The 121896-nt window shown below is 40.5% G+C and overlaps 5 protein-coding genes across 7 annotated transcripts; 2 read left to right on the forward strand and 3 right to left on the reverse strand.

Annotated features, from left to right (window-relative positions):
* The first annotated feature begins 58148 nt into the window (after window positions 1-58148).
* Window positions 58149-61557, forward strand: foxf1 (forkhead box F1). Its single transcript, XM_079165483.1, has 2 exons — window positions 58149-59295; window positions 60388-61557. Exons 1-2 carry the CDS (start codon window positions 58317-58319, stop codon window positions 60549-60551), a joined length of 1143 nt encoding a protein of 380 aa, XP_079021609.1. The 5' UTR covers window positions 58149-58316; the 3' UTR covers window positions 60552-61557.
* Window positions 61558-63604: 2047 nt separating this feature from the next.
* mthfsd (methenyltetrahydrofolate synthetase domain containing) lies at window positions 63605-70667 on the reverse strand. The gene is made up of 8 exons (XM_079174495.1): window positions 70522-70667; window positions 70087-70190; window positions 69108-69221; window positions 68604-68717; window positions 68399-68489; window positions 67856-67968; window positions 67154-67279; window positions 63605-65624 (listed from the first exon to the last, which is right to left on the reverse strand). The coding sequence occupies exons 1-8, from the start codon at window positions 70553-70555 to the stop codon at window positions 64869-64871; spliced, it is 1452 nt and encodes a 483-aa protein (XP_079030621.1). The 5' UTR covers window positions 70556-70667; the 3' UTR covers window positions 63605-64868.
* An 8114-nt stretch (window positions 70668-78781) lies between these two features.
* Window positions 78782-94825, forward strand: dbndd1 (dysbindin domain containing 1). The gene is made up of 4 exons (XM_079177527.1): window positions 78782-78889; window positions 82308-82454; window positions 87578-87715; window positions 93365-94825. The coding sequence occupies exons 1-4, from the start codon at window positions 78859-78861 to the stop codon at window positions 93517-93519; spliced, it is 471 nt and encodes a 156-aa protein (XP_079033653.1). The 5' UTR covers window positions 78782-78858; the 3' UTR covers window positions 93520-94825.
* Window positions 94826-97298: 2473 nt separating this feature from the next.
* LOC306697011 (mitochondrial inner membrane m-AAA protease component AFG3L2-like) lies at window positions 97299-106114 on the reverse strand (the record flags this gene model as incomplete). Its single annotated transcript, XM_079160749.1, has 17 exons — window positions 97299-97526; window positions 97794-97988; window positions 98528-98728; window positions 98865-98980; window positions 99215-99325; window positions 99483-99608; window positions 101218-101325; window positions 101418-101571; window positions 101848-101985; window positions 102074-102347; window positions 102461-102582; window positions 102952-103026; window positions 103124-103273; window positions 103755-103876; window positions 103972-104031; window positions 104139-104229; window positions 105995-106114. The coding sequence occupies 17 exons, from the start codon at window positions 106112-106114 to the stop codon at window positions 97299-97301; spliced, it is 2391 nt and encodes a 796-aa protein (XP_079016875.1).
* Window positions 106115-107523: 1409 nt separating this feature from the next.
* Window positions 107524-117749, reverse strand: def8 (differentially expressed in FDCP 8 homolog). 3 transcript variants are annotated; one of them, XM_079163809.1, is made up of 12 exons: window positions 117627-117749; window positions 116361-116483; window positions 113521-113612; window positions 113238-113387; window positions 112387-112528; window positions 111898-112062; window positions 111456-111583; window positions 111169-111282; window positions 110749-110829; window positions 109739-109879; window positions 109498-109607; window positions 107524-109149 (listed from the first exon to the last, which is right to left on the reverse strand). In XM_079163809.1, the coding sequence occupies exons 2-12, from the start codon at window positions 116467-116469 to the stop codon at window positions 109056-109058; spliced, it is 1326 nt and encodes a 441-aa protein (XP_079019935.1). In that variant the 5' UTR covers window positions 116470-116483; window positions 117627-117749; the 3' UTR covers window positions 107524-109055. The 3 variants fall into 3 exon arrangements, with proteins under 3 accessions (XP_079019935.1, XP_079019933.1, XP_079019934.1); XM_079163807.1 differs by having other exon boundaries at window positions 113521-113615; XM_079163808.1 differs by lacking the exon at window positions 117627-117749 and adding an exon at window positions 117357-117451 and having other exon boundaries at window positions 113521-113615.
* Window positions 117750-121896: the final 4147 nt, after the last annotated feature.

Here is a 121896-nt window from a genome sequence, read left to right on the forward strand (position 1 = left end):
CTAGCTGCTGTAGCTATACAAACGGTAGCTATCGTTACCTGCTGCCAGGACGGAGTCATCAGAGTAGTGTTAAAAAAAAGTATTTCAATCGGCTCAGGCACCGAAAAGAAGCACCGAAATCTGCGTTGCGTTTCGGTCCGGTAGGTATCGGTCGTATAGGTACCGGTTCCATATTGGCACCGGGTTTCGGTACCCAACCCTAATTATATGTCATCTGTTCTGTTCCATGTGTTAGTTTGTGATTAGTATCTCTTTTTCATTCATTCAGGATGAGTCTGATGAGCCAGAGCTTGATGGTGTTTCAGTGGGCCTCCTTTCTGTCATCAGTGACCATGACACAAGTCCAGTTCACTACCACCCTGTGAGAATCTCTGTCGTCATTGAAAGTGATGCCATGGTCAGCCTCCCCAGACTTGGCGATGCCTTCCTGGTAATATTTGGGCTGATTTATGCACTTTATACACCTCAGCTACCCCAAAGCACTGACCAACACTTTTGAATTCACTCAAAAGATTTTACTTGGTCTAGAAAGTGGTAAACTGTCACCCAGGTTGCAGACTGTCAAGAATGACTTGATGATGTAGAAACTCATCTGAAAGAAGGCTGCAGGGTAAAGCATTATAAAAGGCTAGTTCAAAGTTTTAAGTGAAAATGTTCTTAAACAGTCTATAGATTTTTTTGTAATTTCATCAAAATTTGGAGAGACAGCGAGTGCGCTTTCATGGCACTGGCAAGTTCCTGACGGTCAGTCGGTCGTCAGACAGTACCTGTCTGTGACATGTTAGTCTAAATGTATTTTGCCGTCACTGATTGACACTTTATGAAATTACATGTGCAATTGTTGATTAAAGAATAAACATTTCCTGGCAACACCCATTGTTGTTACGACAGGTCAGCTGCCGTAAATCATACACTCACACACACACACACACACACACACACACACACACACACACACACACACACACACACTCCTCCGCGAACCGCCACCTTAACGCGGTGGACGAGTTTGAGTGGCTCAGTGATCCTGGGAGCTATGTTGTCCGGGGACCCTGGTAGGGTCTCCCGAGGCAAACGGGTCTCAGGGGAGCGCCCAGACTAAGAGCGGTTCAAAAATGATTGCATAATAATAATAGCAGCCCACAGACTTCAGCCACCTCGCCCGGACCAGGGAAACCGGGGCACCCTCCTGGAGCCAGACCCAGGAGGGGAGCTCGTCAGCGAGTGTCTGGTGGCCGGACCTTCGCCCATGGGGCCCGGTCGGGCTCAGCCCGAAGAAACATCATGGAGCAGTCACCCTGTGGACCCACCAGCCGCAGGGACAAGCATCGGGGTCGGGTGCAATGTACTTTTTCTTTTAATAGCCTAATCTATTACAAATGTAGCCTACATTTTTTGGTCTATTATGTGTAAGAGAGCACATCAGCTGAACGCGTGAACGCCGCTCTGGGCATGCGCGCTCCCGAGAGGTGGAGGTTTGGCATCTAACGAGGCGCGGCTGTCACAGCGGCACACAGACAGAGGGGAAAGGTAAACTCCCGACTCAAGCAAAGGTAATAAAACGACCAACAGGGACTTTTCACCAGTGGTGGGCCGTCAGGGCCTGCAAGGCCTTCTCTGCTGGCCTTAACAGAATCACAAAGTTATATTTATTTTATAATTTCATAATTTTTCTTAAATACACTACATGTATTATAATTTATACAAATATTTTTCCCATTATCTTATTTTCTCATTGCACAGCTACTGTGTTCCTCAGTTGCTCTGCTTCCAGTGCAGCTTGTTTTAAGTGGAGCTTTTATCCAATCAGATTTCACCTCTGTGTCTCTAGTAAGAAGAGAGGCCCGAGGCCTGCAGACTCACCAGTGCCTCCATGTGCAGTTTAAGTGAATGGAGACGATATTGTTGATTGTCATAGTCTTCAACCAATCAGATCTTTAGTTTGGCATGTTGGGTGTATTCTTTGACGTGCCAGAGCCTGCTAGCTGGCCTAGCCATTCGTGATTGGTGTCGTAGAATATTTCTATGTTAATCGGGAGGAGAGAGTGTTATTCGCAAATCAAAATAATACAAGTCTTCAAATCATTCAAAGTTGTCTCGTTCCATTTAATTTCTCTTGCAAGAGGGAGAATACCCAACACAGCTCTTCACAGAGTCTGCTGGAAGCATTCTTCAACATCAGTTCAAATCTTCACATACTATATACTAAAGCAGAAACAGTCTCCGCCTTTAGATAGGTCAAGGATGTCTTACGCTGGCTTATCAGTCTTCCATTTTCCCTTGATCTCATTGCCAGATACATTTACGTGACCCTAAACATCCCCAGAATAGGAAGAACCCCCTGTGTGAACCCTTGCTGACCTTCCTGTGTCTGTCTTCATGGCCCTCTAAAGTGAAACAGTAACACTCAGTATATGGTCTGTTTCTAAACCATGTTTACACAGAACTATCTGTTCTTAACCCATGTTTGGACAGAGCTAAATGTCTAACTCTGTTCTTCTAAGCCGTAAAATGTTTCTAAGCCATTTCATGATACTGATATATATTTTTTACCATTACATTGGTCAGTGGGCTAGCGTGACATGATGGGCGGTGACAATCCCAAAATCGAGAAGCTCTGTGGAGCAGACATTTTGAGCCCTCAAACGCATTAAAACATATAATATATATATATATATATGTGTGTATCCTCTTCTGTGTTATGTTCATTGCATTGTCTTATTTTTATTGTATTGTTAAGCACCTTGTAATTCGATTTTGCTCGAGGCTAAGCTAAGTTTACCAGCTTCTGGCGGTAGCTTCACGTACAGACGTGAGAGGATCGAACATCTCATCTAACTCGAGTCAGAAAGAAAATAACCTTTTTTCTAAAATATCAAATGTTCCCTTTCACGCACTTGGGAATCAGCATTGGTGTTACACGTATTACTGTTGGTTTTCCAAATGATTTTTCCTGAATTGTATGCGCGTATTACAGCATTGAAATAAGTCATTTAATTCACATGGCTTTTCATCTTATTTCGCATGCTTTCCACATTACCCCCCCCTCCCCATCATCAGTTTTAATTTACTGTCTCTCCGGCCGGAGAGGCCTCATCTCCATCAATTCACGACAAAATGGAATAAATTCTTCTTCGACAAGCCTGCCGGGCCATTGCTGGCGGTTCAGCTCAGCCAATCAAACGAGATGTCTTGGGGCTGTGTGAAACCAGTCTCATTATCGTTCTCACACTTGTGTTCAGGTGTGCTCTCCAACATCCATTTTTATCTCTTGCTGTTACCTAATTCATTTCCTGCAGAAAATGATTTCCTCTCCGTGAACAACGGGATTACAGAAAATTAGAAATGCTGAAATCAATTACTGAATAAAGCTTGTAATTCGAAATGCAGGACCGCCTGTGCCTGTCATCTTCACGCCTATTGTCTGCAATGCTGAAATCATCACTGTGGGAGAGAAGCGAGATTGAAGTGATACCGTGTTGTATTGATTGCTGCTCTTTGGTATTTCATGGCCGTGGGCAATCACATTAATGTTTAAAAACAGCTGCTTCTGCGCATGATTGCCTTAACTCCTGTGAATAGAGTTGCTTCCTGCTTTACTTTCTCCCGATTACATTTTAATGGGATACATTTAAAAAGTCGACGAGTTAATCAACAGAAAATGACCCAGCATCAATTCTTTATAAACAAAACCAGTTATCAAATGTCAAACATTCACTTTTTCCGGCCTCACATATGTAAGTATCTTCCCTGCTTGATAGAGTTGTAAATTATACACTTATAATAATATTTGGATTTTAGACTGTTGGTTGGACAAAACAAGACACTGAAGATTTCACCGTGGCCATGGTGGGATTTTCACTATTTTACATTTGATATATTTTACAGACGAATCGATTATTTTAAATTGGTATATGAATTGATACGACTGATACAAAATAATCACGAGTTGCAAAATAATTGTAAATGAGCTATGCATTGAACAGGACATTTTACAGTTGAAATATAAACAAGTCAGTGCTCTCTAGGGGACAAGCTATGTAACGTTGTTCCGGTTTCTCATTGCATCAAACACTGACATTTCTTTAAGGCAAGTATTTGGTATTCATCAGCCAACATTTACACCGATACTTAATTGTTCAGGCCGATCTAGCTAACACAGCCCTACAATTAGAATCTATGGTAATTTGGGGGGACTGCAGATTGTGTGTTCTATATTTTTGTTAGGAATTATTTCTCATCATTACAAATACTAAAACATAATCAAAACCAACCACGTGTAAGTATTTCTCTAAATGCTTTGTGACTTCCCCACCATGTCTGTGGCACTCATCCAAACCCATTTGTTCCCACTTGTGACATCTTTAAGAACAGGTCACACACATATATAGTTTACAGTATAAAACAGCTTTCATTCATAGTAATCTGGCCACCAGTAGTTAAAACAAAGCACCGAAAGGCTGAATTTCACCATTAATGGACCTAAGCACAAATTCTAGTCATCTTCACTCTCCTTAGCTTACAGTCTTTTCCCTCAGTGCCCATCAATCAGTTCATCCAGTTGAGGCTTTAAAGGCGATGGACGGATGAGTCATTGTTCCACCACAGAGAGACGGCACACTCATTCAGCTGCTCACTGAGGAAGAATGACTTGTTTCACTACGGACAAAATTGTATCAGGCAACGTCTCCCACTGCGTTTTAGATGTTCCTCATTCCAACTGTGAGGCTTTTTAATTCTCTCTATGCTCATTGCAGTCATGGATTCTTTACTGCTTCATATTTTTATGATCTAGACATGAAGAGCTAACATCATTTAAAACCTGTACTCTGGGACATTTATTGAGGTTTAAAGTACTGTTGGCAGCCAAATAATCAGCATTCTGTATGTGGCTATTTATTGCAACTAAGAAATACATACTTTGAATTACATCCTACAGCATACGTTGCTGTGTGGCCAAATCAGGTTGTCAAATTATAACTGAAACGAGGGCGGCAAGCCTGAAATTGAAGCAGCATGTTTAACTAGAAAATTTCGCAAGAAATTTTGACAGTGTGGCTTCTACTGCCGGAAGACGTCGCAATATGTAGCTACACACGCCGATGTTACCGGTAGTATCGTTGCAGTTCGATTGAGATATCGCTTCTCTCTTTTCAGCATTTAAGATCCATGCTAGTTTTCTTCTGTGTATTGAGAGGGACCCCTAGTCATGGTCATTACTTTATAACAATGAACAACCCACAACTAACGCTCTTTAACAGAGCAAATCACAATGACACAACAGTCTGTCACACAAACAATTTGTAACACTAATAATTGTACATTTATAAAATTACACCGCCGAACTGCATGCTGGGTACAGCTCACTCGCCTGCTAGCAAAACAGTCTGCTAACAGCTGGGAGAGGCTCCGTCGCTCCAGTAAAGTTTTTCACATGATCTGCTCTTCAACTCATCATTCCTCTCATGTGTTCATATCGGAGCAATAGGAGCTACGGTTATGGGGGTTTGAGGATTTGTTTGAGCTGTGTTTCCCTGCTTTTTCTCCATGAACAGGCTGCAGGCGCACAGGTGATTCTGATTGAGCTAATTAGTGAACAGAGACTCACAGACACACATGACTTAGCGATATATGTGATGCAGCTCAGCCAATCAAATATGGGTATTCTGACAAGTTTCCTGATTGTGAGATGTACACACACCATGACACAAGTGGGCGAGACGAGGAAAGACATAGCAGAGCTTGACAGCATTCCAACAATAAGCCCGCAGGATTACAGTCAGTGTGCTTTGGCACAGGCAGTTCTACTGCCTTTGTGCCACAAAGCCACACTGAATGACCCTAATAATTAAATAGGAAACGCAAAAGTAGTTTTGTTACTACAGATTAGATCAACACTTTTTGTAATTTGTAATCGGATACTGTTTTCTACTCTGCAGTACACTCACACAGGCTAAAAAGGGTGACATAGTTTACCACAGTATGCTCTTTTCATTATCAAACTGATTTTTGCACGAAAGAATTTTGAATAGGTCTCATGTAACTTGGCCATCCCAGTATTTATCTCTCTGGGACCTGGACTCATCCATAACAGATCATCCACACTGTCACAAAAGATACAGTCAGCTCTGCAATAAGTAAACACTTGCTGTCACAGATCAGCCCATCCGCCAAAGCTATCCAGGCTCTCCAGCGGAGGGGGCCCTTCGTCCAGCATCTCTATCCAGCCTGTGTCTGTGTTTGTTGCGCAAACAGGAGTACACGGCTGGCCTGGGTGCTGAAAATGACCATGCTTTATTGCCCAGTGTCTGGGCTGAAATAAACACAGTTAGCATGCCACGAGAGGGTTGTGTGTGTGTGTGTGTGTGTGTGTGTGTGTGTGTGTGTGTGTGTGTGTGTGTGTGTGTGTGTGCGTGCGTGCGTGTGTGTGAGTGTGTGAGTGTGAGTGTGTAAGTGTGTATGTGTGTGTGCTCATCAGTCAAAGAGAAAGACATATTATCTGTTTAAACTCCCTCAGTGCAGCCAGGCCACACAGCAGGTCTGCTGTCTATTTTATTTCAGTTTACACAATCTGGCCTTCATCTCATATCTATAATACTTAACATTTTTTAAAGACCTCGACTATTTCCATTCCTATTTCAAGCTGTAGTAATATTAGAGTGTGATTGGTGCTGAAAAATACAATTTTCAAGTTTAAATTTGCCAACATGATGAATTATCATAGTTTTCTAGAGTTGGTGTGGAGTATTTCAGACACAACTGATATTGATGTTATTGTGAGATGAGGATCTAATGGCATTTTGGAAGAAAAGTCTTCATTTGGGGTCCTTGTTCTTGCCTGTCAAGTTGATCTGTACTGCTGTGCTGTATTTTTCCAATCAGACTTACCAGATGACATTCTCTGGATTGTTTGCTTACCCTTCAGGTTAATAAGCCCACTATGTGGAAACCACAGTGTCCAAGCTTCAACCAAAACAGACTTGGTTTTCAGGACAGGGTCTGGTTTTACTGGGGAACAGACAGGATGATGGCGGGTGCAGTAAGACTAGTTTTGAAGGCAGTGTTGGAAGAAGAATTCAGGCCATTTACTACTAAGTAAAAGTAGTGACACCACAATATAAAAATACTCACAGGAGTCCTGCATTCAAAGTAAAAGTACAGAAGTACAGAAGTATTACACCAAGATTTTATTTTTACTGATGCATTAACACCTAAGCAACACTTTAATTTTGCAACAGCCAAAACACTATATCCCATATTAACATATTGTAATCGTACTGTGCCATAAATGCAATGGAACGGAAGTATACAGTGGTATTAAAAGGTTAAAAGGAAGTCCTTGAGTAAGGTACTTAAGAATTATACTTATAATGTACATTCCACTTCTGATTACTGGTGATTCTTCGCCTGTCTTTGTCTTTGAACATTTTACAGAGAAAACCATTTAAATCTGTTTTGAAAGTAGAAAAATTCAATTATTTGCCAAAACCGTGTAATTCTCATGGTTTTGAGATTGTGTCATTTTTTTAAATGATGTATGTTGTGGTTTTTCTTGTGTTGTAGGGACCATGTTTTATGCTCTCTTACAGAGAAACTCTGACTGAACCTGTGACCTTTACTTTATGGGAGGCACTGTAGTGGTCTCACTTCTCCGTTGAAGCCAGCTGGAGTCTCTTCACTTCCAGCCCATTAGCACTCTGTACATCCAGCTGTGTCTCTGTCAGACAACAGACCTCATCCAAAACACTTAACCAGCACCTCCTGCTTTGCTTCTCACATGAAGATCAACCACACAGGCAGAGAGGTAGTAAACTAGGATCAACAAGTTAGTTTCAGTGCGTTCCCTTTTTTATCCTAGAAAACACACACACACACACATGCATTGCACACGCGCACATTTGGTGACCTCTGTGGTTGTGAGGCCCAGACTTACCCGTCTACTCACACATTGATTAACCCTGAGAGTGTTTGGCCATTAGAGCCGATCTGCAGAAATCAAACCAATATGTGAACTCTGTGATTAGTGTCAAAATTGTTACAACGCCTTTCACTCAGAAACCAGAGCTCGGTGCATTCCAGTCCTGCTCTCCATATCTCTGGTATGAAATACAAATACTCTACGATGAGGGAGAGAAGCACAGGAGAGATGCAGGGTGGGGGTTATCGAGCAGCTACATTTTTTCCATGTCAATTCGGAGAACATGTCACCCTGGTGCTCCCTCTCTCCCACCTTCTCTCTCTCACAGATACACACACACAATCAGTTATGAAAATATTTCTTCAACGTCAAATGTCCGGGGGCTACTGAGGCAACACAATTCTCCCCAGCGGGAGGCAGATCAGAGGAGAAGTCTGCACTCTACCTGCTTTACTGACAGACCTCCCTGAAATCCACTTGCTGCCTTTCACCTGTAAAGGAAGCCGCACCGCATGGATACGATCCAATAACCCCACTGGGCAAAGGGCAGCAATACAACAGAGGCTTTCTGCCGGTGCAGACAGAGCCCCCAACTCTGAACGTCAGCCAAAGACATAAATGCCTTCTGTATAATTTACGCTATCCAAAAAACCCAAAAGCCAAGGACAGGAAAGAAGGACAGACAGTAGGGTTACAGTACAATGGTAAGGGTGATGGAAGGATGGGGAGGTAACAGGAAGGACTTTCACCACACTGCGTGGGTGATGAGGACACAGAGGCGGTACAATGGCATATTTACACTGGGGGGGGATTTCTCTGCCCCATCCCCACCTCTGACTCAACGGCAATGTGCTGACTGGAAACTGCAAGATGGTCACTTTCCATTTCATCTTGACCAGGCATCTCTTTTAATGGTCTAATACACATCAATTTAGAGGAGTCTCTGACCTCGAGTTGAATATTTGACATAGAGCTGCCCCCCCCCGGAGACCGGACTTTCTTGTGTAACATAATAATCTAAATTGCAGAGTCATAATTGAGATATGATATCATGTATCTCTCTCAGGGCTGGCTGGCTGGCTGGCTGGCTGGCATGAAGGCAGAGGCCGAGCAGGAAGTTAGTGATAGGAACAAATTGTTAAGAGGAAGGAAATGTTTAAGTCAAGAGGGATGGTAGCTGCTGATTTTGGCGTAACACACCTCTTGGGACAATTTAGGATTTAAGATACTATCAAAGCATATTGTGTTAACACTCTGAATTCTGTTTTTTTATTATCTTGGAATGAAAAATACTAACTGACTAATCCATGATACTTTGTGCTTTACTAAATCCTCTATATTTACAACAGTGCACCGCTTTCCTGTAGTGTTACTTGAGCAACTACAACCACTTTGACCAGAGATCTATTCATTTTTTGTTTTCAGGTTTGAATATCCCAGCTAAGGTACGTATTCCATGTTTAAAAAGTGCTTACTTTAATTATTCTGTTAAATTCTCATTGCTCCAACAGATTCTCTTCTTGTACTTCAATTTACATCACTTGAACAAATCTGATGCGCACATAAATCTTTTTGTAGGCACGCTCTGACCCTGCTTAATGCTTAACACACAAGACCATTGGTCTGAAAGGGACAAAAAAAACAGTCAAATTAGGGAGAAACATTGTCTGAAGAAAAACAGTATTCTGCATCAAAACTAGTCTTACCGGCAGTGATGAAAATGTGCAACAGTTGACACTTCATCAACAGTACGTTTGAATAGATTTGATCAGGCAGAGGACCAACTCCTGGGATCTTGTTGATGCAGAGCAGGGTCTGGCAGTATATCTGAGGTAAATTGTTGTATAGCTTAAACTATTTGCTATTGTATTGCGTTCCTTTTTAGCATTATTGGTTGATGCTTTTATTTATGTTGCAAAAGCTCAGAAAAATTTACCTCACTTTAAAACAAAAATCATAGCTTTTACGGCACATAGTATTCACGATTTGTGTGAAAGTGCTCATGACAAAAGCAACAGTTTGGAAAATATATCTATATTTAACTAAAGGAAAAAATCTTGCATGTGATGCTCCACATCCAGAGTACAGCTTACTCTTTAGAAATATATTACATTATCTAAATGTTAGGTGTGTTTGTTGTGTATCCTAGTTCTGCAACCAGTGAAAAGTATTACGGCCTCTTTCCATGACCCCATTTGGGCCTATTGAAGCGTGTGTTGTCCTCTAATACCCCTTGGCGGGTACTGGGGTGCACATGCCTCGGCACTGTGTTAGTGGTGATGGCGTTGATGTTGGTCAAGTCCAGATGTGGGGCCTAGTCCTTCATGTAGACTAAACCTGTGGAGAGAAGAGCTCCAGACCTCCATAGGCTCAGTCCTCCGCTGTGGGGCTGCAGCCCACATGTGCACCTTCCAGCCTGAGCGGCCGCACCGCATTGCACACCATTTTTGCTACAAAGATTTGTCAGTAAAGGCCTTTACACGGGGGGGGGGGGGGGGGGGGGGGGGGGCGTTTTATTTGTATTTTTTGTGCAATAGATACAATAACCCCAACGTAAAAAGAGCACAAAAATGTTCTGGCTCTGAGTAGTTCACTCACTGCGTATTGGCTTCATCTTTCACAGTTCAGAAATGAGTGAAAAAACACAGACATGTACATATATGTCTGTGTTTTTTCTGTGTGTAAATGGTAGCAGCTATGATGTGAGCAGCCTCACTAAGGTGTTAGGGGGTAGTAAACAGATATGGAGCAGAGCGGACTCTTATGGTCTACCTAGCAGCAGGCCAAACACAGTTCACTACACATGGCACACTGGAGTGCTCTTTCTCTTTATGACTTTCTGTCTTTCTATCTGTGTCTCACACACTCCGTCGTTGCCAACACAGTCTGTCCTCTCAACTTCAGAGATATAACAGGTAAGATACAAGTTTGTCCAAGTTCACCAGATTGAGCATACCTTTTATATCACCGGTTGTGTCCACACATACACACACATCTAGCGTCTGCACACCATAATTTAAGAGCCACTTGAAGAACAGATTGTTTCCACTATCTGTATTTCCTTTTCATTCTCTCTGTCCTTTTGTGATACACGTGGGAGAGCAGAAGCATCCAAAGTCGCATGTAATGGTAAAATTCCAGCAGCCTCACTCGGATGTCCCCTCTTCCTGCTATTCTATATGTGTCACCAGGCCTTTTTGAGGGGGCTCTTATGGGAGCCTTGCTGGCGAGAGATTTGTCTTCGCACACTCACGCACACTTGGCATGCACATATACGTGCATATACACAAGTTGCACAGATGCCTGACACACACATACACACCCAAAGAGGGATAAATGTCAGGGATCAGTTGCCGGGTCTGGGTATGACCGTTAGGAATGCCAGCCGAGGCCTGTGGTCTGACACCTCTCGCTGTCTGTGTCGCTGTCAGCCATGGGAAACACTGCAGCCCAGGAGAGCCCCGGCCAGAGGGTGACGTGATGGGGCAGGATGTGTTTCCAGTGGTGAGGTTTAACCATGCATGTGGACATGCTCAGAGACCTGTGGAGGAAATTCTCAGCACCCCTTGGCCTCTTTGTCTCGTGGGTGTCAGGAGCAGTGTGGCCCAGCCGGCCACACTAACACACATATTATCCAAACATCGGGTCCTTCACCATGTAGCAGTATACCTGGTATTTCAGCTTCAGTTTCGTCTCTTAACTGTCATCTTTACCTGGAATCATCTCACTTTTGGGCATTTACTGTACTTTTGTAGGCTAATTACACTAGCAGTGAAAGTTCCCTTGGTGACCATATGATGGCTTAATAATTCATCCAGTTCTACAGTCAAAGTTATGACTGCTCCCCGATGCTCTCTATAAATCCAAGCCTGTGATAAAAGCATCAGTCATTTACTTTCAAAAGCAATCTGGAATTTTGATTGTTCCCATTGCGGCGCACGTTGATTTCGTCTGACAATATGAATGGTTCCTGTCCTTAATGGACTGTGACAATCCTACAGAGTCTCACAACACGGCCACACGTTTTCAATCACAATCTGTACCCTTCCATTCATTCTCCTCTTTCTCTCTGACTCACACAGTGTTTATTTCTCTCACCCCCTCTCTCTAACTTATCCCCGCTCTCTTCCCTGCCCCTGAAACCCTCTTTCTTGCCCTCTGATAGAATTAGAGAGTCCTTGAACCATGGTGATCACGCTTCCTGAAGCAATTACTATTAAGCAGCGGTGGCAGCGAGCATAGCATGGAGTGCACTACAGAGGCGGGAGGCTGTTTACATGGAGCCCAGCCAGAGGTGCTTTCAGTAGGCTGGCAGAAAGAGGGTGCGGCCAGTCGGAGAGTGGGGGCAGTGGGCTTTGGGGGCATCAATTTGTTGGATCCAAGCTGTAAGTATTTATCCACACGGTATGAAATGTTAGGAAACGTTACATTACAGACAGATGTACCTCTGCTTCACATGGAAAATCAGAGTTCTGGTTACACACTGTATACAGAAAGACAAGGAATGAAGACAAGATGAAGACAGATGGGTTGAGAAATGGTTCTTCACATTCACAGCATTTGGAAGTTGCTCATAAAATGGAGATGTCACCAACATCAGATGTTTATTGCTTATTTCTACATTTTTATAGCAGCCTTCCATGTGACAAAGGCCCACAGTCCAGAAATAAGTGATTAGATTTTTTACACTAAATAATGTCGACATATTCATGAAAAACATAAAGAAGTTATATAGAGGGTACAAAGTTGGTCTTTTTTTAAAAACCAGGCCATTATTTTTCTCCTCTCTCCGGTCAATAAAGTAACCTCCTCCACCCCATCATTTTATTCAACATCATGGTCTTCAGAACAAATTCAAGCGTAAACCAGCTGTTTATTTTTGGATTGGTCTGTGTTAAATCTAATTTGTGCAGGATGGGTGCTGGGAGACCCAGGAATCCCCTGCAGCCTTGGAGGAGGAAGAAGAGGAATGTGACCCGCAGAGGTCAGCAGTCCCCTCTCCTGGGTTACAGGGGCTCCTGCACAAGGGCTGGGCCAGGGTCACAGGTCAGTAGGCTCGCTCATTCGGCTCTTCCCTGGCGCCTGCCGGCACAGCCCTCAATTTGTAAAGCGGTAGAGGGTGACCCCAGAGGGCCTCTCCTGGCTTCCCTGACCAAACATAGTTCTTAAATACTACCAGCCTCCCCCTGATTCCCTTGTATCCCTTTGACTCCCCTGTCCCAAAACCAGGACCTATAGTCTAACATAGGGCACACACACACACACACACACACACACACAAACAAACACACACACTCAACACCGATCCATCCTTAATAAGAGGAATTACCCCAGGCAGGGGCAGAAGAAAAGGGGAGGGAGGAAGCAGGTATGCCGCCATCTCCGCCTCATTACTCCGTGGATTTATGTAGGATCATATGCCCTGTGTGTAGCGGCGCACTTGGGCGCTTAACTTCTTGACCTGCACTGTAAATAAGTAAATTAATAAATACAAAGCCAGGCTGTCTGGGGATAGAGGTGGATCAGAGAAACTTAGAAAGGTTAGTACACTAGATCTAACCTCCAAGGACATTTCTAACCATGTTATATCAATCAATACATTTATTTGTTAAATTAATTAAAAAAATGTTCTTCAAATGTTCTTAAATAGAAAAGCTGTCAGAACAGCTACCCTCAATGATGCCGACATTGATGCTGCTGCTCGAGCTTTGAAAAAAGCAACGGTAACATCCAATGTCTGACATTCTGCTTCTGAGTGAGTTGCCACTCTGTCTGTTTCCACTGATGAGAGAGACTGAGCTGTTTCTGATACTGACTGTTACAGAGAGGCCAATTATCCTGGCCAATGAGGACAGGCCTCTGACAGCATAATTACAGGCAGCCTTTTCTTGCAGCAACCATATGCCTGGGTATGGCTACCAGTCACCCAGCAGTTGGGAATAGGAGACTAGAGGAAGGCAGAGTCAGGACATGGGGGTGGGTCTGAAGGTGTCTTAATCCACCAGGACCCAATGTCCTGTCTTGTCCTAGACTTTGGGGCCTCTCCATGGGCTGCTGAGAGTCGGAGCTGGGGCCTGATTTGGCCCAGCTGGAGGAAGCGGCGATCAGAGTTCAGTTGGTGCAGACAGAAGTAAAGTAAACAGCCGTGGTCACTGGGCAGGCCGTTAGCAGGCCTCGGACAGATGAGCAGGGGGCCGGGAGGACCACACACATACACGTACAGCCAGACCACACAGGGGCCGGGGCTCAGGGGCCTACGCACGCAAGCACACACCCCATCGGCAGGGTTCCCCTGTGAGCAAAAGCATGCTTGCAGGTCAGGGCGGAGCAACATGGAGCATAGAGGAACAACAGACTGGCACAGAGCTGGCTTTGGACACTCTGATCGTGTGGATGAACCTTTAGATAGCCTGAGTATGAGACGCACTGACAGATCCGACCCAGTGACTGGAGACGCAATCCTGGAGTAGAGCTGCAAGAGAGAGTAAACACAAACAGGAAGCGATTCATAAGTACACTGCTCTTCCTCTGCCAAATCTTAAAGTGCAGTTTGGAGAGTGTGTCTGCCTCCATGTTGGCGGCACGCACTCTCTTCCAGGGAAAAACCACACGTTCATTAGCTGGGAAATCACATCATGTTGATAAACCAAAAGTCAAATAAGCAATTGTCAACAAGATTTATTTTAGTTTGAATTATTTGCTTTACCAAATGTCCCAAAAGGGGAAAAAAGCTTTGTTTAATTAATTATGGATCTTTACATTCAGAACAATGTATGTTGCATATTACCATCGTTCAATCCTTTTTTCAATAATTTTCAACAAAAAAGTGCATTTGAATACAAATTAACACCAGATAAGGCTATCTTTAGTTTAAAAGCTCTTTAAACCCAAACTTACATTTTATTCACTGGAAATTCATTTCAAGCTGTCCCCGCCACACACATATGAGCAGACATTAAGAAATTCAGAACTATAACATAAAATACAATGCTGTTTTTATTTTACTTTCCCTCATATTTTTTTATGTAAAATCAAAAACACTGAATAAAAGCTTATCACACTGCAGACAACTATATTTTTCTCTCTCTCTTTCTCCCTCTCTCTCTCCCGCTCTCTCTTTCACACGCACACACACAGAGTTAGGACTTTGGCAAACACATTAACTAGCAAAAGCTAAACAAAAATAAACCACACGCACACACGTACACACACACACACACACACACACACACACACACACACACACACACACACACACACACACACACACACACAGACATATATACTCTCTCTCTCGCTCTCTCTCCCTTTTTCTCTTCACATAACCATCAGTCTCTCGTTTTATCTGGACAGTGTCAGAATGACCCATGAGAGCCTGTGTGTGTGTGTGTGTGTGTGTGTGTGTGTATGTGTGTGTATCACCGTGACATAGGGTGGAGTGAGGAGTAATGCATTCAATCACAATTACTCCCCACTGCCACCAGTCATGCCGCCTGCCTCACATCACCTTACCATTTGCGCATGAACGCTCGCACACACAGACACACACACACACACACACACACACACACACACACACACCCTGAAACATAGGTCAGCATTTCCATTGGAAAGACATGATGTACTCTGAGTTCGTCAGCGAGTCCAAGCTCACCTCCACCGAGGATCTAGTGCAGCTGTCAGAGGGATCAGGCCGAGCAGGGCTGGGCTGCACCATCTGCCTGCTTACAACACACACCCTCCTGTGTATCAGTAATCCTCAGCACCCTGCCTCCCTCTTCTTTCATCGCTTATCTCCACATTTAATACCGCATTTATGATAACGAATGACAGGTAGCTTGGGCTGCAATCCCTCCATATCTGGCCTTTAGCTCATAATGGTACGAGCTGCATTCTTCCTTTCTAGCTCAGGGCCCTGCAAGCCGTAATAAATCCTGATCACAGGGTGGGCAAACCACTTGCTAAAAGTTTTTCTGGCTGTAAAAGAGGGCAGTTAAGAAATAAATATGAGATATGGTGCTGATGAACTATACATGCCACGTGTTGGTCATTGAGTGCATTGTGTATTTGTATGAGAGGAGGCACAAGCAACAGCAGTATTGTATTGTACTGCTGTATTGTCTCAGGATGCGTTGTTGAGCTGACCTAGAAATTCAAGGTCTTTTTGAGTAAAAGGAAGGACTCCTTCACAAAGTCTGATTGAACTCTGAAGCTGATGCTGACGTTAGCTATTTGGTGTTGTTGAGCTAAGCAGAAGTTGAAGTTTGTGTCTGGGGGTCAAGTCTGACAAGGACGTGGGTATGGTTCAGTGTCTGGACAGGAGGCTGGGGTCAGTGGGTTAAAAAATGGCTTTGATTTGAGGTCATGGGTGCATGTTTGATGAAAAGTATTGGCTGTGGTCTGTAAAGGTAGAAAACGCCATTGTGTAGCAGACAGATGATTAGGTGTTGTTATAGTGAGATTAGGGTCATGGTTGTGGGCAGTCTGGGGGGTCTGTGGTACTGAGGAGCAGAGGCAGAGAGAGTCAGGAGGAGCTCGACACTTGTCTGCCGGGCTGGGAGCTGTTGAAGGTCATGGAGCAGTGAAATATGGCTGTCAGGTAGAGGGGAAGAATAACACAGACTATGTCCTTCCTGCTTTGCCACAAGAGTGTCTGAGTCGGGTGACATAGTGGGGTCATGCCCTGTACGCAGGCTGAGACGACGTTCTCTCTCACAAGTACATACGTGAAAGATTGACACTCACTGACAAAAATGTACACAAAAAGATTTTCTGAAGTGTCTCTGTGAACATTGGGTAAATAAGATAAGAGCTTTGCTGCTTTGTTTTTAGAAAGAATGAAAGAATGATTACTGTGATAAAAAAGATAAATAAAGTTGCCATTAACTAACTTTCTAATCGAATAGTTATCACATTTTCTGCAACAAATCAAATCAGGATGTCAGTAAAAATGTCTTTTAAAACTAATAATACTTCATTATGATATAAATAGTATGTCTTTATTTTTCTATTATCATACATTGGATTATTATATATTATTATATACGGATGATATTTGACAGATTTTTTCATTTTTAACTGAATTAGCAATAGTCAAGCCTTTTTCTTTTAGCTATATGTTTGCATTTTATAGGGTTGGGTAAACCTAAAATAGACTTACACTTCTATTTATTATATTTCATAATTGAGCATGCAGAAGCTTCAAACGTTTCAGATGACAAAGGGAATTACTATGTACTTTTTTCAGACATAATGCTGTGGTGAGACTGAGCCTGATTGAAGGGCGAGAGACGTTGGCTTTGATTCCTCTATTGTTTTATCACAGGAGAAGTCCTCAGCTCTCTAAATTGATCATTAATGTGACTCGCACGTAGGCAACTTCCCTTTGACCCCCGACATCCTCCCGCTTGTTCCTCTTTGGAAAAGGAGGACCGACTGGCGAGGAAACCTTGCTGAGGGAGTAGAGCTACAGCACAGGAAGGCTCGAAAGAAAGGTGACTCATTTAATATTTCAAACGTGGGCAGTTGGTCCTAAAATGCAACAACACTTCCCGTTCAGGATGCTGCCAAATGCTGAGTAAATTGAGCAGGTCATGTATCTGTCATGTCATGTAACACAAACCTTGTGTTTGCAGATGGGGGTCTCTGAAAATTTCCACAATTCTTAAATCTCTCAAATAATTATATCATCAGATAATATAATTATGTATGAATGTCACTGCAAAAAAGTGTCTTACATTTTTGTTTTTATTTTCCAAAAATGTTTGGATTAGTTAATTTAAGAGAAGAAGGGTGAGCCTCGACAGCATGAAATATATTGTCATTTTTATTATTATTATTATTATTGTCATTGCCTGTTGATATTATACTCTGATATCAAATTGAACGTTTATTGGTAGAATTATTTATATCAATACATATAAAAAACAAAATATCATGTACATCTTTTATTCATTTTTGTTGTTGCAATGTCTCTTTTGTAGTTTATTCTTAGAGCACTCATTTACGACATAGCAGCAATCCTCTTTATAATGTCAGGAGTAAAATCCATATTCGAGAGTAATCAAATTTAGGTTTCGGTTTGTCAGACGGATGGACTCAAACTCTGTCTGGTTTTGAGATGTGATGAAACACGTCCAAATTTCACTGCTTTCCAGATGATGGCTTCTTTTTTCTGTTATTATTGCTGTCTAACATGTCCAGTATACCGGCGACGCTTTACACGGGTCATAACCAACACATGACGCATGAAACATTTAAAGTCTGCTCTTAAAATAGCACCTGCGCTGGAGCTGAAAAACAGCCAGCTGTCTGTTTCACCGCTTTGTCGAAAATAAATAAATTAACTGTCAGCCTTTGCATGTTCTGAGCATGCATGAATGCATTTATTTATTATTATTACTATTCATAATCGAAATAGAAAAAATAGCCATCAATTGTGTAACAAAAAGAATGGCCTTGCTTAAACGAGGATGCTATGCAGTGACTACAAAATAATACTGTTGCAGTGATCAGTGACTCCTTCAGTTGTTAGCAACCTGTACAATATCAGGTGAAGTATTTAAGACCTTAAGACCAGCAAATATTTAGAATTTTGTTTATTAATATTTGGAATGTCTCCCTATCAAAGGAAACACAACCACACCGGGGATTATAGTTTGAGCATTTACTCTTCAGGTCAAGGCCATCTTTAGACTTAAAATAGACTTAAAATAACAGTTAATTTTGCACATAGATAGATGGCCCACGTTCCAGCAAATCAAACAATGAACATATTACTGTATCAAAAAGATGAGCGAAATAGAAATTTCTATTTTGCCCTTTGCAGGGGATGGATGTTTAAAGTTTTCTTTAATAATGAATAAAAACATGTATTCTGCTTTTGGAAACTGACCACATTTCTACAGCTATTGTCTCACTTAAAAACGTATTAAAATGTTCGTCCTCAATATCCCAAGAACTGTTCAAATAGAGCCCAGTTAAATTTCTTACCCTGTTTCATTACATTACATGAGATAAATCTATCAGAAGCCTGTCTGTAAACTCTATGACAGAGGATATTGGACAAATAAAAGCACCAATAACGACCTACACGAAACAATATCACATATACGCACTCATGATGGCAGTGAGTGTGTAACTGAGCGGCCAGTGTTACTAAGTGTACGGTTTACTAATAGATCCCTCTAGATGGCGTTAACATGCTTTGAGGCTCTGTGGATTATGATGCGAAAACAATTCACTGAGACAGAAAATCATCATTACTGCTCTGTTATTTTGTAATCTTCATTTAAAAAAAATAAAAAAGCGACTCATCTTTATTTCTTTTGTGTCAGTATTGTGCACAGGATGTGTTTGTGTTTGGGACAGGCAGCAGTTGATAAGTTGCTAAGTTATTTTGAGTATACGTATATAAGTGCAGCATAGCGTAAAGAAAATATGATTAATAGGAAAACAATACTCAGCACTGTGAGTTAGAAATTACATTAAAAAAAAGAAAATACATTAAATTTAAAATAAGCGCAATCTATAGCATCTCTGTTTTTCTGTCTCTCTCTCACACACACACACACACACACACACACACACACACGTTAACACATTGACCGGGTCATTGCTCTGAGACACTTTGTTGGGCCTGTTGCCCTTTCTCATTTTTTCACATATCTGCTGCACTAAATGCTCATAATTGATGCATCTGTCGGTCAGCTGGCATCCCATGATTGGGCTAAAACAGTCCTGCGAAGGGAGAAGGGGGGTGCGGTGCATGAAGCAGAGTCTCACAGACCCCTTACATTTAATGATTTGGGGTCCCAGGGTCCCAGGCTCCATGGCTGTGTGGTCCTGAACAGACACAGTAGGCTCAGTGAAAGGCAGCCCCCCTCTGGGACAAAAACAACATTCATTCTCTGGATCAAATAGCAGCATAACACTCTAGTCGACATCAGATCTCAGCACAAAAGCACTGTTGTGTCACTCAATATCAAACAGAGACATGCATTTAGACAACATACAAGGTCCGTCTCACCACAATGTAGGAACACGTTCACCTTGTGAAAGCATTTCAACCAGCAGATTCTATGGTCAGTGTTTGATTCTCCATTGGAATTTTGAGGAGAAAAGCGTATTAAATGGATATCATTTATATTTTATTTTTCAATGTTACATTTTTATGTATGAATTTGTTAATCGCTGGTCTTTCTCATGTGTGCAAGTTTTTTTCCTTCATCTATATATAGAAACAGTAATGGATTAGAATCCTGAGGCATCCAGAGATGGAATAAAAGCCAAGGGGATCTGAGTGATTGCTACTATAAAACATCTCCCAGGCCTTGTAGAGCTGTAAAGGACAAAGAGAGATAGTCGGACAGGCCTGTTCTCAGGCTGCAAACAGGCGTCTGGTTGCCTTCAAGACAGCTCTGTGTCTCTCCCTCTATTTTATTCTCTTTCTTTTCCCAACATTCTCTTTGTTTCTCTTTCTATCGTCTCTTTTCACACTTAACTCTCTTTCTGAGTTGCTTCTCCGTGTCTCTTTTGGTCTGTCTTTTCTTGTTGTAACCATCAGGCATTGGTCTGGGAGGGCTATTTAAGGATATGCGTGTGTGTGTGCGTGTGCGTGTGCGTGTGTGTGTGCGTGTGCGTGCGCGTGTGCGTGTGTGTGTGTGTGTGTGTGCGTGTGTGTGTGTGCGTGTGTGTGTGTGTGCGTGTGTGTGTGTGTGTGTATTGGCAGGGGTTAAGGCAGAAGTCTGGGGAAACAGTAACCAGAGAGTGTCCCTGATGTGTCGGATGGGGTCACAGAGAATCGGGGGTCTTCTGTGACCCATCACGGAGCAGAGCGGTCGACAGGGAGTTTTTATCACATCACACTGTCATTCACAAATCAACTTCGCCACAGACAAAAACACACACACACACACACACACACTGACTGACAAACACATGCATGCATGTAAAGCAATGACAGACTTTTCTCCTGTGTTTCTGTAGAAACAGCTATTTGCAACACACGCGTCGTGTTCTAAAACTGTACAATTCAACCTTTATTTTTTATTTGCCCAGTTTCCCTTTAGAAGTTACACAACACAAACGCAAGCATGAGTATTCGCAAACACGCATAACACAAACAACTACACAGATTGACGTCATGATCAGAAATGATGGGGTGTTAACATGTAGTTAAAATGAAGCTGGAAGTAAATCCAAGGCTTAAATGTGTACCGCACGTCACTTCAATATCAAGGTAAACAGATACAATTTCAGATTTTCCAAATTAACGTTTTTCTTCACATGCAAAAGCTGTCAGGAGAATGAATTTACCCACATTCCTGTGCACTCATTACGGGCAGTGGATTAATTCTTTTGTGGGTGAGTGTTCAAGTACTTTAATTCTAGTCTCATGTTTGTGTTGTGTGTATCTCTGCCTCTATGGTGTGTGTGTGCGTGTGTGTGTGTGTGTGTGTGTGTGTGTGTAAGTGGTTGGGGGAGCAGCACACTATGAGGAGAATTCATGTTAGTCAGCTCTCAGAGAGGTCTCAAATGTCTGTTTTCCTGACGTGTGATCCATAAATATTTGAAGTGGAAAGGGCTGCGCTGCGTTGTAGGACAAATCTAATTAACCCAGAACTTCCTAAGGGTTCCTCCGTCTGCGGGGCTGCGTGGGTGTCTCTTACATCGCCAATTCACCTCCCTAAAAGGGTCTGACTCCTCATTTAAGCCACTCAAACCTTAAAACATCAATCAATCACTTAAAATGAAAGACCTGGTTTTGGTGAAGGAGTTGAGGAATAATTATTGAGAGTAAGAAATACTGATTTCTCCTTCCCACGTTACAGCTTCTAAGTTTGTTTTTTTAATAAATATTCATCCTACATTCTGAAATTGGCTTGAAAAGCATTGTGGGTTCACACTCCAATTCAGGAATTTGCTTGGACTAACACAGACTATTAATATAAACATGAAATAATTCAAATATAGTAGAGAGAAAGCTACATGTTGCATTTTGACACAGCTGTCTGAAAGATGATAGCCTGTATTTAAAGAGCGTTGCCACTGTGGTGAGACAGAAAAGGAAGACAGAGACAACCATATGACCAAAGAAAACCCTTTTTTTCTCATTCTATTGTATTTCTCACTAGACAATCCATATAAAGTTAAAATTCCAACTTGGCATTATTCTCCAGCCCAGTCGGTGAGTTTAGTACACAACTACAGTAGCCTATGATTCAGTGCATTATACATCTCTTCCCTCTCTGTTCTCAATCTGACCCGGCTCTGAAAAACTAAAGTGCTGCTGATTCCGAGATAGTCTGCCATCCTTTTATCCAGATGAGACACGAGGCCTCTTCTCCTTAGAACCAGCGCTGGAACGCCCAATTGAAAAGACGGCTTTGGTGAGGATGTAGGGAGCCAAACGCTGTGCATGGATCTCATTCCTGAGGCCTGGGGTTGCTGATTTCATTAGAGCGCACCACACTATTAGAGCCGCCTCAGTTTGCTTTGCACTCGCTCACATTTCCAAAATGCAGCAGCGGATTCAGTTTCACACGAGAGGGCCACGCTCAAACCATTTCCGTTGTAAACCGCTCGCTTAAGTTATTATACATTTTCACAATAAATACAAAGGGAAATGCGGCCAGCGTCTCGTTAGAGGATGTTAGCTCTAAAGCCACGTCAACCAACATGGCGTTCCTGTTGGTACAGTGTCATGTGTCGACTGTGATAGAAAAGCAATCATACCGTACTTCTTCAGTATATGTTAAAACTTTTTTACATTGCTGATCTTTATCGACAACACTGGCAACCAGCTGAGGAGTGTCAGGTCTTTGGCAACCACGCAAGTTGAAATAAGGTGAAAGAAGGTGCTGCATACTGTAACAAGTATTTCTTCAACTCCATAAAAGATCACCAAACCCACCAGGAGGACTATGGCCTTACAGGCAACCAATGAGAACTGTTTGGGTCGACACTCTCAAAGGTGCCAGCCGTTGTTAGACGCACAGACGGACGCTTAACGCCTGCTCCAGATGTTCCAGCACAAGCAGCAACAGGGAATTGGATGAGACCTTGAATTAAAAAGCATCACACACTGAGCATGTAGTGCACTTCCCCTGCGCCCCTTAGAAGTGCTATTCCATTTCACTGCATACCACCAACAGTGGACCACTGAGGCGGGATAATGAGAAGGGCCAATTAGGAGCTGAAGTTTCAGAACAATACCGCCTTTATTATGATTTCTCAGTAGCATCAGCACAGCCAGTTGGATTAACCTTTCTTTGGAATATTCACGAATTAAATCCTTCAGTCTTTAGTATAAAAACAGGGGGAAACTAATTATTAATATCTAGCTTTGTTAATGAAGTTGGATATGTTTTCTCCATAACTCAAGCACAGTTTTGATAGTTGTACTTTCACTGAGTAGTATATTTCCATTTTATGCTTCTTCTGAGCTACATTTTAGAAGAAAACACTATACTTTTTAATCATAATTACTTTACAATCTTAGAAACAAATAAAACATATTACCAGCCTATATGACCCATGGCTATATGTGAAACTACCCACCACCATAATTAACACTTGAGTGTCAGAGCTCAGTCTTGTCTTCATATTTCTGAAACTATCCATAGGTGCGTTTTAAACTTGAAGCTCACAGAAAACACCTGAGTTTGTGAATTTTTTCTACAAATACAACAAACCTTTTATGTATAAAATGACCAAGACTGAATAAGTGCAAGACATTTATGCTTTTCTGAGCTGTGATGCTAATGAAAGGCTACTTCACGTAACAAATGAGACATTACAAAGAGTTGTTTAGTCTCAATGGTTGTTTAGTGCAGACCACCTCAGGCCCTGAATGACAGACAGAGAGAGATTTGGTTCGAGTGAGTGTTTTCTTATGCCTGTACAGTCCCTTGTGGCAGCAATCAACCTTGTCATATAAAGCAGTCTGATGGCTTGTCTCAGTATTTATTATTAATCTCATATGCGTCTTACAGTAAGAAACATCTACAGTATTTGCTCCACACTCTATACACAGACACAGTCTATAGCCAAAGTGAGGCATTACAGTAATATACACTACAAGAGAACATTTGGAGGTGACATTGTTCTGCAAGTTAATACACTTTGGGCTTTAAACACAGATACTGTATGAGTCATGATTTAAGGGTTTTGATTCTGTGTCCAAACCATTATGACACTATTACTGTAATATTTGTGGGAAGGTGAAATAATCAGTGGAGAGGGGAGACAAATTGAGACTCCCAGCTCAGAAAGAAAGCCACATCAACTGACTCATCAACTACTGCAATTAATACACCCTGAGAAGGAGAACATAGTCCATCTTAAGTGGTGCTGTACTTAAGTTAATTTGTCAGATAAAATAAGATGAAAAACATCATGTATGAACCGGATGAGCTGACAAGCATCAAAGAATGTCTTTGTAGATAGTATAATTATTTAACTAGTTGTTGAAAACTATACCCTAATGGATAAAAAAAAAAATGATTTGTGGAGTTTTAAGCCTCAAAATAATAGCTCTCCTCCTCCCCCTCCTCCCTCATCTGGTCTTATCTAAGTTGTAGTGCTTGATGGTGAGACAGTGTTAGATCATGGAGGGAAATAGAGAACATGCATGCCACGTTGTCAAGTCAGATAAGAGACTACTCAGAGTGTGTATCTCCGTTTAAGTGCAAGTTTACGTGTGTGTATGTGTCTGTGTGTTTGTGTGTGTGTGTGTGTGTGTATGGCGTAGAAGAGTCTGTGTCTCTGATTGCCTTTGCTAGGCTTCCCACATTAAAGTGGCCTCAGCCTCAGGGAAAAGATTCCTGGCTGCATGGCAAAATGAGTGGGGTGGGGAATACGGCGAGGAAAAGATATGGGAGAAGGCAGTAAAGTGGGAGGGTAGGGGCATTTAGGTGAAAAGGAGCTGCCAAAACAACTCCCAGGCTTCATCTGGCCTGCATCCAACTGTCCGACACACACTTGTTCACTCTCTCTCTCTCTCTCTCTCGCTCTCTCTCTCTCTCTCTCTTTCTCTCTCTCTCTTACAAACACACAAATACACGCAGCTTTGGCCCCACCACATGTTCCTGAGTGCGGACCGCACAGGGGGTAGCCCCCTAACCTCCCTGCCCCCATATCCCGTTCCTCTCTTTCCCCTCTCAGCTTTAATTGAGAAGACAAATGGATCTTTCAGAGCCCACTACCACGCCACCATACATCAGTCATGACAATGTTAGCTTTATAACGGCGGGCTTGCCGTGAGCCGAACCATATGTTCGGCCCGCGCCACACGCACGAGCAAACACCTCAATACCATGCTAATGGCGCCCCAGTAATTGCCTGTTGTTTTATTATTAAAGGTAATTTAGGCTCTAATGGAATTCATTCAACATTGTGCGTCGGCCCCACCCAGACTGCACTGTGGAGAGACCACTCTTCCTGTGTCGGACATCAAGAATCCCTTTTATCTCTCCCGTAATAAAATATTATTCTACATGATGAAACATGCGACGGAGAGCCAGATACCATGCTAGCCTCTCACCAGCCCTCTGTAAGACAATTTATTTGACCACTGGTGGTTTCTTTCATCAGTCTAACTAATTGGTATATTCTATAAGCTTTCCTTTTATAAAAAATGTTTGTCAACTACAGCTCCGGTAAGCAGTTATGGATGGGAACTGTATCTGTTAAAAGATGACAAAAATGTTTTGTTTTTGTCAAAATGTTGCTCAAATCTTATTCTCAGGCACAATATGCACGAGGTTCAAATATGGACTACCTTGTTTAAGCCTCAGTAGCAGTAATGAAGAAAACTATCAATGGGAGAATATATTAAAAAACGAAAGCTAGCACAACACAAGCAAACACAAGTGTACTCTATGGGCATTTTATCTTATTTTCATCAAATCAGGATTGACAAATTACAAGCTTTCCGGCGACAGTAACTGGTACTGACAGTACTTCAGAGAGAAGACATAAGTCTGCATGTCATAGCGATGTTTACTGCATCTACCCATCGTTACCAAACTAGTGCTTTGTCTCCAGCGAGTACAGCCCGTCTGTGTATTTCACTATAAACAGTGAGTAAGAGAAGGAACAATGAGAGCACTACTAGATGCCGGGCTACGGTGAATTGCCAAGCAACATTAATCAGTTTATGTGGCTAACGCTCAACTGTCGAACAAATATTATCTAAATTTGGCAAAGAGTTGTATGTATGTCTCTTTAAATGCTGCACTGATATTCATTAAAGTTTGGAGAAACCAAACCAATGGCGGAGCTCAATAGTTCAGGGCGCATGCGAGTGTGAATAGTGCCAGGAAATATCTAATTAGAAAGCCAGAAACACATGAGTAAGTATGAGGCATGTTTGGGTAAATAATTGGAGCCAGTAACATGTATTTTGACCATATCCAGTGGATTTTGACAAAATGCTTTTGGCCCAAGAAGTGTAAATGAAAGATATAATAATCTGCTGAAATGACAGTTTGTCTGTGCATGAGAAACTCTGCTGGCAGATGAGCTTGTAGGTTTGATGATGTTGTCTAACGGTAGCATCCAGAATATGCTCCATATTAATGTGGGTGGGCAGAAACAAACCACTGAAACCTGGTTAATTAAAAGCTTAATACAGAGTTATGTCAATTTGATAACTCTGATTTGCACTACAGCTGTAAAGGATTATTGTATATGAAATAAGCTCATCTTAAAGAAAAACAGATACTCCTTAGGCATGTGAGAAAATGTCACATAGACATCCACAAACTGAGAATCTGCCGTAAGATTTGCTATCAGGCTCTGACATACTTGTGATTTTTTCATTTTTTTCATTTCATTTACATACAAACAAAGCTATATTTATCAGTTTATCAGCTTGACTTCAGCATCTCTCCACATTATTTTCTGAGATCTCCAGTGTTTTTCAGTTATTTCCTCTTGACTGGCGCATTCCTCACCTCATCATTACCCCTGTACTGTATCTTTTCCTTCACTTCTTACACATTTCTACATCTTTGTCAATTTCTTTGTTTCCCAACACAGGAAGCCAGTGTGGTACCCTGGGATCATCTGAGGCTGTGTAATCATCATTGCTCTTCTTCCTGCATCTAGCTCCCATGGTTTGTCATGCCTGGCGTCCAGCATGCCTATCCTCTGACTGGACTAACTCTCATCTGGGGCCAAAAACACCAAAATAACAATCTTCCCTCCCATCATCTGCTCACTCTTACACTCTGGTCTTTTTTGCACTATCTTCCAGCTACGAGACACCACATGTCATTACATAATTTCGTCTTTTTCTCTTTCTACTCATCACTGTTTCTACCCTACTTCTCTCTCTCTCTCTCTCTCTCTCTCTCTCTCTCTCTCTCTCCCTCCCTGTCACTCTTTCTCCCTGTCTCTCTCTTGTTCCCAGCAGCATGTGAACATTAGCCAGGGTTTTTATCAGAGGGCTTCCAGCAGAGCTCCAGCAGGCCTTCCCAGGAGAGGAGGCTACAGGAAGTCGTAGGATGATAAAACTGGGCCATTACTGGGCCAGCACAGGACCCCAGGGTTCATTACCCCCCCCTCCTCCTCCTAATCTCACTCTGTGACTGCAGCACAACATAATCCTGAACACACCTTAAACCCATTACATTATCTATTCGTGCCAGCTTATCATTTACATGCCAGTTTTGGCTTGGATCATGCTGAAATTTTGCTTGTGATACAGACGTTGATACTGAAATTAGCCTGATAGTCTGACTGAGTTGCAATTTTGCTTCACTTTATTCGCCATTTAAATCACAAAAAATCTGATGTGCATAGAAAGGTTCAGATATCTGGATCCAGGCTGATACAAATTGTTGAAAGAAGGCACTCCTGCACAAATATATGAAAGAGACGTAAGTCCTCCAACGTGAGATTTATCAAACTTAGGAGGATAGTAGAACATGTAGATAAATTACTTTTAGAACATTCAGAGTCCCTTATGAGCTATTACTCAGCACTCTGCCAGGCCCCGAGAGTGGGTGCAAGGAGGACATAAGAATTAAAACAGCTGCATCTGAGGTGACATCACAGCCTTGAACACCGCTGATGTAGCTCCCAAGAATAGTACACAAAAACATGGAGCTGGAGCGTGGGGATGCAAAGAATTAATTGGCAGCGGATGGTCTTGTGGAAGTGATGACAGCTGATAGAGAGAACAGGTGGAAATGACAGCAGCATCAGAGTTCAGCACCATGTAGCACTCAGCTGCAACACTGAGCAGCACAGAAACCACCAATGAAGCAAACAGAGTGAGCGACACAGCGGGAGAGAGCAGCATGTTACTGAAATGACCAAGAGAAGAATAAAATATTTGCAGCAATCTGTGTTTTGGATTTAATGTTGTTTGTATGATTTGCCTGTCATGTCAGTGCTTATTTTGTGTTTTAATAATTATTCCTTTATGGAAATATTGAAATAGTTCACCAGTTAACTTGTCAATTATTGTTTGTTTGAACCGTACAAAAACAGTGTAGACACATTTTGTTACTTGAACACTGCCAGGCAAGCTGTTTCCCCCTGTTTCAAGTCTTTGAGCTCATCTAAGCTAACCAGCTCCTGGCTGTAGCTTCATATTTTGTGTATAAACACGACTGTCAATCTGACCATTTTACTCATTAGAAGTTTACCAGAATGACCCTTCTTTTGTAAGTCTTTTGCTTCTGACATTCCTCTGCCAATCCAGGGCGAGCAGCCAAATGACCCTGATGCTCTTGGGACCCCCTGTTCCCCTCCCCGCTCATACCAGCAGATCAGCTCGGCTGTTTCCTTATCTGTTCTCCACTCAATTACTCTGTGCTGCAGAGGGCATTTGAAGCCTCAGACGAGCGGCCTGGAGGTTACAGTGGGCTGAACAGGGAGGAGGCACAAGCTGCTGATGGCCTTTTAACCCTCCTTTTACAGAGATAATAAATGACGGGATGGGATGTAGTGTCTCAAAGGTTCAGTAAGTTTACTCCACTGGTAATTATGCAAAATTGTTTGTTTGTTTAATATGCATGATCCAGATAGTAAATCACTTTTTATTTAACCTGTTGGTCTGAAAGGATGGCATTTCATTGTAATCCTTTTTTTGTGTGAATTCCACAGTTCTGCTGCTTTGTCACATGATATTTGATAGCACAGAGTTTGTGATTTGGTAGAAGTTTTGAGTGATGTCATTATTTCACTCAGTGAAGGCCGACAAATATTCAGGAACTTTCTGATTTAGCATCTGACATGATTGAATACTGGAAATAAAAAAACAAGCACAGATATTTGAATAGATTTATATATATATATATATATATATATATATATATATATTTGTGTTTTTATTCATGAAATATAAAAAAAAATGCATTCAAACAGCAACATACAATAGTACCTGATTATAAAATGGAATATTTAATGTTTATTTTTTTAATTGATATGAACTTTTGGAGATAGGAATAAGGTCCCGGTTGTCAGGTTACATCTCAACCTGACGGTATAGAAATACAAATATTGATTTTCATTAATTGATATTGCACTCTACAGCTCAATGCCATCAATAATGGGTTTGCTCCACCATCTCCATAGAAATTTTGATTTTCATACATAAAAATTCATAGCACTCTTCTGCAAATATCAAAATTCACCCTCCGTATGTATGATTTAGGAACAAAGAACGTTGCTCTGCTCTGAAGCTCTGAGGCCAGATCGAGTCTCCACGAGTCGGCCTTCCAAACAGAGATGGAGAGTTTCAGAGAAATACAGAGATGGAGAGTTTCAGAGAAATACAGAGATGGAAACAGAGGGTGGATGAGAGAATGTGACTGTGGAGAATGGAGAGGGGAGTACAGCACGGACAGCTACCATCTCTTGTCACGTCTGCAGGATGTTTCCCTCCTTTTAAGGCAGCGGTGATGTTCTGCTTTCTTCAGCAGTGCAGCCACGGAAAGCAATGTAACAGTAGGACATCCAAGGAGCCACATCACAATTATCCATCACTTAAAAACCTATCCAAAACATACATAAATCCTTGCCTTTCCTGCTGTTGATTGCAATTCTTTCTGTTTTAGTATCTTTTGATTTTTTTCATGGTGATAAAGATCCAAAACCACTTTATTATCAATTTAGACTCTTTTCCATTCCTGTGTATCCCAAAGATAGAGCAAATTTCCAGTTATGTCTCTTTATAATTTCCGTTTCCCTCAACTTCCCTGGATGCCATTTAATCAAAATGTCCATCCTGGTACACACATAAACCTTGTTCATCGCTTTGCCTTTTCATCTCACTCTGTCAGTGCCATCGACATGGGAGATCAGGTCTGATTGTGCCTTTCTGTCATGTTATCGATCATCCACAGATAGAGACTTATCTCTCTGTCAGCACCCGGCTGCTCCATTTAAGCTATCACACTCTCGGTGACAAGGGTCTCCTCACCTGTCCATCCATCACAACCAAGACACTCAGTGGCATCACTGGGTGTTTGTATGTTTATCAGTAATTACAGGGGAGGTGTTGAGACTGAAACCAGCTGTGTGCGACTGAAGCTCAGCGTTCAGTCAGCTGACAAGAGTTGGACATGGAGTCGACGACAGCGAGTGAGTTAAACCTCTTCAATGTGTCTGCAGGTCACACTATCCTGTGTAATTTCACATGAGCACTGCTAAGATTATATTCTGTCTCTTAAAGTAATAATCACTGGAGCTGAAGTGATATGCACATGGGAAGTTTTTTATATGAAGCACATGGTCAGCTGGAACTGGAAGGATCCGATACTGTGTTCAAGGACACTGCAGCAGAGCAGATTATTACTGACACAAGGGTTTGCACCAGAAGCCCTTTGGTTGAAGGGTGGTCTCTCCACTCACTGCATCACTCTGCCAGCCCGAATGCTATCAATAGAGAAAGATTTAAGAAAGACTTTGTTGTAGGTTTGTGTATATGTGCATGTGGGTCTCATGTGCATGTGTGCAGAAATCCGACTGCAGCAATGTTCGCCCTTCTCTCTTTTTCTTCATGTGTGTTCCACGTGTTCCAGCCACATTTCTGCAAATATTTATACCGGGTGTAAAACGCTCTTGATCTCTCTCCCTTGTTTACTCTCCTGTTCTTTCTCTCGGCCGACTCTCACACTGACCTTTTTTCATCCTGACTGAGAGTGACAGGAGGGCGGGGACAAAGAGTCAGGGGGCAGAAAAAGAGCAAGACAGTACAGAGTGAGGTCAGGGGGAGAGAGGGAGTGAGGAGAAAGCCTTTGGAGGAGAGAGAGAGAGAGAGAGAGAGAAACCTGTAGTGAGAGAGAAGCGAGCAGGGGAGTGGGGAGCGTGATGGATGACTTGTCATCTTATAAAAATCAAAAGCCCAATCTACCAAAGCCCTCTTTTAGCAAAAGCACACGATGCAGTCGTGCAAGGAGGCCCATTGGGCTAATTGTGGAGTAATTTGACATCTGTTGACGTCTGAAAACGTGTTAGCTACTACTGAGAGAGAGAGGGAGCGAGAGGGAGAGGGTGGTGTTGTAATGATCCCTGCTTGATTTCTAAATGAGGCCCATGCTGCTGACCAAGCTGGGTGCACACGCCTCTTAAATGAGCACAAAAACACAGATCTAGTTACAGGACAAAGTATCACATTTGTGGTCTTTGTCATCAGCTTAGCTACATTCACAGCGCTTTGATCAATGTTTAATATATTTAGCCTGAAACATGAAGTGATGTGTTCCTGAAACTAATGAGCTTCGCAGCTGGCCTATTGGACACCACACATACATTTTGCTCACCTTACCAGCATGTATTTGTCTTTTTTTTCTGTATTGATCAGTACAAATTATTTGTAAAATAATGCTGGCTTTTAACCACGATCTAAAATCTGTGGATACAAATTAGTTGTGCAGGATCAGTAATGGATGTTATTTTACAACTATCAACAGCTGTGTGCCATAAAGGGCAACACATCAGTCATTTAATTATGTATTTTGGAGATACCTGTCATCAGAAAAACTGTTAAATCATTAAAATCTCAGTAACAGAGAAAACACTTGTGCTGTCAAGACTGCATTAGAAAAGCTAATTTGAGGATTATTTTAAACAATTGACATTTGAAAGCAACTAACAGGGTGCTAACATGTCTCCAGCTGTGACGAGTCCTTCAACTCTATACCTCCACATTCCTTCCAGTGTAAAAAGCCGCTGTTCTCTGCCTGTAGAAGGGAAACAGAGCTGGTAGCTGGATTCCGCTGCAGTGTGTTGGCAAAAGCTGTGGAAGAGGCCTTAGGATCATTAGTGAGGCTGGCATGAGAGGCTGAAGGAGATCTGCTAACACTCTGCCATTATTCAGCAAGAATGAATACAGCTTTTGCCGGACTCTAATCACAGCGGCAGTTTTATTCTCTTTTAAGTGGCAGCTGTCAAAATAGATCTTTTAGCACAAAATAGTCAGGCACGTTCCTGGTCTCTGCCTATGAATAAATTGCTGACCATAGGGTGCTGTAGACCTTTGTGTCCTCCCTCCCACCCTGTGCACAACCTTGCAACATATCTGCCAGACTGGCCTCGCTCTCTTCTGTGCAAAGTCTTGGTGAACATCTGATTTAACAATAAAGAAGTTCAAGACAAACGGGAAAGATAACAGGAAGGATGCTGGAAAGCAGGCAAAATGGAAAATTGTTGGATATAAATGAAGAATCTGAGACACAGCTAAAGGATGAGGGAAGAAAAAAAACAGAGAAAAGCTGTCCTCTCGATGCACCAGTGCATGACATCACAGCACTCCCAGCTTCCATTAAGGCCTAATAAATGAAGGGCTAACGAGGCAGAGTGGGTGGGAAATATGGGAGGAGGGGATGGAGGGGGGGTGTCCTGCCACTCCAAGCCTCTGTCAACCCCATCAGGAACACTTGAAGGAGGGGTGGGAGTGAAGAGAAGTTTGTAGCAAAGCAAGGGTGGATGGAGGCTAAAAAAACCTCTCGGCCCATTAGAGAAATCAGGCCGGGACTCTAAAAACACCCTGAGAGCAGAGAGGCCGAGTGGCCCTGGTGTAAACATACAGTGGGTGGCAGCCCCCAAGCACTCTGACAGCCAACGGCGGCCATGATGGATCTGTGGAGTTATCTCATTTTCCACTGTTTTAATTAGAGGCCAGGCTGTGAGCCTCTGCAGCTGGCTCTGCTGTACTGACTCCTGCCGCCTGACAGAAATAAAATGTCCACCGATACTGCAGCCAAGTTCAGCCTGACCAGAGAAAGATGAAAACAAATAAAAAACTTACTTCAGGGATCCATAACCCTGTTTACTGAGCATCATCATACTCTCATCTGATTTATCTGAATATTTATGTACCTTTTACAATGGGTTTTCGTTCTTTAACTCAATTCAAATGAGAGAGCGCTATGTGCTTGATTTGGAGGAGAGAAAAAAATCACCTACATTTACAGCTAATTAGAGCCATGCGTCTTAGATGACAATGATAGGATGAGTTAAGGTATCAGATATCTTTCCACAAAATGGGTCTGGACCAGAACTCATGGAGCACCCTGTTATTAGGTGGCACTGTCAGCCCTGTAATCCAGCAGAGCACCACAGTGATGGGGTAAGAGAGGATAAGCGACAATAGGCTTAAACTACCTCACACAGTTTATGAGGGACACATATGAAGTTTATATCTACATGTATGCAGTTAGATATTCTCAGTTATCATGGGCTTGTTTGGTAACTTAAAACACACGTATCAAAAGTTATTCCCTGATGTTTTTAACAGTAACAATAGTGGAAGCTGAAATGTAGTTGCTGCAGTAATTTAGTAAAAATCCCCCTTTTTTACAGATCTTTAATTTTGACATATTTAATTTACAGTTTACAGAAATATAGAGAATTAAAGGATGTGTAGGGAGAGAACTTAGTAATGGTAATTTTGGGCAAAATTCCCTTTTCTCTAATCTAAAATCAATCAAGGCGAGTTCAAAAACCTGAAAAATAAACTAAGACAGAAAACAAATCCAATAGATATTATTTTGACTTTCTTCTGCATCTGTGCACATTAGTTCAGATGTTTCAAATACATGTGGTCAAGTCAATTAAGGGATGAGAGTACATGTTATAAAGGCTTGAAAAAAAGCTTTTATATTCTTCTAAAAAAGTTGCAGATATATAAAGTAATCTGTTATCACAGTGAGCCACATATTTATTATTTTACAGAGAAAATTTGGATAACAAGCCTTTTATATCCTTCTTATACTTTTTGAAAAGAGTATAAATGGAAAGAAAGTGCAAGCGTAAAGGCTGTTTTACTGAGCACTGGAAGAGAGGAAAATAAAATCATGTCATTGTTGTTTACACTGGACCCCCCAACTGAAGGCCTGTGTGTGCGAGTCTGTGTGTGTTCCACCATTTTCACTGTTTAGGCTGTGTGTTATTGTGAGTCCGCCTCAAAGGAAATTTTGAAATTCACCACCATCAGAGACCAATTAACTTTGCTTTGGAGTATTTTTGTGTTCTGTGTTTACACGCAAATGTATCTCTATTTTATAAAACAGAAGATTTTTAAATATATAAATTTAATCAGTTTTTAAATATATGTACTCTGACAGCAAGGCATAACAGTTTACAGGCCTGTTAAACCGTTGATTTCATTTAATTCGTGAATATAATAGTCAAATCTTTTTTTAAGACAATAATCACTGTAGGGGTGGAAAGTGAATTTTTTTTGTCATACTGCCCTAACCTTTTGTATGAATTAATCAAAATTAAGTTAGTTTGAATCATTGTTTTGTCGACTTCTAAGTGATATGGTTAGCATGTGTCAAGGTCAGTGTGTAGCTAGCATAACATAGTGTTCCGTCATGGCTGAAGTTATTGCAACCATAAGCAGCCATATCAAAACAGACTACAGAAAAAAACATATTTTTCAAAAATAAACTAGTCATTGTGTGGAATATAAAAGGAATAGTACAACCAAATACACATTTGTATTGCTTTTTGTTTTTTTATGTATCAAGCCATTGTGAGCTACAGAATCAATGGAGAAAATAATTTAATAACATGATCCTTTCATTATTTGTATTAAGTTAATCTTATTATTGTAATAATAATTTAGCAAATAGTAAGCCATTAACACAGTGAATAAGTCACTTAAAAGTAGGAATTGTATTCTTGCAAATCTTTCCCTTCTTTCAGTCTAACACTGAAATAAGGACAGATTAATTAGCATTTGTAACATCTGCACATTGACTCAAGGTAGATCTTTGTTCTACATAAACAAACAAAACTCAGTAACTCTTATTTGATAAATATAACAAAATAATAAATAATACTTATTTATTAGTGATATGTTATATATTTTTAACATGATGCAACCGTCCCAGGGTTGGGCTCAGATCTGACTGAAAAATGTGTTATATGTTATTATCTTTAATTAACATGGGTAATTATCCAACATATGTATGTTTAATGTAAACAAATGTGGTTGGTCAAATCCAAGTAGTCTCTTATCATTGAAATGAAAAGTGTTGCAGCCGTCCCAGTCTCCCTTGCACTGATGATTGATGTGCCAGGCAAACACACGCAAACACACACACACACACACACACACACACACACACACACACACGCATACTGAAAACACAGACATAGATGCATAGACACTCGCTCACGAGCAAACACACAAACAGCTAAACACATGCATCCAGATGCACACATTGATGCTTTATGACCTCAGTGATGGTATTGGCATGTTTCTGAAACGCTACCATGTGTTAAACTTCCTGTTGCCATCATTCAGTAACCTGCCTCTTGCTCACAATAGAATAATAGGCCTGATTTTAACACATGGTCAGTTTCTCACTCATTCCTTATCTCTACCTCTTCCGTTCACGCTCTTATTGTGTCTCTCACCTAGCTGCCGCTGTGCCTTCAGCCCCCCTCGTCTCTCCTTGTTTCTCCAGAATTTCTCTCTCTCTCTTCTCCTCTCTGACTGTTTAGAATGAACAGCGGCCTCCATTGTAGAATGGCAGAGTGTTATGACAGCAGGCTACTGTTAACTGTGTTTGGTTTGGGAGGACAGGGGAACACACACATGCAGACGCCCTGCAATGCATACGCATACACAAGGACACTGACATCTTCATCTTCCGTACTGCCATTGTACATGAGCATGCTCAGATACATATATATATATATATCTGGCATCAGCTTCTCCAGATGGAGCTCATCCCCTGCCTGCCTGAGGCCATATTTTGACTGTTTACTCAGAATTTCTCTATATCTGGCCATTGTTAAGCCTGCTTGGCTCTGTGAATACATTCACAAACATGTTTGAAGTGGGTGTGTAGTGTGTGTTTCATGTGCCGGCGGAGAAGCACTGCAGTATGTGTGTGTGTGTGTGTGTGTGTGTGTGTGTGTGTGTGTGTGCGCGCGCGCTTCGGGTGAAAGCAAAAGGGTTTTAAATTAGCGCTAATGAATGTGCAAATGTTCGGTGTGCAAACATATTTGTACGGCCATGCCATGTGAACTATTTGACCTGCGCAGGTGGGTGTTATTCACCGAAGCGCGTCCTGCCTCCTCACGACACTTGTTTGTACACATGATGAGTTAGTGTAAGCTACAGCAGGATGTTTGGGACCTGAACGTGTGTGTGTGTGTGTGTGTGTGGGTGGATGGACGGTCGGTGTGCGTATGCGTTTGCACCCAGACGTTACCAAGAGAGTTTGCAATGCCCTTAAAAGTCGTGTTAAGCTCTGAATTAAAGGTTTTCATTGGGAAGCTTGAAATCTGTCATTGTGTTAAATTACATGCCTCCTATAGTCGTGTGATATACAGTATACTGTAGCTTCTGCAGAGAAAGGAAAATAAACACATTTGAATCTTACAAAAGAGTGGGAAAATGAAATGGTCGACAGAGCGGAGCCTCATTGCGCTATTGTCTTCCTCTTTTCCACGTTCACTTTTTCCACATTTAGCATTGGCTGCTTTGATGCATGCTGAAGGAATGCAGGGTGAGTAATCACAGGGGGGAGAGGGGGGAGGGAGGGAGAGGTGGATTACACTTATGAACTGAAGAGGTGATGGAGACAATTAAAGAGGCCACAGGGTGAGAAAAGATAGACATTTAAGAAGAAAGAAAGCAAGGGTGGGAGGATAGAGTAAGAGTGGCCTCCCTGGTCATTGTTGCGCTGTGTGCGATCATTTGGGTTGATTTGGATTAATGCTTTAATTGGGAAACACATACAGACCGTTAACATCTGTATCCCATAGCAGTGGAGTGGCCGCCAAGACAAACCATTGCTGCGTCACATTGACATATTCCCTCCAGTAACAAGAGTGCTCAAGCAAAGGCTCTGTGTGAGAGAGACAAGGATTTAATGGCAAAATATTCCGGATTTAAGACTGGAGAGCTCTGGGTAAATAACTGGCACTGCCAACCCAGAGCTAACATCATACACACACACACACACACACACACACACACACACACACACACAAAGAGCATCTGTAGAAGAGCAGAGAGCTGAAGAATCACAGAAAGACATCTGGTTTCACAGTATTTCCACTCTGACCATCTTGCACTGTGCATACAAATGAAAATATCTCCCCACGTTTTCTTCCTTGATACATTGCTAGTTGAACGAATTAAATGTAATTGTTTTTAACAGGAAGGTTTGAAAAATCAAAGATCAAACCAACACAGTCAGGGTTCACATATCTTGTGAAAAAACAGCTGAGGCAGTAAAACCAGCTCCATAGTGCATCCGTCTAAACTGTGACTTTACAAATAGCCGAGCCCAAGAACACAAATTAGAACCATTTAGAATATGTAAAGCATACAATATGCATAAACAAAATGACAATATTAGGTACATTGGTTGCAAACATATCTAAAGAATAAAGTACAATTATACTTCCTTGAGGTTCAAATTGACGTTTATGGCTCTACCTAATAGTTCTACTTGTCTTTCTTTCTAGATTAAACATCTAAACAATATATTTATCAGTCCAAGCATATGAGGGGTACCACTGTAACATACAGGAGCATTCAATTCCTGAGCACACACATTCTTAAAGACAATTGTGAGAAAGTGTTTTCATCGTGACACATCGTCATTCATAGGGCCGGTCAGAACAATGTAAGGCTACACACCCTGTCTGTGTGACGCTGTGACCTCTGGGACCCCCGTGCCCCTGTCTGCCTCTGCTGCCCACACTGGATCCCTACTATTCCACTCCAGCATTGACCCCCATTCATTTGGACCGACCCTTCTTATCAGGTCTGCCAATTTTGGCTGTTGCACACAGATGCATGTAACCAGGCCCTCCCCCTCTCACCTCCTCCCCTCCACTCTCCCTTAACCGTACACATGTCCACTCTCTCTAGTTTCCTTCTTGTGTATTAAAAAACATTTTGAAACTACATGCTGTGGGAAGCCATGCTGACTCGATGTTCATGGAAAGTGCAAAGAGCAGAGCGGGTGTCGAGGCCTCAGATTCAGCGCATAAGGCCAAGAAATCAGACCTTGTGGAGGGTGATTAATACAACAGAAAGCCCAGGCTTAGTGAAAGGCTACAGCATCCAGAAAGCATTCCAGCCAGCAACGGTGCTCACACACACACACATATATATACACACTAAGACTGCCAAGACGGCTTTCGTGACTGCTTCCTCTGGTCCCTGTACGGTTTCACATTCACTGCGTTTGATCATGCAAGCCTGCGACTCACATCACCATATCTAATTGACAACGAATGGTGAGGGAAGACACTTACACGCATGCAAACACACAATGGCAGGTACAGTGCACTCACACACTCTTGAGCAACATGACCCCTTACTGCATGTATGGATTAACAGTGATGCCTGTCAGATACACATAGTTGCTCTTTAGCCGGGTACCACACACAGGGACCATTGGCTCAGGAGCAACTTATCCACACAATCTGTAAGAGAACAGTCAAAATTATTAGAGCAAAGGACGTATGAATGAAATTAAAAGGAAACCAAACTAGGAGGAACGTCCTTTCCACAACGTATGGGAGTACTGACAGAGCAGTGGAGGAAGATGTTTACAACTCAGATAACGACTACTGCAAGCTCTGATTTCATCTCAGGAAACTTGTTGCACCTAATGATTGGTTTCTATCAAAACAGCAATCTGATTTGGGGAAGAGAAAAAACCACGGGGTGAGAAAGAGAGAGGGAGAGCTCTGACATCTTCCTGACACTTTAATGACCGCCTGTCTTCACTGCAGCATGTTGACAAGTTTCAGCTCAACAGACTACCTCGCTCTGTCTCTGGGCTTTGGGGCTTTGGGGTTTTGGCCAACCTCACCTCATAAGTGTTAAAATATAACATGCCATCACAAGCCAGCTCTGGCCTAACGAGGCTTCAGAGCACCCCAGAAAATAGACAGACTTTGCTTTATTAGCTCCAGTATGTGCGCCACTGTTTTGAAAGACACTGTCAGAAACTAAAATCATTCACACCAACTTTGTATAGTTGTATTGCTCCGAGCTAAGGGCATAGTGTTCCACAGGCAGCAGCTGGCACTGTCTAATTATCTCGTTAACTGTCAAAGTTTGGCAGTGCAGGAGCAGGGGAAGGACCCAAATGCAGAAATGATTTAATAAACAAAAAGCATACATGGAATAAGTCCAAATGCATGCAGGTAACTCTGGGTAACTGGCATGGTAGCAAAACTCCAAACAGCAATTTTGATGAAAACAAACTGCTAAAAGACAATGGGAGTACAGAGACGAATTCACAAGGAAAGGTGGGAGATAATGAGGGACAGGTGAAAGTAATTAGGGTTGGGCAGAAAATTACACAGGCATGAAAACAAATTTTCAAACTAAAAGAGGAAACAAACTACAATAAAAACCCAAGGACCATGACATTAATTTAATAAATCTATTCCTGCCTCGCTACAATGAATTAATGTTTAGGGAAATGTTGATGTAGGAGGATATCTCTGTTTTCAAGCCTCTGTGACTCCAGTCCAGTTAAGGGTGAGCCCCTCATCATTCACCAGCAGGAAAACAAAAAGATCAGGCAGGCCCTAGGGAGCATAAACAAGGGGTGGACCAAATTATGGGTGCTAAAGTGTGGCAGAGAAAGGTGGTTTCTTTGCGCCTATTTGCTGACTAAAAATACAGCAATGCCAATCCAAAAGGACTGCGTGCCCACAGAGGTATTCGTGCCAGCACCTTTTATATAAAGCGTCTTCTCTTGACTTGTGAAGTGTAATGAGCATTCTGAGACGTTCAATTACAGATTTTCTACTAACGAGGTAAACAAAGCATCAAACGCAGCTCAAAACAAAGATCTTGATGAGGAGTTTGTAGTCAGGTAATACTGGATGTGAATGTCTCTGAAGTTACGGGGGTGGAAAGTGTTGACAGTGTTAGTGTTTCACCCTGAGAGAGCAGCGCTGGTGTTTTCCTATATTTACGTCAGTATTTACGCATGTGTGTACAGGTCCTTTGAGAGGTTTACATATTGAGGGTAATAGGATAACTCTGGACTCTACCAGCAGAGAAACAGGTGCTTATCTTGTCAAAGCTGTTGTGCTAAGCCAACCTTTGACCCCTGGTTAAGAGCCAATTGAGAAATTAAAACAAGATATTTGCACGCCTCCGCCCCCCTCCTTCCTCATCCCTCCTCACTCTCACATATGCACTCACAGGCACAGAAACGCATGCATGTGGAAAAGGTCAGCCAAATGAATCATTTTACAGCTATTTCCCAATATCCTTTACTGCTAGTCTGCAACTCAGCTTGCTGAAGAGGCCAGTAAATGAGAAGAGAGAGGGAAGTGAAAATGAAGGGTGTTTTACCCGACACTGGACACAGAGCAGAGACTTTGGAGTTTTGTAGCGTTATGTGGAGGAAGGGAAGATCGAAGGGTGTGAGGGGGTTTGGACAGGGAAAAGCTCACCGCTGTGTGGGGTCTGTCTCGCGTGCGTTCGCCACCGGGCTCTGCCAAGCTCTATCTAGTAAGCCTCCTGCAAATACACACATCTCTCTGACAGATAGACTGACACAGTCTCCTCATAAATATAACTGCAAACTGTCAAATAACCGCAGCATGTGACCGAGCAACTGTGTTATCAACAAGAGTAAGTCTGTTTATTGCACTTTCACAATTTCAAAAGATCACCGTTTTTTTATATTGTTGTGTCGTGGCTCCGACATTTTAGGTTGCTTCAAAGTAAATACCATCTAAATGTAGTGATTTTACAGTAAATGTGTCTTTGTTCCTCTTAATGTTTTTAAAAAACCTTCTCAATATATATCTACATTGATTCATGATAAATGCTACAACCACTTGCAAAACCTACTTAATGATGATTGATAAGTCGAATGTTTTCACTTTGACTTTTATTTCCATGTTAAACATCAAACAACAACCTTTGCAATTACACATTAAGACATGAATGTGGCTTTTATAACTCAATTTCAATTAAAATATCTTCTTGACTATTATCCCCAAAACATTTATCATTAGAATGTTTTTTTTTTGGGGGGGGAAATAAATATCATACAATAACATTTTTCATAGCATAACAAATACTGAGTTTTTACAATATTTTAAATCAAATATAATTACATTATCGTCTCCCTGTAATCAGATTCATAAATGTTGGTCTGGTTATCAGGCTGAGAGTATGCAAGTGACTGTTATGAGAACCTCATCAGCTTCGTCATGTCCATCATCATAACCCTCACACCACTCGTGAAACACAGACACAAGCATACACACAAATGCATGCTGACATGAACACTCCTTCGCATATACATAAACACGGATGCATAAACAAGCAGCTGAATAGCTGAGGGAAATGCTCAGACAGACCAAAACAGACACACAATACACAAATTATAGGAGTTTTGGGTATCAGTTACTTTGAAAAACAAAGTGAAACTCCTGCACAAAACTTCATTTCATCTAGGATGCAACTTCTTTACAATTCAAAAGAACACGCAAACACTACGGCATCGCAGTAAAAAGTCTTTGGTTAATGTTAAAGACATCAATCTTGTGCCACTGATGGGACGGCGGTTCACTTCATAAAAACCCTCTTAGAGCGAGATGAAAGTTAAACAAATGAAAACAGTGTTTTGAGAACTTGATGAAAAATGCGTGGCCTTGCAGCAGATACGGAGGGCCAGGAATAACAGCATGAGGTTAAAAAGCTCTCTTACTCATGTGTTACTATAACACTTCTCCTTGGCCTCAGCTACTTACTGCTATAAGCTTCACTCCTAAAAGCCAAACTGGGATTGAGCAATAGCCTGGCCGACAACCTGACAGCCTCAGCAGCCCCGTTGGTCAGGCGTCGGTCCAGGCCCGTGGCTCCGTCAATGATTCAACCTTTCACAATTAAAAAAATAAATAAATCCTGAATCGATTTGTGCATGTGCGCATGTCTCTCTCTAGGATGAGTGAAATACTAATATGTAATGTTTGGCATCATGATGAGAATAGATGGGCCGGGTTTACCACATAAACAGATTACAAAGACACTCCACATTAAAATCATCTGCACTTTCTGATACTCCAAGTTACAAACATGAATTTTAAGTTTAAAGCCAGAATAAAAATTAAATACCAATGAGATTATGATACAAACGTGTATTTTTTGATTATCTTCGTAGATGAGCCCTTTGCCACTCATACCAAAACAACTCTTCTTTTTCTGTTGAGTTCTACAAAATGTTTAACCCTGCCTCCAACATAATGAAGTTGTCAAGTGTTTGGGGTTTAGACAGACTGAGCCTGTGTGTCTCCCCAGTAATCTTCAGGCTGCAGAGGGCCATGGACGGTGGAGAGGAGCCTGCCCTGCTGCAGCCTGAGGGCTCTGGGCAGATCTGGGATTGAGGTTGATAATGAGCAGGGGGATAAAGTAGAGTTATGGAGGTCTTATCACCCTGAGCCCCAGGGTCACACGGCACTGCTGGTGGTCAAAAACCCATTAATCAATACAAAAAGTCACTGCTCTACTCGGCAACCAGGTATCAGTTGTACATGATGAGGTGAAACATTTTTTGGCTCCTTAAAGGCAATGAGTAACTGGAAATGGCCTTTATGTGAGGTTTGAAAACATGTAAACTACAGTTTAAGCAGTTTTATTTAGCTTGTTTATTTTTCATAATTTCTCCAAATTGACATTGCATCCTTAATGCAGCTGGATGCTTGGCTCCTGGTCAGTTTGAGCTTTGAAAACGGCCCCTGGGTGATATCTGTTGTCCAGTCAGAGTGAGATGTGTGGGGGTCAGAGAGGGAGTCAGAGCCGAGTGTGGTGTGTGGGGTTAGCCAGACCTCAGGCTGTGATTTGTTGAAGTGCATCAGACGGGAGTCAACCAGAATCTGAATAAATCACCTCAGTGGCACCAGTGACAAAACCTTGATAATACCCTTATTTTAAGTGCATCTGTGCGCCTCCAAACAGGCATTAATTAATGTGTGCCAATAAATAGGGCAATTGATTAACGACTTAAGAGTCACTTTCCATTGTCAAGATGTCCTCTAGACTAGAGATGTGAAAAGACATTAAAAGAATCTACTTGGAATAACATTATCCTACAATGTCTGATATGTTTTCTACACAATAATGTTCAGTTAACTGATGAAAATTACATCTACTCCCTGTCCAGCAGTTAATATACAAATATTGCTCTTTTACACAGTTTAACTGCTGGATACAAGGTGTCTCCTGCTTCACTGAGAAATATTTTCTTTGTATATTCACCCTGGAGGCTTCAAGTTTTCACATCACACTTGTTACATATTGGACCACGATTGATTTTAAAATTAGCTCTGCTGTCAATAGAAAAATAATCTACGTACACGTCTTAAACTGAGATTCAAAGTGAGTACAGAGACACGTTTCCCTTCAACAGGCAGATTTAAAAACTGTGTTCCAGTGTAAAATGATCCACATACTGTATACATATGTACATCTTTCTGCACAAACGACCAAGTGACATAAAGCACAACAGATTTTTTTTCGTGGCGTGAGACCATAAGCCAGCCTCTGCAACAAGAAGATGCAGAGACAATTTAAAAAGCTTCCAAGCAAACTTGCAATGTTGCACACTGAGAAGTTGAATTTGTGCTGGCACAGCGGGGAATAGGAGGTCAGTGTAACTTGTAGGAGTATCATGCAAGTTCTCAGCCAGGATGAGACAAGCCAGTATTGTCTTACCATTACTTATTCGTACTCCAGGCCGACCGCAGACACAGCAGCTGATGAAAAGATTGATTGGAGGAGGTTAAAAAGCCATTTGATACTGCTGAGTTTGATTTAATGATGTGTTTTAGGATTAAAACAGTATCAGCAGCAGTGGGCGAGCAAGCAGGGCGGGTGACAAGGAACAGAGCTGCTTTCTGCTAATCACTAGTATTCCACTTGTTAGATAGATTTCTATTACCCTTTGAATTGAAAGGAAAAAAAAAGTATTTTTCTCAACACAGACATGCAGGACTAGCAGCAGTAGTTCATCAGTGTTTCCGTGGCAACAGTGGTGAAAACAGGAGCAGGCCTCCACTTCTTCCCTCCTGTCAGTACGTATCCCATTATGGTTGTACTGTGCGGACAGAAGAGCTCTGCCTGCTCACCACAGCTTTATTTATTTTACTGTCTTTCATCTGCAAACCACTACCAATCTGCATCAGAGGGAAATCCACTCTGTGTATCCCATAGGTGTCATTTAGGATTGATTCCCTGGAATTAGCAGACGTCAAAGTGGAACCATGTGGCCGTCTGTCTGTCCATCTGTCTGTCCTTACCAACACCTGTGATAAGGCTGTTTGGACGCAGAGAAATGGCATATCACTGCCTTTGGTTATCCACAGATTAATTATGGCTGTGGGGATACACTGAAAGTTCACCACTTGAGTGTCTGTCACAATCTGTTAAATATTGAGGGCAGAAGTGATAATAAGCAAGAGGTAAAAATCCACTGCTATCCAAATCAGAGACAAATGCCTCAGAGCCTCCTGTGTTAATGACAAAGTAACTATTTCCCCCCCAGCTAAAACATTCTCCAATGAAGCTTATCCACTTACTAAAAAGACACAACGTTTGAGATTGCTGCTGCTTTGCCTTGATTTAGTTTTAATTTTATTTCTGTCTCTGTGGTACAAAACCAAAAAAATGTCCAAATCCTTCCATAACAGACAGAAGTGTAAACATACTGATCAGCTCAGCTTTTTTCTGGACGGGAAAATTCAGATGGAGATTTTTTTTTAAGCATGCTTGAGCTCCTCCGGTTCACATGACCTCCTAAAGACTGATAAACCAATATGTACCCATATGATTCCACTCTTAGTCAAGCCCAGGTCAAACAGAGATAACTGGGCTCCAGCAATTAACCATCATAGATCAGACACAGGTTACTATTTATCATCATCTTCGAGCCGTAGGCCATAGGCATTATGAACAGTGATCCATAAACCTTTTGGTTGTTGGTGAAAACAACAGGACCACCAACAGAGCTCTTCAATATTGCTGAATGTATACTCGCTGTGTTTATCAGAGGAGACTCAGCAGTACCACAGAAAAACAGGGAATTCATCTTAAGGTCCTTAAGTGGTTCTTGACTTGAATTTGGCAAGTAGCGAAACTATGAGGTTACAGCGAACTCTAACACATCTTTTTTTGTGTGTAGAAAAGCAAAGCAAAGCTCCAGTACACCAGAGAGAAATGAGTGAGACTAGAGGAAATATGAGCGGGTACCACCACCAATTCCAACATTTTATTACTGTAACGAAAATGGAAAACTAATTCCAATGTTACCTTTATGTCCAAAATATAACGTATTGACACAACAACAACTTAAAAGTCATTATGAATAAGTGTTAGGGTTAGTATGAAAAACCTCATATAAAAATAAAACAGGATACAGTGGGATAGTCAAAGGCAATATGGCACCTTTATAATTACATCAACAACTCCAGGCTCTTTAGTAAAACAATATTTGCACGGGATATGAAACATGGTGCACATTCATTATTTCACTTTGCCTGAATCTGAATATCCAGGACACGCAAATAGGTGTTTGTATTAATAGAAATTTAACTTGTGTCCAATTATTTCTAGGATGGATTAAATTAAATTAGCACTGCAGCTCCTTATTGGCGAGTACAGTATCCTCGCTGGCTGACACTGAGGTGGTTTGTTCAAGCACATACAGTCTATAGAACAAGAGTGCCTACAGTGCAGCATTAAAGAACAAATTTGATCACGTCTGTCAACTTGTTTAAAGATCAATCAGTTTATGTATACAGTTCCTAAAAAAGTTTTTTTAAGCCCGCTGATGTTTTTGACTGCGTGAATTTACACTTTCATTCGATTGCTACGTGCAGCCATTCAAGCAATTTTTCCTTCATTTGGTTGAAAGAGAGAGCAAGACAGAGTTGACTGATCCAACATGAAACATCTGCCACCTGATTGATTCCTGAATCAAATTGCCCATAGCAACGGCTCCAACTCGGGCTTTTAAAAGAGCTATTTTACCCTAATACATGGCCCATTACCAAATGGCCATTCATCACATTAACCCTGGCTCTAGAGAGCTGCCAGTGTCTCAGTCAGTACAGTGCCACAGTGCTCTCTGTCTCCAGTCAGGACACACTCAGGAGCATGTCCACTTTGCCATGACTGTGTTTACCTCAGGAATACACAAACGCAGGCTGCCGCAGGCTCTATTAACGAAGCGAGAAAGAACCTCTGCTGATACACAGAACATGGACTGATTGACCCTCTCATGTTATATACGGATATACTGTACTGTACTCTGTGTACCTTATTGTCAATTTGCAGCTTTAACAGTAATGTAAAACAGTGTATTGAAAGATGTTGATGCTCCATTGTCCCTGTGAATAACCCTGATCTTTCTGATGAAGATCAAAATACTAAAGGCTGGTACTAAAGCTTCCAGAATATATATATATTCTTCTTTTTTTCATTCACAAAAATAAACCATTTTGCCAAACCTTTAATTAGCATGAAGCCGTGTGCTTTAGCTTGAATTAAGGAGCTTCAGGCCCGGCTGTGGTGAGCCTGATTACTTAATAATATGGTGATAAACATAACTATCAATCAAAGCCTCTGACAGGACTTACAATTCAGGAGAGATCAGCCAAAATAAGAGCTGCTGACTCTCTCATTGTGGCGGTGTGTATGGGGGTGTGTAACAAGATACCCGCTACAGTCGGCAATGAAGTTACTTGCACCAACGTAATGATGGAAAGAAATAAAGTGTCACTTTTATTTACAGAGCACAACTGCAGTAACTACAGCTGTCTGTTGAAAACAACAGTTGTGCAATTTAAAATGTAAAGTCGCTCAGTGTGGAAGACGACAATGACACTATGTTTGAAACACTGGTTGCAGTCACAGTAAACACACCTTACAGTACATTGAACATAAAGTCCTCCAGAGCACAAAGCAATACGTGTCCAGACTGGTTCATACAGCAATGATACTGTAAGATCACTAATTCACATATGTATATCATAAATACATTTTATAATACAAAGAGAACATTTGCATTCTGATACTATATTTTTAAGGCCATAAAGTGAACAGTAACCTGCAGGCACATCAGTTATTGTCAATATAAACCGTTGGATGATGTTTAAAAAATGAATATAATATGATCTCAGTTGCCTGTTTTATTACAGGCCATGACATTAAAATGACTTATGATTTTGGAATTTCTACAAACTTAAATGCACTTGTTTTTTTTAATGAAATCTTTTACTCAAACACAGATCTCACGTGACTCATTAGGAGTGACTATTGCTGCTTGCTTTATTCAAATCCACTTTTTTACATCCCAACATACACTAAAAGAAAAAACATATACAATTTGGTGTAACCTGTGATATACCTGTGACACACACAATGTCAGACATAACACATTTAAATATGACCAAAAATAAATGAATGCACAGTAATTTCTAAGGGAAGATGTTTAGTGGCCTTCAGTTGTTTGATTATTTCTTTTACATGTTTTTCTTTTGCATCATATTTTTTCTTTTAATCTTTATATCAATATAGTATGTCAATGATAATGAAGATAATTTCAATAACAACATCATTGCTGTTTGGTGAAAACCGTAACTGGTGATTTTCATTTTTTTTTATAAAATTGAGTAATTAGATGCTCCCCTTGTTGCTGAGAAGAAAACGTTGCTGAAAACATTTCAAGACGAAATACACAGGAAAATGTATCGTCATCAAGCTGAAATCTGTTTTTCTGGGATGTGTGGAGTGACGTATGTGTGATTAGAAAGCAACTGGATGCGATAGACACTGTGTGTCTAAAGATTGATGCTTCTTTCTTTTCTTTATGTTTAGGTTTATGGAAACCCAAACACCTATCCTCAGTGATACCTCCAGTTGCCTTTACCTCAACAGTCCACCGTGCTCCTAATGTTGCTGTTTTCTGTTGGTCTGAAGTCTTCGCAGCAGAGATGACGTGAAATAAATTCTGTTCTAAGAGGTAAATCACTGCAGCGCTGGGGGACTGCAGCTATTCTCTCTCACCTCCCCACTTTTAGCAGACCGTGGCTGATTTCCTTCCTTGCGTGACTCCGGAGTGTAAACACAGAGCCAGAGTGACTCATCACTATTTCTCACTTCCATGGTCTGATATAAACACATGAAGGGGTCAGGTGTCATTCTGGGGTGGTGAGTGGGTGGGTGGAGGCCAGTACGTCTCCTCATAAGACATCTTCCATCCTCCAAAGAATTCACAGCTTCCTGTGGCCAAAGCCACACGCCTGCCCACTTCAGCCTGGAGGAAGGAGAAAGAGAACCACTGTTAGAAATTGGGAAAAAGAAGGACAGACAAATTGGGTGATAGATTACCTTCTCTGCCACGCTGCGCTTCAGCAAAATGGAAAGAATGCAGTCGTGATGAGCCTGTATCTCTTTCCAATCCAGACAAGGCAATAAAAAGAGTGACGGCTGGAGAGAGGACTGGATACAGTTTGGTTCAATTGTGTAATATAAATTAACTTCTTCTCGAGGATAATTTATTTATAAGTCATGAAACATTGTTGACATGCAGCTGCCAACTGGTCTTGTGGGCAGATTGGCACTTTGTTAAAATGGTCTATATAAGAAAGTCCTGATCAGCACTTTGCCCTCTTGAGCCCAACGTTATTGCGTGGTAGTTGGGGTGGAAGGGAGGGATAGCCACTTCCTTCTAGGCCCCAATCTGAAGAAGGGGCCAAATACAGTCCAACATCAATCACTTTGCACTCCACAGCTTTCCCACTACCATTGTTATAGAGCAGACCGACGGAAAGAGGCCGGTAGCAGGTGGAAATAAAAAGCCCTTTGACGACTATAGGGTAAAATTCCTCCCAAGATCATCACAACATTTACACAAGCCAAAGGGAGCAACGTCTGGCTGCTAGCTCCAGTCTGGACACACACAAATATCTAGACAGAAACATTCTCATATGCTCTGATGCATGAACACATGCAGCCGAAGACAGCCATTAAAAGCACACAAAACAAAAGGCATAGACATATTTTAATCTGCATGCACACATGAGGCAGCCATAGACATACACATGCACATCTGCACAGACAGGTGCATGGATTACCGAACAAGCCTACTGGGCCCAAAGGCCAAAAGTGTCAGGGGTCCCCCTGGCCTTTCCCTACAAACTGACCACAAAGACAAAAAAACTACACAGAGACACAAAATGACTACAAATAGGCCAAAACAACGACAAAACCAGACATAAATAGATTCTCGATGAGTGCGAAAAGGGGCAAAACAACCTCAAAGAAATTTAACACGACTACAAAGTGACAGAAAACAAGCAGAAAGAGATCCAAAACAACGACAAAAAGACGTAAGAAATTACAAAGTGACACAAGACTGCAAAGAGATGCAAAATTAACACATAGAGACGCACAACAACAGAGAGATGCGTAACTATTACAAAGAGACACAACGCAACAACAAGACACTAAACAACTATAAAGCCTGTGTTTCTTGCTCCTATGAGAGGTGGTGGGGATTCTCATAATCCGCCCATGGACAGGTGGAGGGACACAAATACACACACTCACCAACATGATCCCGACAGTTATTAATAACAAACAAAACAGTCAGTCATTTTAGTTTTTGGTTCTTTTCCTGTCACCTGATTGACACAATGTGCCACAAACACCACACCCTTTCCTCTCAGAGTCATAATGCACTCATATTGAAACACAAAGACATCAAACATGATTTCTGTCCGTGCGGTGGAACAGGAGCTGCTAGTGGCCCAAGCGGCATGATTTTTCATGATGCAGATTTTGCAAAAATCAAATAAGACAAAAAAAACAGAGGTGTAGATATTTACAGATAGATATTGGACATTCAAACATTCAACAAGAGTATTCCTCAATAACTTCAAAAAAATCAGATTAGGTGCAGGCAAATTGGTTGAGAGAGTCTTCTACATTTCAGACCAACTTTATTTTCATCTTGGATTCCTCAATTGTATACATAACCTCTAGCTTTGAAAGAAAAACACACAATACGACCCAATGTAACTAGGATTTGTATTTTCCAGCTGTTTAAATCTCCTGTTATGTCATCTATTTTCACTTTGAGCATTTGAACTCAGAACACATGCTTTGTTATTGTTTAAAGGTGGGGGTCTAATACAATCATACTTTATAATTTGATTTATTCAGGTTTATCATAGTCGAAACACTTGTTATTTTTAATATTTTGTGAGGAGCTAAACTTAAACATATAATAAATGGCAGAAGAAGAAAATGACACAGAAAATGAAGCAGCATAGGGGATTTATAAATTCCAGTGCATGCCCAGCTTCTTCAGGAATAAATTGAAATGTTGTGGAATAAACTGCATTATAACAGCTACAGTATATGTGCCTCGCTTTTCTCAGTCCCTTCCTACCCTCTAATTTCCCTGGCACTGCCCACAGCACCCACCACACCTCCCCCACAGCTGTACTCTTCTCTTCACTTGGGATCATAGGCTAAAACCTGGCAGCATCACTGTCACATGATGCCCATGCATGTGATGCTTCACTGGGACCCCCCTCCACTCAGGAAATGCTCTCGGCCTTTTTCCCACCCTAGTGTTCCACTGTGGAGAACCGGGCATTACAACCGAATCCAGTTACCATCCCAAAGCATTCCTGACTGATTCCAACCACTGCCTGGCTATGGGTTCCCACATACAATGAAGATATGCCGGCTGGAGCACTGGGTATCAAGTTGTGAACTACCAAAGCTGTTTATGGCAGAACAGAGAGGTTTGAGCTCCACAATAGGCAATTACCATGCCCACGCATCCCCCTCCCCTTCATTCAATTTGCGGTTTGTCTGTAGGTGGGTTCGGTTGTGCACAGATTAAAAATAGCCAAGCCATTCCAGACAAAAACTGTGAGGGACATGGAACACACATTGCACAAATGATATCTCCCATTGTGGTGTACTGTTTGGGAATTCTTAATTGCTTTTTCCGAAGCAGCTTGCCACAGGAAAATCCCCCTTCAGAGTGAAGAAAAAAAGAATAAGTGGGCTGTGCGTAAACACCATAGATATTATGTAAACGTGCATGTAAACACGTAAGTATAAACCCATGTCGCCCCATGTGCACCCATCAAACTGCTATTGAGGCTGTATCAAAGAAGCTAACCTGCAGCAGAGCCGGTTGTGGCCTGCGTCTGCCCTCCCTCTCTCCTTTGTGTTCTCCACTGTGGTTTCTGCTTCAGCTCTTATTATTGATGTCTCTCCCTGCATCAGACAGACCATGTTGGACCGGCCCTGGGAGGTGTGCGGGGCTGCAGGGCGGGGCACCAAACAGGCTCCCACTCACTGTGTGGGACTGAATCTTCTAGAAAGGCCACAGAAGAAAGGGGCGGTGAAGTGGTCTAATGCAACCTTTTAATGTGCTTTCACTGGACTTATAGGAATAAAGAACTGGATATCAATGCACCTTTTTTTTAATATATATTCATATTAATTATCAGTATTTGTAGAGCAATAGTTACACTGGAGGCGATCACAGGAGCAGAAGTAATTTAACTCAACATGCATCCAAAATTTAAAATTATAATTACGTTGATTAAATAACTGAAACTTGTATCAGATATTATTATTTTTTTAAAGAGGCAGGATTTACTTCATTAATTTGTTTTCAGTGAATTGTAAAATCAACTTTGAGAAGTAAGAAATTATGGAAAGTTATCCCTTAAAAAGTAAGCCAAATAGTCGACAATCCAGTGTCTTTGTTGCTTCCTGTTGTTCCTGCATTAGATTCGTATTAAAAATGTTCTATCAAATTAAAACATCCAATCTTTTAATTGTGCACATTCTTCACTAAAACAGATTTGAAGAACACACACAAACAGTGGAACCAAGGGAAACCTAAGAAATGTAATATATAGTCATAATGATATGGTTTCAATTCACGTTGATGACCAAACACCAGGGACAATGATGGAGATGATTTGGATTTTATCATTCTGTCCCTGACAAAGTTTTGATGTTATATTTTGTAAATATCTTGAATGTCAAAACACAATATATTCTAAAAATCGCCAAGCAGCCAATGCATTGTAAAACTTGAAAATATTATTGTTATAAGTATTGTTATTCATTTCTAATCTTTTAATTTTGCTGTGTAAATTGAGTATGAATAGACAGGCTGTCTATCAACCAGACATATAACACCCTGAACCCACAATCGCTTTTTTTTCTTCATGCTTTAACCTTGAAGTCTAACCTAATTTTTTCATTGTTTTTAACATGTTTTTGTTTATGCTTTGGGTGTTTTGTTCAGTTTCACACGTAAAATCTGCTGAAATACCGACTTAACAGATTTGAAATTATGGAACATTGGAATTTGTAAAACCTCTGGACCTGCCAAATCCTTCCCACTGCTGTCCTTCATGTCACATTATGTGGCGCTGCATGTGATCACAAAATAAACCAGAAATAATTGTATTCTTTTAGCATTGTCTAAAAGGCACGTTTTCTTTTCAACATACAGCTGTCAGAAAACATAACTAAATCTGCGTTAACATGTGACAAACTACTGAATACTGAAATAAGAAAATGGCAATCTGATTATGTGAGTGGGCTATCTTTCATTTGACAATATAGTACACTAGGGACTGTTGCGGAAAGGCGAAGTTTTACTGAGGAGGCCGGGGTTCTCACAATAACGTCTCAATGACTCATACTGAGCTCCCTATCTAAATAAAATAGCACCTTGTGTCGAATGCTTCATAATCCAATATACAAATGTCAAAAGATATATGACCTATACGCTTACATTAATTTATCCTTTTTATTATCTCTGCTGTGGAAGGTCCTTTTGAGATTTGAAATTGCATCTAATATTCATTTGAATCCCTTATATTTGAGTTCAATGTGGAAACAATTCCATTAAAGGTCTGCCGTATCCAAATCGAAGACTCTCAATTATCAATTATAGCTTGCAATAAATGCGCAGCTGATGCTGCAGGTGTGCAGCGGAGGCAGACAGGTGGGCGTATGCCTGTGTGTAACATGTGACACGTGCATGTAAAATGTTAAAATATTGAGACGTATCTCATCCTCTGCTTGAATCACGTGTGAGACAGTAGTTAAATGCATGTCTCTGACGTCTTCCCATCAAACTGTAACGACGCATGGGTCTATAATAAGAATTGATACTTCGTTTTGCCGCTTTTAAAACTCCAGTCAGACAGCAGGGTCCGTCATGCCCATATAGCTGTTGTGGGCTCAATGTCATGCTCAAGGACACTACTGCAGGGCGAATGTTGGCAAACGATTAGTTTCAAAGAGCTCAGTGACATCGCTGGAAATTGTTGTGAAAAGTAACACAAGCATTTTATTAATCAACCTTTTCTGTATGAGATTCTGTACCCAGTGAGTACTTTCCTTTGCAACTTCACACACGGCACACTTAACAGCGCAATGAACTTATATCTTGCAAACAGAATTAAAAAGTCATCGAGCGCACTTCTGCTGCAGCTGATTACCGGAGAGGGTGGTGCCCATCAAATACACTTCAGATCCATGTAAAGACGCAATGCGCGCAATCAGCGGTCTGCTAGCAATCCCGTCCTTTCTCGTTCACATAAACACCACTTGAACGAAAATATACACGGCCACCTACAGCGCAGGGAAAGTGATGAGGGGGTACCCACCTCGACATTAAACTGTTTTCAATTAAAGCGACAATGCGGAGTGAACTACAGGCGACACTGCAGAGACGAAGAGCCAGAAAACCAATTAGGATAGGCTACATCTTTAAATTGTATGATAAAAAGACAGTAAAAATGTCTTCACTCTAAATGTGCATTTAAAATAAGTTCATAAGATGAATGGTTTCATCATGAAAAAATTATAGATTAACAAATATAAATACAACAGTTCTATATTTTATAAAGAAGAATATCAAAAGGTTTATATTCTAAAACGCACTCTTTTTATGTTGAGCATTTCTGCGCAAAACAGCTTGCCACTTGTATTTGTGCCGTATTGCTTGTCATTTTAGTTCAACATAACATAAGAAAAAGAATAAATAAAACCAGAGAAATCTGTATGTTATTATTAGATAATCAAATTATGGTATCAAACATGTGCAGGCCCTCTGACTAAAATGTAGACAATTTGGAATTTGTCAAATCTGCTGCCAATACATTTAACTTTTTTTTCTATTTGGTTTTTACCTTCATGGGATTATTTCATTGTATGTATCTTTTCCATTTATTTGAAATAGTATTTATAAAAATGTGTTTACCTTTTTTTCTCGCCAAACTATATGGCCTCTATCAGTTCAAGACAATTGTTATAACACACGACATCAATTACATGTGAATACGTTAAACATTGAATTGGAAAGTTGTTTGCTCTACTATATAGCCTATAAGTGTTGCAGCAAAACCTGATTCAAGTTCAAGTTGGATGAGTTTACTGCAGTTGATCGATCGCTCTGTCGTACTGTCCTCCAAACAAAGTCCATGCGGCCTCTCAGTGACCCTCTGCAGCCCTCCGAGGAGAGTAACTGGCTTATTTCTCAAAGATGATCGATTGTAAAAAAAAATGTAATCTACAAATTCTGCACTTCAAATGATCTGAATCACTCTGGATCGGGCCTTGTCTCCCCAACAGTTCAATATGTGTCTGTGAGGCCAAATCAAATTACGCTGCTGACCGCTGCAGCTGTTGCATCTAAAACCCGCCTGCGTATTTGCCTATATGAATAAGCAATAATGTTGACGTTTTGACTCTGTCTCCTGCCTTGCTTCCATGATGTAGCACAATGTAGTCTTGTCGTGTCTGGGAGAACACCATCAGTAGGCTAATATCAAGATTTTAATGAGCAATGAAGAAACTAATCCTCAAAAAATGCATGCAAGATAAAACTGAACGAACTGTCAATATGTAAGTAACAATGTTGAGGTGTACGAGAAAAAGGCCTGAATGATACATATTTGGCCTGTTGATGTGTTCCATTGTACAAGAGTTGACGGACTGAAGAAAGTAGCCAATAAGAAACCATCTACATTTCTGCAGAACGTTGCAGCATTTTGAGGGGTCCAACATTGGTTCAGTGCACTAAATAACGGTAAGACAGTCCGGAAAGCCTGTCAGGACTGTGCACTCTGCGGTGTACCTCCACCTAAGTGGCCGAGCATTCCTGAGGATGCAGCGCTGTCAAATATTTCATGATGGGACGTCATGGAAAAGTGCATGACTTCGTATGCGATGGAGCAACAGGGAAGCTCTGACCTCGGGACTCCAGCCTTAGTAATGATGACGAACATAATCGGCCACCGACGATGCAACAGCAACTATTCCCTTGTAAAATACATTCAAATTGTGTGTAAATATATTCTGGAATGCTGGATATAACATTATATACATAAATATATTATGATGATACTTGCCATTTCGGGTTGATAACTGTAAACTTAAACTTCAATTATGTAATACAAAAAAAAAATAGATATTTGTATTGGTGTAAGGAGAATGGGGGAGAAGCGCATCACAATTCCGCACTGGTGGTTTGCGTAAACATTTAACCACGGACACTGGCTTTGGATGAACATGCAAGTTAGAAGTATATATGTAGGCCTATGTACAACAAAGAAAGAACAACATGACATGGGGCGAATGAGCGTGTCGGGGGAAAAAAGCGCCCTAATGGAATGAAGTCATCAGCGGTAATTAAATGCAGTGGGCAGAGAGGGGACGGGAGCGCGCCTGCCCCTGGTGCACGCTGGGTGGTCTACTACCCTGATAAATGTGTGGCCCTCACTCCAGGCGAGTGGCCGGGCAGGCATCGGTTAAAACAATACTTACATTCATTTATCCATGAGTTTAAATCTCCTCTGCAACAGCAAAAACTAACAGTGACACGCCTGTCACCTTTGGGTTGAACATGAGAATTTTACAATTATTGTTTTCTCGCCTGTAACAAAAGAGGGACTGGACATTTCCGGTAAACACCAATAAACAATTTGATATTTCAGTTTCACTTCGAAATTTGATTTAAATGTATTTTCTGAAATTAAATCTAACGTACAAACATGCTGCCACATTATTTTTCAGAAACATATTATTAACAGAGCTACTAGTGACCTTTACGCACAGGCAACAACGTCTCCAAACATAGTCTGGTTTTAACGCACAGGGCAAAAACATTTTCTCCGGTGTTACTTTCCATTGTGTCAAAACCAACAGTCATCATAAGCATATATAGAAACAGTAACGGCGGCAGAGATCAGAAGCGCAACAAGCTCGACTAACTGAACCCATGGAGAAGCACAACGTTGCTGGCTGCCGCTATCGAGATCTCCAGGGAACAATAAGCAATCTACTGTCAACAGTTTTAGGTTATGGACTGATCGTCTTTCAGTAGCTCTCGCTCACAGCTGCGTAAAAGGCAGTAAAACGAACTAAAATTAAGCGTTTCAACTTCAGAAACACAGCAAATAAACAAACTGGCGAGCATCTTATTCCGAGAGAATTACAATTTAGTTTAAGCAAAAGCCTTGAGGTATAATTTAGGCTTCGTTTTTCTCATTATTCTATAGGATATAATGTCACATAAAACCAACTAAACATCCACTGTGGCTCTGAATTAAGGCGGCCACAGTGCTGGTAATTTTCTGACTCAGAAGTGTTAATCCACTTTACCTTAATTCCTGGATCGTTCGATGGTGAACTGCCTGCAGGAGTCGATCTCAAGTCCCCGTCCGAGTTTCTGTGCTCACAGCTCGGCAGAGCTTCCACCTCACTCCTCCTGCATCCCTGCGTAAATATTATGACTGCATTATACAAACAATATTCATGTGCAAAAACGTCCAACATCACCACAGGACGCCGCGAACAGACGGGCATATCGCATCAGATTGAGTATTAGTTGATCTAAAGGGGCTTTTGCTTGATTTTTTATTTTAAGAAGGCCAGGGAAAATGTTTACATTTTGCTGTATAAACATCCTGCCCATGTTCCTGTCTATCTTTTACAGAAATCAAGAGGGTGGTTTTGAATAAGAGGGGCATGTTCTCTGGTAACTACTTTTGATGCACTAAAAATGTTTTATTAAATATTTCATGAATTGAATATCAAAGGAGACATAAGCTATTTGCCGTGCTGGTGAATCTAGCATGTGACCTGAAATTAAGAGATACAGTTTGCACTGTAGGTCTATGAACCCATATTTATATCACTAGCATCGATATTCAGTGTTGAAAATAATAATACAGATAAAATAAAGTTACATTATAAAACAGGGAAATCACAATCTGCATCTGGTACTATCATTATGTGATAATATAATACATTATAACCAATCAAAATTTATTATATTCAATAGCGTACAGAATATAACTTATTAAAGGCTATATATACAGTAGATTCCCTATTTCTATGTAAGGAATGGACAAAAAAACATTTCCCTTAAAAGTGAACGCACACAGATGTGCATGCTTACAGCCCACCACTGGAGTAGGAGGGAACTGGGCGGGTCTCTACATTAGGATGGCCAAGACATCCAGCTTCCAATGCGCTGATGGCAACAGATAAGTAAAAAGTGAGCTCCTCGGACGCACGACAACACACCAACTGAAGTGGAAAGCGGCTCCTGTTCTGCTCCTTATCCCATTTCGGACGCTTCGTACAAGGCGGTCGGCTTCAGACTACTGCAGGACTGAATCAAAAGGACGAAGTCAGAGTTAAGAAGACAGTCTTTGGCTCGTGCGTTAAGTTTGCTTGGTTACCTTTTTTTTTTAGCTCTTTATGACAGCAAATAAGTATCTTACTTTGTAGTGTTTATAGCTGGAAAGGTGGAAAGCAACAATTTTCGTTTGCCATCTCGAAGACAAAATTGAACTAATGACGGCAGAGGTCCAGCAGCCCCCAGCGCAGACTCCTGGCCAGAGCAGCCCGATGTCTGCCCCGGAGAAGCCGCACGGACAGACCGCGGTGATGGAAACCGCCTCCTCCACTACGAAAACCAAAAAGACAAACGCAGGGATCCGCAGACCAGAGAAACCCCCTTATTCATATATTGCTTTAATAGTCATGGCTATCCAGAGCTCCCCAACCAAGCGGCTGACGCTCAGTGAAATATATCAATTCCTGCAGAGCCGCTTCCCGTTTTTCAGGGGCTCATACCAGGGATGGAAGAACTCCGTGCGTCACAACTTGTCCCTGAACGAGTGCTTCATTAAGCTGCCCAAAGGCCTTGGCCGGCCAGGGAAGGGACACTACTGGACTATCGACCCGGCTAGTGAGTTTATGTTCGAGGAAGGCTCCTTCAGAAGGAGACCCAGGGGTTTTAGGCGCAAGTGTCAGGCGCTGAAGCCCATGTACAGCATGATGAACGGCCTGGGATTCAACCACATCCCCGAGTCCTACAACTTCCAGGGGAGTGGCGGGGGCCTATCCTGTCCGCCCAACAGCTTGTCTCTGGACAGTGGGCTTGGGATGATGAATGGACACTTGGCAGGTAACATGGACGGCATGGGTCTGTCCGGGCACACCATGTCACACTTGTCGACCAACAGTGGACATTCCTACATGGGAAGTTGTACAGGATCCAACGGGAGTGATTATCCCCACCACGACAATTCTGCCTCCCCTCTGCTCACCAGCGGAGGAGTCATGGAGCCTCACCCCGTCTACTCGAGCTCAGCCTCGGCGTGGGCTCCAGCCCCCTCGGCCTCGCTGAATAACGGGGCCTCCTACATAAAACAGCAGCCGCTGTCTCCTTGTAATCCAGGGGCAAACTCACTGCAGCCAAGCTTGCCCACACATTCACTAGACCAATCTTACCTGCACCAGAATGGGCACAGTACTACAGATTTACAAGGTAGGCTCAATGATATATTAACCTCTAATTTATCTACTTCAAAAATGTTGCGTAACACTGAGTAAATGAGTGAGAAATTTAAATCATAGGAATTATATGATTCAGCAATATTTACAAATGCCAAACCATTTCATTATAAGAGGGTGTAAACCATATTTTCTACGTAGGCTCACATATTTGTCTTCTGCCAAACGTGGGCCTATATCATTGATTTTCCTTATTTGATTATCACTGCGTTTGCGCTACAGGCTACAGGCTTATCTCATATTGTACAAAACGGAAGAAAAACTCAAGCCCATTTTGGAAATTGATGCAACTAAAAGAAACCACGTATTTTCTCCCACGGAAATGTACGTTTCATTCTGCTCCGATCGAAACAGACTACAGTACTCCAGATAAATAAAAAAATAGGGGTTTCAAACTCGCACCGTTTCAGTTTCTGGAAGTGATACATTTGTTTTAAAAAAAAAACCCGCATTGAGAGTCTGTTAGGATCCTTGCCAATCTTGGGGCAATAAAAACAAGCGCGGTCAGGACTAGCCTGCCTTGCCCCGTGGCCCGGACTCCTCTGGGACTGGCGTGCAAAAGGGCCACTGTCAATTAGCCCTGAAGCTGCTCTACTTTTAACAATCTTAATCGCGCTTGCTTAATGGCCGTGGAGTCTGTGAGGAATGTAGGCTACATATGTAGAGTTAGTAAAACAAAATGATGTTCTATAAATGTCTTCTACCAATCCATTACACAATTTATCTTGAAAATGAAATTTGTAATCTTCGAGAAAGTTAGAGTGTTAGATCCTGAAGTTGTTTCTAACACGAATCTGTTATTCATATTATATTTTACGCTTTACACTTTCAACTATCAATGGATCCCTAAAATCAAAGTCAAGGCTGGCTGCTCTCAGATCAAATGTATATCATGTATAATTGACAATTAAATCCTACAGAAAATATGTATCTAACTGTTATATTTTCTAAATGTCTGTGCTATGTAAGCTTCAAAAACATGTTTAGAAGTTGTCAAAGTCTAATTAGACCACGGTGTGACCTTACATATTGTCATTGTTTTTAATCCATATTTGAAATTTCGTAGGTATTCCTCGGTACCATTCCCAGTCTCCGAGCATGTGTGACCGAAAGGAGTTCGTCTTTTCGTTCAACGCCATGACGTCCTCAACTATGCACTCACCGAGCAACAGCGCATACTACCACCACCAACAGGTCTCCTACCAGGACATCAAGCCCTGCGTCATGTGATGATATACCCACGGACACCTGCAGACCAGAGGACGGTGGCACAGACTTGAGCCATGCAGCGGGGTGAACTGAAACGAGAACAGACGAGTAAATAACCACTGAGAGACATAAAGGCATGCCCCGGCCCATGGAGAGCACTCACTGCTTCAAGTAGACCGGACTACTTTTCTGTTTCACACAGCGACAAAGACGCGGAGACAGGCCACTCACAAAGCAACCACATAATAATAATATATAATAATATTAAAAAACTTTTTCATGCCATCAACATCGACCAGTGGGGTAAAGGCTGGGTGTATGAAACCCTGCTGCTGTTTGGTACTTAGTCCTGCAGAGCGGATGACTACCACTTCACACTTTTGTTAATGTTTATTCTTCTTGTTAAAGTAGGTCATTGTAAAAATGCACACGTCCATTTTCTCCGTCTGACTTGTTTTACTTTTCTTTTCTCTGACAAATTAGATTGAGGCTCTTTTTTTCATTTTTGGACTTTCAACGTTGAATTGTAAAGGAACAATTATGGACATCACATAAAACATGTCCATATATATTGTGTAAAAACGATGAAGGCACTTTTTCAATAGCCTAAGCGCATCTTTTTATTTATTCTGTCGGCCTACATATTTTAATTTTAGGCGAATTGGCCAAGGAGGTATATTCTTTATTGGCAATATTTGTCAGAACGCTTGTTATTGTTTTGAAATGAAAATGGAGGATATATTGTAAGCACTGTTATGTTGTTTGTGTTAGAGATATGTAGACTATTAATTTCAGCACTGTATATAATGTTAGGGAAATTAGCAAGGGTCCATCAATGAGGGCTAATTTTTAGGCTATATTACAACAAATCATTTGTAAGAAATAAAATATATCTGTTCGGCTGTTTAAGCCTAAATCCACCAAAAAAAATTTGATTTCATCACACACCATGCCAAATGTTTTCACTGCAAACAAATCTCACACCGGTCATCACTTTTACACAATTAAACCAAAATTAGCAGTATTTAAAAAGTGAAGCAATTTCTGCTTTTTCCTGAAGCATCACAATATAACAATTGAACAGGACTCCAACATAAATGTGCAGGCCTGCAATTAATGAATCAATCAAATTAAAAAGGAATCTGATTTCACGTGGCTTTAATCTAATCTTTGAAGCCTAAAAATGAAAGTATAATGGGAACACAAGGTTCACAATATTGTACAGTAGTACAAATGTTAATATCACAGTGGTGTCCTGTTATAATGCAGTTCACAACTGAGGCCAGAGGCTGACAGTTTAAGGAGGACATGCCTATTAATGAAAACTGACATTGAATAAACTAATCTGATTTTCCACAAAATGATTAATTGAATATAGATTTTAAATAAAGGGTTTACAAAGTCAATCGTGTTATGCCCTCTATAATGAGAATGTAAGCAAGTAAGGCGTAATAACATCAGAGGCAGAGATCTCAACCACGTTTGGTTACCGGTTGAAAACCCTGCAGTACTTCGCTCGGGCTGGTTAGTTCAGTTGTTTCCCTCAAAAACATTTTGCTCAAAGGATGATTCTGCTCAATAACTCAGGGGAGTCCAAGGAGCACTAGCTTTTGAGAATCTACACAAAGAAATGGGCTAAAATAAAATGAATTTCCCAAACTAAAAAGAGGTTCAGTGGGCTTTACATAAAATATGAAGGGAGGCGAAAGCTTTGTTCTTCTACTTAAATATTACACAAACATCAAGCTCAAGATGTATTCAGAGGCACAGGAATAAGATGTCACGAGCGAATGAAACCAATTTACTTATATTACAAAAGGAACATGAGCCAAAATGTTCATTTGCTTCCTTATTTGATTATAGCAGCAACAATTTATAATTGTTAGTTTTACTGGCTGCAAGGTATTTTCATATCAATTGGTCAAATAAGAAAGTGTCGATATCTTTTAAGAATTTTAAACTATTTTAGTTCCAGGGATGTTTGTGGCGTTGAAAGTAACAGGTGCTTCAAATGTAGAAAAACATGGCGGCCGTGATCTATTTTTTGTGAGCACCCACATAGTTCACTCAGTCAAGTAACTGAATTGTAATTTAAGACGTCTTCCTATTACTTTGTAAGTTATGTTGTCGAGGCTTGTGTGTACATAGATCTGAACGTCAGTCCATAAGCATTCTGTGTTTTAATACTCTGGTTGCTTTGAAATCTTACATGACCACGGACTGAACCCCATGTAAAATGAGCAATGCCATCGAGCATAGGGATAGCAGGCTCAACAGGAGTTGAACAGCGCATTAACAAAGCGATGACATTTGCCGAGGTTCAGTACTCTGGAGGGGCAGAGGGAGTGAGATGGGGCTCCACAGCTGTTCCCTCACCAGGCCTGGATGACAGCTCCATAAAAAGCCTGAAGGCCTGCTCTGTGCAGACAGACATGCTGTGTGCTTGCGCCGTCAGTGAAAACAGTACACTCATCCAACACCGCAGACTGACACAAGAGTGATCAGTTACCATGTCTGTGCAGAGAAACATTAGATTCATACATTACAGGGCACGAGATGCATGTTTTGGGGGGCTTAAGTCTGGAGGAGTGCTTGCATGAGTTTAATTCTTAGGTTTTCCAGCTAACGTTATTTTTTGCTCTGTACCAGCACCATTACCAAAACAAGTCAACAATGAATTGTAACCCTAAATGATGTATTACTCAAAACACTAACTGGATGCATAATTCAAAGTTTCCTTAAAATCACCAAAGTAAATCAATTTTGTTTGTGAGCTCAATGATCTGAGATATCATGCTTTTAGTTGAACTTTTGACATCTAATTACTCATCAGAACAATCTGTATAATTTATAAGGATCGTTTGAGGGGTAACAGGCTTTGTGACGACTACAACAAAGTCGGAGATTGGGGTTTTTCCAGGTTGGCAGTTTGATCTCAAAAAAGCACAATCAGGTGCAATTTCCTAAATGCCACAAAACAATGTGAAAACACATCACCCCTCAAGCCGTTGTCGAAACCAAAGTAAGATACTACAGTTTTGATTAAGAAAAAGAAAAAACAGACACTTAGCCAATACAGACAAATGCTTCAATGGAGAATGTTACAATAGGTTACAAACTGATGCATTAACACAAGAACAGTTCAGCCGGCACCGTAGCATCTCTTAACCGTTACATGGTGAGCCTGGCTTCATACTCAAACTGGCCAAACCAAACAGGAAGCCATGAATGTGTCATTTCTGTCAACAAAAGATACAATTATCACCGTTTGAATTTACAATGTCCATTCCCAAAAAAGTAGAAACTGCAAGGAAGTAGAAATCAAAAAGCATAGCTCCAACAAGGCTACAAAACCCCTCGAAATGTTATTTAAAAATAAAATAGGTTTAGATCTTTATAATCTGCATCTTTTGAGAATACCTAAACCCTGGGCCGTATTAAAGGATGAATTGTAAAAAATTTCAAATGAGTCAGAATTATGACTACAATTATGGCCATTTAAATACAATATGTTATCAAAATTGCATAACAATTTGCAAATATGTCCACATCTTCAAAATCCAATTGATGTGAAATGGATCACATTAGTATTTCGCAATGAAATGGCAAAAGAAAAATGCTACAATTTAAATATTACAGATTTAGTTGAAAAACGTGTTTTTAAAAAGAATCAACTCCTGTGTAGTCAAACCTAATGTATATGGATATGTTAGACCACGGATCATCAGGATGGTATAAATTGCTTAAATGACCACATGGTTGCGCTATCCGCAACAGAAACTAACCAGTTCATCAGTTGACCCAAATGGTTTCGAGATCAACAAGCAGACAAACGGGTATAAAAACAAGACTCCCTTGAAGGAGGCAACTCTGATAACTGGTTGTGGAAATAAAATGTATTGAACACTTTAAAACAATTTACTCTACTCTCGATTTTAACAAATAAGACTGTATATACAGTCTTAAAAGGAAAATAACTCGTCCATCGCTAAGAACTACTCAAAAAAGCACCTTCAAAAACTGAAGGCTCTCGGGACACAGACCGCGAGGAGTGTGTGAATAAACAAGGCACATTAGGTGTGTTGTTACGTATTATGAAATGATACATGTACAAAATACCTTTTTAGTGAAATGCTTTTTGATTCAACTATTGCATATTCTATTCAAATTGTCTAAGCCCATTAGTCTTAGCCTTCAATTTAGATGTCTATGGTTCAAATAACTGATGTCCTCTTGTAATAAATCCAAAAATATCAAAAAACGAACTTATTTCTTCTTAAGGCAATTTTACGTTGCTCCACAATTAATACTTTTTGGGCTGAGTATTGCTTATTGCTATTACTGCTCAGTCTTTTCATTGGTGTCACTCTCAGTATCTGCTGGCGCCGTATCAGATTTCGGAGGTGTTGATGGTCTTGGTCTCCGATTGGACTGTCCGGACCTCTTGCCTCCACGCTGGCTCTTGGCCAGCTCAGCCTGCAGACTGTGGCCATTCAGACTGAGATCCTGCAGAGCCTCCAAGGCCTGATCTGCAGCCTGAGGGTCGCTGTAGTCCAGGAAGGCCCTGTGTTGAGCTCCCTGCCAGGTGAGCCTCAGTGGGGCGGCCTCCCTCTCTCTGAGGGCAGCTTTCAGCTCACTAACACGCAGCCCAGCTGGGATTCCCCCCAGGTAAACTGTGGTCACACTCAGAGGGAGCTTACGTTGAGACATGACTTCACTTCCTCCCTCCTCTGGGCCCTTTTCCTTCAGGTTATCTCCTCTATTTCCCTCTCCTCTATTTCCCTCTCCTCTATTTCCCTTTCCTCTCTCATAACCTCCCCCACCATCTCCTCTGCCTTCTTTCCTCACTCTAGCTGGGCGCTGTCTGGCTTTCCTTTCTGACTCTGACATTTTCTCCTGTTTGAATTCTCCCATATCATCCTGCTCTATGTTCTGCCTTGGCCTCCGTCTAGTTTGCCTTTTGGGTTGACCGGTCTGCAGACCAGGCTCTGCTTCAGGGGGCGCCACCCCCAGTGTTACATCCTTTCCAGCCTCTTCCTCCAGAGCACGCAACTTCTTCAGGATGGGGATCTTCTCCAGCTTTTCAATGTTCAGCTGAAGACACAAAACTCGACAGGCTCAGTAAAGCTGAAAGAGGGGTGTGACACACAAACACAAACAGCAAACAAGAAGCCCTCTGAGCCAATGCACCATACCTACGGATAAATTAGATCAATGCAAAAGCTGACAAATTAATTGGTATTATTCCTCCTATACTATAGTAATACCTATCTTTATAGCAGCAGGACATCTCATTTCCCAAGCAGTTAAAAATAAAGACTTCCATCTTGATTTGTTGGGCCTGTAAAGTGTCTTGGCAGCCTTTGATACAGACCGGTCCTGTAAAGGATGTACAGGGCTATTGTTTTTAGACTGGCCCGTATGACCCGTCGTTCCCCTGCAGAGCATATCTGGCAGGGCAGAGGAGCCTTTGATGATCAGACATGGCCTTCCTGCCAGTGAGGTCACTAGGTCCTGTTTACTTACATGAATGTCTTAAGGAGCACAGGACACAGAAACTATCCACAAGTTAAGAATAATGCTCCCAGCAGGTCTAATTAAAGACAAATGATCAGGTGGGAAACCACTCGACATCCGTCTGTCAGTGTCAATGAATCAGTAAAGTTTAAGGTCCCGACACATTTATATATAGACGGATGATAAAGGTTGCTATGTGTCTTAGTATACAATGTATATAAAAACTAAAACACTACCTAATATTTGTATTATTACTGATTAAAAGAATGAATAGAAAAGATAAAAAGACTAATATAGTGGAACTTATTAGAGCAGAGGAATGAAATGCATACAGAGAGACAATGAAGTAGTGAGTCCTCTGCTGAGATGTGGTGTCACTACATGTCCGTTAGAGGGCAGTGTCGCTGAGCAGAGACTAAAGGTTTTGTTAGGCGCTCAGTCAGGACAGAGCATCTCAATTCAATAAACTTTTATCTTTTCCAGTTTAACAGAGATAGAAACAGGCCACAGCTAAAATTACAGCACAATTGGCCTCCAGATGTCTTATAACACATACACATAATAAACAAAATCATCGGTTTGTAACACATTATATTTTAATTGGGATGACATCTATATTTAATTATCAACTTAATTGTGTTCATTATGATGCATTTTATCATTGAAAATGTACTTTTATATTATAATTATATACGTAATTTAAAACAGAGGTTCTGATTCTGTAACGATGAATCACTTTTTTTTCTCATCAACTGGTTCAACATTGGGTTGAACCATCGTGTTATGTATGTTAAATGTGTATTTCCTCAGTCCGATTACCCTTGTGCCTCCATACCGTTTATTATTACAGTTACACAACTCATAAGTCCGTTCCATTATAAGATTAAAACATTACACAAGGACTGACTCACTGATAGGTTGCTTTTAATTAAGCCATTATTAAAATGGATGTAGTGGTGATTTATATCCTTTATCTTGATGCAATATTTTAAACCAACCTTAAAGCAAACCAACCTGAAATGGAAGTTTGACCTACCACTGTGTATGCCTGTATTGTAGACTTGCAGTAGCACTAGACACAGCAAAGAAAATGTATATGAATTTACCTTATTCCAGAAGATTCCCAGTGGTTTGGGGTACGGGTTATTTGTTTTAATAACTCTGGTGGGTGTGAGGATGAAGTCCACAGTCAGGTCATGGCTTTCTACGATCTCCTCTGGAATATCCACCACCTGAACGCACACACATTCCAATCAGCACCGAAACTACATGCAAGTAATCATGTGTTTGATCAACAAATTTATAACATTTTAAGAATTGATGAAGAAAATTGTTTGTGTAAATCATATTTTTAAGTTACAACTTATGAAATATGTGCGTACACACATCACGTGAGACCTTTGGAACTTGTGTCACGCATTTGCCATAAATTTGGACATTTTACACTAGAATGCAGATTAGTCAAAGAATATACACAATGATTTATCTCACCACTGTGGAGAAAGCAAGCACCACTTGACAAGTGACATATTTTGTGTTTGTTTATTTATTTTTTATATATATATATATATATATATATATATATATATATATATATATATATATATATATATATATATATATATATATATATATATATATATATATATATATATATATATATATATATATATATATATATATATATATATATATAGTTATAAAGTGCAGGAAGCTTTAATCAAATAAGTACTCACTTGTACTTGAAAAGATAAAGAGAAGAATAAAGAGCCATGAGGGAACATGTTGAGAACAGAGAGTAAACTAACCTGGCAGTCATGGACAATCGTAACCACCACAGTGGACTCATTCACAGCTCCCATGCAGGCCATCATGCCATACTCCATGTCAGCAAAGCCCTCTCCTTTTCCAATCCGCAGACCTGCAGAAGAGAGGAGAGCCTCTTTTAAAAAGTGTGACACAAAGAAATAGAAAGGTGCCCTCAGTAGAGTGCAGACCACCGCCAGGTGTGTCTGCCAACACCACGGCTGTTCTTATGTATTGTGCATTACATTGCACAATACATAAGTGTAGGATGGAATAACATACTGTTGATTTTGCCATCTGTATTCTTACCAGTCATTACTGAAACCAAAACAAATAATTTGCCAGTTAAATCTGCAACGCGTGTGGCTGTCTGTTTATGGGCGAGGAGTGCGTTTTAATCGGTTTGTTAGATTGTATATACTCTGGGGCTCACAACACTGTTGATCTAACATATTTATACAAATCCATGAATTAATTACTGTGAGGCAAATTTGCATTATCTTTAGGCTCCCAGTATGTAATTGATTTGGTGAATCGTTGGTCACCTTTCTCTGACACGGCCACAGAGCCGACCACGACCAGGTCTACCTTCACCGCCGCATCCAGGTCCACAGGCACACTGAAGTCTCTCACACCCTGATAGAAGAAGTTAAAAGAATTTAGGAATATTTTTAGCTCTTGGGGGTTCATGAATCATAAGACAATTCTGTTTGGGAATGTTAATAAAAGTGCGTAAACTCAAGTTGAAACCTGTGAGGAAGAGCATACGCGTAGCTGTTCTTTGCTGGCATCCTCGGGAGGAGTGATCTTATTGAAAAGGCCGGTACGAAGACGAGGAGTTGGGACCAATAAAGTTTTCTGCGCCTGTGAAAGATATTCCCAAAGATTAGCCACCAGATACATTTGCAGTTACGTAATATGACTAGCAGATGAAAAATGGATTGGAATAAATTCAGTGAGATGGCAAAAATAACAAATGTAATGTAGATTCAAAAACTGTAAAAATGCAACACATTGGTGTGCATGAATTGTACTTCAAGAAGTGAATCAGGGGATGTAGTAATTATTCTTATTTAGCAAGTTCTGGCGTCTCAGAGGATTTGTAATTCTGCCTCTTGAAGTAACTATTCTGAATTTCTAACAACCTAAAATGAACCCCTCCATGTAGTTTAAATTGACAATGTAACAAAACAAAGGACAGAGAGAGAAATGTCTTTAATATAGACTGGGACACTTTGGTTCTTTGTGTGCTACCTGTAGCACTGCAAGCCGGGCACCCTCCAGAGGTTTATCAGGATCCACCTTCACCTCGGTGGACTGGGTGAACACCTGCAGCTCAGACACCTTGGTACAGGCTGTGAAAGCACCCTGGTTGAGAGGAGAGGAAGGTACAAGGTTTTTTTTCCCCAGAGTTAACTTACTTCCAGAGTGACAAAGCGCGCCTGCTGCTGAGGTCTGTCTGGGTTTACTTTGATTGTCTGGCTGGACTTGAACTCCTGCAGGTCTACAAGCCTGTTGCATGCTTGGCTTGCACCCTGGCCAGTAAGTACACAGTAAAAGATGAGCATAGGTGCACAGACAAGACAAGACATTATTGATTCAAAAGTCAGCCAAGAGCGGCTGTGAAAACCGTATACCCCATGGTGTCATTTTATCAATAATTGTACCCATGCATGCATTTACTTTCATTAAAAACCGTTACGTGCAAATACTTTACATGGTTATTTAGTTTCTTACCATATGAACACACTCGGGCTCGTTTACATACCCATTTAGGAAAACATGTTGGTTTTTTTTCAAGAAATGTGCTATATTTATGAAATTGAGCTTATTATTTATACCTTCATGTTTTGTGAGTTAACATATTTGATTCTACATAATAGGCTTCACTAGGTAATTTCATAAAATGTAACGACTTTAAGTGTTGTTTTCTAGGTCGTCTTATTAAAATAAAGCTCTGTGTGTTCAACATCTGTTTTGTTACTTACTACATACTGTCCTGAGTACTCGTGGCCGCCATGCAAAAGACAGTTAACAAGTCACAGTGAGTACACCACCCTGTATGAATAAAAGTTGAATTGATAAGCAGATGAAAGCCTTCGCAACAATGTCGACATTTAATGCCACTGCATGTTTGAGTCATGAGTTTAGTTGTCCGTGTATTAATTTGGTTCACAGCTAGTTATACAGCAATACTGTGTGTTGCTGTATAAAATAAAATGCTTTAACTTGCCTTGAAATTTGGGATTCTGTTGTGAACAGGCCTGGGGAAATTGGCCAGATTATTATCTTCGATGTAGTCCCAAACTTTCTGACGAATGTCCCATTTCGTCGCTCCTGTGGAGAAAACCGTACACCCATTAACTCAAGTTGCGCTAACATTAGCCACGCGTTTACAACGGCTACATATTAGCATGCGTTGACGTTCATTCATCGCGACAAAACAAACGTCACGAACACTTAATCTATCGGATTGACTTCGATAACGTGTTACATTGCGTTGCTGGTGATTTAAATTACTATCTTCGACAACGGAACAGGCTTTATAACAAACTACAAATGAAGCTAGGCGAAGTAGCACTAGCCAAACACTTACACATGCTACACATTAGCATGCATCGCCATTAATTTTTAACGACAAAACAAACAACACGACCATTTAACCTACCAGGATTTATTTTTATGACGGGCTCCATCTCCATTGTGATATTGGTGATTCAAATCAATCTCTGCTACAGCACTATACGAAGTAAAGTCTTACACGTGAGCTCTGTAACATAATACTAACGGAGCAGCTGCGTGTCCGTGTTTTTCCTTGCTACGGCGGCTTTAAAAAGCCAATTTTAGCCAAACGCGAAGCCAAACGCATGTGGGCCTAACGAACCTCTCCGTACTTTCTTCTTCTTCTTCCAGTTTATTGGCGGACTGCAAACCAACGTTTAAGGTGCATGCCACCACCTACTGTACCGGACTGTGTAACTTTATGACAGTTATCATTTAAACACAATAAAAATGTTATTATTTATAAATAAAATACAAATAAATAAATAAAAAATAAAACAGGTCAAACAGTACGAGAGGATCTTTTAACTGAAGTTTATATGACATTATTGAACTTACAACATTTAGGAATAAATGTACATTTCTGTTGGGTACCGGCTCATGTTGGAATAGAGGGAAATGAGGTTGCAGATAAACTTGCCAAAAGAGCATTAAACAAAAATGATATTTTAGAAATTTGTTTTGGGAGGTCAGAAGCAAAATCAGTAATACAGAATTATCTTGGCAGGAAATTTGGAATAATGGCAACAACAGTAGAAATTATAACAACATTCAGACGTCAGTCAGAGTCAGAACTGATGGAAATGAATGTAGGAAAGAAGATGTACTTTCTGTATATTAAGGTTAGGACATACAGGACTCAATGACATGTTATACATCATGAAAAAGACGGTCGAATAACTGTGATATGCAACTGTAAAGAAACTGTTGAACATGTGCTGATAAAGTGTATGTTCACTGTGGAAAGAGAAAGACTGAAGGGCAGGGTGATATATTTAGGAAAGGAGTGGAGCATCAAAGGACTGTTAGAGTGGACAAACAAGTTCAGGTTAAAAGGGATTTATTTAATTTTTTGAATCGAACGGGTTTAATATCAAGAATATAACTTCTATATGACGGGTTTTTTATTATGTTTTGTTTGCTTGTTTGTTTGTTTTTTATTTTATTTATAAATAATACAATTATTATTGTGTTTAAATGATAACTGTCATAAAGTCATGATGTAACACAGTCCGGTACAGTAGGTGGCGGCATGCACCTTAAACGTTGGTTTGTAGTCAATAAACTGAAAAAAGAAGAAAGAAAGTATCGCAGCAAAAAAAAAATTTGCTATGTAAATACAGTATATAGTGGAGTAATGTTTACCCGAGCAGATAATTAGGTCACTCTCCCCTTGTGTGTGTTGTTATCGGAGCTTCTCCTTCCTTTGTTGACACAGCCAGGCGACTGCACGTGGTTCTAGTGCATGTTGGTGCATGTGAGCTTGCCCCACTGTCTAGCTCATGGCCGCAGCTCACCTTCCCGACCAACAGCTTCGTTGCGGAGGCGTAGCACCCCCGTTTGGTGCCCCCTCGAGTAAACATGTGTTAATTCTTTCAGAATGCTTGCCTAGTTTGTACTTTTAGCTCTGTTAGCACTGTTAGCTACCAGCCATGGGCTCAGGCGTATCCATGTTGAGAGCTGTAAAGAGACAATCAAAATGCTCGGAATCTCATATCTTGCACCTTTAACAAAACATTGTATTATAGTACAGTTTTGAAATAACTGCACATTAAGTAAGTATTTGCATTTTTGTTTAATTATTCCTCTTCTACTTCTTTGCTGGCAAGGCAAGTTTATTTACCACCTTTCAACAACAAGGCCATTTAAACAAAAGGCGATGAAAGAAAGACAAGGCGTAATAAAAAGACACACAAAATGGGACTTTCCTCGCTTAAGAATATTAAAAAATATGTTTATAAAAGATGATGTATTGCTTTAAACATATCCAACAGCACACAAGTAACAGTAGCCTGTCGCTAAAAATAAAATAGATGTTAGTCAACTTATCAAAATAAGTATATGATGTAATTTAATAATTTGACTTTCGAAAGATTGCTTATGTACTTTGGACTTTTTTCTACAGTTTCTTTAAACTACATTACACCACCACAATTTCTTAAACTTAACTGTAACCCTAACTGTAAGTCAAACTGGAGAAGCACCTGCACGCCTTTAGGTGTCACGTGTCATTCAGCCCAGTTATTGAAACTGTAACGTCCACTTTAACCTCCATTTTCTCCTGGATTTTCCAGGCAGTCTACAGGTATTAATTCTCAACATTAACATTGTTATGTGTGTATAATCTAGATGCTGCATTCCCAAAGTCCCATGAAAGAACCCATCTCCTCACAGTGTACTTTACCTCCCTGAAATTACCACATTAAACTTAAGCATATGAGCCCTTGCGGTGTTCGGGTCGTGTTTCTCGCAATCAAACTGGTCAGGACTTTGCAGTGAAATTCCAGCGGATGGTTGTGTTTGTGGCGGTTTTGAAGTAGTTGCAGATGGTCTGAAGAATCCTAGTGAAGAACGTTTTGACATTTTTTCCCCTGGTATTGAGAAAATGAGGAGAGTCCTCCTCTGCTGGTGAGCACTCTTTTATACAAGGAGCTATCAGACATGAGAGGAAAAAAACTAATTATACTTGTTAACTTATGAGGAATTTTGTAACAGTATCACTTTAATACATAATTGGCACAACTCTATATAACTGGATAAACATTTAAAATGAATTTAACATAAGTACATGTGCAATGTAAGAAAAGACAACTCGAAAATGACAAGTTAAATTAGATTTTGCCAGCTAAATCTCTGTGGACTGAAAAGGCACAAATAAGCAAGATTTATTTATAAAGCGCTTTTTACAGTCACAAAGTGCTTAACAGGGGCAGAATTACAAACATAAAAAACACGTATGTGACCATATCAGGGCCAATCATTTACATACACACAGAAAGTACAAAATTAAAACATGGTTTAAAAGCAGGCCTAGGACATGGGTTTTTAGTCAAACGCCAGTCTAAACAGGTGTGTCTTGAGCTGGTTTTTGAATGAGTTCATAGAATCTGTGAAACATAGGGGTGCAGACAGAGCATTCCACAACCTTGGAGCTACTGCCTCAAAAGCTCGGTCACCACGGGTTTTAAGGCAAGTGCGTGGGACAGACAGATAGTTTAACACGTTTGACCTGAGAGCGCGGGCAGGTGAATAAGGGTGAAGTAATTCAGCCACATATGTGGGAGCCTGACCGTGTAGTGCTCTGTAAGTGAGAGTGAGAATTTTAAAGTGGATGCTAAATGCTACAGGGAGCCAGTGGAGAGATCGGAGTATGGGTGTGATGTGAGACCGTCGATTTGTCCTAGTGAGTAATCTGGCGGCAGCATTTTGGATTACCTGCAAACGGTTAAGAGCAGCTAACTGAGTGACGAGAAAAGTGTGTTACAGTAGTCGAGGCGTGTATGATCATCTCCAGTTCAGCTGTTGATACTACAGATCTCAGTTTACTGATATTTCTTAGGTGGAAGAAACATGATCTGGACAGCTGCTTAACATGGGGGTCAAACGACATAGATCAATTAAAAATAACCCCTAGCTTGCGCAGGTTGCAATGGGCAGCAGAGGAGAGTGGACCAATGCTCTACTTGATTGTAGGGACAAACTCATCTGGTGCAATAACTAGAACCTCCGTCTTGGTGTCGTTAAGTTGTAAGCAGTTTTCTGCTGTCCAGTCTCTGATGGCATTTACACAGTCCAGGAGCCTAGTTAATGCGAAAGCCTCACTGGGTTTGAATGACAGATGGAGTTGGATATCATCTACATATAAATGATAAGCAACATTATAACCTTTTATAATCGGTCGCAAAGGTAACAAATATAGGGAAAATAACAGAGGCCCCAGAACCGAGCCCTGCGGTACGCCACAAGACTGTGGAGAGGTGACAGACACAAAATCACCCACAGAGACCATTAAAACTTCTGTCAGCGAGGTAAGATGTAAACCAGTCTAACGCTATGCCAGATATGCCAACCCAATCACGTAGCTGCTTAATCAAAATGTTATGGTCTACAGCAGTGGTCGCCAACCCGTCGATCGCGATCGACAGGTCGATCTCGGAGACTTTCCCTGCCGCTCTCCAAAATAAAATTAAAAAACATTTTTTAAAAAGAAGAAGAAAACCTGTGCTTTTATTTTGAAGGGGATTTTGTATGCAGCCTGTCTGCTCATCATCTCCGCTTGTGTGCACGTCTCAGATCAGCCTGACCTCACAATCAGACTAGCGGGAAAGGGAAGCAGTACATGCAAATCTTCTTTACTAGCTGTACACCAGACAGGTTTGGCTAGCTGGATACAGTCAGAGATGGGCAAAAATACATCAAAATGTATTTTGATACAAAATACCCCCAAATAAATGTATTGCAACAAAATACAAAATACAAAATACTGGTGCCAGAAAATGTAACAAAATACATGTATTTTGTATTTAAAATATAGGAAATACCTTTTTCTAGATTTTCTGTTTTCTCACAATTTGGTATAGCAGAGCATTCAGGTTTATATAATGTACACAAAGCTCTGGTGAACCCCACAAAAAGGAAGAACAGTCACAGAATGTCAGTGTAAGTAAGCAAAGATATTGAAAGACAACAACTTGATTATGTGTATATATATTTTTATTAATGGGACTTAACAGCCCATAAACTTTGGCTTTGTATCAACAAGAAAATATTCATCACATATGAAATACAAGCTCCCAATCTCCCTCTTCCTATAGCTAGCTACTCGACTGATAAGTTAACTTGCTAAACACTGGCTATGCACTAGCCTAGACAGCATGCTAGCGTCATTAGCATGTTAGCATTGATCGCTAGCTTGATATTATAACAATCACCATGTATATACAATAGGCTATGTAGCCAGACCCAGACATAAGTTATACATCAAGCTAGTTGACATCTGTCACACTCAGATACAATATTTAACTTGACAGACAATCCGTTGAACTTGAAGATCTGAAGACTGAACTCGTGAACTGTTTTTTGATTCGTGGAGAAAGTATTTTGAGTATTTTAAATACAAAATTACTCCACTCTAAAGTATTTTGTTACAAATTACGTTAGATTTTGAATCAGCCCTATCAAATACAAATTACAAAATACTCAAAAGTAATTGAAATACGTATTTCAAATACAAGTAATAGAAATACTGCCCATCTCTTGATACAGTCATGCTAATAACTTAAAACAACAACGGAGACAGATCCAGCATGGACAGTTAGGGAGTGAGGGATGAGGAGGTAAGGAAACATGAGAACACCAGGGTAGGGAGTGAGGGATGAGGAGGTAAGGAGACAGACACCTCACAGACTGCCTCAGACTGGCTGGCTGTGCTTATGAGCCGAACTACAAGGCACTCACAGTGTTCAGTCACACCCATCACGCTGACTTGAGTCACATGACTTCTGATGGCATTGTGATAGGACACAGAGCTGAACTGCACTTACATTAGTTGCACTGACTGAGAATTGTGTCAGTGTTGTGTTGTAACTTCAGTTGATAAATACAACAGTTAATATTGGTAGTTCATCCAGCCTGCTCATTGCAAATGTGTTTTTTCTTGTTCATATTGTGTGCGGTTAACAAATAATTTCCTTTTTATGTTGCACTGAAATTAAGTCATTTACTGTGTTCTTGGTCACATCAATTTGAAAGCTGGACCAAAGTGTTTGATTTCATTCAATTACAATTAGGCCAAATAAAAAGCCTCAAGTTGTAAGTACAGTCTGGACAGTCTTTTTCTCTCAACGCCTCAATAGGTAGATCTTGCCTGTCACCAAGGCAGAGGTCAGGGATCTTGGGCTTAAAAAGGTTGGTGACCACTGGTCTACAGTGTCGAATGCAGAACTGAGGTCCAGAAGTACTAACACAGAGCAGTCACCTGCATCAGAAGACATGAGAATGTCATTTGAAACCCTCAGGAGAGCAGTTTCATTAGAGTGTTGTTTACAAGCCTGATCATCTCACAATTGGCCCTTTTTATATATGTCATTTTTCACTTGTCTTGGTAGGAAATGTGGAGGTATTACCTATATACAGTCTGCAGTTGTCACTGATAACATTAGCAATAGCTCTGTTCAATTATCTCACTGCATTCCAAATTGCATACGTTTTTCTTTTTACCTAAGTACGTACTGCCGCTGCCCTTATTAACTATGAACTGTGGGACATACTACTTCGTCATAACATTGCACCTTGACCCTCTTGCTCATATGTCCACTGTGCAGAAGATTGTGGATCAGTATAGCCAGAAAAGCTTGCTGGCTTGCATATTGCAAAATTCGACCACATGCACATGCAGTAGGCCATTCTGGTATTTTCGTCAAACTGAATTTGACAGGCATACCTAATCTTTTACTAGCATGCTGAATAGTATGGTAGAAATGGTTTTAGTGACAGTAAGTCATGACAATGTGACAGTAAACCAGCATGCACAATACCAGGAACATGAAACTAAAGCAGTTCAGCCATCATTTATGTTATGACTTAAACCTGCGCTTTTCCTTCTGTGAAATGTCAACATGTCTTCGTGTGAAAAAGGCCTATAGGTTCACTATTATATCCTAAAATATAAAGGACAGTGTATGAAGAGCACTGCTTTTGGTCTGTGATTTTACTAAATGAAAATATGTTAATCCTAATGTGACATATGGATAAACTCTTATATTTGTATTTTTTTTTCTGTAATGCTTTATATTACAAGCATATTTGCAGTGTAAGTACATGAAAAATATGATGATACCGTGCTGGAACATTTATTGAGAAAACACTTACAGCAACAAGACTAAGAGTGTACAGCCATGGTAACAACCATGCTAACATGCTGATGCAAAGAAGGTATGATGTTTTCTGTATTCACAGTCTTAGTTTAGCAGCATATTAGCATGCTAACATAGCAATTAACACAAAGTATATCTGAGGCTGATTGGAATGTCATTCGTTTAGCAGGTAATTGATCATAAACCAAAGTATTAGACACATACGATATGTGAGACTGACATGTAGTGTTAAAGCGCTTTGAGTTGTCGTACGACTAGAAAAGTGCTATACTAGTTCAAGTCCATTTATCATTAAAAAACTTGACCTGATGATGCAAGATGAAAAATCAAGTGATCACCTTTATAGAGCTGCCAAATCTGATCTTGTGTTTTCTTACTAAATTGGAGGTACTCTTTGTTTTCTTTAACTGCTTCTTAATATTAATAATACATTTTATTTATAGAGCGCTTTTCAAGATACTCAAAGACACTTTACAAACTACACCACTCTACAACTACTCTAGTCACAGAGGGAGAAAGAGGGCGTGACCCTGTTTCTGGTGGGTTTCTGTATCACATGACGACCCGAGGGTGTCACATTCTGCCACTAGAGGGCGAGCTCTACCCACAGATTCCCAGCAGACAAAAAGCACCATTTCGGGCTTCTCTGAAGGTATGCGATTCAGACTTCCATCCTGCCACCTATCACAGCCCAGTAATATAGTTTGTTATTTGTCATGTCATTAAACTGTGTTTGATTGCCACAAATGTCTTTTAATAATCCGCCTTGCTGTCATCCAGGCACCATGCCTGAGCTGTGTATATTTGACATGAACTGACCCATCATCAGGTATAATAACGTGCCTGTTAGTATATACACGAACTATTATGCCACAGTCATGCACATACACTAAGGGATACTCATTCTCACACACGCGCACACACACAATTTCCTCCCTCCAGTGGTCCATAGACCTCCCCGACACCCCATACTCTCACTCAGTCTGGGCAGGCTGCCAGCTCAGCCCTCCCTCCCTCTCTCTCTCTCTCTCTCTCTCTCTCCCTCTCTCTCTCTCTCTCCCTCCAATTTTTTACCCTGAATCTCTCTCTGTGTATTCTGTACATACCAAGCCAAGCCTCACAAATGCTGCATTTACTAAAACAAGTGGCATAGAAATGTGCAGGGATGTTGCTGTTCCCAGACGTCCCTCTCTGTGGTGGACTCGCTCTGTGAGGCAGTGCCGCACTCAGACGGCGCTGGTGGAAGAGCGGGGCAGGTGGACTGAGAGAGAGAGGAGAAACTAACATCACCTGTTTGGGAAATCTAGAACAACGGAGGACGAAAAAAAGAAGGAGGAGTCTTCGGAGAGCGGAGGTCTCGCTGTGTCAACACAGCCACCCCACCCTACTCTCTCTCTCTCTCTCTCTCTCTCTCTCTCTCTCTCTCTCGCTCTCTCTCTCTCTCTCTCTCTCATATGCACACACACAGACACACTCTCCACTTGCCTCTCCCTTCTTCCCTCCCTGTTTGTCTCCTCCACTCTCCGATGCTGGTGTGGTGAACAGCAAGACACTCTCGGCTGAGCTGCATGGAGGCTCAGGGAGGGGCAGGGAGCCCAGGTAAGAGCCATTTTTATTCTCTTTTCTCTGTGCCACAGCTTTTGTTACATTAGCATGGTGTCTGCCTTTTGAATGACGTGTGCTATGAATACACTGCTGTAAGTAAGTGTCTCTCTTACAACAGCATGTTCAAGATGTTTATACTTGTATGGACACTTTATAAATGATGGAACTGATTAATACTTGTCAGATGAGCTGGTTTAGATCATCTAAATACATTGTTCTGATTTTCTAGACAAGATATATTTACTGATATATGTTGAATTTAGCAGTGCAATTGAGGGTTCATCTCTACATCTAAGCTTCATGTTTAATCTATTGCCTAGCAGCACAGGTCTTTTTATATCCACACACTGTAGTCAACCATGCAAAAGCTGGACTGATGAAATACAAATTGCAGTACAATAGTGGACTCATATGGCCTTTGTGTTAAGGCCATCCAGAGAAGCCGGTGCTGTGTGGTAGCATTGCCCAATGCCCCAGTAGTAATGCACTGTAACGTCTGAACAATCAAACATTCACAAAGGGCTGATAATATAACTGTGTCTATATATAGTGCAGGCTAATTATTGTAAGCTATCTAAGATGTGACCGATTATAACATTAGCTTTGATAAATAATAAAACATTTCTCTCGTAATGTACAAAGACAGGCAAAGCTGTAGAAGGGTAGTTTATTTATCAGTATATTAGCTGCATCTGAACCTCCAGTGTGCTTTCAACCACTATTAAAGTATTTCTTTATTACTCTATTGTACCTTGGGGTAAAGATAATGTCTCTGCAGCCATTATAAGATGCAATTTCAGCAGATATAATGGGATATCCTTCTTTTCCTGGCATGGCTTTGTTCCACTTATCATTGTTTACAGACAGTATCTCAGCACTATGTTCATGCTGACGGCCAGAATTACCAGCCCATGAAAAATTGGGGTGTTATTTGTTCACTATGATGATTGAATTAGAGTGAACATCATTATTATGATGGATCACAGGACAGGGTCACAAAGTGTGACTTCTGGAGAGCAGCGTGGCTGTTCTGTTCAACAGCCACAAAGTAGCATTGCTGGCTTTACTTGGGAGGATTAGAATGAAATATTGCAGGAAAATGCACCAACGACACCATAAACTGTTCAGAAAAATATTTCTGGAGTCAACATTTTCTTAATTTATTCTCTCTGCTCAGTAATCTGGTAATCTGTTTTAAGAGACATTTGTATGGAAATACTCATTGCAGAGTATATTGTACACCCCCAAAAATGAAGCCATTACTCTTAAGTACAGAAGATGAAGAGCAATCAGCAAGCAAAATGACCTAACCAAAAATGGTGTTGAGGATGTTAATCCTTCCTGCCTGCACTACAAACAGCGATTGGTTTATTGAACCGAGACAATGAGTTTGATTCAACTTTTAGCAAATGTACGATACATCATTCTCATAATTTTATTTCTCTCCATCTGTCTGTGGAGGGTCAGGTGTTCCACAGCTGACAGCTCGAGGCAGGGTCAGCCATTGCTTGAAAATATCACATTTCTGATAGCTGTCTGTCTTTCACCAACAGTAAAGACAGTAACATTCTTGTTGTTTACTCTTCTTCTTTCTACACAGCCCGTTTGGCAGGTGGTGGCTAGATCTGTCCATCTGTGTGAACCTTTCCTGCTTTACACGCAGATAATACTTTCTTAAAAGCTCTTTTCTTCTGCCACTGATAACCATCCTTATGGTTAACCTCCTCATCCTCCACATAACTCTCACTAAACCTTTGGGTATATAAAATGTGACATAAGGTCATGCATCTACATGTCCTTGTAGAACACAAATAGCTCAATAAAACATGGGAAATTTGCTTTTTTAATGAATGCACTGCAACACAAACATCTCCACTACTCTTGTGATAACAATTCTGTGGAAAGAGTAGAAGAGTCGAAGAGTAGAAAAGCACAAGTACAGTCTATTTACCATTTAAACTGCCTCAAAGCAGTTGTCTCAACTGAGAATTAGTGTCTACTGAAAAAGGTGATGGAAATTAAACTTAAGCTGCTAGTCTAAATACTGAACAAAACATCTCATCATAACAGCAGAGGTAACTTTATATTCTTTCAGTTTCTGTGGCTCCGCGCTGGGGAAATCAATCAACAGCCACCGATGAACACTGTGCTTCTCAGGGTGAAAGCAGAATCCATCATGTTCTGGCTTGGCACATTTTTAATCTGAAATGAGAAATTCAAACGTCAAGGAGCATACTGCAAGAAGAAATAGCCTCACCAGCCATCTGGTGACACCCATCAGGAGTCTGCTCTACTCCCACGTCTTTCTATCAACTCTGCATATCATCATAAAATAAATTAAATCATAAAAAAGCCATACTGCCGTTATTTTTGCCAAATGATCCTCCTTACACGTATACTAGTTTGTTTTCTATCATCATTTTCTTTTAAATGTCATTTTTTTTAAACTGTAGTACTAGTTTGTATTGTTGATAAATCAATTGTGGGATTGTATCCAACATGCCTGTTTCAGCTCACTTCAGCCTTCCTTAATTTAGAAATTCAGATAATTCATGTTGCAATTCAGTTCTCTGTAATCTTTCAGTTAAATGTGCAGCACTTCCGTACTCCTGTCCTTACCCCCCTCTGTGTTTTCGCTGTGTCAAACAGGCAAACAGATATTGTGCATACTCCTGCATTTGAAGGGATGCTATTTTAAGTACCCTCTATTTTCAGACTTGTTAATAGCCTGTGTGAACTTGTTTTTCCTATTTTGAATCGACGTTTGAGATTGAAGAGCGTGACCAGGCTCTCAGAATTTTCTTTTTTTATAGAAACATGACAATAATATAACTGTCGAGTTAGACTTTCACCCACAGTCATGTAAACAAATCTCCTCTCAAGGAGTCACGCATCTATAAAACCTTCGACACGGTGTATACAAATAGATAAACAACAGAAATGTATACAGGATTGACATCTGAATGTTGTAAAGAATATATTAGCGGCAAACAAAAAGATTGAGATATTCATGAACTTCAATGGACAGGTGATGCGGTTAGCTGGGGATTAATGTCAGGTTTAGATTTTCCGATTAAGTGGGAAAACATAATATTGGTTATATAAGTAGGATAATCACCGAACAGCACTCAGACACTGGACCCAACATTGAGTTATTTTAGTACTTAGGATCTCTTAAGTGATTTCATCCTCTGCGTTACCCCAAGATGTGTCTTTGTAGATTTTACTGAAGTTTCTTAAGGCCTTCAATTGTTCTGGGTTAGATGTAGACCTGAGGTCTACAGTAAGTTAACTAAAGCACACATCTCTAATGTAATCTTTTATTAACAATCTAGCTATGATGAATATCTCCACCTTTTTATTCTCTTTGCTCCCTCTCACTATCTGTTTCTGTGTCTATGTGTGCTGATAGAGCCCAATAAAGACATCCAGAAGCTGCTGAAGCCCTCCAGCTCGGGTGACCTATCCAAGGAGTTGTTTCACCGCCCAGCAGGGGAGGAGGAGGAAGGCAGCCTGTTAGGGCACACTGCCAGTCTGCTGCACATCACCGAAAAGAGACGTGAGTACCGGGGGAGGTGGGTAAAGAGAAGTCGATATTAAGAAAGTCGAAGAGTGATGAATATTCATCGTTTGCAATGTTACCGGCTAATTATGGGTGGAAAATGCTTCGAGCAAGATACCTGATCAATAGCAAGTGAATACAAGGAAGGAGATGAGGAATGTTGAATAAGCAGGGCAGAGGATATCCTGCTTCTGTTAAAGAGTGTCTTATTAGTGACAGTCAATCGATCTACAGTAACATATGTAACACAGAATGAATCTGTCATATAAAACATGTAACATTCTCTGATCTTTAAACCCAGCGAATGATTGCAGACTGTTTTAGATTTTCCGGTCCCACATTCTCAAAGACCACTGCAGCTTAGCCTTGGATGAAAGGACTCATTGTTCATCAGTACCATACAGAGGCTTCCCTGTACGTGCAAGACTCCAAGCTCAGTGCACAGAGACAGATACACGGGTGAAGAGACAACCTTCATCTGCCTCACTAACCAAACACTTTTTCAGAGAAACAGCTCATCCAGAGGCTAATGTCTGTGTCTCGATGATCTAACATGACCCACTAACTGGCCGTGCCACCTGGCAGGTCAGTTTATTATCTGTGGCTATGAAGAGAAAGAAAGAAAAGATCCCATCCTGAGAAAACATGTAATCCCAATGATCACCCCCTTGTTATTGTACATTAACCCCCCCCACATAATTTAGAGATCAGGAATCACATTAAAATGTACCTGCTCGTAAAATGTAATGGAGATCATTAATTCAGGTTAATGTCCACGGAGCCACAATGCAGCTTCATCTTGAATGTCACAGAAACAAATTCCTGCCTTGTGCTGCAGTTTAATCTACAGAAAGGGGGACCGCAGTTGCTCCTGAGTTGTCTGCAACATTTATTTTTAGGCCCGGAGCAAACAGCCTACCTTAAAAAGGCAAACATTTCAATATCCCAGAGAGAAGCAAGTTGTTTGTGGGTTAGTGGCAACTAAGTCATTGAAAAACAACAAAATGCAGGTACAATAGATGTACTAATGCATTAAAAAAACATATTAAACTGCAGTGCGGATATATTTTCCCTTTGTTATTGCGATTGGGTGGACGGATTAAAAATGTATAGTGACTGCTGTGCAGTGGTCTTAATGCGAAAAAATGTGTATCTGTTTGTATTGATCTTTAATAGCAGAAACCAGGAGTCAAAGGGAAGAACTGGGAAATCTGGGATTCAAAGATTTTAGTGGAGTTTATTTTACAGTTTATGCTAAAACATGTTGCGCAGCTACAGCCCAGTAAACCATGCTTTATTCATCAAACATTTTCATCTAACGTGTTTTCATCGAGGCGACATGTTTCAATTTTGATGGACTTAGCTGTGAGTGCGTTCTCAAAGTTAAAGAGATAACATAAACTAGCACAAGACAAATATGGACAAGTGTGCCCGTATGTTCAGTCACTGTGAGGAGGAAAAAAATAAACACTTGAACCAGAATATATTTAATATGTCATTGTATTGTTGTTTAGTATACTATCGCAATACCGTGGCTGTTTCTCAATCAAACACCTTTAGTCCATCAAAGCCCAGTCATCATTATCAGCTGCTCAGGCTTGAATGATGACCTCAGAGCGCCGATGGATCAGTAGAGAAGGAAGGGGATCACACAGCTCCAGCATGCAAGTCACATCCCCTCTACTCCCATATCCCTTCTGCCAAAAGTGAACTCCTAGCTTTACCCATCCTCTCTGTTCTTTGTTCCTTCAGTTGAACCAATCTGTAGCTACTTTACTTGCAAAGAGAAGAAAAGAGAAAGAAAATGAAAGGAAACCCTTTTATAGAACATCAAATTGACAGCATGCAAACAATTATTTGTGCTCAGTTTACTTTTCAGTAAATCAAAGGAACCTTTATTTCGCACACATTAACTTCAAAGTCACGAATGCTGAGTGTGAGATTAAGGGCATGCTAAAAATAATAAGAATATGTTAGGAAGGAGTACGGATTAGAAGACACAAATTTGACTTTACTGGCCAGCAGGCTGTATGCCTGCTGTAAGAAGAGGCAGTGGCGTTTTACATCATCCATCTGCTTCAGGCACAATGTCCTTTTTTAGTCTCAGCGTGAAACCTCTATTGTCAGTCCTCCTCACTGGCGTCTTAAAGCTCGCCTGATTGGCTTTTGAGATGGAGGCAGTTTCTTCAGTGCGTCTGCCTGGGAGAGAAAGCACACTGATCAATTATTCAAGGAGAAAGGGTGTGGGAGAGGACAAAAAGGATGGGGAAGGGGTGGTTAAAAAACAAGTGCAGCAGACTGGGAATAACCTTGTAGCCTATTGAAAATAATGGCAGTAAATACTGCAGGGGGCGTTTTGTTTTACATCATGCCTTCCTCAATCTATACCTTCTCTCGCTTTCCTTTCCTTCTTATTCTTTAACATCAACCTTCTTACATAGTTTCATCTCTCCCTCTTCTCACATCATCCTGCCGCTCCCTCGTTTCTCTTCATCTCCTCCTCCACAATTTTTAAACTCCCTGTTTCACTGCCTCCAGTTTCTTCACTCCTCCAGAAAAGGGAGTCAAAAAGACTGATAGCCGTCAGCAGGCACTTTCCAGCCTAAAGGGAAAGTACAAATGTATTCACAAACGCAGTCAAGACGCAAGTAATGAAAAATATGAAGGAAAACAAAACAATACAGGTTCTATGGGATTTTTGTCAACCAATGATTGCATATTGCAGTGTTTCTGAATGTATTCAACCACTATGAAACAGCAGACACGCACTTTCTTAATTCTGACTTTTGGATGCTGCTTTCCATTGCTGCTGTTTAATCATATGTGGTGCAGAGGTTAATGGTGTGGCAAGGGGAACTCGTTAGCTTAACCTTTTTTGTGAAGTGTCTTTTAGAAACAATTAATTATTTTGCTGTAAAGGAGTAATGTGATGTCAAGCCTCATGCTTATATATTTGCAGTGTATTATGATGGTAGAACAAGCAAAGCCTCAAGTGTGTTCAATAAAAACTTAAAATCATTCTATATCTAAGTGGTAGCTTAACCCCTGAGCTAACAAGGAGATGCTAAAAGTGACATATGTGGTCTCCTTTGGCAGTAAAACCTTCTATGATTTAAATAGAACTGGGGAATAGCATGAAATAGCACATTAAACCTAATAGGATTATTAGCAGCCGCGACAGTGACAGTGGTATAGGCCCCTTTCAAAGCAGCCATGTCATCGCAGGATGTACACAGGTGTAAATGATGTGATTAACTACGGTCCCTTTCTATTAGGTATGTCACAGTCATTCCAGGGAGCCAGCATTCACAATACCCAGGCCCTGTCACAACTAAATGGAACAGGGCCGTAATCATGTTATTGATTACACCTGCAATGACATGTCAAATGGCTTCTGCCAAAAGGGGCCTACAGACTCACTTTTCACATCTTATGAGTCTGTGTGGGAGTTGCTCGATGTTTAGATTTCTGTCGATGTTTAAATATTGTGACTGTGATAGCGTCGCTGCCATGCAAGATGTAGTCATTAAACGTGGCATGCCACTGGGGGATCCCACATGAGATTATTGCAAAGGAAGATAAGAAATCACTAGTTTTAGTTCGTCGCCTCTATTCCTCTCTTTCTTGTGACTCATTTGTTAGTCTTCCCTCATCGTTATTTCCATTCTCTGTCCCTATTTCACTCTTTTTGTAGACATTAACATTTCTAATATTTTCCGTGGAGCTTTTATATGCTACCCACATGGTGGCTTTGTAAATATGTGTGGATATCGTTTAATTTCACCCAGTCCTGGTAATGAATATGGATAGGACTTCTTGAGTAAAGCAGATGGTTTGGGGTGAAATAAAGTACAGGCCAGGACACCTTTAGACTTCAAACTCCAAAGTCTCTGAATTTTCCTTGCCCATCTCTTATTTGCATTCTCTCATAGTCACTGCTTCCTTACTTTTGGTCCCTGTGTCTCCTGGCATTTCTGGTGTTGAATGTTTTTAAGATATCTGAAACATGGCACAATGACCAGTCACTGCTTCAGCATGATGATCAGTCTTCTTTAAATCAATAGCTGCTGAAGGACGATGCAGGGAGTTAGATGTAGCAGCAGCAGGAGAGTGGGTTTTGCCTCTTCAACTAGATGCATTGTCTTAAACAGCTTGGAAAACAGCAGGCAAACGACATGGGATAATAACAGCTTTCAACCTGTCACGTAACCCATCATTTCTCCACAAAGTCCACAAACGACCAGTGAAATGTTTCAGACTTGACGTTGCATGGCAGACAGGCATCCACTGATTCATAAGGAAATACAAACACCTACATCTGCTTCAGTGAAGTCTCCAAACACCTTTCTCACTATAATGGTAGATTAGTTCAGCTCTATTACACAGAATCGGTTCCTAACTTGAGTGATGCTGCGACAAGCAGATGCTCTTGGACCCTTGCTCAGCTGTATCACAGAGTCTTTGAAAAAATTTCACTTTACTTATATCACATTCAAATTTCAGCCTGATTGGAATGCAGAGCCTGGCACGCTGATGCACGCCTCATGTGCATTTGACCCTGTTGTGTGCAGCAGTAGTGACTCCTGTCTGACGAGGAATTTTGTGCTGGAAATGAACAGGTGCAACACACCCAGGGGAAAGGTGGAATTCACAATGTGTTGAAGAACTGGCTATTTTCATCTCCTCTGACTTTAGCTCTTGTTTCAGTTCCTCTGCGACTGCCTGCATGAACTCACAGGTGTCATGCTGAAACAGAGACACTGACTACAGTGGCGAGCTGTGAGGCAGATATAAGTAATCTACTGTGTGTTGGAATTGTTGTCTAAAGTAGAGAGCACTGAGCTTTGCAAGACATGTACAGACAAAAGTGAATAAAACAGTAAATATGTTCTTTGTCAAAATCAATTTTACAATAGTACTGCAAGAGCCAGCAATTGATCTGATTATGAGTACAATGGAGATTCAAGAGCGGTACATGATGGGCTGAGGAGCTCTGTGTTGAAAATATATGCAGTCTATCCCCCATTTCTTAAAAAAAACAAAAAGAACGAGTGGATAATTTTAATCTCTCGACCTTCCTCCAGACTAAAAGTATGCTGTTTTCTCTCCCGGCCTCATAGAACCACTGAGTAGTGTGTCCTCTCTGGAGGTGCACTTTGACCTCCTGGATCTGACTGAGCTGACTGACATGTCCGACCAGGAACTGACTGAAGTGTTTGCTGACTCTGATGAGGAGAACCACAACGAGTCCCCAGCAGGTAAGGTCTGCTAAAAGGGAATTACAACAAACAGGAGCCTCTTCATGCCCATGCACACATTTGTATTTATGCAAATGCTAACGAAAATTATTCGAAACAAATCCCTGTAGATTTTTTCTTTTACCCTCTAGCTTTATACTTAAAAAGCTTGGTAGTGTCAGTGTGTTACTTGTATCATGTATCATTTGATTGGTTAGGGAGGCATTTCCTCAAATTAAATTCCATCCATGCAGTCCTCTTCCTCAACTCAGTGCCTTTAGGGATGAAGATGCCTGCAAAAAGAAACATAAAACATTACTTCCGAATGTGGTATTACTCAGCGACCTGGGAAAGGTAGAGTTTCACATCATTATGGCCTAGCAGGGTCCTAAAAGGGCCTGCTGAGCCATAATGATTTGATATGCCATGTAACTCCCTTCAGGGCCTCATCAAAAAAATGTGTCACAGTGTCTGGAATAAATGCCCTTAAAAGGTTAAACTTCCATTTTGAAATTGCCTCACGCTATTTGATTCTTATGAGAAACAGTTTTAATTTGATTCTACCAAATTGCCACTTCGAGTCTCGACAAAACAGGAAAGCAGGAATGAAGAAAACGATGAACCTCCTGCACAAATCGACAGCAGCTTCTGTACAGGGTAAAGGCTAGCACGTCTTTCTCCCAATACGCACAAGGATGCACAGAATCTTTGCCATGTTTTATTTATGACCTGTGAGCCTCATCACGCATGCGGACAGTGAACTCTCTCCTCCTGCGACGCTCCTGCCGTTCAGTATGCACACAGGATTTCATGCCAGCTCAAGATTTAGAGGTCCACCGCAACAGTTTAGACAATGTCTTACTAATATTGTATGGTCTGTGCATGGATTGTGCTCGTCACAAAGTTTAAAACATCACATTTTTCTTGATAAAAATGTCGGGCTTTCAATTCTGACATTGTCACCAACTAGGTGTGTAACCAATTCTCGTGCTTTGGCTGAGAATATGCAAATAGGTTCAAATATATATTCATCATTCTGGTGACAGTGACTTAAAGAGAACTGAAACACTGTGCTGGATGTAATACTTATTTCTCACTCTTGTGAAACAGTCATCTTAAAACTTTATAAATCAGGTTTTTCCTTATATTCTTTCTATATGCTTCTATCACTCTTTTTTTCTCTTACATTTTTTATCTCCTCCTTCTTTAACAGTGTTATCACCCTTCCTTCTCTTTTCTATTTATTACTAATATTCCATATCATGGCACAGCTCGTTATGTGTGAGTTATGGTCCCAGTGGGCCATCTGTGCTCTGCTGCTGTCTGCAGCTCCACAGCCAATTATTTAAATTAAAGTGCAGAGCCCCCTTTATGTGCAAGAATGACCCTTGTTCTTTGTTTCTTAGAAAAAACCTTGTGCATTGTTGAGTTTAGGGTACTCTCAAGTAACAGGATTCTTAATTCAGTCTCACCCAGTTTATTTCTCACTCCTGCTTGTGCTAAGACAACTGTATCGTAAGACAGCTGTGTGGTTGTCTAGATAGTCACCATCTGCAGTTACGATACCAACTGAGCTACACTGGATACTCCACTGTGTTCACTAGCTTGTCACTAACTGTGTCTGTCTGCTGTTTGGTGCTGAGCGGGTAGTGTACAGCGTGACTTGGCAGCACTGAAGTCCGTTCATTTGTGAAATTCTTAAATGATACACTTGCAGGTGAATTACTTGTCTGAGGTGCAATAGAATAATGACATATAATCAGTCTTCCTGTTGAAAAAAACACGACATAAATAAGCTCCTTTAAAAAGTGAAATCAGGGGATTTATAACGTTTTATTTATGAATTGATGAATTCATACACAATGGGGCGACACAGTAAATCCAAGAGTAATTAGATTCAGTTTTTTTTCAAATTGTATGCATCATTAGATGACACATTCTGCCACGATTTGAGTAACTTTAGTTCAGTTTGATTAATAATGATGGCTCCAAAATGTTTTGCAGCTTCTCAAATGCAAATTTAAAAATATTAAAAGCATGTACCCCAATGCATCTAGAAGAATTGTACTGGAACAACTTGAGCCTTAAACATCTGTAAATTATACTAATATGTGACATAGTTATTTAACTCTTTTAACCCATGTTCTCACAGCTGAGCAGACTAAACGTTTTTAGCTTGTCCATCCTTCTCAGCTGTGCTTTCCAACACCACCACACCAAGATCCCTCAGGCTCTTGTTAATCGCAGGCCACAGCTGCTTTTCAGTAGCCAGGTGCAGGAGATGCAACTGCCAAGAGGCTTTAAGTCCAAGGCCTCACATCCGCTCCCCTGCTAATCAAGATGAAGTCCTGCTGTCAGGAGACGTACAGCTGTTTACCACTGTTATTATGTTAAATGATTTCATTTCCACAGCCTCAGATCTGTGAGAAAAACAAAATCTCAACAATGATTCAATGTTTCCACCCTCAGAATGACATATTCAGATTATCTGTTTTATTGTTAATAAATGCAAGTGACAACCTCAGAATGAGCAGGGTGTGTCATTCACTCTTGTATTTTTACCTGTATAAACTGTGAATAAAAATAGATCAGCCATCTGAGAATAGGCATTAACATTTCTTCCTCATAGAACATCTTTAACCTTTTGACGTGAGTTGTATCATTTTGTGCAGTGCTGCTCCCAAAAATCTCTCTCTTCTACCTGTTTGCTGTACTTGTCTCACACCCACCACAAACACAATCCTCCTCTCCTTCACTTTCTGTTTTTCAACTTTCTTTATCTTTCATTTCCAATCTCTTTCTCCATGTCTGCCTCAGATACGGCTTTAACAAAGGAATGATACAAATCCCAAACGCAGCCACCAAGATTGCTGTAGAGAGTTTGCAGACGGATACTGTAGACTAGAGCAACTGCAAAGTGTTCCACATATACGGCTACACAAGGACAATAGGATGCTAACGCTTGATTGGATTTGTTTTGCACCGTACATTGCCGAGTCATTGCCCCTTTACATGTCATTTATACATTTGAAAAGGATTGTCAATTTAAAAATACACTTTTCAGCGTGATAATCTAAAACAGCAAAATCACACACATGAACAAAGATATTCTACTGTCCAATACAGATGTTGTGCTGTGCAGACAATGACAGTGGATGTGTGTGTGAGAGAGAAAGGATTCATGCAAAGAGCAACTTATTGTGAAACCAGCTGTTTCATCCGGATTCCCTAAAACCTCCCTCATTATCCAGCCCTATAATTTCATGCAAGGCAACTTTTGAATCGTAGTATGTGGGTTTATTCGTCCATATAGTCGTCATTGAGTTCATTGTGGGGGATAGATTGATTTGATTTAGTTGTGTCAGAGTTTGTGTTGCAAAAGTGGTAATATTGAGCTGTGCTCCGTGAGCATTATTCTCGATGGGAAACTGCTGAGTATGTGCCAGTGTGTTGAGGGCAAGTAGGAGTTGAGGGAGAGGTTAAAGGAAGATGCGTTAATGCTAAATGTAGGTTCTTCTTGAATAATTCACTTCTCCCTGCTGGAAACATCCTTCAAAGCCATTTCAACAGTAATCATAATCTGAGTTACCGCACTAGCACATTATTTATAGACGCTTGTGTCTTGGCACAGAACAAGAGGTTTACTCTGTCCAGTAGGTTTGCTCTTCGTTTATATTAAGATGAGCCTCATGAACCATAGAGTTCACTCACATCCCTGAAAAACTACCATAGGCATAGCTTTGGCCTCTCGTTCTTGGTCATTGGAGCAGTAACAGGGTTTTAACTGATGACATTGCAGACTGCCAAAACAGGTGTTTCCAATCTGCTGTCAAACACCTGCAGTGATGTCATTGCTCAGGTTGTAGTCAGATGTGATGCCTGTTGTAACATGTTGCTGCCCATTGAGAGGCAGTGAAGCAGCAGCTTTCTGTCTTGGGTCATTCAGCGGTTATATATACGTTTATCCTTTAGGACTACAACAAGACCGCTTTTTATAGACACTCTATAAAGTTTCTTTGAATATGAAAGGTCAGATTCAAGATCAACTCACTACCTTTAGGGCCGCTTCAGGCTGTTAAGGACATTACAGATTGTTACTTACAGAAAAGTACTTGTCCCAGTTCCCAAACAGTGATTGTGCTGTGCTAGAAATAGTATGCAAAAAAAAATAAAACAAGTGTTTCCCTTATATCGGTTTAATGAGAAGGGCATTGTCACCCACTGCGCATGTGCACATACACACAAATGTTGTTTTTCCTGTTTTTCCTTTCTCTGGGAGAGGCTAGTGTCTCAGAAACATTAGGTTATGCAGCAACATGCTGACTAAATAAGCTAATGGCTACTAGCCAGCAGCACGGAAGGAATACAGTGCAGTACCCCATAGCTCAGGGTACTCTGTGTATGTGACTGCATGAGAGCGGGAGAGAATAAAGGAAAAATCTTTGTATGTTGAGGGGAAGTATCTAATTACTTTACCTCTCAGGTGGGCAAACATTCCTTTGTGTGTGTTCAATTATTTTCATGTATGAATTAATTAATGTTCATCAGTCTTTTAATTAGATGTCAGGGCAAAAACAGGTCAATATAATTCTGAATGCACAGAAGGAATGGAAAATCCAGACACATCGCAGACACACAGATATGCACAGTAACCAACAACCAGTCAATCAGCAGGTGTTTATAGCGCTTGCTGCAGCGCACTCCTTGATGCTGCTGAGGAGGTTGTTGTCCCCTCTTTCTCATTAAAATCCTAGACACCATCAATCTTTTGAGATCAATACCTCTTGTGTACCTCCCCCGTTCTCTCTCTTGCTTTGCGTATCTCAGTCTGTAATGTGTGTGAGGAAATGGATGTGTCTTTGGGGAGATATATAAACCAGGTGTTTAGTACGACCTTCACTTAAGAGATCCAGCATCAGACTGGTACAGGCAGTGTAAGGCAGAGCGAGTTTCCATCTCTCCATCAGTCTTTACGCCTCTTGCCTTTTTGTCCTCCTGACAGGTTGGACATCACCACCAAGTGGTACAAAGATGCAATGACAACGAAGCTGAAAACAAATCCATGGCAAATATTTAAAAAATAGCTAAAGAAACAGTTGGTATAAAGTGGCCAAGTTGTTGTGAGTTGTAGCAGAGAGATTATTTTTGGGAATTATTTATTTACTGGTTTATACAAACAGAAAGCAGTGATTTGTGTGATGAATGCTCTTGCAGATCAGTTTCTTAGCCCGTCTAAGCTGGTCATCATTTCACTTTCATATGTAAGAATCCTTAACAATGTAATCAGTGTGATCCCGGTAATCTTCAATGAACAACAATCGGTGGCCTGTCTAGAAATGGCTGATATATATATATAGATATATGTGTGAGTGCAGGCTTGTTATAGGCTAAAGGCATTGAATGGCTGGGAGGAAAGCAAGCAGCAACTTTATCTAGCAAGGTTTCTGTTACATTTAAACAGTTGAGCTCTGGAAATAGTTCTAAATATGCTTTTAGCAGGTGTAGAGCTATGTATAGTGACACCAATAAACACTGAAACAGTTGTATGTTCAAGTTCAAGTTGTTTTTAGCACGACAGGGTTGCAAAGTGATTTCCTTTTGTCTATTTCCATATTTGTATCTGCCAAGACTCTGCATTTCTGTTAGTAACAAGTGATTGTGTGTTCCCAGGTTCCCACCAGCCTATGCTGCCCAGAGGTGGGTACATGCGCTCCCCCTCGTGGACACGCTGCAGCAAAGTTGAGCCCCCGCGAGAGCGAAAGCACCACAGCGACTCGGACACTGCAGAGCCCTTAATGAAGCTGGAGAGGCCGAAGCAGATGTGATATCTGATGTGAAACAGGCTGACTGCAGAGAGATAAAACCCAGAGCCAGACAGACACAGCCAGAGCGGGAACACAAAGCGGACCAAGACGCCCCCATCTGCCACTGTGCACTCACATAACCATGGTGCTGACGAGTTCAGGTTGAACTCTGGACAACTAGGTCTGTACTCTAACTAAAGATGTTGAGATGTGCAATACACACTCTCTCCTCCTCTTTATCTCTATCTCTTTCTCTCTCACACACAAATCGAAGGAGTTCTTAATGCACTCTGGGCTGCCAAATGATTTTAAGCTTGGTTGTGAACGACAGACAGGGTATGAGATCAGCAGAATAAGATCACCTCCATCCTTTACAGCCTCTCAGGGTGGGAAATAGCTTGGACGGTGAAATTGATTCCTAAATTGTGGCCACATCTTGTGGCCAGACCTTCCATGTGAAGTTCAGACACTGGGACTCACATTGAATTACCAGGATATGATTTGAAACATAAATCGATAGAGCTGTTTAAAATAAAATATCCCACTGAGGCTATTGCTTAATGTGTTGGCTTGAAAATGTGGCAGGTTTTTTTCTGTTGCCTGCAATAATGGTAACTTGATCAGTGGAAGTGGATGTCAGTGAGGCCATGCTCTTTATACCCATCATACTTTCTCCATCTTAATGAAGAATGTGTGTTGTTATTATAATTGCCTAAACAAAAAATGTTGCACTTCTCTCACTGAATTGTATTTACAGTGCCTGTCCCCTCCCAGAATTATTGGCATTTGGTGCAGATGACACAAAAGGTAAACAGACCAAGTAGCAAGCTGTATGCAATACGCTTTTCCATGATCACTTTGTTTCGATAATTGTTTTCTGATTTCTTTATCCTTTTTAAAACTGATGGTTGTTAGAGTTGCTGCTGCTAAAGTAATTAAAGTGTGTCATTCAAAGTTGGTAGACGCATTGACTTGATCGGTGATACTTGAAGCAGTTAGATATGAAGGAAGAATCGCATTATGGTTGACTTCAGTAAGCTTTGCATGACTGCCAAAAACCCAACAAAGTGCCAACAATTTTGTAATCATCTTTGAAAAGATTTATTCAACTCATGATGCAATATTTCACATCTTTCTAAGAAAAGGTTATAGCTGATTACTTGATTTATTTATCTCACGTTTAGCTTGTCTATACCAGGGGTGCCAATAATTCTGAATGCTGTGACACGATGGATCAAAAGTGACACTGGGATGATAGAAGAATAAATAAAAGTCTTGAAAATGTGTATTTTATCGTGAAATTCATAACCTACATTTTTGGAAATGCAGCCCTATTCTGTACTGTGTGGTGAGCATTCAATATAGCAATTTACATTATTCAAAAATGTGGTCTTCCTTGTGTAAAATGTGTTGGTACAGTATAAAAGAGTGGGATGAGTAAAGCTGATGAAATTACTTTGGATTCACAACAAACTGATAGTAGTTTGACATTCATTTTGTGTCCCCTGTCGGTGCTGTTTTCATGTCAGTATCAATTAAAACAAAGTCTAAAAAGTGCCCTGCAGCAGAGAAAGCACATTGGTTGCTCAACTTGAGTAATATTTGTTATATACTTATGGCTTGATAACACATAGTGTACACATATCACTTCTTTTTAAAAAGTTTGAACTGTATATACAGTATATTAACCAGGTTAATTAATCAGTGTAATACAACAATTACTTAGATCTCAGGCTAAATACTTTTTTGCATAAGATAGAACGTCTTATTGTACAGCACCACACATGCAGCAGACACACTTTGTTGGAACAAAACTATTATAAAAACCGTTACAATAAAATGATGACATTTTTTGAAATTATATCTCTAAAGAGAAAATTCAAAAAAGACAAACCAGCGGTGTATAAAAGCTGTTTAATATTGGTGAAAGCAACACAAGCCTCAGACACTTCATTTGTCGTCACATCTCAATGAAAAATCAATAATACTCACTGACATGTAAGAATAAATATCAAGCAAGTACAAGAGTATAGTGCATTGTCGAGCAGGCACAATTCACACAATACATTTTATTTACACTGAAATACAACCAGCTCGCTCATCAACGTTCCAGAGTCAAGCTGGTTGGTTTAACCAGCTATCGGAAAAAAAAGGCCCACACTGCACGGCATTCACTTCAAGTGTTATGTGTTATAATAAATCTGGTAACTCAGCGCAGGAGCTTCTGGCTTAACCATCAACTATTCCGCACTATTAACATTCAATAACAGAGTGTAACCAAACCGTGTAGCGGTTCTCAAGTACAGTAAATGAGAATGCTACATGAATGGTTATCGAGCTTCGCTTGGATGCCTCACAATTCGGGAACACATTCAAACACAAGCCACAGCTGACAGAATGATGATTTCCTGAGTAACAGCAAAATTGTTGCCATGTTAATAAATGCTGGACGAGGGTGTCAAGGTTAGGTCAGCCAATCCATCAATGGAAAAGCCAATTCGTTCTCTCTTTACTTGGAGCCCTTACTCTTTTCTGTTATCCACATGCACTGCAGTAAAACACAGAAAGCATCAGACTGAATGTAATTTCATATGATTAACAAAAAAAGCATACCCAAACTGTAGTGTGAATATTGTGATCAATAAATTGCCAAAAGATGAATGTTATTTTAAGAGGTAGTTAACAATACAGAGATTCAGAGGTAGCGTGAGTGAGTGAAGATTTTGTGGTATGCCATTTTGTTAGCTTATATTTAAATCTTACTCGGCTCAGTTGTTCCCAGTTCTGAAGTAACCATCAAATCAAGTGATGGATGACTGCATCAATGTTGACTCTTGTAACTATGGGACACTGAGGAAATGACAATAACCTACAGTACATGTGATCCAATTGCATTTGTAATATCAGTCATGTGTGCACAAAGCAAATGTATACACTTGAGTCCTAATGTCTACCTTTACTGATACAGGTTGAAGTCTGCTGGAAGACTATAATGGTGATGGAAATGTATTTGAGTTAAGACAAAATGTCACAGAAATGTAAGAATGTTTTCATTCTACAATGGTGTGAAGAAAGACTTTAAAAAGTCCAAAGTACAGTGAAAGTACCTTCTAAAAACTTAAACATCAGAGAATCTGGTTTCAGGGAAAACACATTTTAAATATTGAATTACTAATTGGTGGCCACGATTGGAAGCAGCCTTATTAAATTTATAGATTTAAGGTTGGATAAGTGCAATGGGCCCCAGAATATAATTTAACTCACATGATACCAGTACAATGTGTAACTAACAAATACACACCACAACTAATGTACACACTAATGTCACATGATGACAATGTAGTTTGAATGTAAAAACACATCTCTTTTGATTTCTGTTTTGTAACTTGGGCTCAGTGACTTTCCTGACCGTGACTGCAGGTTATTCTGCAGTATGTTTGTCAGTCTTATTGCACTTTAGGACTGCATCAGAGTGTGGGAGGAAGGCCCCTCCAGTGAAATGTAAGTCACAAACTGCAGTTTTCATATAAGCCTTCGCTTACCAACCTAAAACAGAATCTAACAGTAAAAAGATGAGTCATTTTTGGGAATTCGCTCCCAGAGTATACAATCTACAACACGAAGAATTGCATTATCTAGGCCATGTAAGACCTGTGCAAAACAACATCATCCCTCCGTCTGCAGCAGTCCATGAGCTGAACAAGGGATTTCTTTCAGAGCCCTGACAGTCTGGACCAGATGCTGCTGAACTATATTCAACTGAATACAGTGGAATATTTGCCTTGAGGCTGTGCATCCACCTACAGGTAAAGGGCTGCTTTGTTTTGTTGATTCTGTGGGGGTTTTTCCTCCCTTTTGTTCTTGTTCCAGTTCTTCAGCCCTTCGGGTAGAGAGGTGTCCTCCTCAAACTCCCCCAGCCCTTCAACAAACTCCTCATACGATGACTTCTCCTGAAAAGGACGAGTTCCTAGCAGCTCCACCATGTCGGCTTTGTCTAGAATCTCCTTTTCTAGAAGACGTTTTGCCACCTGAAACACATGACGAATTATAGTAGAAGTAGAAGTAATAGTAATTATTTATTTTAAAATAATGACAGTTATAATATCACAACTAGCTGTTTAACATAAGGTAGTTGAGGTTTGCCATCTTCATAACAGTTATTCCAAACAGTTTGTAAAAATACTAATTCAAACAAACCATAAATCGGCTGTAAAGTTGCTGCATCATACTGGCCAGTGTTCTGCTCTTTATCTTTACTTCTCTATATCCTTGTCATCAGTGATAATAGTTCTCACCTTCTCCACCATTTCTTTCTTGTCGGTAACAAGCTGAAGTGTTCGTTGGAAGGCAGAATCAATAAGCAGGCGGACCTCCTGGTCTATAAGCTGGGCTGTAGGTTCACTGTAGGGCTTCTCAATTACAAAATCACCTTGCTGAGGCAGGTCAAAGGACATCTGACCCACCGCCTCGTTCATTCCAAACTGTACAACCTAAAATATGAGGAGAAATGAGTCGTGTTAATCAAAAGACACAGAAGATGCTTCTCATGTGCCTTTGGTTACAACGTCATTTGCTGACTTCTAATTGTGCACCTGCAGAAATAGTCTGGGCAGTAAATATACTATTATCCAACTGTTACTGTAGCAGTTTGTCGGCATTAAGCTACTTGTTTGCAGAGCTCAACAAAAATAATATTAGCGTGCAGTGACACAGGACCCTGCTGTTTCACATGGTCTGTGATTGACCCGTCACTACGATTTTGAGAAAATCAATCTTGAATCCAAATGAATGTACAGAGCAGAAAACATATCTTGTAACTCGTGTTGTTGTTCATTATTACCTATTTTAAGCGTTTATACGAATCACTGCCACATTTTAAACAACTTCTATTCCAGCATATGAGAGTGTATGACACAACACTGACTCCCAATTGCATAACATGTAATTACAAGGTATATTTAGAATCACATACGGTAGTTTACAGCTTTGTGTATCTGTTACCATGCTTGTTGTAACATGTGGTGATCACCTGTGCATACGCAGACTGCGTGACTTTCCTGAGGTCATCCTGCGCACCGGTGGTGACTCGTTGAAAGAAAACCTGCTCAGCCACTCGACCCCCCAGCATCATGCACATTCTGTCAAACAGCTGCTCCCGGTTGAAGAGGTACTGTTCCTTAGGCAGATACTGTGCATAACCCAAACCTTTCCCTCTGGGAACAATTGACACCTGAGGGAGTACATTATAATTAATCTAATTATCAATATAATTGTAATGTAAAAACAAGACTATGCGAGGGCTGCAGAGGAATTCAGATAGTCAAGCAGCAGTGCCAGAGACAGGAGGAAGGACATGGTGTGACTACCTTAAGAAGGGGGTCTGCATGTTCTAGGAACCAGCCCGCTACAGCATGTCCGGCCTCATGATACGCCACGGTGGTTTTCTCTGGAAGCTGCAGTACCTGAGTCTTTTTCTCCAGACCTGAGAGCAAGGAGGATGTCATGTATACCATGTATAGCTCAAATTAAAGCAAAAAGTTCACGTTGATGGCTCAATATAAATTATGAATCAATATCAACTTACATTACATAATTGATCATAATACCAAAATGTATTGAAATTGCTTTTACTACTAACTAACTTGATTAAGGTGTACAACCCATATCCAATTGTCATTCTAAATGTTGTCATAATATCAAATGAATGTCAACTCACCTCCAATAACTCTCTCGACTGCCTGCTCAAAGTGCTTCGAGTCGACATGGTGGTTGAGGTGCCGTGCAGCTATTAGAGCAGCCTCATTGCACACATTAGCAATATCTGCCCCTGAGACACAAATGGAGCGACAACAACCAAGTTAGACTGTGATGTTTTTTTTTTTAAATACAGTGAGAGATAAAGAAGACAATGATCATTGTAGATTAATACAAAGACTGAGCTTAGTGAACGCATGCAAACATGAACGCACATCTCTTGTTCTTACCAGTAAAACCTGGGGTTAGTGCAGCTAGCTTCCTGGCCAAAGCCTCTACTTCAATAGTAATGTCCAACTTCAGAGGTCTTAAATGCACCTTAAAGATGGATGCCCTGCCTTTAATATCTGGTGGGCCTGTAGAAAAAAAGAAAACAAACATATCGTGAATTTTCTTTTAAAACAAAAGAATGATATGCAGTGCCCAAATTAAGATTAAAATAAGGGATACTGCAGAAGACATAGGATTACAATGTTACTGATACAAAACCAAGACTAACTGTGAACTGGGAAGCAAGAAAACTCAAGTGTGTCTCAGATTATGAACCTCGTGAGGACGTCACATTTACACATATTACAGAAGCTCACTCCACTGGTCCCGACAACCACTTTGCTCTTTTCCTGCTTTAGAGATGTTCTTGTCATCCAGCTCATTTTCAAGAGGACACTGACAAATGGTTAACGGCCAATACATAGCTGATAACAAGGTTGTCTAAACACTTTGGATTACTTCAAGTCAAACTACAGCAGCAAAAGAGAGGAAGGACAGCTACAGAAAGTCCAACTAGAAATGTAGGTGCCAACAACTACAATATGAAATTAAGTTTGTAGAGCTGTGCATCAAATTCTGCACACCAAACTGGGCAGTAAAGACAACATTGAAAGACAAATCCTGTGACAGCGGTGTATTGCCGTGAAGCTCCCCTACAGCAGCATTACCTCTTACAAAGGGAGAACAATTTTCACAGGAAATCAAAGTCATAAAGTCAATAACACTCATCTTGAAGACAGCCTCTCTAAAATGTGAATACTCTAGAGGTTATATCTGGAGTGGCAGCTGAGAATGACACAGAGGTAGTTGAGTGTGTGTGAAGGGCATTTGAAGGAGCAATTAGACCCGAGTCCTTAAGCAATGGCTTAACTTGTGGCCTAATTAGAAGACCTTAGCTCAAATAATTATTCATGAAGGTTAATCCCACGCATATTTTTGTTTAAAAGTTAGAGACATGATGATATCACACGTTATCTAACTTATTACTGATCAAACATGAATTAGAAATGTGTTGTTAATGTTTGAAGCAACTTTATCTAATCAATACGGTTTATAACAACACAAAGACTAAAGGAAAGGGAACCGAGAGACTCAAGAACACAAAGAGGAGCGGCGTGTGCTATACGCCATGTTGGCCTCCAGTCGTCTAATCCTTCTTTTATAGAGAACAAGCTCTTTCATTGTGACCCACTTTTCTTTGTAACAGAGTAAACTGCCCCGCCCACTATTCTTCAGCACTGCTGGCGTAAAGCAAATTAGATCTTAGCAGGCAGAGAAAGATCAATCATTTTAACCACAAAGATAAAAGCACACGCTGTGCAACGCACGCTTTTAATGACATAACGTGTAAACAGGCGCAAAAAAAGAACAACAGCAAATCTAATAGGCTTGAGGCTTATTTCTATTTAAACCATACAGGAAGTGTTTCAGTAAGTTCAAGCATAGCACCTTATCTGAATAAACCAATGGTGCAACTGATAAAGTGCAATTTTAATTGATCTTGGCAAAAATAAAAATAGATTTACCCGAATGTTGAAAGCAAACCCAGTGATAAATGATGATTTAGAGAAAAGACTTAGATGGGGATAAATGACAAAAGTCATAAACTGAAACCAGTTCTCATGCATCCAGGGGAGAGCAGGACAAATATAAAGCAAGAGAGGAGGCTGACCTCAGACAAGTGCTACACGTTACCTATGTATATATGTCGATCAAAGCGTCCTGGCCTCATCAGAGCTGGATCCAGGATATCAACTCGATTGGTGCCAGCTAAAACAACCACGTTAGTGCTACTGTTGAATCCTGTCATGACAAAAACAAATAGCATACAAAGAGCTTGTAAATGTTGCACCAGGAATGGCTTGAACAACGAAAGAGACGCTATAACTCCCTACCGTCCATTTCCACGAGCAACTGGTTGAGGGTGTTTTCCTGCTCGCTCTGGTTGCCAAAGTTCCCATTGCCTCTTTTTCTTCCAACCGCGTCGATCTCGTCAATGAAAAGGATGCAAGGGGCATTTTTTCGAGCTGTGGCAAACGTATCCCTTATCTTATATAGGACAGAGCAAAGACAAATCACTTAAATATCCTTAACAGATGTCAAAATTAGAATGAATTACTACTATAGTTAGCGTAATTTCCTTTAGAGTTATTATTGGAACATTGAGAGCAGAGCAAAGATAGATTGTGCTCTATATGTGTATCTTTAACATGACAATGCAAAGAATCATTGTGTTGACAGATGATGTGGCCCAGCAGCAGCATCACATGCATTTGACCCATTGTTCAGTTTTAAGACAACTCCTGCATTTAGCCCAGTACTGACCCTCGCTGGGCCCACGCCAACAAACATTTCCTGGAACTCTGAGCCGTTGACGGTGATGAAGGGGACGTTGGCCTCTCCTGCTGTGGCCATTGCTAACAAGGTCTTGCCAGTACCAGGTGGGCCCGATAACACCGCACCCTGAAAACAAAGGTGTTGCTTAATGATCAATACCAATGCCTTAATGACTAATTCAAACACACAATACTTGATATACAGAATGGCACACCTTTGGGATCTTGGCTCCTAGGTCCTTGTACTGCCGCGGGTTTATCAAGAAGTTGACAAACTCCAAAATCTCCACTTTGGCCTCCTCACAGCCAGCAACATCTTTGAACCGAAGGCTGATGTTTTCTTTTATTACCTTGGCTTTGGATTCACTCATACCGAAGGGGTTTCCCTGCCCACTACCCCCACGACCCCCTGCCATTGGTCCCTGCCGCATGGCAAAAAGTAAAAAGCCGACCAGGAGTAAAGTGGGGAGAACACTGAAAAGGAGTGACCTGTGGAAAAGAGAAAGAAGCTCCATTAGGCGAGCATCAACATGTGCCAATCCAATGTGCATGAAAGTCACTTTGATATGAACGTTTCAGGTACTTCAGGTAAATTCTTTTACCCGTCACTTTCACTGCTGTAGAACACAGGTACTTTCTGTGAGTCCAAACCCATTTCTTTCTGAGCCATTTCCAGGTTATGCTCAAATGAGTCAACACTGCCAATGTTGAACCACAAATAGCTCTGAAACATACACACAACAGAAAACATATAACAGGCAGTATACTGTTTAGAAACGTTAAACTTCAAAGCAAGACGACTGATGTTAAATAAGAAATAACAAGGAAATGAGCAATAAAGTGCACCGTCGTTGCTCATTTCCATTTACTCAGGGTTTTTTCTTACTTGGTCTGGTAGGACCGGTAGTTTATGGTGACTTATGTTAGAAAACGCTTGTGCATCAAAGTTAATTTTTTGACCTCGGAAATTGCTGTTCGACTCTTCTCTGCTCGTGTTACTGTGAAACTATATTTCAAAATACCACTAACACTGACCAACAGAGTGACCTATATTAACAGCAAAAGGACAAAACAGCATTTTCATGCAACTAACCACTTCTGATGTCTTCACTCCATTGGCAGGAATTACTTTGACATATTGTTTATTGACCACCTCCAGGTGATCCACCTGTGAAGAGAGCACTTTGTTTTGTTTTTGTTCACACGGTTGCAACAACACACTGATACAAGACGGATGATAGCAGAACTCGCTCTCCACCTCTTACCAAGCCTCTGTTCATGTAATGATGCACAAAGTCCTTCCAGGAGATCTGCATCCCCGTCTCTCGAACGTAAAAGTACCAAAACGCTAAGGTCATGCCTGCTGCACCGATTGCAAAGTACTGAACTGCTTTTTTATCCAAGGGAAAACCATCCTGTTAGATAAAGAAATGTTGTAAGAGAGAGGAGATAAGTTGGTTAAAGGCGAGACAGCAGGTGTGTCAGCAGGCCAATGAAAAACAATCCACTGCTGCGTCTCAGAACTCTGAGCAGCTATTTAACAGTAGAGTGACTAGTTCGGTGCTATATGTTTTAAGGAAAATATCAAATTTAACATTTGAAAGTTTAAAAAGTCTGACAGCAATATATCAGCTTATGTTAATTTAACACAAAAACAAAACAAATAGATAACATAAACAAACATTTTTCATAAGAATCAATTAAATGTCAATGATAAATAAATGTGTCCAAGATCAAGATGTGTAGTCAGTTGCACATTTTACGGTGGAAAGGAGTGGAAACAGAACCAATATAAGAGAATGTATGTGACAAAAGGATGCCAAAGTAATTTAATTAATTATTACCAATCAACGTTGTGTGTAGTGCATTTTAATGAGCATTCAACATGAGTCGCACCTGAAAACGCGTCCACCAGTGCGATTCTTCTTTTTTTCTTCCTCTTCGTTTGTCATCCTCATCATCATCATCCGTGTCCCGCTCTTTCCTTCCAAGAGATTCTTGCTCTTTGGTATTTTCATCTAAATAGTATCAGAAAATCAGTCATGCACTGCAGCGGAACGGCAACAGAGGATGCACAAGTGCTGCTCGTGAGGATGACTCGAACATTGCTCACCTTCAGCTGATTTGTTGACGCCAGTGCTTTCTTCACTCTTTGGGAAAAACTTTTCAAAACCTAAACCAATGCAACACACACACAGCAAAATAAATTAAGTACAAATGGCTCATAGGTCATTGTGTACACTCTCTTAGCTACATTACCAGTATAAGGAGGTGCAGTACCTCTTGGTGGTTTGTTTGAGCTAAGTAGCCGAGCGAGTGGAAAACCGTGTTGATATAATCCTCCACATCTCCTTTGGATCAGTGACGCCTTCTGAAATAAAGATTCCACATGTTAGCAATACAGGCAGGGCCATAAAAAAACAGAAAGGCATTAATTCAACATGCTATATGTGGTAGATGTCGTTGACAGGCGATACAAAATGAAACATGAGAATCCACAGTCCAAAAGAATCTTCAGCTGTTATGAACCAGACGTGCATGTTAAAATAAGACACCTGTCCTGCTACATAGATTTATTTTTTTCAAACATTATTTACAGGATTACTGAAATCTCATTATGACATGGGCATACTGAACTGCATCACAGTTAACTTAATTTGAGTACAACACTGTTGCAGATCGCTCACTTATACATTAAACAGATGCTTTAAAGCTCACATGATACACACATATCTGTCGCATGTGCGTACCAAACACAGATGATAATACTTAAAAGTTTATAAACACGTTTGGAAGTAACTAATATGTGTTTCCTACACACAACTGCAAAATCTTTGATTGTGGCTCATCGTTAGAAAACGACTGATCCTGGATCCTGACATTGATACTGGAGAATAATACAAATCTGACAATAGCTGATCAGATGTTTTACATACACACATAACATAAGCAAACATTTTGTTTACATGACAAGATATATCTGAGTAACAATATGTTATTGTTGAACAATAACTTTTATTATCAAAGATGCCAGAAACAGAGCTATTTTTAATATATAAACTACAAATAAAAACATAAAACAAAACTTGATTAAAGTTGAATTGCTTCAAGTAAAAAAATAAACAAATAAAACATAACATGTATTGCTGCAGTTTACTGCAGTTTCAGCCCATATCAAACCCACATACACACAGACCAGTGCCAATATATGTGTCATAACACAGTTGCTAATGTCAGGGCTCCCAATGTATGGGATGGGCTCTATTTACAATGCAGGGTCCATCAGACAGAGAAAATGAAGGAAAACTCAATGTATCACATATGTTTGTTTCATTGAAACCAGTGAAAAATATTACTCATGTGGCATTAACAATATGCTGTCTCTAAAATAGATTTACATTCATAAAACACAGTTTGAAACACACTGTTCAGAGTTGAAGTGCAGCTCATTACCTTCTATTTCAATAGAGAAGCAGAACATCGACTGAAGAAAGTCAGCAAAGTGTAAGATACCAGCCAGAGAACCTCAATTACATCTTTTGTTGAAGCAAAGACCATTAAAAAAAACATCCTCTTCCAAAAAGTTCACTACTTTTATATTCCAAGTAAAGCACATTTATATTCAATAACTTGCATATCTCTTAACATTTGCTTAAAATGTGTTTTAAAAAGTCAATGCAACTGAAAGAATGAATGAATGAAAAAGATGAGCATGCATTGACTTAACGCGCACCAGTGACAGAGGCACACCCCCTTCAAAGAAAGCATTAGCCAACTGAAGAACTCGACATCTACAATCAACAATAAGAACGGAAACAACAGACATATCGTGAGAGTAAACAACTGATGAATGATGCACAAACAGTGCAGCCGTTTGTTTGGTTACAGGTTGTTGTTGTTTTTTTGCGTGTGTGTGTGTGTGTGGGGGGGGGGGGGGGGGGGGGGGGGGGTCTGCAGCCTGCAGAACACCGTGTTCCTTCCCACGACAAAGCTCTAGTAAAGTGACACAGGGCTCCGTCTCCTGAAACCCGCAGTTATACAAGACATGGTGAGTAGCTGTTGCAAAAACCACTCATTTGCACGCATCTATTCTGAGAGTAGCGATTTCAGTAAAAAGAAAGATAATGTCACCGTACCAAAGCAAGTGCGCCTCCGTTGCAAAGAGAAGCTGAAATAGTGGATAATTCTCGGCTCCACGTCCGAACAGCCCGGACTCGGTTCCGAAACTGAGCGACACTCACAGAGAGAAGCCCCATCGTCCGAGCTGTACTTTGTCTGGGCTTCACTGGAGTGATTGACGAGCGAGAAGTACCGTACACACTGATCGACGAGCGAGAAGTACCGTACACACTGATCCCGCGAGATTTCGGTGAGAAAATAGCAGTATGTGGTCATGTCAGATGTGGGACATACATTTTATATATTGTTTTAAGCTTAATCAAAAGCTCTGTGGTTTATGTTTGTTTTTCTTTTCTTTTTTACTGGGTTCATACTGCACTCATGCATATACGTGTATGCATCAATCTGCGACCATAATTCCTGTTTATGATGGTGCTATAGCTTTTTTACCTATATATATTACATACATCTTGTATTTTGAATTCTATCATGATTGGGTTTGAATGTAGTTTCAATAAGACATACTGTCCTTTGCATAATTATTGGCGGAAATCCAAGTCCTCGACCACTCTTCATGTAGACTACCAAATGATTTTCTAGAGGAGCCAAAGTAGGCAACACTGCTTTATTGTACTACTCCACTTTTGTTTTCTAATCTAATCTAGGCCAATCTCTACAAACATAAGTCTCTGTTTGACTAAAGATTTTTTTAATTTAAATCAGTGTACTGATTTATGTTGTCAGTTTTTCATATTACAGATTACAGCACAGACGCACACACTTTTTCAGAAGCGAGTATTGGACCCCATTAACACAATACAAATTTGAAGTTGCACTAGTACCACACTGTAACCGCACGCGCTCAACCCTCTCCACCAGTTGGTGGGTGTTATGAAAGAAGATGTGCCTACATCGTTGGCTGTTTGGGGTGAATAAACAAACGACTCAGCGGTAAAATGTACTTGAATGATACGATGCAAAATGTAAAGATTATTGGGAGAAGGAATATAGCGTTTTATATTAAAAATCATAAAAATGTCATAAAATGTTATGCCATAACAAACGGTAAGACAGTCTCTCATAAAATGCCAAATATAATTTGTCATAACAAAAGAATTAAGATGTCATAGTATAGTATGTCATGAAATAATAATGTGGTATGTTATAAAACATCATGGTATAATCTGTCATAACATATTCATAACTCATTCAGACGTGTGTGTGTGTGTGTGCGATTATTCTCGCCTTGTTCAAATCGGGATTAAAACAGTTGAAAGAGCGATTAAATACTTCTCGATATACATGACGCATGTGCCTCAGTGATACTGTACTTTGACACTTTTTATGACATTCATAATCATGACATTTTTATGACACTTTTTTTGGCTCAGTCAAGACAAGGGACGTCGCAGTGACAGTGTAACTGAAACACCAAACATTTATTTTTATTATAATTTTGAAGCTGCTAGTTTGTAGATTTCTACACATCTCTGCAAATGGGGCCAATTATGTCATAACTCATCCATGAACAAACACTGCAGTTTTAATATATTTAATGACTTTATTCATGCACTACTCCACATTTTACAACAGGGCATGGCTTTTGCCAACACCATGCATGTACCTCAGTTTGAAAAACAAAATACAGTACATCATGCTGAACGATAACACAGCCAAAAGTCATTAGGTTAAAAGAAATACTTCAGGTCAACATTTACACATTACCAAAAGTGTCACTTAACATCTTTGTCATTTCTGGACAACATGTGCCATACAATAAGACTGAAACCATTAACATGATGCTAAGTGGATTAAGACGTTTGGATAACAGCTGTATGTAACCTGACTGTCTTAGGCACGCAATGTTCATGAGTATTCACATCTATTTGCTACACACTGCACTAAACTGAACCAGATTAAACACAGACCGAACTGTCTAAAATGAGTTCACAGTTTTCAATTAAAAGAAAGCACATTAAACTTCAATATTATTTTTCAGTTAAACAATTCTCCTCACAAGAATATGTACTGGTGATGCATGCTTTGCTTATATTTCTGTTGCCAATACTATGTATTTATATTTAAAATAATGGTTTTAATGATTGTATAGATACTATCTTTCTTGTCAAAAAACTTGCAAGCAATATCATTTTTCTTCCATTATCCAGGTTGACGACTTGACAGTAAACAAATTCAAAGTAGGTCTATGCTAAAAGGAAATATTGCTGTAAGAGCTGGAAATATGTTCTTAAGACCTTATCAAATGTGAAACAGATGAGCTGAATTACGACTGACATTAAAATAGTGTGGACTGCTTTAGGAGCAGTACTTGTGAGAGCAACAGAGTTGGGATTGATGATGGATTATGAGTAAACATCAAAGTCCAACATATTTATTTGATTTCTTATTGTAAACTAGTTAAACACCGCATTTCTTAATGTGCGATACTAAATTAAATACCCTCTTAATCTGATGCTTGGAAATGACGGCTCAGTGCAGTTAACTTTCAAAAGCATGTTCACAAGATTTTGTTAATAACATAAAAACATACAACTGGAAGCTGAAAGGCAATTTTAGTCTTTGGAATCTGGAGTCATTGAAATTCGAAACTATTCTTTGTATATGGCAACCTTAAAGTTAAGTAAAATTGGCAGTGTAGGTTAATGCAGTCAAGGTTTAATATACGACAACTCCAGCATGCATAATCACCATCTGATGAGGTGGCTTTTCTCTATAGGGCTTTTATTTTGTCGTTTAAACAAGCAGACACACACACACACTAATGTGACTCACTCACACAAACACACATACACAGTGTGCAACACATCCAATTTCAGGATGAATTAAAAAGTTGGGTAAAAAAATGATATATATATTAATTTCCAGATGGGTTTATAAGTACCCTGCTTCATTAGATGGCACACACGAAGTTACAGACTCTACAGTATAAACATATGCACAAAACCAACCAAGGACACAAACTAAAAGCTAGTCTTTTGTTAGACTTCCTTGTGCGAGGAGAGCACGACGTGAGGCAAAGTTCAACTTTCCAGTCGCTTCAGGTGCTCCTCTCCACACTTATGCAACTTTCACAACTGGCTCCTCGTCCTGCTTGCGTTCAGTCATTCGTGCACATCGCGGACAAGTTGTAGAGTTATCATAGTAACAATCTCTAAGGAGACACAAAAATAGGTTATATTAATGGAGTCCCATTTGAGTAATGTGTTGTTTTTCATTTTAAAAAGGGATAGTTTAGTGTTTGCAAGTGTACCGTTTTGCTATCTACAGTATGTTGAGTGGGACAAACATGTCTTTCTTTTTTCTTTGTATGCAGTTTGAAGGTGTGTTAACTGGTGATCTTAGATTAGATTACACCAACTAACTGGGATTAGTAGTAGCTCCACTCAAAAGTAGTGAAAGACAACTTTTAGGTGCTGCCTGGGTCTTAAATATTTTGAAACCGTTACCGCAGCAATGCTACAATCACATTGCATTGTCTGAAAAGTTGGTGGCGACTAACCTGTGGAAGACAGCAGAGCAGTCGTAGCAGACTGAGGTATGACTGTCAAAAGGGAACAGTATGTCTCCTTCCTTACACAGCTCACACACAAATCCTTTGGCCTGACAACGCTACACACACACACACACACACACACACACACACACAAGATCATGTTATGTGTGATACATGCACAGGAAACAAGCTTACTAACAAAGAGAAGTCAATAGTATTGTTCTTTGTGCTGTATGTAAGAGCTCACCTCACAGTCTAGTTTGATGTGCTTAGCAAATGTGGTGTGGATCTCTGTGAGGGAGCAGCTGAGTCTGCCACTGGAGATGTCAATCAAATCCTGTAGTGAGTACATGTCGTCGTTCTCCACAAAGTGCTGTCGCTCTTGAAGCTGGGGAACACAATGACAAAAAATTAAAATGTCGGTCTGTTGGAAGGCCTTTTTCACAATTTGGCAAATGTGAAAGCTCGCTAGTGAGACTGTTTTCAAAGCAGATGAAGATCTTCTTGAGTTGTTTTCAGTTTCTATTGACTGTGTACTGCATGTTAATCATACCGGTTTTATTTATTATTATTATTTTTCAAGTTAAGCGTGAAGCTGCTAATTCATCAGTATTTGGCTCACTGGACTATCTCCTATTGTACCTGCCAATGCATGTTTGTAGGGTATGTGCATTATGTTTTGTTTATCATTGAACTGGAGAGGATGTTTATGTTAACTTGCACAGTTTGAGGATTGGTCATTTTATTTCAGCAATTCAAAATGAGTGATTTACAACTTACTTCTTGATGAGAGATACTATATCTAAGAGCTTTGGTATTCATGTATCATTTATTTGTTTATTTCAGAAACTACTATGAATATGTGCAGCTGATGACTGCTTGTAATTAAAGTTGCTGTCTTACAAAGTAGAGAAGTTGAACTCCACCTGGTGACTTAGTGCTCTCTGATACGAGTCCTGTGTTGGCCAATACACCTCATCCAGCTTTAAAATCCCAACACTAACTCTAAAAAGTATTTTAGCTGATACTGAACTTGTACCAAGAACAGTCAAGTAAAGTTTACAGTATTTGTAGAGACTAATACCACATATATTGTCAGCATTTTACAACAGGAACCTTTCCCGATACAGCTCAAACTCTCAACTTTTACCACATGGTGGTGCTGTTGTAACATATTACTTATTGGTCACATTTAATGCCACTAAATATGACTTTTAACTCCACCATGCAAAGTTAATTTAGTAAAAAGATGCTCACCTGTAGTAATAGCCGAGCCTCCATGGCCTCCTTACAGGTAATAAAATAGGGTTTCATCAACAGAATATCCTGACGGAGTTTCTGTAAAAACACACACACACACACACACACACACACACACACACACACACACACACACACACACACACACACACACACACACACACACACACACATTGCTGTCAGTCTCACTTACTGCAGATCATTGCCTGTGCTAGCCGTTTCAGCATAATAGCAAAACGGTGACACTGTGCTAGATTGGGTTGTTAATGTAACAGTAACTATACTGAAGGTGTCATGGTACAATTATTTTCGAAGTGGTTCTGGGCTAAAACTGACAACACAGCTGGTAATTAGAGCTGTGGATTTCGTTTTATATACACAGCGGTGTCAACTAGTGCCTCCAAAACAGCTACCCACCCTGATCTCGACCAGTTCCTCCACAAAGTTGAATAGCAGCGGGTTGATTTCTTTTAGCTTCAGCACAGGTCGTGAGATCATCAGGGTCAGGTAGCGCATTGAGGAGCGACAAACCTGAAACAGAGAAACTGTGAGAACACGGACTACCCTGACTCCCCTTTAGCAACTCTCTTAGACTTGAAAAAGCTCCTCTATAGCCGCAGAAGTCACAGTGAGACAGTTTGCAAAGGCAAAGGAGGGATATTCTAACATATGTAGTGTACTTTGTTATTTTTTTTGTTGGTTACCTTGCGTGATTCAAACTCCCAGTTGTGGATGACACGGGCTGGGACGATGGCGGTGTCATTCCAGTGGCATGTGCTGCAGTAATACTGGCCTGTGTAGTCACACTGTCTGGCTTCAGTCGGCACGCCCCCTACAAGATTAATATGGCACCGAATACAATCAAACCATGACACACAGAAAGCAGGATGCACTTTTATACATTTAAAACTTTGCGATTAAACATGTAGTATTTAAATATGTCAATGAGAATAAAGATTTTCTAAAAATGATGTTCTGTTTGTGTCGCTCAGTAATTCCTATTTAGCAATTTGTCGATGGCTGTAAAGTAACCTTATTTACAACTTCAAGCAAACTGAAGTTCAATTAGCCTACATGTTGCTTTTAGATCCTCTGTTCCCGTATTTCAACTTGCCAAACATAAATCAACACTTAATTTGTACTCACTTAGTGAAATTGGTGTGCGACATTCTGCACAGCGGTAGTCTTGTCGGTCTAGTCCTATCTCAGGGCAGATGCTGAGCTCGTACGCCGACTGGTGGCTGACTTTTGACTTGACACAGGGCTTGGTGATCAAGTTCATACACTTACTATGGCAACGATAATAGCAACCTGAAACAACAGGGGGGTAATCACATAGCACACAATGGCATTACCACTACACACGCTGGTTGACGAATTAAAAGAGCTGCACAAAGATCCTCCAAGCATTCAGCAAATATATTCTGAGAAAATGAAATGGAAACTTAACAATTTAAGGGAATTTGATGGAACAAAAACGGATATTCAGATAGAGATCTTGCATGGAGGACTGAGTTTTGAAAAATCTGCGCTCTTAAAACTTCCTATTCAATGCACAATGGGATGTTTTAAAATGTTGGGTGTGAAATATCTCCACGGTGCTACATCACTGAGGCATTGTATCGCGTGTCTCACCTGTGCAGGTATACCACGTCTGGATAAGGCCCCAGATGATCGTACTGCACTTGTCACAGGTCTGTTTCACACTCTTGCTCTTTTCCTTGGTAAAGCGGTGCTCCAGTACGATTCTCAGATTAGGCTCATCCTCCTCAGGGTCCTTTTAAGGGACAAAGCACAATTCAAAGATCACTAACATAGCAGTAACACAGTTCACGTGCGGTTATATAAGATCATTTTAACAGCTAAATATTTCAGACCTTCACACCTCTTCCCAGACTAAATTATATTTTGTGTTTTGCCTAAACGTATTGATGTACAAACTCAATAAGATAAATAAAAATATGCACCTCATGCATACCCATTTGAAACATGAGGAGTTTTTGCAGGAAGTTGCAGATTTACACACACTTGTTTACCATCCTATCAGTCTCCAAGCATGTCTGCAATGTTTGCTCTCATTTATCACATACAGAGTAATGGCTGTAAAGGGATAGTGAAGAACCTCTCTGACAAGCATCACCTCTCAGCTACAGGCCAACAACAATATGATTTTAATTTCCCCGCAAAACTATTGCACCCAAGATTATTAGACTATTCTTCAATCCCAAAATTCCATATTTTCCAAATGCACTTGAATGCAGCATTAGCTTCAGGAAATACTTCGCCAAAAATACAGAAAGAATCCCCGCTTTTCATAATTAATTTCCATCTGCAAACACGTCTACAGCTGTGCATTCCACACAATTTAAAACAGGTCAAGTGAGATTGGTCAATTATGAATGTCTTGAAGTTTTACTGATTGCCCCCCAGCTTCAACAACTACATTATCATGTTATCCACTTCTCTCTTCACTCCTTAGTTCCAACCTTAAGCTCCTGTAGTTTGAGACGAAGGTGGATAAGTTTCACCACAGTGTCCTTTTGTCTCTCGGAGTGTTCTGGCAGCTCCAAAATCAGCTTTTTACACTCCTCTATGGCCATTTTCAGCTGTTCAATGTCAGGAGCCACAATCGAACCCTGAAACAGGTGAATAAGAGCACAAGCATGGACATGAAATACAATAGGTTGTTCTGAATGTAAGTACTCCATGTTTAACAATGTGAAAGTAATTTGGATTTGAGGCGGACAGCAGGAACAACGCTTTGCTTACCATAGGCCTTGAGAAGTGGTCCTCAGCTAGACCCAGGTCCATGGTTCGGTCTAAACTGTGGGTTCTGGTCCCGGGGAACAGGTCAGGCCTTGCTTCTAAAGAGAAGTCAACATGGCATAAAGCACTGTTCTTCTTGTAAGCATACACACGTTGGTGTGGTAAGTGCACTCAGTTATGCGTGCTAATTTCCCACATGACTGTGGATCAAGAAGACGAGACGAAGTACAAAAGCTCTAAAAGGGACAACCGAAGGAATCCCATGTAGTCATCGTATCAGTTCTGATATTGTGTAACCAAGCCAGCTGACAAGACAGACTCCTACTGTGTCGCTAAAAGTGCAGAGATCAGCTCGAGGAATGAACCTTTGAAGTGCAGATCAGCTGGAGGAATGAACCTTTGAAGTGCTGATCACTTTTGCATCATAACCGTTTACAATCAGTCTGTAACGTGACCTTTTGTATTGTATGCTTTCAAATCAATTAAATCACAGAGCTGACATTCTTCCACTGCCGCTGCTATCAGCAGCATGACTGCCTGTGTGCGATGTGCATCGGCCACTTTAAGTCCTAACAAATGTGAAATGACTTTGGTCTTCATTCGTCACATGACTTTAATGATTGGCCTAACTTTGATGAGAATACAGTATGTGAAAGGATTATTTGTCTTTATGAGCAATTATTCACAAATATCTGTAGGAGTTTATACTTCCATAACACCATTAAGTAATGAAAATATTACTCGCAGGGAGAAGGTGAGCTTGTGCTTTCTGATTAGCTGCTTAGAGCTGCATTAATAGATTTTATTGATTTGGCCACAAGGGGCAGCAGAACAAGCTGAAACACAACAGCTGACTTATCGCCTTATAAAGTTGTTATGACGAACTCGTTAGCAAACTGATGCATATTTACACGTCCAGCAGACACAGAGCAGCATTAACATCAATCTGGAGACAGGCTCCTATCCACACGACAAATGTAAGTCCTGTAAGAATAATTTTTGCTCTGTTTTCGTCTCCATCAACTTAAAAATGTAAAAAGAATGTGGGATTAGAGGCTAAATGTATACATGAATATACAGCAAGATAACACAAAACAGGCAATAAGTGGGGACACTGAATTGTGTGTATTGTACTAAGAGGACAACGTCACCTGTGCAGTTTAATGCAATCAAAACAACCTTAAAATGATAATAATACAGTGTTCTTCTTTTGTTCAATCTATGTATGAAATGTGTTGATACTGCACGGTCATTTTCAAGGCTGTCGTTTGTAGTGTTGCATTTGATTGTCAGCAGTTTTGCATCCCCACACTTCTATTAAGCTGAATAGAGGTTCACCTCCTGCGTACAACCTAGAGTTAGTCTGAGGAAAGATTCAAAGCTACAAATAGCAACACATGCCCAAACACCAAGCTTGATCCGCCTCCATCCTTTCTTAATTTTGTTTATCTACATGAAAATATTAAAAAGGAGACCGCTAAATTCTGTCTGTATATCAAATAAATAAAATCGATGCAAAGTTAACACTTAAAACACACTCTGATCATACCTACAAGATATCAACAGTGTATAATGAAATCATGAAGTATGATGACTCACATTTTGACAATACGAAAAAAATTGAACTGAGGAATCTAAACATTACATGAAACTAATTTGAAAAGGCCTTTGATTCATAATCTTTCAAATGATACAGAGTAAACCACGCTGATCACATAGTCTTACAAACAATCCATCTTACTGAAAAAGGTGCGGACAAATTGCTGTTACCTGCATACACCTCAGAACAAAACATGTTGGGTGAATTCAGCCCCTCAGTGAGTGAAGACAATGAAGCTCAGTGTGTCAGGCTTGCCTGTCGAAATGATGGTAAGCGGACAAAAATGCCTTTTATTCCCAAAGCTCCGGAATACAGGAAGTGTTACTAAAGTATTGCTTACACTTGTTTTTCGTTTCCTCTGTTTCAGCTTTCGTATTTCCAACTTCCTTTTCCATAAGCTCAGAGTTACTCACAACAGTTGAGTGTGCTTTTTCTTTTAACCTGTGTAAATATCGGAGAAATGATTAGCTAGAATCAGTTTCCCGAGGGGGTCAATGCCCCATAAGGTGATCGAAGCACATAGTAGCCTCACTGTATTTGGCGCTGTGAGGGAAGCAAACCTATATCTGCAAGAGACATTTAGAAAAGCAGAAATCAGGAAATCAGAAAACACCTCCAACTGCAGCACCCGTATCCCGCATCCTCATGGCAGGCCGCAGGCCAGAAACATTTGAGGTTTTTTCACGACAGTTGCTCAAACAGATCCCTAACTAACTGGCCTCAGTCGACCAAACCAGAACACTGAAACAGATTAAACCAGTTCTGATATTCTGATAGGAGCTGGGAGACATTAACTTCTCATCCAAACTATTTTAATCGCCTGCACTTATACATGTCAGCACATATTTTCTGGGATTTTCCATTGGAAAGTGAAACGGGTAAGTTGTGTTGTGCGTTAGTCCTCCTCGATGTCTTTTGGCATTTCCCTAAAGTGAGATGTAGCATGTGACATATAAGGTCTGGTAGCAGCCTGGACTACAGCTTTTCTTTATGAGGTCTTTGTGACAACTATAGAAAATAAATAAACCCATAAGGTAGCACTGATGATGCAGGACGACTGTCACAGAAACTGTCCCATAAATGAGGTCCAATAAACGATGTCCATATGACTTCACGTTTACACCTCTTGGTACATAAGCATTAAGTAGAGTGCATATAAAAAAAATGTGAAGCTTAAAAACAATATTGTTTGTGTGAAAGTGACCTTAAAGCGAGGTCATATTCTAAACTTAAAGAACTTCACCGTGCAGTGGGGGGGTCTTGCCTCCTTGGGGACCATCTTCTTCCTCTCCACGATCAAAAGGATTGAGGCGGGTTTGGCGGAAAAGTGCAAGTTTCTCATCATACTCCATTTCATCGGCTACATCTGAAAAAGAGAAGATACATTACAGTCACACCGAGAGGTTGGTTAGTTTCTCTTGGCTTGTGCTTATGAATTGAAGTACGAAGGCAGAAAAATGGCAGCCGGATCCCTTATGTGTCTGCATTGTTGTTGGTTATTGTACAGCGTGTGATACTATACAGATCCCAATTGTGCCACTGCTAACCAGTAAAGACGTCTTACAATCTGGTTATAATTCAGACTTTCTCTTAAAACGTCTGCTATGTCTCTGATGTCTTCATCTGGGTTACCTCAAACTACACAAAGCCACACTTCAGCCACGGAAGACAATTTACAACCGTTTCAGGTAGTTCTGCCTTTGACTTGTAAATACTTATTTGTGCTATAATTGGAAAACATACTGAACTGCTATGTCAAGAGGTTTGGAAAGTGGTCCACACACAAAACATGGTCTGCTTTCAATAACCAACAAAGAATGGAGGCATCTTAAAGAGCTATGAATGGCCTGCAATAGATCTGAAGTGATGATAAGAAACCTCAAGATTCAAGTGAATACCTCACATGCAACCCTTTTTCTGATTCTTTTTTCCTGTTGCTGGTTCCCTAAAGGATGTGGTGTATTAAAACTAAAACAGAGATTTACATAATGCAAGTGTTTTTAGCATAACAATTAAGACCACAGCCCTCTTATGAAACAACATGACTGTCACTTAGCAGGCTGTAAAGCTGGTGAGCAGGAAGTCATTTCTAAATAATGATCCAAAAACAGACATTTCATTCACTATTTATACATTTGTATCACACATGTTATTACCGAGCTCGGTTAACTTGCATGGAGTCAAACATGTAAACACTGCAAAGCCTGAGAAACGATATTAACACAGATTGAAGGCTCACCTCACCGACTGTAACCAATCAGGGCTGTTGTTGTCAGTCAGACGCCCCAGTAAAGCGGTATCATTAACCTTTTTGTTTCAAGTATTAATGGTAAACATTTGGGATATTCAATATGAATAATCACTGATATGTTACCAATATAAAAAAAGGGCACATCAACGTCAATGCACGAATGTCAGCTGACAGCTAACGTTAGCTAACTAGCTTTAAAAAAACAACAACAATCATCTTCTGGATGCTAACGTTAGCTCGGTCTGGTCAGAAGCTTACCCCGGTGTCGACCATATTGATCATTAAGGACTCGGCGGCTGTAAAATATGTTTTATGGTCGACGCTTGCGGTATAGATGCACAGTTCTACCAATAGTTCAACCAGTGTTGTTTTGCTATCAGCAGCACCATACGGCTCAAAGCGTCAAGTCATCCATTGTTTAAAAAAAAGAAAGTTGATTTCCGGTTAGTATTTTCAAAATAAACTCATTTATCTTCTTCTTTTCAGTTTATTGGTTTTTATTATTATTATTACAAAAAATACTTCATAAATAAGTTATATTCTGGATATAAAACCCGTTCCATTCAAACATTTAAATAAAGCCTTTTTAACCTGAACTTGTTTGTCCCCTGTCTCTAACAGTCCTTTGACGCTCCACTCCTTTCCCAAAGCTGTCACCCTGCCCTTCAGTCTTTCTCCTTCTACACTGAACTTCCTACACTCTATCAGCACATGTTCAACAGTTTCTTTACAGTTGCATATCTCACATTTATCAGACACTGTCTTTTTCATGGTGTATAAAGTGTCATTAAGTCCTGTATGTCCTAACCTTAATATACAAAAAGTAACATTTTCTTTTCTAGATTTACGGCCATCACTTCTCACTCTGACTGACGTCTGAATTTTGTTATTTCTACCCTTATTGTCATTATTCCAAATTTCATCCCAAGATGCCATTATTCTGTGCTGTATTCCTGATGTTGCCTCTGACCTATAAACTCCTTCATATCTACCATACAGTACTACCAAAAAAAGAAGAATACTTTTGATAAATTGTCTGTATTTTATAAAAACATGAAATAAAGGTACAATTCCTCAGCTTCTTAACTGTTGTGTATGAAGCTACATTATCTTAAAAGTGATGTTTGATAAAGGGTTGCCAAAGCTTAAACCCCCTGGTTTGTGTGCCTCTCTGTCTGTGCGTCCCTTCATTTTCCTCACTCGCACCGAACTGACTTCTTGCACAACATGTCATTCTGCCTGCTGTGCTCAGACCATGACAACTAAATAATATTTAGGGATCCTACATATTTGAACTCACAAAAAATAATACAGCATAAAGAGTGATTTATATTTTCCTTTTCTTTTGGCTATAAACATCTGACTGGACAAATCAAGCCTGAGGGCCCACTCTGGGCAGCCCTGTATTAAGGCAGTGCAGCTAGTCCCCACATCTGACATCAGTTGATTGTATTAGAGATTGCACTGATGACAAAAATGGATATGTCCTATCATACAATGAGGGTATTCAGAAGTTATCACATTTTCAGGCCCAGTGTGTCAAGAAAGACAGATAATGTTCTGAGCATTTTGCCAAACAAAGAGCGTAAATGTAGTTGACCTATATTGAAAATACCCTTGCATTAATTACAATTATAGTTTCTACAAATACCATTATTGTTACATTTATGAAAGTGGCTTTTTGACCATCTAAAATCGTCATGGTAAGGAAGCCTTTTAGTTCCCTCTGATAATTCCATGTCAAACTATGGAGCAAAAAAACAAGTTTAACAGTGACACTGATTAGCTTCATTATGAAAGCATGACCACATATTACTAGGAAAACTATAAGATTACTACATTGTTACAATTATCAAATTCCTACTTTATATTTCTACTATATATTTAAAGACATAAGCTGTAAACTATGTATTCTTCTCATCTCATCCTCAGAGACAAACATGAAAGTATAAGGTGTCAGTATGTCATTTCCATAAGTTGATCAGAAAAAGATTGGAAGTTCTTCAAGAAGATACAGCAGGTGTTGTAAACAGCACTGCAACCTGATTGCTCAGTTGCATCAATTGTCCAAGACTCCATGTCCCTGACCTAAACGGTTTGTGAGATGGAACATTTTCAGTTTGCATGGTTTATGGAAATTCTTCCACCAGCTTGTCATTTTGTCTGCCATGCTGCAACTTTAGTGTAAACATACTGCAAGGAGCACTTGAAATATACTCAGTTTAGGTTATGCATTTATATTTGATCTGGTGTATAGCATACTGTATCTATAATTTAGATGTAAATGGAAGTGTGTGTGAGGAGCCACAGTTCATGCGAACTACAACAACCGGGGATTAACAGTATGAATGGCTTCATTGCCTCTCCTCTTACACTGGGTTTTGCTAATGATGTTTTTGTATTAAGTCAGCAACATTTCAGTGGAATATAAACAACTAAAACAGCTTAAAGTAAACTAAGTTGTAAAGCATATATCATTTATATAATAATTTCATCCATATTCAATGTAAAAATATATATTCACCAGCAGCTGACAGTCTTCTGAGGTCAAAGACATGCTTTCTGGTCATAACCTTGAATCATCACAGCTCAAGGCGGAGATTCATCTTAGCTGTGAACGGAGCTGTTTTGTTCAGATATACAAAGGAACAAGTCACAACCCCAACATGCTGCTTCCTAATACAGTCATAATGCCCTTTGATCAATATCCCAACATAATGTATTTACAGTAAGGTAAATGCAACAACATGCCCCGTAATATAACTAAATATCAGATCTGATGATGTTGTAGCCTGCTATGCATGAAATTAAATATCTGACCGTCTATAATAAATCATAACCAATCACATGCTGAGTGTCATGTCACAGCTGTTCCAGTTCATTTTCAAAACACTCAAGTTTAGTGTCCACTGAGGTGCAGAGGAGAGAGAGAAAGCTGTGTGAACGGTAAACTCTTAAAATTCTTCCCACTGTAACTGAATAAACGAAATAGTCACAGAAACCCATTATGCTGCCTCACTTCCGTGTGTGACAGAGGAAGGGGAGATTAGAGACTCTCAGCCAAAACTAAATCAATAAGACTATACATGGTTCTGAGTGCATAATGAACACATGCTCACACCAATGCTTCCAATGATGCAGCTTTGTCAGTGACCAAGTTAGTTTTAGGAAAAGAGCGTGGTTGACGTCAACTTGACTATCGCACAATTGACGAGACAAAACGCCAACGTATAGCCTACTATAAATTACGCACTTGAAACAAACAGCGGTCCCTGTGCCAAAGTTCAATGGTGATTATCCCTTACACCCCTCCTCCCGCTTGCCCGGTGTGGATCATCTTAATTGCCTTTTAAACGTCAGTTACTCTGGACTGAAGGCTGCTGGACTCAGACGCAGAGGAGCACTGACCAAGCTGCATTATGGGATGCCTTGAGGGAGAACGGTTTGGCATAATCTGGTTATGCAGGCTTTTAACCAGGTGTGTTTTTTTTGCAGCTGGAGCCTCAGAGGGAAAGTATCCCTCCGGATAGCTGAGGTAGAGCACAACAAGTTAGTCACCGTCAAAAATACATGTAGGCTAATAAAGTCACTTACAGAAGAGAGGGAAACGGCCGCAGGCTGTCGCACGCGCTCTCACGCTGAGCCACAGCTAAACGGCGCACTGTTTATTGGTTGCAGCTCGGCTAACTGGAACAACCGATGCCTGTCGTGTTGTGATCGTCCATTGACTTAGGAAAACGCTTCTCATATTAGTATTGTCCCAACTCATAGCCACACAGTCAACATGTTTCCTTCAGGGATTAGTGCAAAAGTTGGCAAGGTGTGATACGCAGAGTTTGTAGCTACTTTTACCAACAGCTTTGATGAAGCAGATCGAGGTACGGACGGTCGATTTATTTCAAAGCATTTGACTGGAGACATTTGGAATCTGTCAGTGTATCCGTTTGATGCTGCAGGGGAAGTACAGAATGCCATTCACATTTAGGTTCTGATCGATAGGCTACGATGAGACGCTCGTGTCATTCCTGCTGCTTTGTGATGGCTACAGGTGTTCAATGTTACTGTGGTGTGGAAGCCTTAAGGGGAAAAAAAGAGGGAACCACAAAGCCACCTGGGGAATTACACCCCAGGGAATACGGACTTTAAGAACCTTAAAATACTGTTTTGAAAACTGATAAGGCACAGGTTCGTTAACCCTCCTGTTATGTTCGGTTTTTAGGTACAGCAATGATGTTCGCGGGTCAATGTGACCCGGTGCATGTTTAATCATCCTTGTCAGAAACCAAACAATCCTAATAAATATAGTTTGTACCTCATCACCAACACCATTACTAACAATTCAATCAGTATTTAGTGTAATGGAGTTATTCACCCTCATGGATCATTCAATTAGGATAACTCACTCGTTTTCATGAAAAATACATGTTCAAACAATTTTAGGTACATTGGAAAAACCTAGATGTAAATTGCATTAGTCTATAACATGTATTGTTTTCTAAATTTATTTTACATTTTGAAACTCTCTTTT

This window comes from Pholis gunnellus (assembly GCF_910591455.1).
Source record: "Pholis gunnellus genome assembly, chromosome: 1".
Taxonomy (NCBI): Eukaryota; Metazoa; Chordata; class Actinopteri; order Perciformes; family Pholidae; genus Pholis; species Pholis gunnellus.

What these genes read in the sequence shown, in the direction of transcription:
- foxf1 (XM_079165483.1), top strand. Translation starts at nt 58,317, where the DNA reads ATGACGGCAGAGGTCCAGCAGCCCCCAGCGCAGACTCCTGGCCAGAGC. An exon ending in CAGTACTACAGATTTACAAG is followed by an intron (nt 59,296 to 60,387) that starts GTAGGCTCAATG and finishes GAAATTTCGTAG; the next exon opens with GTATTCCTCGGTACCATTCC.
- mthfsd (XM_079174495.1), bottom strand. Translation starts at nt 70,555, where the DNA reads ATGGAGATGGAGCCCGTCATAAAAATAAATCCTG. An exon ending in TGTGGCCGTGTCAGAGAAAG is followed by an intron (nt 67,969 to 68,398) that starts GTGACCAACGAT and finishes TCTCTTCTGCAG; the next exon opens with GTCTGCGGATTGGAAAAGGA. An exon ending in TGGGAATCTTCTGGAATAAG is followed by an intron (nt 65,625 to 67,153) that starts GTAAATTCATAT and finishes TTGTGTCTTCAG; the next exon opens with CTGAACATTGAAAAGCTGGA.
- dbndd1 (XM_079177527.1), top strand. Translation starts at nt 78,859, where the DNA reads ATGGAGGCTCAGGGAGGGGCAGGGAGCCCAG. An exon ending in GGGAGGGGCAGGGAGCCCAG is followed by an intron (nt 78,890 to 82,307) that starts GTAAGAGCCATT and finishes GTGTGCTGATAG; the next exon opens with AGCCCAATAAAGACATCCAG. An exon ending in GCACATCACCGAAAAGAGAC is followed by an intron (nt 82,455 to 87,577) that starts GTGAGTACCGGG and finishes CCGGCCTCATAG; the next exon opens with AACCACTGAGTAGTGTGTCC.
- def8 (XM_079163807.1), bottom strand. Translation starts at nt 116,469, where the DNA reads ATGGAGTATGATGAGAAACTTGCACTTTTCCGCCAAACCCGCCTCAAT. An exon ending in TCGCACACCAATTTCACTAA is followed by an intron (nt 111,584 to 111,897) that starts GTGAGTACAAAT and finishes TTAATCTTGTAG; the next exon opens with GGGGCGTGCCGACTGAAGCC. An exon ending in AGGAACTGGTCGAGATCAGG is followed by an intron (nt 110,830 to 111,168) that starts GTGGGTAGCTGT and finishes GTGTTTTTACAG; the next exon opens with AAACTCCGTCAGGATATTCT.